The following is a 108,893-nucleotide window of genomic DNA, read 5'->3' on the forward strand; positions in this document are numbered from 1 at the left end:
AATTTTGAAGACTCTTCAGATGTTCAAGAAATCACAAAAGAGCTCACAGTTAAAGTTTCCAACCCGTGAAAACAACTTTCACGCCCGTGAAAAATTATTCACGGCCGTGATAGGTTCCAGCTTCAAATCTGTTTTTCGCGCTGATGATTACAACCGTGAAGGATTGTTCACGCTCGTGAAGCTGCATTTATAAAGGTTGCATAATGGCTATTTTTATATTTAATGAGGGTGCCACAACTCTTTGAGCATTTACTTTGAGCTCTTATTTGTGCATTTACTCATTCATCTTCATTCATTGTATTAAAGGTTCAAGCTTGTGATTGAATCTTTGGGTAGTTAAGTGTTCAATTCTTGTATTCAAAGCTCAAAAGGTGAGATTAAGTGTTTGGATAAGGAATTAAAAGCTCTTGTAACTAAGATTAAAAATCTGAGAATGGGTTAGAGTGTGAGCCTAGGAAAACACTTGGGTTAGAGTGTGAGTCTTTGGAAAAAAACACTTGGGTTTGTTCTTAACCTTATAAAAAAATACAAATAGAGTTAGGTTTATAATTCTATTTGATAGTGAAAATCTCAAGAGGATTCTTGAGGAGTGGATGTAGGCAAGAGTTGCCTGAAACACCATAAGTTCTTGATGTTGTAAGTTGTGCTTGACTTTTCATTTTTGGTTTAAGATTGTTTTTATTTTTTTTTCAACCAATTCAGCTCCCCTCTTGGTTGCCTCCAGAATTACATGATGTTTTGTTTTCTTTTATTGATTATAAGTACTTGTGTTGGTGCATGCAAAGAACAAAAAGTTTTGATAGTGTACTTGTGCCTTTTTATTTGAAAATAGAAAGAACATTTAGATTGAATAGAGCTTTAAAAGGAAGACCATCATGATTACCAATCATGGCTCATTAAGAGAATAATTTCTCTAGAGCACTTGATGAGCAACATGGGCCACCATTGGAGAATGAGAGGTCGATTATGGACTTTACTGTACCTTTTTCCCAAGGAGAGAAAAGTAGTATCTAGAGGCCAAAGGTAGAAGCAAATAATTTTGAGATAAAGCCGACAATCATTCAAATGGTTCAAGGCTTTTTGTTTCATGGGTTGGCTAATGAGAACTCGAATGAGCATATATAATTTTTTTGATGTGTATGCCACCATTCAAGATTAATGGGATGAGTGAAGATGCAGTTCGCTTGAGACTTCTTCCTTTCACTCTTAGAGATAAAGCAAGGATGTAGTTGGATTCTTTGCAACCGGGACCACTTGGGATAAGTTAGTTAAGTGTTTTCATAGCAAATATTTTCCACCGTCAAAATCATCTAAGTCTAGGTCCAAAATTTCAAATTTTAGACAAGGAAGAAATGAGTCATTCTATGATGCATGGGAGAGATACAAGGATCTTTTGAGACATTGTCCACATCATGGGTTTTCAAAGTGGATGCTAGTTAGCAATTTCTAAAATGGGTTAGTTTCTTCTATTAGAGACACCTTAGATGGGTAGCCGAAGGGAATTTATTGAAAAAATCAGTAGATGAGGGTTATGAATTGATAGAGTAAATGGCCTCAAGCAACTATAGATGGACAAATGAGAGGGTTGAGGTGCTTAGAGGAGGTAAAACTGAGGTGGATGCGTTGACAGCTCTTGAAGCTTAGATTACTAATCTAACAAAGCAAGTAAGCTCTATGAATTGTAATGCTATTAACTCTATAAATTTTTTAGTTTATGAGTTATATGGGGGTAATGGGCATATAAGCGTGGATTGTCAAGTTGAAAATCCATTTACTCTAACTTCACCAGAGCAAGTGAGTTATGCCGGAAACTTTGCTAACCGGGAAGTCAATAATCCTTACTCGAACACCTATAACCCCGAATGGAGGAATCATTCGAACTTCGGATTGAGCAATCAGCCTAATATGCAAAGACCTCAAGCTTCCCCCGAATTTCAACAAGCGAGTTATAATTCTCAACCTCTAGTGCAAGAGAGAAAGCAAGCTTAGAAAGTTGCTTTAGCGAAGTTTGTTAGTGCTGCAAATGAAAAAAAATAAAAAATATTCTTTAATAAGAAAGTGGATATAATCAAAATAAAAATATTAATTTTTAAATTAAATAAGATTCCTTAAATAAAAAATAAAAAATTAACATTTGAAATAAAAAATAATGAAATAATATTATTATTTGTCGGTATTCTTACTACTTTTTATTTTTTTATGATAATAATGGTGAGAGAGCAGCTACAATAATGGTAGTGGTGAGGGGGATGGGGTGGCAGAAATAAGGATAGTTACAATGAAAAGGGTAAGGGTAAGTGCCACTTATTCTTTTAATTATATTAATTGAATTAAATTATAAACGAGTTTTAAGAATTGTTCCAATTTTCTTACATTATTTTTTTATTTAGTAAGAGATAATGACTCTCATTTTCTTATTTTTCTAAAATAAGGCTAATTTCTGCTAAATGTGCAAATATTTGAGGTATAAATCTAAAAAATGACTAAAAAGTGTCTAAATTGAATTTTATTCCAAATACTTTTCTTTCTTAAGTATAGAGAGACAAAGATGAAAGACTCCCTCCTTTTTAGCTCTCTAAAGTGCTAATGGCAGATCCTTCATTTCTTCTTTCAATTAATTTCTAAACATTATGCAGTCTTTTTTTTAGTTTAGGTAGTTAGGCGTTCAGTCCCCTTTTATATTTTTATGAGGATTTCTTCCCAAGAGATGGGTAGGTCATGGCTCTTGCTTGGCTTGGTGCTTTAAATAAGATGGAAATTATAAGTGTTTCGTATCAAATTTTGCATTTAGTTTTTGAGTGCTTATAATTGTAAATATATATTATTTTATTCAACTTTTAGATTTTTTAATTTTATTTTATTAAATTATTTAATTTAATTGTTAATAAAAATATATATATAAATCAATTAAATAAATAAGAATTTCATAAAACATATCAAGTATTATATTAGAAAAGGTAAATTATTAATTAAATATAATACCTTTAAAATTAATCTAATTATATTATAATTTTCTATATATTTCTAATCCTATAGGTAACTAATAAATTTAAATCACATACTTATGAGGGAGTCAAAAAGCATAATACAAGTTTTTACAATAATTATAGATGAGATATCGAAAGAAAAAGTAAAATAATTTTAATTCTATTTTATCGATATATTAATTTATATGTTTATTATTATATAATAATTTATTAATAAAATTAGAATATTATTTTTTAGGATTGAGAATCATTTATTTAATTAAGAAACTAATTAATTACTTAACTTATTAATTATATGCTATTTTCTTAAAGTAAAATCATGATTAATCAAAAAAAGGTAATGTATTAGTTACTATATGTAACATTATTAATAAAATAATTCAAATAAACATAAAAGTCATATATTAGGATTATGTTTATTTTTGAAAAGAATACATATATTAAAAAAATTAAATATATTAAAAATTATATTTCAAATAAAATATTAATAATAATAACTATTATATATTCTTTTATAAAATTGAAGAAAAAATAAAAAAATATTTTGTCTAACCTTGATGTATATCCCCGTCTATATATCAAACCGATAAATAATTGACACATATTTATTAATTTTAAATAAATAAATATATGTCATTCGTCCAATATAAAAATATAAAATACAGATAAAATATATTACTTTTTTATTAGCTGTGGTGTATGCACTAAATATGGATAAGAATTATTCAAAAACTAATTCATATAGACACTCTCCGTTTACACATAATTAATAGTAATTAACTTGAATATATTAATATTTTAAGCATTAACATTAAATAATTAATACATTGAATTATTTAAACTAAATTAGGAGGTTTCACTAAATACAATAAAAACATTGAAAGAATTTTAAATTGAAAGAAAAACTGCGACACAACACACTAAAGGCGGTTAATGTTTTCCAAATCCTGAGGGGACAGGGATTATTTCTCTTTAAATATCGATCATCTCTACGTTCCTAATCCTACTTCCTTCTTTCGATGAGTATCCTCCTTTTATCATATTTGTTTTCCCTTACAGCCATCTTTCCTTTTCTGTTTCTTGTCTTGTTTTGCCGGAGTGTTCATTCCGTGTGTTAAAATTTATGTGTTTTTTCAAATTAGTTATTTGTGATATTCTATATTATTAATTAATTATTTTATATTTACAGTTGCTTTAATTCTAAGTATATGATTTTAACTTACTTTCGAGACTAATAGTCTCAAATTTTAAATTTTTCAGGTGACAGCTAAGTTCTCCGCCGACTTCTTTTTGCAGCACGACTTCCCTTCCCCTTCGAGCTTATTATAATTGAATCTTAACTTTTCTATTTCAAATTATTTGAAATTACTAGACTCTCCGCAGTAGTGTACTTGATTCTTTGTATTTTATTTTAGTCTGTTATAAATTATATAAATTTTTTTAATAATCTAGATGAAGGATTAATTTAACTGTACAGTGATTTATGAATGAACTGTTGGTTTATTTAAATAGTATATCTTCATATATGCGATTATTTGGATCATTGGTTAGTTAGGCTTGCTACGGGTTTTGGTGGCTTTAAGTTTATCCATTTCCTAGCGCCGGTCACGGGCCCACAGATCGGATCGTAACAAAAATTAAAATCCTAAATTTGTAACTTTTCCTTAATAAATTGACTTATTATCAAAAAAATAGACCATTAGTTAAAAAAATTAAATACTTCAACGATTTTATAAGATATGATTTTTAAATTTGTTTGAACTTAAATTTTCCATTAAATTTGTAAAGTATATGACAATATATGAGCTCCTATTGCACGACAAAAAATATACTCATAAAATTGCATTTAATAAATATTGTTTTATATATTAACTTATCAAATATTTTTATATTATAAATTTTATATAATAATTTACAGGTGTAACGAACGTGACAAGCAAAATTAGTATTACTTCAATTATAAATATTTTTAAGATTAATATTTTTAAGAACATAAACAGTGGAGAATTTTTAAGATTAATATATAATTGTTACTATTACTTCAATTATAAATATTTTCAATTCACAAAATTAATTAAACTTTTTAATTTAAAAGATATTTTTATATATAAATTTTGATTAAGACTAGATTGAATATATATAATAACAATTTAATGAAAGATATAATTGACAATATAGAAAGAGAAAATTTAATTATTTTATTAATTAATATACTAATTATATTTATAAAATTCATATAAAAAATATAATTAAAGTACTATTTTTAAAATTGAGAATTATTTCTTAATTAAAAATTAATTAATTAATCAATTTATTAATTGTCACGACCCCATCTGTGGGCCCGTGACCGGCACTAGGAAATGGGTAGGCGTAAGGCCACTGAAACCCGTAGTAAACCTAACACTCACTGACTTAAACAAATCTCATCTCAAATTTTACTAGTAACAATGCCACAAATATCTCAACAATTAAATTTTACATAACTAATTCGGTTTGCCAGAAGAATTTAGCGAGACCCGAAACTCAAAAAATTTACAATTGATACATCTACTATTACTACTGCGGAGAATCTAAGATTTTACAAATTAACATACCAAATCGAATACACCACCCGATGATGAAGGAGTCAGGTTATTGAATAAGAGTCGCGAGAGGACTAACAGTCACGAATCTGAAAAACAGTAAAAATGAGACTGTCAGTCTCGAGAGTGAGTTAAAATCAAATAATATGGGACTATTGCATTCTTCTCAGAAAATATAGATTATTCAAATTAGTATATCAAATCATGCACGTAAATACAAATCACATTATAATCAAATACCATAATAAATAAATAAATAAAAATATATTTCTACTTTTACGGGACGAGTTGCTCAGTAGAACCTTAACCCCAAATTCTAGTAGCCATTTTGGCTCTCTTACTCCAATAAGACTGGCACCTAGAGAGCAATGGTCGACCAGGGACCTTACCTCCAGTCTGGTCACTTAAGTATCCAAATAAGCCGGCGCCTAGAGAGCAATGCTCGACCAGGGACCTTTACTCCGGCATCTCATTCCAATAGGACTGGCGCCCAGAGAGCGAAGCTCGACCAGGGTCCTTAACTCCAGTCCGGTCACTTAATATTCAAATAAGCCGGCGCCTAGAGAGCGAAGCTCGACCATGGTCCTTTACTCCGGCATCTCACTCAAATCAGCCTAGAGAGCCATGCTCGACCAGGGCAAAACTCATAATAATCTTATTACCGCAATTTACTCAAATCAGCCCAGAGAGCCATGCTCGACCAGGGCGAACTCATAAAAATCTTATTATCTGGCCATGATCATTACCGATGCGCACGCGGTCCTGATGTAACCCATCGGGCGGCATGTTCTACAAGGCCACATTTTCCAAATCGCAATCATCATATTTAATGAATATAATTGTCTAATTAAATCATCTAACACATTATCAAATTAAAGATTTAAAATTTAGGGCCAAGCAACGTGCAATTTGTGTCGAAAAATAATAATATATGTATTATTATAACGTTACTAATAATAATAATATTTATATTATCTCAATAATTAATAATCAAGTGAAATAATTTATATTGCCATACTAACAATCATATCAGGCATAAATTCTAAAATAGCATATTAAAATCAGACTTAGCAATAGTGCAATGATTAAATGACTTTAACTCACAGATTTGGTGACCTCCTAGCTTTGCTCCGATGCCTCGGTTGGAGCGAGCCGAACAGACAGATCATCTAATCACGGAAAATAATTTATCAAAACGCGGAAATAATTAACCATTAATCCTAGATTCCTAGGACTGACTGTCTAAAAATCTCGACTCGGGAAAATTCTACCGAAAATTCGATAGAACCTCCCCTACAACACGGACATTTACGCCCCGTAAAACAGGTCCAAGACCTGCCAGAAAAACACTACAAATATCCAAGAGTTCAAAACAACAAGAGTCGGGTCCCCAGACTTCACATTTTTCCCGACTCCGCTACACAGCACAAAACACGAGGTAGGCAAACCGACAAACAATTATTTTTGACTTACAATATCCTCAAATACTCAACACAATCAATAGACACACAAATTAAATCAAAGAATTCCAAAATTAACGGGCCATAGATAATTACTGAGACACTCGGTCGCTCGGTCAACTCGCCTCCAGCCGCAGTAGTCCGATCGACGATCCAAACACATCATAGGACTCACAATGATGCGCTGATGACGATCCCTGCTTCCGATTTTTCAATCCAACACCCGATCATCCAGAGAGATTTGCAGACGATCTCGGTCGTCGATTTGCAAACGAAGCCCGATCGCCACGAAACCGGTGCCATTGCAAAGCTTGAGCTGAGGAGAGTCGGGATACGTCCTCCGATCGTCCATCCTCCGCCGGAAAAGCCGGAAAATGCGGCTGCCTCCACTTCACCGGAACTCTCTCCTCCGGCCACCAAAACCGACGCCACCACCGCCAAAATGAAGCTCTCTTAAAGGTCACGGAACGGCTAGAACGACGCCTTCGGCCGCCTCTCTTTGCGATTCGCCTCACGCCACCACTTCCTGACGCCAACAGTGTCTTCGGCCAAGATCGCCGCTGCCGCCACCAAGACCCGACTCCTCCTTCTTCTTCATGCGCGACGCCTTCTCTCTCTCTCTCTCTCTCTCTCTCTCTCTCTTCCTCCCCGATTTTCTTTCCTTTCAATATCGACATTAAGCCCCCAAACTTTTTCTTATTACAATTTGGTCCCTCAACTTTTTTAATTACTTACAATTCCATCCAGAAAAATTTCAATTTAACCCCTAAACTTTTCTTTAGCCTTTCAATTTAGCCCCTAACTATTCAATTTGGGCCAAATTAGAATTATAGAAAATACATAATTACAAAAATACTCCTGACCGATATATTTATTTACAAAAATACCAAACTCACAAATTTCCATTAAAACCCCATATTAATGAAATTATACTTTTAATCCTCATACAAAAATAATTCTCCAATTTAGTCCTAACACAAAATTAATTTAAATAGTAAATTTCCAACTTAAAATTTAATACCACTAATCAATTAAAATACCAATTTTTCCAAAATTCTTTTATAAAAACATCCCTTACAATTTCTACCATAATTTTTCAATATATAATTTTATTTATACATATACATATACATTGGGAAAAAATTAGAATAACCAAAAATATATTCTACCCTTCAAATAATTTACTTAATTAATTCTTAAAATTTCAACTAATTGAGTATAGAAAAATAACTCATTCAATTGACTAATATTAAAATTTCCATTAAATCATTTCAAATTAAACCAAATAAAAATAAAAATAAATTAATTTAAATAAAAACTCATTTATTAATTATTATTAATATTATCTTTATTAAAGAAAAATTTCAGGTATTACATTAATTATATATTATCTCTTAGAATTAGAATTATTACTGATTAGAAAAATAATATATTAGTTAATTTATTAATTATATTATAATATGATTAATACAATAATTCAAGTTAACTTAAAAATTCTATACCAACATTATGTCTATTTTTAAAAAAAAATATATGTATCAAAAAAAATTTACATTTCAGTTTAGATGATGATAATAATGATAATAATAATGATAATAATGATGATAATAATAATAATAATAAAGTATTATCTATTCTTTCATAAAGGCCCAAGGTAAGAAGAAAAGATAGTTCTTACATACTCTCATTGTGTACACGGCAATTATTAGTAAGTGATATGAATATATTAATGTCTTATACATTAGCATTAAATGAATGATTAAGTGAATAACTAATGAAATACACTAAAGTAAGTAGTGAAATGCAGTAAGAGTTTTAAATTAAAAGAAAAACTTCTGAATTAAAGTACTGCAATCAGATTCAACAATGATACTCGAGAAACCACATTCCAGTATTGCATACTAAAGACCAAATAGAACAGCCTGTTCTTCAGCAAGTGGTGGTGAAATACATTAAGAATTTTAAATTAAAAGAAAAACTTGGGCGACACAACACATTAAAGGCGGTTAATGTTTTCCAAATCCTAAGGGGACAGTGATTACTTCTCTCTTTAAATAGCAATCTTCCATCCCTTTCCTTCTTTCAATGTGTATCCTCCTTTCATCATATTTGTTTTCCCTTACAGCCATCTTTCTTTCTCTGTTTCTTGTCTTCAATATCTTCTTGAATTTCTCAGACTACAACCCAGAGGAGATGAAGAAGAAGGGTGCCCAAGGAACTCTTAGCTCCGACGATCTTTGTCTTCTCAAGGGTCCACATTATCTCAGTGACTCCATTATAGATTTTTACTTCAATTACTTATCTTCCTTCTATTCTCCTGATGATGACGACAATGGTATTCTATTTGTTTCGCCAACTGTTTCATTCTGGTTGGCCAATTGTGGCGACGATCCTGACACCATTAAGGCTTTCTTGGAACCTCTAAACTTATCTTCCAAGAATCTCATCTTTTTCACTGTTAATGACAGTGATCGAGTAGTTCATAGTGGTGGTGGTGGTGGTACTCATTGGAGTTTGCTTGTGTTCTGTAGGGAGATGAATAGGTTTGTCCACCATGATAGCTGCCATGGTATTAACTATTGGAAAGCCGTTGATCTTTACGATGTTGTTAAGGAACATGTAAAAAGATCCTCCGAGAGTTCTGATACACCAGCGGAAGAAGTTGGCTCTCGGTCTGATTCAGAGTTCCCCAGAAAGATAAAGAAGAAGAAGAACAGGCAGTATGAAGTTCCGGAGGCAATTTTCGTAGAAGGAAGGACACCGCAGCAGACGAATGGACACGACTGTGGACTCTATGTTATGGCAATTGCCAAAGCTATTTGCCAATGGTATGATTCTGATGAAAAGAATGACGAGTGGTTTTCCACGATAGATGAGGAGGTTCATGCATCATTGGAGAACTCCATGAGACGCGAAGTTCTGAAGCTTATAACAGATGAAGATGTCTTCGTTTACTAAAATTTGAAAGGTGGCCTTGTGGTATAATATATTACTAATGGTGTATTTTTCTTGTTCATAGCTTTCATTGAGTAATGAATCTTTATTCTTTTTTTGTGTGTATTAAAGGTAACAAGCAAGGAATTAATATTCAGGCTGTTTCAGTAATAATTGCAGCTACTTATAATTCTTTTATCTTTTTTTTTGGATGCCACTAACTAACTAGAACTTTGTGTCGAGAAGAATACTATTTCCCCTAACCATCAATGAAGCCAAAAACAACAAATATATATGACCACCCTGCACCGTATATCTATCAAACAGTATACCTATACAATACCTATATATAGTACAAATACTGTATCTCGTAACACCCCTCTCAAGTTGGAGCGTGCAAATCTCGGACGCCCAACTTAGCCAACAAAAATTCAAACTGTGACTTTTCCAAGGCTTTCGTGAATATATCTGCTAACTGAACCTTCGTAGAAATATATGATGGATCAATCAAGCCCTCTAAAATTACATCTCTAACAAAGTGGCAATCAGCTTCTATGTGTTTAATGCGCTCATGAAAAACTGGATTGTGAGCAATATACAAAGCCGACTGACTGTCACAATAGAGTCTTATTCCCTTCTTATGCTGCACTCCTAAATCTCCTAGCAGTTGCTTTAACTATTTTAATTCACACGTAATAGACGCCATTGAACAATACTCTGCCTCTACCGATGATCGAGACACAGTATGCTGCTTTTTGGTTTTCCAGGAGATTGGTGAATGACCGAGCAACACAAACCATCCACTCAGCGATCTACGGGACACCGGGCAACTAGCCCAATCAGAGTCACACCATCCTTCCAAACTCAGCTCATTATCTGCCCTTAGTAACACACCTTGCCCCGGGTTCTTCTTCAAATAACGGACAACTCTCAAAGCAGCTTCCCAATGTTCTTCCCGTGGATCCTGCAGAAACTGAGACAGAATGTGTACAGAGTACGCTAAATCCGGCCTAGTCACGCCGAGATAAATAAGTCGACCCACCAACCGCTTGTATCGCTCTGCATTTCCGAGCAGTTTCCCACTGGCTAAAGACAATCTATGATTAGATTCCATAGGAAATTCTGCTGGCTTTGACCCCAACAGACCCGACTCAGATATAATATCCAATGCATACTTTCGTTGACACATGAAAATACCTTCCTTATTCCTTGCTATCTCCAACCCTAGAAAATATCTCAAAGGTCCCAAATCCTTCATTTTAAAGCACTTTCCAAGATAATCCTTGAATACTGCTAATGCCACTTTATTATTTCCTGCAATTATCATATCATCCACATACACAAGAACATTGATCTGGATTTTACCCTTAGTCATCGTAAACAAAGAGTAATATGAATAAGACTGTTTAAAGCCATAACTCTTTAGAGCCAATGCTAGTTTACCAAACCAACATCTAGGCGCCTGTTTTAATCCATACAACGACTTCTTCATTCTACACACTACATTCTTGTTGTCACTTTTTTCAAATCCCGGAGGTATCCTTATGTAAACTTCCTCTTTCAGATCACAGTGTAGAAAGGCGTTGTGAACATCCATCTGATGTACTTCCCAATTCTTGATTGCTGCAACTGCCAGAAATGTCCGAACAGTCACCATTTTGGCCACAGGGGCAAATGTCTCGGTATAGTCAATACCCTCTACCTGATGGTTTCCGAAAACCACAAGCCTTGCCTTTAATCTTTCTAAATTTCCATCTGCATCTCGTTTCTCCGTATATATCCATTGACTACCTAGAGCTTTCTTCCCAGGAGGTAACTCTTGCAGCACCCATGTTTCTTGATCTTCTAATGCTCTAATTTCCTCTGCCATAGCTCGTCTCCAACCTTCATGTTTCACTGCTTCTCTAAATGTTTTAGGTGGTGTGCCTGCACTTACAGCTGCTATAAATTTTTTGTAATTATTTGAAAACCGTTCACAAGATACATAATGAGAAATAGGATAAGGAGTACCTGAGGTAGTCGACGAAGGGAGCGATCGTTCAGACGGACTTTTCTTTTTCACAATTATATGTGTAACGAAACCTTGGTAGCGAGAATTTGGAATCTTAACTCGCTTCCCTTTTCCCATATCCGTCTCTATACTAACTTCATCTGTACATACCGCTACCGCCTCAAGACCAGTACTATCACTGCCAGAATCTGGTAGAACATTAACCTCATCTACTTTGCCACCCGTTACACCACCTCCTGCTGTTCCCATCTCCGCACTGCTGCCAGCAGGGTCATCATGAACTGCCCCACCAATACTCACGTTATCCTCACAGTCCACTGCTTCATCAAGCTCATCACATTGCAGGCTCGTATCACTCCCTACGGTATGAGAATCCTGGGCTACATTGCTCCCAGCCAAAGGAAAGACATTTTCATAGAAATCAACGTCACGTGAAATAAGTAACTCTTTTTTTTCTAAATCATACAACAACCATCCCTTTTTAGCAAATGGGTAACCTAGAAAGATGCATCTACGACTCCTACTCTCAAATTTGTCCCCTTTCGATTTTTGATTATGAGTATAACACAAGCATCCCATCACTCGCAATGCACTTAAATCGGGTTTCTTTCCAAACAAACATTCATAAGGAGTTTTAAAATCCAATACACTGGAAAGGCGTACGATTAATTAAATGACATGCTGCCATCACACATTCCCCCCAAAATTTCATCGGCAAGTGTCCCTGGAAACGTAAAGCACGTGCTACACTCAACATATGTTTATGTTTACGTTCTACCCGGCCATTCTGTTGCGGGGTACCCACACATGACGTCTCAAAAATCATGCCATTCTTCACAAAGTAATTTTTCAGACAGTTAAACTCTGTTCCATTATCACTACGAACTCGTTTGATTTTTCGATCAAACTGTTGTTCTACCAAGGCCACAAAATTCATAAATGATAATTCAACTTCTAATTTATTAAACAACAAATAAACCCAAACTGCTCTCGAACAGTCATCAACAATAGTAAAAAAATAGTATGCCCTACAAGTGGACGGAGTTCTATATGGTCCCCATAAATCACAATGTACGAGTTCAAAAAGTCTACCAGCTCTACTGTTACTAATTGAAAAACTCTTTCTAGGCTGTTTTGCACAATAACAGACATTACAACCATCTTTATTCAACCTACTAGATAGACTCACATTAGGAACCTTCTTAAGCACAATTTCTGACGGATGTCCCAACTGCTGGTGCCACAACTCCATTGAGCTTCCATAACAAAGAGCTAGAGTCCGAGCTTGAGGCACACCCCGGAAAAAGAAAAGTCCATCTTCGCGTTCACCCACTCTAATCAACCGCCTCGAGGTTCAGTCCTGTATAACGCACAATGTGTTAGTTATTTGAATAGTACAATTATTTTGATCCAGCAACTATGTAACCGAAATTAGATTACAATCAAATTTGGGAACAAACAACACATTGTCAATTTTGAGAATCCCTGGCAACACCACACTCCCTTCATGAGTAGCTTGCGAACTACTACCATTTGGCAAGCTTACAGGGCAGCAGCTAATTTTCCGCATATCGATCATCCAATCTAATCTCCTTGTTATATGGTGTGTTGCCCCCGTATCAAAAATCCAAGAATACTCACCAGAGAGTCGATCCTTGGGTGTCGGCAGATTGAGAAGATCAAGAATGTTTTGCCATTGTTCTGGAGTTATGTTCGACAATCCAGCCTGCTCTGCGGTGTTAGACGGGTGTCCGTCGGTCTGTTACAGTTGTGTCGAGGTGCTAGCAGTGGCTTTGTTTGCCCTGGCAGCCATGCCTCCTCGCCCTCTCCCCGCCATGACACCACGTCCTCCTCTGCCACCACAACCAAGCCCACGGCCACCACAAGGGTGATCCCCCCACCAATCCGGAAATCCATGAATTTGAAAACACATGCTTTCATCATGTCCATCACGATTGCAATTAGCATAAAATTTTTCAGAATGAGCAGTAAGTTTTGGTTTACCTCTGGGGTCAGATTGAACCCTTAAATCCATGATCGTCTCACGGTCGTCCTTGTGACCACCACGCAGATGCTCTTCTTGAGCCACAATTTGGTACGCACGGTCCATAGAAGGCAGAGGATCATGATTCAAAATTTGAGACTGTACCGAAGCATATGCACCATCTAAATTAACAAGGAACCACTGAAGCTGATCCTCCCTGAAGAGGGTCTGGTATTGAGTGGCCAGACGACACCTACAGCCGCCACAAGTGCACCCACTGCACGTACATCGGGGTAAAGCCACATACAATAACAACTCGTCAAAGATCTTACTCAACCGCCCAAAATACGAAGCCACCGATTCTGTTTTGCCTTGCTTGCACTCAGCCAGAGACGTCTTCAGTTGACAAATACGGGTGCCATTAATAACACAGAATCGCCTCTCTAAAGCAACCCACAACTCACGAGCATCTTCATAGAACAAAAGCGTCGTCCGAATCGAAGGCTCGATCGTGTTCATAAGCCAAGCCACCAGCATCGAGTGCATGATACCGCCATCCGGTTTGACATCGTGGTCTCGGCTTTTGATGCTACCATCCAAGAACCCGAACTTGCGCTTCGCTCGCAAAGCTGTGCGTACAGCCCTTGCCCATTCGTCGTAGTTGTCTCCATTCAACTGAATCAGAGTAATGAGATTACCCGGATTATCCGATGACCCTAAGAAGAAGACATCGATCTTCCTATCACTGCCAATGGCACGACTGGAGGAAGATTTGTTGCCGTCGTCGGCCATGTCCCCAAAAACGTAGAAAAGAAAGAGGAAAGAAAAAAAAACTTAGGGTTTGGAGAGAGCTACGCGTCCCACTCCGAATACGCGTCTCGAAAAAAAAATATTTTCTTAGACCCCGAAATACACTGTATTTCCTTTGGATCGATCCCTTGACCTGTGGATTAAGCGTCCACCACGCTTCCATTGCGCCGCTCACCTGGCTCTGATACCATGTTGAGAAGAATACTATTTCCCCTAACCCTCAATGAAGCCAAAAACAACAAATATATATGACCACCCTTCTACCATACTACACCGTATATCTATCAAACAGTATACCTATACAATACCTATATACAGTACAGATACTGTATCTCGTAACAACTTGTTATGCTTAGAGATGTTCCATGTTTTTTCCTGATAGCACCATGGAGTGCTTTTATAGTAATTTACTTTACAATTGATTGGGTAAAATCATATATATATATATATATATATAATAACACAGAAAGTACAGCTGCTGCAAAATTACAGGAATCAAGATTTAGAGTTTTTGATTACTGTGTCAAGTTTTCCACCCTTTAATGAAAGGGTACTCTTTTATCTATATATAATTAAATTTCTATGTTTCAACGGCTAAATTTAATTTAATTGATATTTTATTTGAACTCTGTACTATATTGAACTTTATATTAAATTCACTGCCCTCATAATATGAATGAATTTTTAACTAGCTTGGAGTAATTAAAAGTTCATACATATAAGTGATACATATCTAGCTAAACCGGAATCTCATGAATTAGTTATAAACAATCTACACAGAAGTCTATGATTGAACAAACCACATTCTTTGGTTTACGGACACGCACTCATGACAATAAAAAATATACAACTTCATCCTTCATTATATCAATCTCAAAGACCACTCATGCTTAACTGTATCTACAAGACTGCTATAAATACTCCATTCTATCTCATTTATTAGGTAACGTAATTACAACTCTTTTATGCACTTTATTTTAACTTTTCCCGGCATACTACTAAATACCACACTAGGACCCTTAATTTGTTTTATTGCAGTTTTTCAAGAGATCGCTAAATCAAGCTCATATAATTATCGTTTTATTCCTAACTATTTTCGGTATTGCCGTTCCATATATATTTTATTCCTAACTGTATTGTTGAAGATGCAACAAAACCAGAACAAGTCAGCAAGAATCAACAGTCAAAGACTGCTAGTAAGGACCAACAGTCTTTGACTGTTGGACATGTCCTCAGTCATTCTGATCATCACATGCCAAAAGTTAGGAAAAAGGAGCAACACCTCTCCCCTAGGAAAAAAGGCTGATTTTACCTCTCCCTAAGCTAGAATTGAATATTGGAATGTAACAAGAAATAGTAATAGGACCGTTGCATCAAAACTTGTATATAACAGGATTCTCATTTCTCATGTAATCTCAGAATACCAACAAATATTGTACATTCATCATTGATCAAATAATAAAGCTCAATTTTTCCACATGGTATCAGAGCAGGATTGATCCTGTCATTATTTACCCAAATAATCAAAATTCCAACTAATCAAAATTCTCATCATGTCTCAAAATGATCTTACCAAACTCACCAACATAATGTTAACAGGCAATCAAAACTATTTCGAATGGTCGAGGGCAATCTATATCGGCCTCAGTGGAAGGAAAAAATTAGGGTTTATCACAGGGACCCGAAAGAAGCCACAAATAATCGACCCCAATCAACCAACAAAAGAAGAAATTGAGACGATCGAAGAATGGCAGACGACTGACCATATGGTCATGTCTCCTTTAACCAACACGATTGAGCCTCAGATTTCCAGATTATGCATGTTGCTGGCATCATCACAGGCGATATGGGAGAAATTGAAATAGTTGTATGGACAGGAGCAAAACTATGCTCTTATATTCAATTTGAAATAAGAATTAGCGCAGATAAAACAGGGAACTCGGTCCAGCGCGAGTTACGCGACCGAGGTACTCACCCGATGGGAGGAGCTATAGAGCTACCTCCCACCCACAACGGACCCAGAAGAAGCAAAGCAGAGAGTGGAGCAGGACTTAGTGTTCACTTACCTGGGCGGGCTCGATTCGAGCTACGAGGCGGTTAGGTCACAAATTCTGCTGTCCAGCAAACTCTCCAGACTCGACGCGGTCATCGCTCTTGTACAACAAGAAGAGACCATGCATGTTACCATGGGAGCAATGTCGAACCAGCACAACATAGAGAACAGAGCCTTTGCCTCTCACTCGCGAGAGTCAGCTTGGGTCTGGGGGACGCCTAACAGCGTCGAGAGGTGTGACCATTGCAAGAAGCAGGGTCATTCCCATGAGCGCTGCTGGCATCTCCACCTACACCTTCGGCCGACACTCAGCTGAGGAGAACGAGGGAGAAATGGAGAAAGGAGAGACAGGGACGAACGAAGAAGAGAAGTGAAGTTTGGCGGCGTGGGCATGCTGAACGCGTCTAACCTTAAGGGTTATGATGCGTTCAGCGGGTCGGACGTAGCAAGCCGGTCAGCATCTTTTAATTCAACCCGACCCGACCCCACTACTTACATCTGACCCGGCCCTAGTATCTCGGCCCAACCCAACTGTAGCTCATGGGCCAACCCAGACCCAAGGCCCAACCCGCCAATCTGACCCGAATCCAGCCCAGCAGAAAATTATCAAATTTCTCAAATCCTTTCTCAGCTTCAGTCTATTTTACAGCTTCAACAGTCTCATGGGAAAGGTTTAGTATCTCAAAACTATAAAAAATCTTCAAAATGGATTATTGACTCCAGTGCAACCGATCACATGACTTGGAATCCGACAAGATTATACAATTTTGTCCCTACAGATTCCCAACATGTGATCGTTGCAAATGGAGATAGAGCCGAAATTTCTAGTTTTGGCTCCTCAAATTTGTTTAATAATACTAATCCAATACATGACATTCTTTTATTACCTAACTTTACATCCAATTTATTATCTGTTGGTAAAATAACTCGCACTTTAAATTGTAATGTCATCTTCTCACCGTCTATTGTAATGTTTCAGGATCGCACTACCGGGAAGACGATTGGTGAGAGATACCTTGAAAATGGCTTATACTACCTCACCGACTCTACCAATCAGTGCCTTGCCTCCACTAAATCCTTCAACCACAGCATATTAATGCATAGGCGGTTTGGGCATCCGACCGATAAAGTTTTAAATCAATTATTTTGTCTTAAAATCAATTCTGGTTGTTGTGACACTTGCAAATTTTCAAAGCATACCAGATTACAATTTCCTGTGTCCTCTACTATATCAACAAAGATGTTTGATTTAATTCACTCTGACGTTTGGGGACCTACCCCCTGTACCTGTTACAATTATTTCCATTATTTTATCATATTTATTGATGACTTCTCCCGTCTCACTTGGGTCTACTTACTAAAAGGCAAAAATGAAGCATTTTCTTGCTTTCAAAAATTTTTCCATTTTATTCAAACTCAGTATAATGCCAAAATTAAAATTTTTCGATCCGACAATGGCATTGAATATATTAATAAAAATTTCTCTGATTTCTTCTCTACATAGGAAATTTTACATCAAACTACGTGTATTTATACTCCCGAACAAAATGGTGTCTCTGAAAGAAAAAATCGGCACCTTCTCAAAGTTACAAGATCGCTTCTTTTTTAAAACAGCGTTTCACATATTTTTTGGTCGGATGCCCTCCTCACAGCTGCCTATCTTATCAACCGATTACCTAGCCCCACTCTTAAAAACCTCAGTCCTCTTAAAATCCTCAAAGGCCGAAAAATAGAATTGGACCACATTCGAGTTTTTGGATGTACTGCTTTTGTTCATATTAGACGATCCCATAAACTTGACAAAAGTTCCGTTAAAACCGTGTTCCTAGGGTACTCCACTGAAAAAAGGGGTACAGTTGCTATGATCCCTCCATACACAAGTCCTATATCTCCAGAGATATGTCCTTTAATGAGAGTACACCCTACTTCCCCACTGCCACTCACCCCACCTCTGGGCCCTCGTCTTTATTATTTCCAGATAACTTTCTCTTTTTTGACAGTTCAGATCAGTCTCTCTCATCGACAGGCATGTAGACTCTGGAGGCTCCCCCTGTGGCTACTTCTTCAGGGGGAGGCAATCCCATTCCCACGGCAACTTCTTCAGGGGGAGGAAATGAACCACAGGTAGAAGAAGCAATTGCCCTGCGGAGATCATCTCGACCAACCAGACTTCCTGCTGCGCTAAGGGACTATGTGTCCCACTCGGTATTGTATCCTATCCATCACTTTATTAATTATAATTCTATATCAAGTTCATATAGGGCATATCTAAACACTCTCACATCACACACTGAGCCCACTTCTTTCTATGACGCTAACACCAACCCTAATTGGTGTAAGGCTATGAAAGAAGGACTCCAGGCTCTGGAAGAAAATAAAACCCGGGAGCTTGTCACCCTACCACCAAATAAAAAATCGATTGGTTGTAAATGGGTGTATAAAATCAAATAAAAGCATGATGGTACAATTGAAAGGTATAAAGCTAGGCTGGTAGCAAAAGGCTTCACCCAGACCTATGGCATAGATTACCAGGAAACCTTTGCTCCGGTAGCTAAAATAAGCACTGTTCGTATTTTACTGTCTGTTGCTACTAACTCAGGGTGAAGCTTATTTCAGATGGATGTTAAGAACGCATTTCTTTAAAGATCTCCGAAAAAAGAGGTGTACAGGACTCTCCCTCCAGGTCACAAATTTGCCTCTAACTCCTTCCTGGTATGTAAGTTAAAAAAGGCAATCTACGGATTGAAACAGTCACCTAGAGCATGGTATGCCAAGCTAAGCCATTTTTTATTAAAGATTGATTTCAGCAAATGTGCTTTTGATTCGTCTATGTTTGTTAAACACACTCACACATACACGATCATTATCTTAGTATATGTGGATGACATTATTATAACAAGGAACAATAATGAGGAGATTGAGAAAGTAAAACAAAAACTGAAAGAGGAATTTGACATTAAGGATCTTGGTCAATTAACTTACTTTCTCGGAATAGAAATAGCAAAATCTCATAAAGGGCTATTTCTATCTCAAAGAAAGTATGTTCTTGATCTCTTAAAAGAAATAGAAAAAATAGGAGCTAAGCCTATAGATACCCCTATGGAGACCAAAACTATACTCAACTTGGAGGACGGTGATCCTTTAGATGACATAGGCCATTAGCAGCGCTTGGTGGGAAAATTAATTTACTTAACCGTCACCAGACTTGACATTAGTTATATTGTGAGTATGATTAGCCAATTTATGCATGCTCCCCGTACTCCTCACTTAGATGAGGTTGATAGGATCCTAAGATACCTCAAAGGTATTCCAAGATAAGGTATCTGGATGAAAAATAATAGTAATGCTAACACTATTACTGGTTTCTCTGATGCAGATTGGGCAGGGAGTTGTGACAGGAAGTCGACTTCAGGATTCTACACATTTGTAGGGGGAAATCTAGTAACTTGGAAAAGCAAAAAAATAAATAGCAACCGCAAGGTCCAGTGCCGAAACTGAGTATCGTGCCATGGCATCGACGGCTAGCGAGCTCATTTGGATCAAGTAAGTATTGACTGACATGGGGGTAAAATACAAAGGTCCGATGGAGATGTACTGTGATAACCAAGCAGCCAGACACATCGCATCCAACCCAGTCTTTCACGAAAGGACTAAACATATTGAAGTTGACTGTCACTTCATAAGGAAAAAAGTCCAATCAGGAGAAATTGCAACTCCATTCGTCAGAAGCCACGAACAGCTGGCAGACATCTTCACAAAGGCTCTAGACAAAGCAGGTCACCGAAGGCTCCTTAGCAAGATGGGTTCTATCAATTTATTTGAACCCACCTTGAGAGGGAGTGTTAAAGATGCACCAAAACTAGAACAAGTCAGCAAGGATCAACAGTCTTTGACTGCTAGTAAGGATCAACAGTCTTTGACTGTTGGACATGGCCTCAGTCATTCTGATCATCACAGGCCAAAAGTTAGAGAAAATGAGCAACACCTCTCCCATAGGGAAAAAGGCTGCTTCTACCTCTTCCTAAGCTAGAATTGAATGTTGGAATGTAACAAGAAATAACAATAGGACCGTTGCATCAAAACTTGTATATAACAGGATTCTCATTTCTCATGTAATCTTATAATACCAATAAATATTGTACATTCATCATTGATCAAATAATAAAGCTCAATTTTCCACATGTATCAATAAATATATATTTTCTTCTCGCTTCAAAATTCATAAGTTTCTGTATGATAATCTATGTAGAATTGCTCTATCAAGCATCGTCTAGATGTTGTTCTTTGAAAAACAGACAGCTCGCTCTCAATGCCAGTTTATTAGCATTAATCTGAGCCAAAATCAGCTAATTAACGAGCTCCACTTCTCTCCTTTCATTTTATATATATATATATATATACTGTTTTGTGCATGGCATAGTAATTCTTGCATTTGTATAGAACGGGGCTTAAAGGCCAATTTGCCCCTTGAATGGACATGATGACTAATTTATTTATTTTTTTAATTTTTTGACCGATGAATAAATATATTTGTTAAGAATGACTAAAATATTTATTTTTAGTTTGAAACTGATATGAGATTCAGCTTCACTTTAAAGCCGGTCAATTCTTTTTATTAGATAATAATTTATAAAAAATTGATTAAAAAATTAAAAATTTCCATTATTTATTTATTTTAACTAAAACAAAATTATAATAAATAAAAGAAATATTTAAATAAAATATTGACATTTTTATGATCTAAAATTAAACCCAGCAAACATCAAAAATTCTTTGTCTATCTGAAATCAAAACTAATAACGAAAAAAAAATTGATTTTATAATCTTGATCTATATAAAGAAATCCTTTTATTGATGAAATCTCTAATTTAGATGGCTTGGAAAAGATTGGTACGGATCAAATAGATTGGAAGAGAATGGGCACAAACCCAAAAGATTGGTACGGATCAAATAGATTGGAAGAGAATGGGCACAAACCCAAAAGACTGAATCAATTTAACTATTGCGTAAATTTATTGTTAGAAATATATGAGCGGAGAGAAAAGAAAAAGTGAGAAAGAGGCGATGGTTCATATATATATATATATATATATTTTCTAATTAGTAAATTTAAATTTGCAAGTCCTGCGGTAGTTTAGAGTTAATTAATAAGTAAAATGATTACTTTTTGCAAGTTGGTGGATAAAATGACCAACAAATTAAAATATGGATGAATTGCTCGTTGATTCTAAATTTAGGGGGCAAATCGCCCTTTTAAACCGTATAGAACCGAACCGAGAAACAGCAGATTTGAGCACCGTGAAACAATATTTCTTAAAAATATAAGAAAATGGGGAAATGTGTAATTATTAAAAATATATATTAATATTAAAAATATAGAGTTAAACATTATTTATTTATATATATATATATATATTATACTCAAATATTATTTACTATCAATAAATATTTAATATAAAAATATCAAAGAAAAATAATAAATTAAACTTTATATAATGAAAGAAAAATGAGTTTTTTTACAAGTTCTTTTAAATCATTAATACAAAAACAGAAAAATTAGTGCAATTCATGAATTTTTATTTTTTTTTATTATTTCTTTTGTTTAAGAACTTGACGAGTCTTTTAATCCTAATCGGTTTCGAGATGTCACATCTTTTCCTTTTCGTTGAGGAGAAGTGTTACCAATTCGTAATAGGTTCCCATAGTAGTGGATCCTAATTAGAATACTGAAAAGAAGTCTAATAGTTATCACCAACAAATACTGAAAAGAAGTCTAATAGTTATCACCAACAAATACTGATTTAATGGAGAAGGAATCCTATTTGACGAATGTACAAAAAAGAGACTGTGAACTAAGATTTGAGGACAAAGATGTTAGTCAAATAACCAATTAAAACTGTCACTTAGTTTGAGGTTAGTTATAATAATGATAATATTATTATTATTATTATTATTATTATTATTATTATTTAAGGCGGTTAATGTTTTCCAAATCCTAATGGGACAGTGATTACTTCTCTTTATATAACAATCGTGCTTCCTTCTTTCAATGATTGTCCTCCTTTTATCAGATTTATTTTCTCTTACAATCATCTTTCATTCTCTGTCTTCTTCTTGAGACTACAAGCAACAGGAGATGATGCAGAAGAAGGGTGCCCAAGGAATTCTTACCTCTGACGATCTTTGTCTTCTCAATGGTCCCTATTATCTCAGTGACTCCATTATAGATTTTTACTTCAATTATTTATCTTCCTTCTACTCTCTTGATGATGATGACAATGGTATTCTATTTGTTCCGCCAACTGTTTCATTCTGGTTGGCTAACTGTGGCGACGATCCTGACACCATTAAGGATTTCTTGGAGCCTCTAAACTTATCTTCCAAGAATCTCATCTTTTTCGCTGTTAATGACAGTGAGCGAGTAGTTCATAGAGATGGTGGTGGTGGTACTCATTGGAGTTTGCTTGTGTTCTGTAGAGAGATGAATATGTTTGTCCACCATGATAGCTGCCATGGTATTAACTATTTCAGAGCTGTTGAACTTTACGATGTTGTCAAGGAACATGTAAGAAGATACTCCAAGAGTCCTGATACACCACCGGAAGAAGTAGGGTGTGGGTCTGATTCAGAGTTCCCCAAAAAGAAAAAGAAGAAGAAGAAGAAGAAGAAGAACAGGCAGTATATTATGGAAGGGAGGACACCGCAGCAGACGAATGGATATGACTGTGGACTCTACGTTATGGCAATTGCCAAAGCTATTTGCCAATGGTATGATTCTGATGAAAAGGGTGATGAGTGGTTTTCCATGATAGATGATGAGGTTCATGCATCATTATTGGAGTACTCCATGAGAGGCGAAATTCTGAAGCTTATAACAGATGAAGATGTCTTGGTTTACTAGAGATTAAAAGGGTATATGTATAAGTACTCCTTTCTGTGGTAAATATTATTAATGATGTGTTTTTCTTGTTCAGAATATCCAAAACCCAGAAATAGTAGAGTGTAGTTGCATCAGTTCAGGAGAATGTACTCAATTGAACTCATTTAACATTAAAATAGCCATTTTTGAAAATTTCTGAATGCTAATTTTTCCTGGAAAAGAAGAGTTTTTCTATTTCTCCAGACAACCCAAATAACCATCAGAAAGAAAGGCACTGAGGATTGTCCGCTTAATAAAAAAAGAAACACAGTTAATCCAGTCACACTATCAATTTTCAGTCCTTCTCTTATCTCATGGAGAAGCTTGTCCCACCTCTTATATAAGATTTTTTCTATATGTTAATCAAAATACCTTTAGCAATTGATTTCAAGTCTTTTTACTTAAAATTAGTAAAACTAATTGTTTTGCTGTATAAGATTCATAAATGAACAATTGAGATTAATAGATTACAATGTTAAAAATAAGTAATTCTGGGTTAATAATATTGGAGTTGTTTCAATATTTACTTGAATTGTATCCCACATAAATAATGCCAAGCTAGGGATCTCATAGGTGGATCCTAATTAGAATACTTAAAAGAATTCTAATAATTATCTACAACAAATCCTGATTTAATGGACAAAAAGAAATTTATTTGACGAATATAGAAACAGGAGACTACGGAATAAGATTTGAGGAAAAAGATGTTAGTCAATCCTTTGGCTGCCTTATAAGAAGAATGCTTTTGTTACAGCTGTTGCTCCTCAGGGACTAGAGGATATCATGGTGGTAGTTTGCTTTCTGTGGACAGGAAAAGGTGGGATGTTGACTTGATTTCTGATGTTTTTAATGCGAGGGACTTATTTTGAACTTTCCCCTTAGTACGAGGAGAGTGAAAAATGAAATGTACTGGGGGTTTGATGATATGGGAAGGTGCTCTGTCAAGAGTTGTTACAGACTATCAAGAGGGGAGGAGGATATCTCATATAGTGGTTTCTGGCAGAAGTTATGGCGTTTGAAACTGCAAGCCAAGGTGCTGAATTTCTTTTGGCGAGCTTGTTCTGGGTGCCTCCCTACTGCAGATAGGTTGCTAACAATGAAGGTGAGTGTCCCTGAGATCTGTCCTGTTTGTATGAATGGTAGAGAGTCAATTCAGTTGATCATGTTATGCTTGATTGTGTGGTGGCTCGCCAGTGCTGGCGTTTGCTCTTGATCCTACTGAGGACGGGCTCTCGTTTTTCCACTGGGCGGTCGAGTTTTCTGCTGGACATTCACTTGATGACTGCTGCAATTTGGTGATGAAAACTCATCTGAATTCATAGCATCAATCAGGGTAGCCGGTTATTGCATCATGTGGCGTACTGCAAGGGAGGTTGCTACAAGGTCCTCAGATGCTATGAATTCAAATGAGGTGGAGCAAACCTGAGGAAGGCTGGTTCAAGGTGAATATCGATGTAGCCATATGTTCCCCGGACAAAATAAGATGGGCTTAGGCTGTATTATCAGAAATAGCAATGGGGAGTTTATGTCTGCTTTTTCTCTGTCAGCTCGTAGAGAAGTAAGCTGAGGCTATTGGCATTAGGGAGGGCGCTGAGTTGGGTAAAGCAGAAGAACCTGGACAATCTGATCATTGAGAAAGACTCTCAAATGGACTCAGAGACGCTCCAATTTGTTCTTCTTTTGGTCTGATTCTTCAAGATTTTTCTTTCAGTTTCCTACAGAATTCAGTAATGTGCATTCCCGTTTTGTTGGGAGATTTAGCGAACTCTGCTGCTCACTTGTTCTTTGTCTGATCTCAAGGAGTTGGATATTGCACCCACCCCCACCCCCCCACCCCCCCTTTTTTACAAGATGTTCTTGTTTGTTTCTGATGTTCCAAGTTAATGAAGTATCTTTGTTTTGTATCAAAAGAAAAAAAAAAAAAAAAGTCATCTTTATGTTCTAATAAGCTCAAGCTAATATCAAGCATAGCAATAAAAAAAGAAATCAGGGCTAATCTCATAATTGAAAATTTTAAAACTGTGATTTAGTTTGAGGTTAGTTGTTATTGTTATTATTATTATTATTATTATTATTATTATTATTATTATTATTATAAGAATAATTATAAATATAAATAATTTCTTCACTCAAGTTGTTGTTGATATACAGAAGGTGCAATTATTGAAAATGAAAAAAGACAAATAAGGTTTTAACATAAATATATATACACACTATCTTATAATTTCATCTTAATTTCTATCTTAAATAGTAAATTATCCCTGAAATTTGCAGTATAAACACTTTCCAGACAAAAGCAACAATTCAGCACATTCACTAGGTTTGTATACTTTTTAACTAACCGGATGATTTAAAAAAGGATTATTTTATAGAACAATTTGTAAATATGAGTGGTGAAAGTATATATTTAAAAAAAAAAAAATAAAGACAAAAATATAATATGAAATTTACTCTGATTACGATGTTCGATCCTCTGGCTTTACATATGAAAACATCTCTATTTATGATCTTTTGTGACTGCCATCCATCCTTTTGATAATACTATTCAATAGATTAAAAAAGAAAATAAGTTGAGCAAAACCAACCCAATGCTTTTACTTCATAATCTTTGCCTTGTCTAATTTTAAATCATTTAAAGCTATTCTCTTTTGTCTCATGTTTTTTTCTTTTTCCCTTTTTATTGTGCCTTCACAAAGATTACTAGCCTGAATAAAGAAAGTTTCTTGGAATCAGGCATTTATCCAACTTCTTACCTATCTTTTCTTCCAAAGCCTTTAAAAACATACCAAAAAGTTATGGCACAAACCCACAGCCAACATTGGCAGAAATTACAACTTCTGCTTCAGAATTTTGGGTTTCTTCCAAGTTCAAGACCCTGAATGGCAACTAACATGGGTGTTGTTGCTGTGATTTTCCTCTTCTCTTTGGTTGCTTCCTCAAGTAAGTCATCTAAATCAAATAGTGTAATTTTGACAGATTTTCTACACTGTCCTGTTAGCATATATCCTGCTGATATGTGCTGATGGGATTGTGGAGGTATGTGACATCTCTCTGAATCATTTTATCCTCATTTTCTGCACTAACATCATGGTTTTCTTTCGCTTTGCAGATGCAGAAACATCAAACAAGATAGGGATAAACTATGGACAGTTAGGGGACAACTTGCCATCTCCATATAGATCCATCCAAATCCTTCAGTCCATGAATACAGGCCGGGTAAAGCTGTATGATGCTAATCCTGAAATCTTAAGACTCCTGGCAGGAACAAAGATCCAAGTATCAGTTATGGTCCCAAATAATGAAATCAACAACATTGCCTCAAACCAGACAATAGCACATAACTGGGTTCGCGAAAATGTCCTTCAGTATTACCCTAATACCATGATTCGGTTCATTCTAGTTGGCAATGAAATCCTGAGCTATTCCTCAGATCAGGATAAGAAGATTTGGTCTAACCTTGTCCCTGCAATGCGCAAAATTAAGAACTCTCTCAGATCCCATAATATTCAGAACATCAAAGTTGGTACCCCACTAGCAATGGATGTACTCCAAACAACATCTCCACCATCAAATGGAACTTTCAGGTCAGATATTTCTGGTACGGTAATTCTACCATTGCTTAAGTTCTTGAATGGTACTAAGTCATTCTTCTTCATCGATGTTTACCCTTACTTCCCATTTTCTAGTAACCCAACCAGTATAAGCCTTGACTATGCATTGTTCAAATCAAGCCAAAACTACACTGACCTTCGTACTGGGTTAATATACCACAACCTTCTAGACCAGATGCTCGACTCGCTCGTCTTTGCCATGACCAAACTGAATTACTCTAACATCCGGCTTGCAATAGCAGAAACCGGCTGGCCTAATGCAGGTGATTTGGATCAACCAGGTGCCAACATTTACAATGCTGCTACTTATAACAGGAATCTCATTAAAAAGATGACTGCTAAGCCCCCAATTGGGACACCAGCTAGACCAGGTGTGGTCATACCAACATTCATCTTTTCATTATATAATGAGAACCGAAAGACTGGTCCTGGAACAGAGAGGCACTGGGGTCTGTTGAATGCAAATGGCACAGCCATATACGAAATCGATTTGTCAGGGAAACAAGCAGATTCTGAGTACAGAGCATTACCGCAACCGAACAACAACAAACCCTACAAGGGGAAACTATGGTGCATTGCGGCCCAAGGAGCGGATTTGACAGAACTGGGAACAGCAGTGACATTTGCTTGTAGTCAAGGTAATGGAACATGTGATGCCTTGGCACCAGGTAAGGCATGTTATGAGCCAGTATCTATAACTTCGCATGCTAGTTATGCATTTAGCTCGTACTGGGCAAAATTCAGGAGGCAAGGTGGCGGTTGCTACTTCAATGGACTTGCAAAGCAGACCACCACCAATCCTAGTAAGCCCTTTTCAATCTAGTTTATTATTATTATTATAATTATTACTACTGTTAACTCTAGCAGAACTTTCATGCATGCAAGTTTTCAACTAATCTGGATGATTTGTTGAGCAGGTTATGGATCATGCGAATTCCCTAGCGTCACTCTCTGAAGATTTTCGATTTAAGCTGAAGATATATTCAGATTCAGCAAAGCTGCAAGCAGTTTACAGATGACCCCCAGTATGGTCTTCTAGAATAATGCTTTATAATTCTTTATCAGAATGTTTATGTTAGTCATTTATGCTATGAACAAAATGTTTTTAGATTTTTTTCTTTTACCCCAGGGCTAAATATTTTACCATGTAGCACAATTTTTGCCCAATGTATGAAATTGTAATCTGAGATTACACTGGGATAATTAATAACAAACATTACACAAGCTATATAAGCTAACCTTTAAAAATTTAAAAATTTAAAAAAAAAAAAAAAAAAAAAAAAAAGGCTGTAAGCCTCAATATTCTTTATTCATTTTCTAGAAAAATTGCAGGAAGTGAAAATGACCAAAGATTCCTGATTAATTTTGTGCACAAAGACTTAACTTCTTATGAGAGACCTAAAAACAGAACTACCAAATCAAGTGGTAGGAAAAGAAGCTCCATAAGTTCTCACATCATTAGGAAACCCTACAGCTGGAAAATTAAAAGGGTGGAAATACAGGAAAAGAAAAATGATTTGAGTTTTGGCCTCATCCTCCAAATCCTCAGGATTCAACTAGCTGTTGACCTCTCTCATCCATTACCTACAAAACTTGCCTCTTGCATAGGTAAATTCTTAGCTGAATAAGCACCTATTCAACCTACCTGGAGAAAGATGGCTGATGGGCAATCTTTTGAGAAAGTAAGGGAAGTCAATGAAATTCAGCTGGTAACCTTGCATAACTGCATATCTTAACAAGAAATAGAAATAGCCTTTTTCATAGCTCAAAATTTATAGATCAATGTCCACCCATGTCTGTTTCTATTGCAGGTGCCCAACACCTTCATAGGCTTGCCTACTACTTACAAGGAGTGCTTCCACAACTCACCCTGGCTCACTTTGTCTACTGTGAGAGGTTCCAAATCCATTATACCATCAATATCAATCAAGCATAAATAAAACGAACCCCGAAACAAAAGAAAATAATAAGAAAGATAGAGCGTCAATGAGAGAGAAAACATTTCAAAGATATCAAAAAATTAATTGCATTCATAAGGATTTAGGGATCATCATGATTCTTCATTTTCAACATCCAAAACCACCATTCTTGGATTTCAACCTCTATCAATCTCTCAACTTCACATCCATCAAGGTACTTATAAACTACTAGGAAAGCCAAGTCACCGACTTTCTTGGAATAAACAAAGCCAGGCAGAGAAATTAGCAGGTTGAGTAATACTAATCTAACAGGGCATCCCTAAATTAGGTGGCACCATCAATTCTGCATTTTCCTTAGGAGATCCCTAGCTTCTCCATACCTGAAATGAAACTATTCCAAAAAAAAGAAAAATAATAACAATAAGTGAAGAAGTAAATATGAATAATTAATATTTTGTATTGGTTAAAAAAGTTATAGAGAGAACAGAACATTTCAAACTTAGCATAACCACAATTAGGGATGTGCATCAATTAGTTCGTTCAGTTGGAAATTTTAAAACTAAAACTACTGAATTGAATGTAATCTGAACTAAACTGAACCAAATCTCAAAAAGAACCAAGCTGGCTACGTTCGATTCATTTCAGTCATCAAATTCAGTTATTAGCTACATACAAAAATCCAAAATACTTTTAATAATCCATGAACACATCCATCTACAGTTACAATGAAATAGATACAACCAAAAAAAAGAACTGGTCAAAAAAAATTTATTTAAATCTAGAACAAATACATGCCCACAAACAAAATGCATGTATTTAACAAAACCAATGATCTAACTTGTATTGGAAAAGCAAAAAGTCAAAAAGCAGGGAATAGAAGAGAGTGGGACTGAGAATAAAAAATGGTGAAAATGTTGCGGCGAAAAACTTGAGAATTGAAGTGTATGTAATCACCATCCTCTGGACCATCATTCATTGTCTTTTGGCAACTTTAAAAGATTTAGTGGTAGCATATGGCATATACAAATGTATGAATGGGTCAGAAAAAGATCGGGAGGCGAGAGTCTCATTCTTTTGGCTGAGGGAAAAGGAGGGAAGAAACAAAATTTTAAAAAAAAAATAGATTGAGATTTTTAACATTTTAAAGTCTGCAGTAAGAAGAGTAATCTAAAATTTAAGTTCAACTAATTGGTTTGCTTCCCTTTGGTTGATATGGTTTTCCAATCTTAAAGATGAACCAAATCAAACTAACAAAATTTGTGTGAAATCATTTCCAATCAACTACAGGTCCATTTATATTTCTTATTAACCTTATAATTTCTTTCAAATTGACAGATGCAGAGATTTAAAACAAGATAGGATAAACCATGGGCAGTAAGGGAACAACTTTCCATCTCCATATAAATCCATCCAAATCATTCAATCCATAAATGTAGGTCATGTAAAACTCTATGATGCTAATCCTCAAAACATCAAACTCTTGGCAGAAACTGAGATCCAAGTATAAATTCTGAATAACGAAACCAACAACATTACTTCATACCACATCACAGCCAACAGAACTATTGGCAACAATGCCCTCTAATATTACACTTATACTATGATGCGACATTCTAGTTGGCAATAAATTTATACGCTAGTTTTCAGTTTAAGCTAAGAAATTATGATCTAGTCGTAGAATTAAAAACTCTCTCAAAGCCCATAATGTTGCAACCTTAAAGAAATTTCAACTGTATAACTGCTGTCACCACTTTCAGCATAAGACACATTCGAAAATCTGATCTAAGAACTTAACCCTAATCACCAAATCTCAACAATAAACTAAAATCAATTCACTACAATCAAGCACAAAGGGCATAACCAACTGCAAAACCTCAAAACCGATGTTTAGAACAAATTTCATAAAGTATAACTTTGACAGTGGAAAAATACTAAATCAAACACATAGCATATTAATCAGTTAATCTCTATCAAACTTTTCGCATAAAAACAAAACTAATAATTACCAAAACTCGTGATTTCCATTGTTAATAAATAAATGATGTCCCCAGCAAATTAAAGCACAGTTTCCAGCTAGTAATAGCACTTGCAGCATAATGATTTAAATAGATTGCACCAACATACAATCATGTTTAAATCAAGCAAAAATTATGCACAAATTACACATACCACTTATTACACTCTAACTTTGAATATTAAGCATAGCCTTGGCCTCACTCTGCTCCTCCAACAACCCCTCACTCGCATACTTGCTCAATAAATCCATCTTCTTCTTCTCAAGAACCATTCTCTCAATCTCCTTCTCGTCAGGCAATGGGACATGTACAACAAATTCATTCATCTTCTCCATTCTCTCCTTCTCCTCTCTCTCCCTCTCTATCTGCCTCTCTTCCTCCACAACATCCTCTTCCTCCTCAACCAAGACCTCTGCAGCCGCAGCCCCAACCGTTACAACTTCCTTCGCGCCTTTCCTCGCTTCCTTCCTTATCTCATCCATCCTCCTCCACTCCTCCACAGCCGCCGCCCTCATTTTCTCCTCTGCCGGAACCTCCACCTTCTCCAAAACACCATCCTCATCATCTCTATAACCATAATAACTCGCATCGATTCTCTTGTATATATCATATCTCGTCCTCCTCTTTCTCAACTCCGGCGGCTTCTCGAACAATTCTTTAACTCCTGGAAGCTTCTTCGCCGCACCGAAGTACCGATACCCCGGCCCACGCCCGCTAGGGTTTGGTACATCAATTATATTCCCCTCTAAGTCAGTCATTTTAGGGGCGTGTCTGGTGTAATTAGGACCGCCTAATTCGATTATACGGCGCTCCCAGTGTGACTTCTCGCGAATCAGTTTGTTGATTTCGTCGTTTAGGTCGCGGAGACGGTGCTCTCCGAGGCCTTCGTTTTGAATTTCGGCGACTTTCCGGCCGATTTCTCGCATGATTTGTTGCCGCCATCTGTCGGCTTCGGCGAGGTCGCGGCACTCGGATGCTAGGAATGGACGGCGTTCTTTAGGTTTCTTCTTTTCTTGTTCTTTTAATGCTATAAATCGATTTAGCATCGACTGCGCCTTCTCTTCATTACGAGCCATGCTTCTGTTCTCTTTTCCTTTTTCTTCTTTTTCTGGTTTAGCGAAGTAGACAATAATGAAAGAGAATTTGAGAAGAGAATAAATAGCAGAGCTTAAGTAGTCGATTCGATACCAGCTGCTGCTATATTATCGAGCACTTTGTAATGTGTCGGCCTTCTTTTTATGTAAAATTGGCTTTTTGGTTTCTGTTGCTAAAAACAAAGCTAATCTTAAAATTCATTTTGAATACTCAACTTTAATCTAAATAATTTTAATATCTAAATTTACATAGTAGTATAAGAGACACATGAATTCGGATTAATTTATTATTTATACAATAATCTAAAAAATACGTGTCAGGCCGTTTAATATTCAACTCATTTTAAATAATAAATTCTATTAATTTTTGTCATTTTTTACTTAAAATTTTATTTTTAACTATAACTCTTAAAATTATATTTAATATATAATTTAAAATGAGTTAAATATTAAATGGTTGTTTTTTTTATTGCCACAAAAGCAATATATTACCTATATTTAATGCTTAATGATACTATAATTGAATTTTAGTTACTATATAATACAAATTAAAGCTTAGTACTAAAAATAAAATAAACTTAAAATTTAGTCACCATCCAGATAATTAACCCTAAATTTGTATGAGTATATTTTCTTATAATTTGTCCTTAAATAAATCTTAAATTAAATTTAGTCAATTTTTCAATCTCTAATTTCATATTAAGTCTTATATATCTTTTTCTTTTGTAATTGCCCTAATTGTAAATAAGTCCCGACTTTTAGCGTTCAATTTTTACCATTCAATTTCGGCAAATCGAAATATGATGTTTTTCATTTTCTAAGACTTGAATCACAATGTATTTACAGTGTATTTAAATTAATGTATCAAGTGAAATTTGTGTGTCCATATAAATGAAATATAATGTTAGTACTAACTAATTTCTTTTTCCTAATTTAATATTTTAAAGCCCTAAATACTAACTAAAGTCCTAAAATTGACTTTTTTAATTAATGGAAAGCTCAACGGGTCGTAAACTATATAATGGGGGCAATTATTCCATTATACTCGTTATAAAGGTAAACTCACCTACTACAAAAAAAAGAATTCGAACTCAAGAACTCTTACTCCTAAGAGCAAATATTATAATATCTAACTCTAAAATAATAAAATTTGTTATTATTCAAATTTATTCAATATTATAGTAATTTCTTTTTTTTTTTGAAATATTAAAATGTTATACTGTTGCAGTCCTCGTTTAAGAGGAATAAAAGAGACAAAGAAGGGATACATATAAATTTTTAAATAAATTGGCCTTAGCTAAGATCTAGGACTATACAAAATGTAAGCAAAAGAAAAAATAGACAATAGCTCTCCAACTTGGAGAACCATTGCCTCAATTTCTATAAAATAAGATTGGATGGAACCAAAAGAGTCAAGTAACAATTAACAATTATATTCAGAAGAACAAAAATTCAGTTCCAATTTCACAGCACTAAGCAAGTACTAAAGCTTTAGCCTGCAGGGCTAAAGTAGCTTTTCATGATCTATGCTTCGGCATTAATAAGATCGCGCTTTTAATTCATGCATACCATTGTTGTTCTAGCTTGACAACTTCTTGGAGCAGTCCATCGTCCAAGATCTAAGGAGGAAAGAGGTTGGTTTTCATTCTTAGCTTGCACAAACGCCTCTCTGTAAGCCATACTTCTGCAAATAGTATCAGTAGGATTAGGACTTTCTTCAGACATGAAGGAATTACGGGCCTTCTAAATGCGTCGCTTGAAAGAATTACATCAGTTTTAAAATGATGTAAAGCCAACATGGTAGGGACTATATCCAAAGGAAGACCAAAACCATGTGGCTCTAACATGGGGGGCAAAAAAATATCAAGTGTTGAAGAGTTTCATCTATAGAGGCAAATATGTTGTAAAATAAAATCATTAATTAAATGTCTAGCATACAGAACCGTCATTGTTGAAATTCTATTTCTAATGCATCCCCATAAAAATGACTTGACCTTAGAAGGATAATTTCCATTCTAGATTTCTTTCTAACTAAAGTTTTGAAGGCTTTTTTGAAGTACAAAGAAAAGAAATTGTGTATTCATCTTTCTCATTTTGTCACAAAAACTTATAGGAACATTTACATCTCTGAACTTTTTAAAATTTGATAAATCAACTAACAAATTAGGTGTCAACCTGTAAATCTTGGACTTTTTTATGTCTTTAGCAGGTTAACTTCGGGTTGTCGAGAAATAATAGCCACTGCGGCAAAATATAAAAAACAGCAATTTATTGAGTTGGTTAATGAGAAGAAAAAGACATCAATACCCTTAAGTTCACCCAAATAAGCATGATGTAGTGATGATGCGTTGGGAACAGTCATAGTGACATTTTTTGGAGATATAAGGAGAAAAAGTGAAGGATTGTGGGGTTAGGTTAGGATTTAGGGCTAGAGTTGGATTAGAGATTGGAGGGAAAGTAATGAATTTCAAAAAGTGATAAGAGAATTCATCTAAATTTAGATTTAGAGAAAAAGATGGATTCATTTTTTTCTTTTTTCAGTTCTTAATTTGTAGATACTAACAAAACAAGAAAAATAGTGATTGGGAAGAAACAATTTGTAAGTTGTTTTTGTTTAGTGGGAAGATATAATTTGTAAGTAGTTTTTTATTTTTGTCTTCTTCTTCTGTCCTTGTGATTAGATGAGTTTTATTAGGTTAAAATTAAAAATAAAATAACTGAATTGATCTTATGTAATTTAAAAATTCAGTTAATTTTTATGATTTGTATATTAGAAATTTCTTTTGTTTTTAAGGTTAATTGAAGAAAATAGAATAAATGTTATCTTTTGTAATTTCATGCTTAATAGAAGTACATGGAACTCACTTGCATGCTGAGTCATTAATTTTTGTTATAAATCAGTAATTGTATGGCATCTATATTTTTTCCATATTAATATTTACCTGCTAAAAACACTAAATAGTTCGTGATTTATAGGTCACACAACTAATTTATTAGGAAAAAAAAGTACACACACTAATTTGTCAAACTTTAAAAACTTCAAACACCACAGGAGTCATTATTCTAAACTTATATAATACCCTTTACAGTTGCCTGCTCAAGAGGATGAAAATGCCACACATACTTATCAAACATATAAATAATACCAATAAGTATAGATCGCATAGCTAATACTTCATTCTTACCAAAAACATATATTTTGAAGGTTATCCATGTTCCATAAATTATGAGGAGAAAAAAAAAACCAAATGCCCAATACCCTTCAAAGTCCATGGGCCTAGGAGATGTAATCCATAAAATTAGGCAGATTGGGCACTCAAGGATCCCTCAAAATTGGAAATTGGAAATTGATAAATTTAAATTGAACTTTTATCTTATGAAATTGCACATTAAAGTTCTAGAGTTCTAAAAGCATAAATAGATAATGACAAGCTGCTATGCAAATCAAAATTAATAGTGTCTCAAGTGAAAGTTTTATTGTGAATATGGCAAACAAGTAAGACATTTACTTACTTTAATAATAAAATGATCCCTCCTAATCTCTTTTGGATTTTCATGAGATGAATATATCATTAGAGTTTGTTTAAGGTTTGATTTATGTTTGCTAATCTTTTATAGTTGTTTTGTTTAGGAATATAGTAAAAGATTTGAGTTGAATAACATGACAAAATGTGACAAGTGTAGCTAATAATGGTGGTTTCTTTTACTTTTATGCAATGACACATTCTCTACTTATTTTCATAACGGTGGAAGATTAATGACTATTGATAATGATAAAGTGCACTGCCAAGCATGGTCTTGATGTCTATGGGTTTTAAACATTTTGGTTTAAAAAGATGAACCATAGAAACTTGCTTGCATTTATTATAATTAGTCTAATTTAATAAATATACTTGAAAGTTGAAATAAAGAGAATATTTAACTATAATTTATCATGTAAGATTACTAAAAGAAGTAATATTTTTTAGTTTTTTTATAAAAATTAGTTTTTTTTTCTTTTCTGTAATCTACAATTGTAAAAGTAGCAATTTTTTAAATTTTGCTTTTGTATATTATATAAATGTATTTATTCCATGATCTTTTATCATATTTTTATTTCGGCCGTTATTATATTGTAAGAAAATAACAAATCATCCTTTTAGAGATGGAGTTTAATATACTAATTTTAATGTAATGGATATTAATAATATACCAAATATGATTACACTTCTTTCATCACTCAATTGTTGGGGCTATGCCTTTAGACGATGATGTCATGGCTCAAGTATCCTTTCTGAACTTACTTGGAATTCTCCATTTTTAATATATTTCTCTTTTCTAACCATTTTATTTACAGTTCCTCCACCAAGCCCTTGCTACTCGTGAGCCGACCGAGGGGCGTTCTGCCCGACGGTTCCAAGCCTTCCTACATCATGGGCTCCTCTATTGGTACTGCCTTTGAGGCATCTCCTATAGCCATGTCTGATGTGGTTTCAAGGAGCGTCACATTTCTTCTAAATCCGATGGTCTCATACTGGAGCTCTCACGACGTTATAGATCACTAGCTTGCCATGGAGTATTGTCTCCCTTCAGAATTCACTCCAAGCACTTGCACACATGTAAATAACATTCTCCTTCATGTTTGCACATCTCCATTTCCTAAGAAGTTGGTGACATATTATGCAAATAACCATATAGGTCCATAGAGACCAGTTTGAGTACGTCCATCAATTGGTCGGTGCCGCGAGGAGGCAGTTCTTCATTCTTGGCAAGGTTTGGCGGGTAAGGAAATGATTTATGCAATGTAAAATATATGCAATGTATGTATGTATGAAATGTACTAACTAATTTTTTTTCGAGTTTTCATCAGAAAGACCACGAGAGCTTATAGGGACAAGTGGACGACCAACAGTATTAGATTGACACTCAACAACGTCGAATCGACACTCAGACACTCCAACTATCAACCTTGTAGATTTAGGGGATGGAAATTGACTCGGACGATGGGATGGGGAATTCGAGAGAGAATTTTGGATTTTGATTTTTGCTATTGCTTGTACTTTCCCCCTTTTTTTGCCATTGCTTATACTTTTGACTCTTTCATCTATTGTAAAACTTTTGAATTTTTGAGGGTATATAAAATCCTTCATTTTGGCCTTCAAATCGCTCTCATTTCTCCTGTACTTCCCTCTATTATTGCACTTATATGCGATGAAAATCAGAAAAACACCTAAAAAACCGACAAAATTGGCTAAAATTTGCACTTGAAGGCCATATAGCCGATTGGCTATGGAGTATACTGATCGGCTCTGCAGTTTGCAAAATTCGAATTGGACATTAATTCGAGGCCTATGTATACCCATGCATCTCCTCACTTCTTCACATGCGATTTTTTACTTTAAAATGCCAAAAATATGTCTCAAAAGAGTGCCAAAAGCCTGCAAAATCTCCTCAAAATCCTAACAGGTGATGATTGGATTAAACTTGAAAAATTCCATCTTTCATCTTTCAAAGCCATGCAACACACCAAACTTGATTTTGGAATTCTCTATTCTGCTGTCAACTTTTGGTGTCTAAGGGACCATGTCTTTAGATTCAATAGACAAGAGTTATGCCCCATAATTGAAGAATTCTCTGCTATTCTTAGAGGCCCCATGGATTCTACTCATCTTGTTTCCCTGCCAAAACTCAATGAGCCTTTTCCTGGCAAACTGGTGGAATTGTTCGACATATGCCCCCAGCTGAGGTACTTTCCCTTTCTATTAGTGAATACATTACCATTACTTCACTGATCTCTTGCTGTGAGAAGAAGGAAAAGGGCACACCTTCTTGGATTTAGATGTTGGGCATTTACCTTTATTCCCATTTTTTGCTGATTTCTCCTCAGGGAGGGGGAGACATCTTACTGGCATTATTGATCAAGTGGAACATAAAGCTTATCTAATTCCAGCCATCTTGGCTGAAACCATCATCGGGTTAGACAAGTACAAAATCCATCAATCGTTTGGTGGCAACCTCATTCTTTTATAGGTACACAACCAAATTCCTTTCTTTACTATTTTATTATTATTTTTGCCTAAGTCGCCCTTTCGAATTTTCAACTTAGCATACTTTTATTTTAACTTTTGCCTAAACTACCCTTTCAGATTTTCAAATTAGCAGACTTTATTTTCTTTATTTTTCTTTTTCTATCTCTTTTTTCATATTTGGATGCGCGAGAAGTTTCAGATATTGACCATCTCGAGGAACATCGATAAGTATGAGTCGAAGCATGTGCAAAGTCGATTTGTTGTTATCCATAAGGATATGATGGCTGGATTTGTTGGATGAAAGGCATCCAAGGCACACTCATTCGTTAGACTTGCCCATAGTGGAGAATTAAGCATATCACACTCATGGTGTATGGTGATTGCGTATCCTTACCCGGACTATGGGCATCCACCTTTTACACACATTCGAGACTTCATCGCCAGTATAGGCAGAAGCAACGGATCTTAGAGTTTTCACCTGAATTCTAAGGCTTCCTACTTAGACAAGATTTCTTAGATAAGATCGAGAGACTTTGGCCCCGCTAAGACATAGAATGAAACCTTGACTCCGAGGGCCATTAAAGATAACTTCAAGGCTTGGGTCCAGCTTCAGATTTCTACTTCTTCTGGTTTTGCACGATTCAAGAGGACTCGAGAACTAGCTGTTTTATTTAGAGACACAAATGTGAAGAGGAGAAGAAGATAGAAAATATGCTTCTTTTTTTAAATCTCATTTATTTTGCTTAAGACTTGTAGCTTATTTTTTTTCTTTCAATTAGTGTGTAGAATGGTAAACAAGCATATATATGTTAATAATTCTAAAAATTTATCCATTTAGTAAAAGCTCAAATAGATACATTTTGATTTCTCAAGATATAACTCTTGTCATCAGCCAGTCTTTTTGGATTTTCTAGCTAATTATTTTATCTCTTTTTATCATGATTTTTGCGTGATCAACCTTTTCAGGTCTTTCGATCAGCAGTCTATTTTTTATATTATTTATTTTTATACATAGTATTTCTTAAGACGATCTAAATTGATTGGTTCAGTGAACTCATTTCGTTTTAGGTTTCAGATTTTAGTAGCACCTTTAAGTAGGATCTTCTTTACCAAGTACAAGCCTTCCTAATTCAGCCTGAACTTTCCTTTTGGGTCGAATGTAATAGGTTTTGTATGCTTCAATACTAGATCACCAGCTTTGCTCTTTCCTGGTTTCACTTTCTTTTTTAAATGCCTTAGCTATCCTTTTCTGATACAACTGTGTAACACCCGGAATTTTTTTATATATTTAATAATGAGTTTTTATTTAAGTTAATTTTAGCTTTATTTTTATTCGGTTTAATTGGAATGATTTAAATACAAATTTTGAATGTTCATGTTAGATAAATAAATGAGTTATTTTCTATACCCAATTAGTTTAAAATTTTAAGAAATTATTCAAGTAAATTATTTGAGAAATGATTATATTTTGGCTATTCAAATTTTTCCAAATGCATATTTATATAAGTAAAATTATATATTGGAAAATTTTAGAAGAAATTATAAAGGATGTTTTTATAAAAGAATTTTGGAAAAATTGGTATTATAATTGATTAGTAGTATTAAATTTTAAGTTGGAAATTGATTATTTAATTTAATTGTGTGTTAGGACTAAATTGGAAATTTATTTTGGAATAAGGATTGAAAGTATAATGTTATTTTTATGGGGTTTTAATGGAAATTTGTGAGTTTGGTATTTTCGTAAATAAATATGTCGGTCAGGGGTATTTTTGTAATTGTGTATTTTCAATAATTCGGATTTGGCCCAAATTAAATAGTTAGGGGCTTAATTGAAAGGCTAAAAAGAAGTTTGGGGGTTAAATTGGAATTCTGCAGGATGAAATTGTAAGTAATTAAGAAAGTTGAGGGACCAAATTGCAATAAGGAAAAGTTTGGGGGGCCTAATGTCGATATTGAAGGGAAAGAAATCGGGGAGAGAGAAAGTAGATCGGGAGAGAGAGAGAGAGGGTGATGGCCGAAGAAGAAGAGGAGGAAGGGTCGGTGGCCGTCGGAGGCCAGCGGCGTCGGCGGAGAACGATAAGCGTCTGGCAGAATCGCGTGGGAGCGGCCCGAGGCCGCTGCTTCCTGTGTTGGCGAGTCAGTGGCGATCGGCTCCCTCTCGGCAAGGGCTCTCTTTTGGCGATGGTGGCGGAAGATTCGGTGGAGAGAGAAAATGGTGGCAGCCGGCGTTTTTGGGTTTTTCCGGCGAGATCCGGCGGAGGATGGACGATCGGAGGATGTATCCCGACTCTCCTCAGCTCAAGCTTCGCGATGGCACTGGTTTCGTGGCGATCGGGCTTCGTTTGCGAATCCACGGTCGAGATCGTCCGCAAATCTCTCCGGATGATCGGGTGTCAAATCGGAAAATCGTCATTAGCGCGTCGTTATGAGTCCGATGGTGTGTTCGGATCGTCGATCGGACTCCGGCGGCCGGAGGCGAGTCGACCGAGCGATCGAGCGTCTCGGTAATTTTCTTTGGCCCGTTAATTTTAGAAATTCTTGGTTTAATTGTGTCTAATGGTTTATATTGAGTATTTGATGATATTTGTGAGTCATAAATATTTGTCTGTCAGTTGGCCTGCCATAGTCGTATTTTGTGCTGTGTGGCGGAGTCGGGAAATAGTGAAGTTTGGGGACCCGACTCCTGTTGTTTATATTGTTGGATATTTGGAGTGTTTTTCTGGCAGGTCCTGGACCCGTTTTTACGGGGGGTAATGTTCGTGTTGTAGGGGAGGTTCTGCCGGATTTTCGGTAGAATTCTCCCGAGTCGAGATTCTTAGACAGTCAGTCCTAGGAGTCTAGACCTAGGATTAATGATGGATTGTCTCAGCATATTGATAAATTGTTTTTCGTGATTAGATGATCTGTCTGTTCGGCTCGCTCCAACTGAGGCACCGGAGCAGAGCTAGGAGGTCGCCTAATTCTGTGAGTTAAAGTCATATATCGCTTATGCACGTGTCATGCATAAAATTTGATTTGCTACTGTGATTATTCATTTGAAATTTTAATTTTTCATTTAATTATTATCATTATTTTCATGATGCTTTTAATTACTATTTAAATATATTTTTCCTTTATCACCAATTTTAATATTGCATGATGACTCAGGATGGGACGGCAGTAGAACATAGGAGTTGGATGAGTGTTCCAATATAATATGAGAGAGATAGGAAAAGGGTAAAGAGGTAAAAATTTTGAGAAAGAAAGATTAGGACCTGCCCTGGTCGAGCATCGCTCTCTGGGCTTAGTAGAGTGTGGTTGCCGGAGTAAAGGTCCCTGGTCGAGCATTGCTCTCTGGCTTATTTGGAAATTTAAGTGACCAGACTGGAGGTAAGGTCCCTGGTCGAGCTAAGCTCTCTGGGCGCCAGTCTTATTGGATAAGAGAGCCAAAAGGCTAAGGCTGAGAGTTAAGTGACCGGACTGGAGGTAAGGTCCCTGGTCGAGCTTTGCTCTCTGGGCGCCAGTCCTGTTGGAATGAGAGGTTTGAGATGTTAGAGTTGAGGTTAGTTGAGACATAAGTGTTGAAATAATCGAGATTTTAGAGTTGGGATTAGAGTTCTACTGAAGTACTCCGTCCCGTTGCATATGGAATAAATTTTGTTTAAGCATGGCATGACACATATGTTTTAACATGACACGTATGGTTCGCGTGATTTATTAATTATTTTAAAATTAAATAAGGTGACATTGAGATATTTGAAACTGTTTTAGATATATGATTTTAACTCACTCTTGAGACTGACAGTCTCATTTTTATTGTTTTTCAGATTCGTGACTGTTAGTTCTCTTGCGACTCTTATTCAGTAACCCGACTCCTTCATCATCGGGTGATGTATTTGATTTGGTATGTAAATTGGTAAATCTTAGATCCTCCGCAGTAGTAATAGTAAATGTATCAGTTGTAAATTTTCTGAGCTTCAGGTCTCGCCTAGTTTTTCTGGCAGACCGAAGTATTTATGTAGAATGTAGCTATTAAGATAATTTGTGGTTTTAATAATATTAATTTGAGATGAGATTTGTTTAAATCAGTGAGTGTCAGGCTTACTACGGGTTTCGGTGGCCTTAAGCCTACCCATTCCCTAGTGCCGGTCACGGGCCCACGGGTGGGGTCGTGACAAACTGCATGTGATATAAGGTTTTCACCCTTTTTTCATCGACTAGAGCCAACTATTAGTACCTTTGCTCGACCTATTGATACTCCGATATTTCAGCTTCTAATACAACTCTTTGAGACTTCAATTCCAACTCAATCGGTAAAACCGCTTCAGTCCCGTAAACTATAGAGTATGGTGTTTGCCCAATTGATGTTCACTCAATTATTCAATATTCCTAAAATGTAAATCATAACTGAAATGACTAGTCCTTATGATTCCAAACCATTTTCGAGAGTATTTTCTTTAGGTTCTTGTTGCCTGCTTCCACCGCTCTATTCGCCTGAGATCTATATGAGGAAGACTTGTGATGCTCGACCTTGTATTCTACTAGCAGGTCTACTGTCTCACCCATGAACTGCACCCTATTATCTATCACGACATGATGTGAGACCTTGTATCTACATATTAAGTTCCTCTGCCTTGCATCCACGATAGTGAACTACTCGACTTCGACCCACTTAGAGAAGTAGTCAATTGCCACAATTATGAACTTGTAACCATTCGAGGGAGTTTTTATTTCTCCAATAATATCGACCGTCAAGCTGCAAAGGGCCAATGAGACGTTAAGTTGTGTAGCTCGGTCGGAGGTATGTGACTCAAGTCACTGTACATCTGGCATTCACGACATTTCCTCACCAGTGTTATATAATTCTTTTCCATTTTTAACCAATATGCATGATTTTCTTGGTTAACAGTATACCACTCATATGAGGCCTGTATACTCCTTTGTGCATTTCTTTCATTACTATTTAAGCTTTTGTCTTAGTCACACATCGGAGCTGTACAACCAACACCATTCTTTTATACAGGGCTCTCTCGTGGCTGATATAATTCCTGGCTTGAATCCATTGTGCGTATCTTTCCTTGGCAGTCACTTCCTCTGGATATTCTATATTTTCTATTAACCTTTTCATATCATAAAACCAAGACTTCTCTTCCAGTCCAATCTGAACTTGCATTACCTGATCCTTTTGATAAAAAGGCACACCAGACTTCACAATCACCAAAGGTTTAATCGAAAGTTGCAAGGGATTAACCCACATAGACGATAGGGTAGCCAACACATCTGCCATCTGATTCTCATCTCGAGATAAGTGTATAAAGAAACATTTGGAGAAATTACGTACTAATGTCCTGAGATAGTTGACATACGACTTCAACCTTTCTTCTTTTACTTCTCATTCTTCGAAGGCTTGTTGGATTACCGGTATAGAGTGCTTGTAGACCATCAACTACTTAGCTCATACTACCATGATAGCTTCTAATCCAAATAAACATGCTTTCGCACTCCATCATGTTAATAGTCACTCTAAAGTCTAATCTCTTACCCATTGGCAATATTTCTCCTCCTGGCATGATAAGAATTACTCTTGACCGTGCACCATTTGTGTTCACAGCTTAATTGAAGTACATCTTCCACTCTTAGATCCCGATTGCCCCTAGATTTTCATCAGAAAACTCCAAATTTCAAGGTTCATCTCCTTCAATCGCATTTTGAGCTAAAAACTCTGCTACTGCCCTACTCCTGACCACCTTTTTAGTAATGTCCTCGATGTAAAACTCTGTCAGGAGTACTAACCATCTAGCCAGCTTTCTTGTAAGAGATGGAGCTTCAACTAGATACTTCAAGAGATCTATTTTTGAAATTGCTTGCGTTCTATAAGACTGAAAATAATGCCTCAACTTTCTTATAGCCCATATCATGGATAGACATGTCTTTTCCATGAGGTTATACTTTGACTTATAGGGTAGCAACTTCTTATTGAGATAATAGATTGCATGCTCCATGTCATTGGGTCTACACTGTGCTACTATTACCCCTATGGCTTTCTCTTCCAAGGCTAAGTATAGGATTAGTGGCTTGCCATCCTTTGGCAGCTTTAGTACTGGCGGCTTCATCAGATACTCTTTGATTCTATCAAAGGCCTTCTGGCAGTGTTCATCCCACACAACAAGTTAATGTTTCCTCAAAAGCTTGAAGATAGGATCATAAACCATTGTGAGTATTGTAAGCGTCCTAGGAAACCTCTGACTTCTTTCTTCGTCTTTGGCACTAGCATCTCTTGAATAGTCTTGACCTTGTCTATATCAATCTCTATGCCTTGCTGACTCACTATGTGCTTTAATAGCTTCTCTAATGTAAATCTGAATACACTCTTCTTCAGGTTGAGTTTCAAGTTATACCTTTCCACTCGTCCTAAAAACTTATCAAGAGCCTTAAAGTACCCTTCCCTTGTTTTGGACTTTACCATCATGTCATCAACATAAGTGATGTGCGTAAAATATACACATCTAAATGGGGTTTTTAAAGCTGATTTTATGTACATTTGGATGTGAATTGGTCCCAACACTCACCCTATGCATCTGTTTGTATGCATTAGATCCAAAAGAAGCCAAAGAGTGATAAAGGGAAGAATTGGACGTCAAAGTTGCCGAAACAGGTCGAGTTTGCGCATAAGGAAGCTGAACACGGCCGTGTTGGTTTTTACACTAGCTATGTTCCCAACACGGGCACCAAAACGGCCGTGTTGGGTGCATTTGACAACAAAAAAAAGATGCGTTAAGGAGCACGACCACAAAGAGCAACACGGGCATCAATACGAGGTCGTGTTCCCAACATAGGCATCAACACCAGGCCATGTTCCCAACACAGGCATCAACACCAGGCCATGTTCCCAACACAGGCATCAGCACTAGGTCGTGTTCCCAACATAGGCATCAACATGGCCATGTTCGCGGCAGCTGGACGAATTAATTAAAAGAAAGAAAAGAGGGAAATAAAAAAAGTAGGGTTAGGACGTCCCAAACTCATTTCTCTCTCTCTCTCTAAGGGTTTTTTTGAGTTGGAACCAAGGAAAAATGAGACTTGGACCAAGGTTTCAATTGGATTCCCTTTAAAGATTGAAGATTAGGCGAGGTTCGTTGATTGGTGTCAATTCGAGCAAGAGGAACAATAATCGACTTAAGATTGGGCAAGAGGAATTGGAGCTGTGTACTCTCATCCAAGGGTGTATTCGGGTTTCTCTACCTTTACTCATTTTTTGTAATTGAATCCTTGTGGGTTTTGATAATGAACATGATTAGCTAATTTTGTTAACCTATTGGGGTTCTTTATCTAGGGATTTTTGTACTTAACTTTTGAATTGTATGTATTGATTTTCAATATTGATTTGCAATGGAAGTGGTTATTGATTTGTTCTTCATATCTTGTTGAATGATTATTAGAATTTGAATGTTCTTGAGAAAGACGTTTAGGTTTGGATTGTCCTTTGCAATATAGAATTGAATTCGCCTAGAGATAGGGTGTTCGTTCTACCGGATTGAGAATTAACAGCTCTTAATAGTGTTAAATGGTACATAATGCTAATTTGGATAATTAGGGTTAGGAAGAGATTCCAACCTAATTAATCTAAGTTAAGATGTTAGTGTCCTTGAGAAAGGCATTAATTGCGTAGAGATTTTTCCACGGAAATTGAATTCAAGCAATCAATTCTATCTTTAGTTTTCATTCCCTAGAGACAAGAATTCCTAAGGGGTTATTCCTTAACTTGAATTAATCCTTCCCTAATAGCCGTAGTTAGAAAACAATTAGAGTAGCTATTAGTTAATTTAGGAATTATTCATCATTCATTTTAGGCTAATATAACAGAGAATAAAGGAGTAACTCTGGGCTTTTACTTTCCCTAGGAATACGACCTTGATACTCGCCATTAGTGCTAGACTGCATCGATAGGTACACTGCCTTAGATTGTAACTGCATAGATAGCAACCATCAATAAGTAAAAGCCAATTTTCTTGATGTGGTTGATTACCCCGAATGGTTGGCAACCATTGTCCCAGTCCCAAAGAAGGATGGTAAGGTTCAGATGTGCTTAGATTACCGGGACTAAAATAAAGCATCCCCTAAGGATGATTTTCCTCTTCTTCACATAGATGTAATAGTCGACAGTGTTGCCTCGAATGTGATGTACTCCTATAGATGGGTTCTTCGGATACAGTTATATCATAATAGCAGTAGTGGACAAGCTGAAGATGTCATTTATTATCAAGTAAGAAAGATACTGCTATAAGATTATGCCTTTTGGACTAAAGAATGTGGGAACGTACTTATTAAAGAGCATTCACTACCTTAACCTCTTCTTGTATTTTCTCTGCCCATTTCGGCCTTAATCTTTTCATCTTTTGTTTGACCGACTTGATGTGCGAATAAGTCGAGACATGGTGCTCTGCTATTTTCCTATCTACACCTGGCATGTCATCATATGACCAAATAAATATTTTTTTATTTTTCTATTATTTTCTCAAATTCTCTCATCTCCTCAAGAGTTATATCATGAGCTATGAAAACGTTCAGTGGATCTGCAACTGCGCCTAAATTAAATGAATCAATTTGAATGAAATTAATGTCAAATATACATATGTTATAATTATCAAAATGCATACTACCATCAAGAAAAAAATTGCACAAGTAAGCAAAATGTTCATATCATTGATCTTAGAAAAGAAAGAAACACCATCCTTATAAATATCGAACGTTATTACATCATCATAAAAGATATGAACAATATTATCTTCTATGAAAACAACTAGCTCCTTTTGACTCATCTTCTCCTCTAGGGCGATGGAATCTTCTAGCTTCAGCTTCTTTATCTTAATGGTGACCTTCTCTCAGACTTCCTTCATACTCAGCTCGACCATCCTATCGATGACCCCAAGTTCTTAAAAATCTCAAACTACCTCAGTTCTAATTATAGTGATAGGTTTAGTCTCCCTAAAGTAGGGCTTGTACTCCTGGATGATTGCGTCTTTTAGAGTCTTATCCTTTGGTTTGCCTTCATCTTATTCCTCGGAATAACCTAATCCATGTCGAGTCTTCTGTCCTTTAAAGTTTGGCAGCTCTGTGATACCTTGCTAATTTTTCCCAGCTCCATTCCAAGCATGAAGCTCATCTTCTTAAACATGCTAACTACTTTAAGATCCATGTAATCCTCATAGAGAACAGCAACTTGGAATCCAGTAGGGGCATCCAGCTTCTTGACAACTTCTTAGATAGCCTAGACAACCTTACTACCTTCAGTGTTAATAGTGACGATCTCGCCTTCATGAGGGAACTTTACCTTCTGATGCACAATGGAAGGAACTCCTCCTAGGGCATGGAACCATGGCCTTCCCAATAACAGTGCAAAAGTTATTGATATGTTGAGGATAGTGAATTCCATCCAAAATTCGATAAGACTCGTCTTCATCAGCACTGAAAGCGTTCCTTCCACATCTCTTTTTATTTCATCATAAGCCCTTATAACCATATATGATGGTTTCAGATCTTTTGCAGTTATCAATAGCTTAGGGAGTATGCGAGAAGGACAGACATTGATGGTTGACCCATCATCCACCATTACTCAAACATGGGAACCTCATCCCAATGATCTTGTCAGTTAGCATTTTGATTATTTTCTTGGGGGTAGCTGTTGTGCTTATACTTATACTAGACAAGGCATGGATTAAGCCTTTCTATGATCCGATGAGTGCATCAGTAGCTCCTAAATATCGATTGTCTTTTTCTCCTTCTTTCACTGCTATAATAATATGGTATCCTTGTCTTCAAATGCTTGCTCATCTTGCTTCGGTTCTTGTACTCTAGCTTCCTTACCCTAACACACTAGCTCGGTTTCCTTATCAGAGTCATTGTCTGCCTAGATGTCCTTAGCCTCGGTGTCTTGGACTTCACACTCATCCTTAAAGTTATACCATATATCGATTGCCATGATCGACTTCTATTTCCCTTATTTTCGGACCTCTAGGAGACAAGGTTCATAAGATACTTGATCATTGTCTGACCTCCAACCACTTAGCGCAATATCCTTAGTTTGAATGTTGGCTGAAAGAGGCCTCGAATATTGGTCCTTGAAATCAAATTTGCTCGAAGGCTGCTCTAACAGGTCTTCACACTCATACCGTAGGAGTTGTTGAACTTGCCATTCCCTACAGTTAATCAGGTCCCAAATCTCAAGTCTGAGACAGATCCACTAGTCCGTCCCATGCCTGAAAGCATAGTGATATTCATAATACTAGCCATTGTAAGGTTTAGGGGTATCCTTTGGCAATTGGGACTTGAGTTTTCCGCTCTATTTTAAATGTCGAGACACCATAAATAGTGGCGCTTTCAGCTTGGTGAAGATTCTTTATGTATGGCTTGGTTCTGGTTTTGTTTGGGGTGTGTCTTCAAAAGAGTTCATGACCTCCTCTTCGTTGAAGTCAGAGTTGATCATGGACACTTGGTTTGGGGGTGGTGTGTTGTTGTAGTTTGGTAAGGGATTTCTTCTAGTGTTAGGTTGGTCAAGGTCGGTTTCAACATTGATAAGGTCTTGAATTTCATGCTTCAGCCAGATACAGTTGTCGATATGGTGGCCGAGTGTTTGGTGGAATTTGTAATAGGTGTTGGGTTTATAACTAGGTGCATTAGGTTAGGTGGGTTCTTAAGGGTAGCGGATCGGAGCATATGCTATTTTGAATAACCTTTCGAAGATTTTAGAGAGAGGTTACTTGAAGTTGAAAAACTTCCTCGGTTGTTGCACAACGTTCACATCTAGGGTCATGCTCTCTTCAGCTTGGTAATTCGCCCTTCCACCGGTTCTCACATCTTTCTTTTGTCATTTTTTATTTCTTCAACCTATAGCCCATCGTTGTACAAATCCATGAAATTTTTTGGGTTCATCATCTGTAACCTTTCAACCCATCATAGAAGAATATTTCGAACCACCATACGAACTTGGCTTTTGCTTGTGGACTTGAGATCCCTAATTAACACTTCCAAATGAGTATTATAATCATATTGCTCGACAAAAGAGTTACATAAATCATGTCATTCAGCTTTGGTAGATGTTTTCAAACAATGGTACCAATTTACAGTGGGTCCTTTAAGAGACAGCACAAATAGCTTGGCAATTTGGGTTCTACTCAGTTGAGTAGTTCATATAATTGTTACATTTTATTTCAGATGAACTTTTAGATCACCAATCCCATTGAATTTGTTCATCTCGGGCAATATGAACTTCGTAGACAACTTATCTTCACCTATCAAAACTAGCTCCTCGAAATCATAATAATCAGAGACAGGTAACCAAGGATAATCTTTTTGGATTTTGCCTTGGTCGAGTATAACTTTCTAGGCTATGAAAGCTTGACTGCCGGAGAAAGGTCCTTGGTCGAGCAATGCTCTTTGGGCGCCGGCTTAATTGGGGAACAAGAGTCCAAGCTGGATGTAAGGACCCTGGTTGAGCTTCACTCTCTGGGCGCCAGACCTATTGGAAGAAGAGAGCCGAAAGGCTACTAGCATTTTGGGTTAAGGTTCTGTTGAGCCACTCATCCCATAAGTCTTTAAATGTATTTTCTTTCTAAATTATGGCATGACTCGTATGTTGATACACCATAGCATGATATACTAAGTTAATTAATATTATTTTATTGAGGATACTGCAATAGTTACAGGATTATGTGATTTTAACTCATTCTCGAGATTGACAGTCTCAATTTTATTTTTCAAGTGACAGTTAGAGTTCTTTCTTCATCGGGCTTATTGTAAATAATCTATACTTTCATATTTTTAGTTATTTTATATTCTAGATATTCCGCAATAGTATTTTTTATTTGTTATGATTATCCTGGTCTATAATGGACGTGAAATGTTATCAATGACTAGTTAGATTTGTGTATGACAGGTCAGACATGATTAATATTGTATTGTTATAAGCATTTTATTAAATTATCGATTAGTAAGGCTTACTACAGGATTTGGTGGCCTTAAACCTACCCATTCCCAAGTACCGGTCACGGGCCCACAGATCGGGTCATGACAAAGTTGGTATCAGAGCCTAGGTTTAGTTTTCCTTCGACCTAGGTTAGCTTCCTTAACTACTATTGAGTTAGGAATCGAGTCTGTCCTTGTGTGTTTCATTGATTCTAATATATGTGTTATACGTTAGAGAGTCTATTGGGTTTGACGTCTTGCTGTTTATTTTCAGCCCTTGCCATGCCGAGAACTTGAGCGACTGCAGCAGCAACATCGGCCTAAGAAAGCCAAGATGAGTTTTCTGCTCAAACGGCCCTATCGGCCCCAGCCCATGATACTAGGAGGCGAGATAGGCCTCGAGTAGCAGCCCAACCAGATCAGGGCGAGACTCAGGAGGCACACGGTGCTGGTAGAGTCCCAGTGGAGGCGTTTGTAGCCGATATGACTAGGATGTAGAGGGCCTTAGAGCAGTTATTAGTCTTCTAGCAGCAGCAGGCTGCCCAAGGTTTAGGAAGCCGCGGTAATGGGTCCGGTATCAGGAATCCGAATGAGGTTCCCATGTTTGAGTACACTAAGTTGAGACCCGTGGAGTTTGGTGGGATATCTGGGGACCCTTTGGACTTCTTGGACGAGGTCGAGAAAAGGGCATCCGACTTGCACTGTTATGACAGGAGGACCATCGAGATGACCGAATTTTTGTTGAAGGGGATAGCATCTCAGTGGTTTAAAGACTATATCTGCCCCTTTTTGGATGGATTGTCGTGGAGACAATTTAAAGACAGGTTTGAGGAGTACTTCATCCCTTTTAGCGTGAGGCAAGAGTACAAAGAGAGATTTGAAACGCTGATTAAGGGAGACATATCAGTGGTAGAATACACCAAACAGTTTGTACAGCTGAGTAGGTGGTATGTGCTCTATGCTGTAGGGACCGAAGAGCAGAAGAACAGTAAGTATGTTTCAGGACTGGGTCCAGAGTTTGTCTCCTTGGTTCAGTTTAAGAGGAGCAGCTTCCTACAAGTGACTGACATGGCCAAACAGATGAAGATGACCCTGCGAGGATTTGGCCAAGGGACTGATGATGGCAGGAAAAAAAGACCAGAATTGAGGGTCAGTCTAGTGCGCAGCCAATTGTGCCATACTACGGCAGTGGAGGCTACTCCAGAGGTTTCGACCAGCAGGTCAGGCAGAGAGGCTACTATGCCCACAGAAAGGGTAGACACAACCGAAAAGGTAGTAGAGGATTCAGACCAGGACAGGGCTTTAGTGGTAGTGGGCAAAGTTCAGGCTACAACAACTCTAGTTCTGGAGCCAACATCTGTCAGATGTGCGGACATCAGGGACCGTGCCTAGCTTCCAGCAGAACCTGTTTCAAGTGTGGCGAGATGGGTCATATGGCTCGAGCATGCCCTCGCTACTTTAGTCAACCAGCTTTTCCTCAAGGCTCGTCCGCCAGTGCGACCTGACCAGCTTTTCCATTAGCTCCGAGATATTTTTAAGGTGAATCTCAGTTTATTGGCCAACAGGGGCGTGGTATTGGAGGTAGATCTATGGGAGGCCAATCTGGAAACAGAGTTCAAAGTCAAGCTTCAGGCTCTCAGCAGTCAGGCCGTAGGCAAGTGAGAGTGTTCACCCTTACTTATCAAGATGCGCGAGCCTCAAATGCTATGGTGTTAAGTATTAATCATGTCTGCTATTCTGAAGCTAGAGTTTTATTAGACCCTAGGGCTATCCATTCTTTTGTATCGCCTAGTTTTTTTTAAGATTGGATGTCCAGCCCGTTAGACTTCAAGTTCCGATGTCAGTCACTACGCCATTAAGTGATGCTTTATAGACTAATGTTGTGTTTCCATCATGTTCGGTGTCAGTTGAGGGTCGAGATTTGGTTGCTAACTTAATTATGTTGGATGTAATGGATTTTGATGTAATTTTAGAAATGGATTGATTGGCTATGCATTTTTCCATGTTAGACTGTTGGGAGAAACAAGTAACGTTTTGAATCCCCAGAGACTCAAGAGTTCCATTTTAAAGGCGAGCAGGTACCTATTCCATCGAATCTCGTGCCAGCTATTACAGCTAGGCGAATACTTTATCGTGGATGTCAGGGATATCTAGCTTTAGTCAAGGATACTTCGGCAAGAAAAGGTGGTGTTGAGGACGTTTAGGTGGTTTGCGAGTTTCCTGATGTATTTCCAGAAGAGCTACTAGGATGACTGCCCAATAGGGAGATAAAGTTCTGCATCGACGTGGTATCGGGTACAACACCTACTTCCTTGTCGCCCTACCGAATAACATTAGCCGAGTTAAAGGAGTTAAAAGGAGCAGTTGCAGGACCTCCTGGATAAGGGTTTTATCAAACCCAGTACGTCTTCATGGGATGCTTCTATTCTGTTTATGAAGAAGAAGGATAGTACTTTGCGCCTCTGCATTGATTACCAATACCTAAATAAAGCGACGATTCATAACCGGTATCCACTTCCTTATATCGATGATCTATTCGATCAGCTTCAAGGAGCCACATACTTCTCCAAGATTGATTTGTGATTGGGGTATCACCAGTTAAGGATCCATGAGGAAGACGTGTCGAAGATGACGTTAAGAAGATGACGTTAAGGATGCATTATGGGCATTATGAGTTCTTGGTAATGTCATTTAGGCTCACTAATGCTTATACGGCTTTCATGGATCTGATGAATCGAGTGTTCAAGCAGTTTCTGGATTGTTTTGTCATTGTATTCATTGATGATATCTTGGTGTACTCCAAAAGTAAAGAGGAGCACGCGTGGCATCTAAGGATGGTACTTCAGACGTTGAAGGAACATCAGTTATACGCTAAGTTCTCCAAGTGCGAGTTTTGGATAGAAAGCGTTGCTTTTCTAGGACACATTGATTCTAGAGAGGTTATCCAAGTGGACCCCAAGAAAGTGGAGGTGGTGACTAACTGGCAGAGACTAACCACTGTGACTGAGGTGCGTAACTTTCTAGGATTGGCAGGCTACTACCATCGATTAGTGCAGGACTTTTCGAGGGTAGCAGCACCATTGACTAGGCTGACTTAGAAGAACGGCAGGTTCTAGTGGACTGATGCATGTGAAAGAAGTTTCCAGAAGTTGAAAGACTATTTGACTTCAACTCCAATGTTGACCTTACCCTCTAGGACTGATGGATTCATAGTGTATTGCAACGCTTCCAGAGTAGGTTTGGGTTGCGTCCTGATGCAGCATGGTAAGGTAGTGGCTTATACATCTAGGCAATTGAAGAAGCATGAACAGAATTACCCTACTCATGATTTGGAGATGGCAGCAGCAGTCTTTGCCTTAAAGATCTCGAAGCACTACCTCAATGGTGAGACATGCGAGATTTATACGGAGCATAAAAGCTTGAAGTATATTTTTCAATAGAAGGAATTGAATATGAGACAGAGGAGATGGTTGGAGCTCCTGAAAGATTATAATTGTAATATTCTCTACCATCCAGGTAAAACGAATGTTGTGGCAGATGCTTTGAGTAGGAAGTTGGTAGATAGTCTTGCTCATATCAGTGCAGTGAATAGACCCCTGACTAGAGAGTTGCACGAACTGTACGACCAAGGGCTACAGATGGAGGTAATGGAATCGGGAGCATTGTTAACACATTTCAGGATTAGGTCTGTACTCGTTGACAGAATCATGTTAGCTCAGAATCAAGACCCACAGTTACGGAAAATCTTGGAAGAAGTGCAGAAGGGTCGAGCTATTGATTTTATTATAGATGATGATGGTACTCTCAGGATGGGCACTAGGCTATGTGTTCCCGATGTGGATAATCTCATAAAGGATATTTTAGAAGAGGCTCACTGTACAGCTTACAACGTGCATCCGGGCTCTACCAAGATGTATCATGATTTGAAAGGAAATTATTGGTGGAATGGAATGAAGAGGGATATGGCAGAGTTTGTCTCCAAGTGTCTGACGTGTCAGAAGGTCAAATTAGAGCATCATAAGCTGTCAGGGTTATTGTAACTGCTTCCCCTACCATAGTGGAAATGGAAAAGGATTACTATGGATTTTGGTTCGGGTTTACCTAAAACTTCAGCCAGTTATGATTCTATTTGGGTGATTGTGGACCGATTGACTAAGTCAGCGCATTTTCTTTCGGTGAAGACTACTTATTCTATGGCTAAGTATGCACGAGTGTATTTTGAGAGAATTGTCAGTCTTCATGGCAGTCCTATTTCCATAGTGTCAGATAGAGGACCGCAGTTCACTTCGAGGTTTTAAAAAATGCTATAAGAAGAGCTTGGTACCAAATTGGATTTTAGTACAGCTTTTCACCCCCAGACGTACGGACAGTCGGAGAGGAATATTCAGACCTTAGAGGATATGCTTCAGATGTGCGTGATAGATTTTGGTGGTCATTAGGATTGGTACCTACCGTTGATTGAATTCGCGTATAACAATAGCTACCATGCGAGCATTGAGATGGCACCTGATGAGGCTTTGTACGGCCAGAAGTGCAGATCTCATCTGTGTTAGGAAGAGGTTGGCAAACGGAAGTTAGCAGGACCAGAGTTGGTTCAGATCACTTTAGAAAAGATTCATATTATCCGCGAGGGTCTCAAGACAGCTTTCAGTAGGCAGAAAAGTTATGCGGATCCAAAGCGGAAGCACGTGGAGTCCAGTATTGGGAAATATGTGTTCTTGAAGGTGTCTCGTATACGTAGTGTGATGCGGTTTGGCAAGAAGGGAAAATTGGCCTCTTGATTTGTGGGACCCTTTGAGATTATAGACAGAATTGGAGAGGTGGCATACAAGCTGGACTTGCCGCTAAATTTCTCGCACGTGCATCCGGTATTTCACATATCAATATTAAGGAAGTGCATTTTGGACCCTTTACATGTGTTGCAGCCTCAATATATGGAAGTAAGTGAAGATCTGACTTACGAGGAGCAGCCAGTCAAAATCGTGGATACTCAAGTTCGTCAACTGCGTTCCAAGGTTATTTTGATGCTAAAAGTATTGTGGTGGAACCATTCGTCAGAAGAGTATACCTGGGAGACCGAGCAGGAAATGAGGTGTCTTTACCCTCATTTGTTCCAATCATGAGATAAGTCGTGTTTCTTTTAAAATTCGAGATCGAATTTTCTTTTAAAGGCGATAGAATGTAATACCCAAAAATAAATAATAATAATAATAAATATTTTTCCTCCCTTTTTCTTTCCTCCTCCCCCCTCCTTTCTTTTTCCTTTCCTTCCCTTTCCTCCCTCTTCCTCCCCTTCTCTCCCTTCTGACTGCCCTCTTCCTCCCTCTCCCTTCCTCCTATTGCTGCATGGTCCCTCCCCTTCTCTTTTCTCCCGCAGCGATGTTGACCAAGGAAAACGAGCTGCCGTTGCTGTTTTGCCCTCTTGTCGATGCCCATTCGGCCATCCGACGCCGGATTCGAGCTCCCCACCACCGGAAACCCCTGGGCCGAGCTTCCTAGCCGTGAAATCCTCGCCGGCAGCCTCAGTCAAGCTTCACCGGAGCAGCTCCTTTCCAGCCCTGATCCGGTGCCTTCCGGTGAATTTCCGGCCGAAACTCTTGTGTTTTCGGACTTCCCGCAACTTGAACTTCACGTAGGCACTTCCGGATTTAAATTCTGACATCGTTGGCAGAACCAGTTTCCGGTGTTTTTCGGATGCGCGAAATTTTAAAATTTCTGCTCGATATAATTTTATTTGGACTTCAAAAATTATGTTGTAATCTTAGAAAAATATTGTTGCTATTAATTATTAATTGTGGATAATTTGAAATTAATTGTGATTTATAGTGTGTTGCGAAGTCGGAAAAAATAATGCAGTTTTAGTGGCCCGACTCCTGTTAATTAATCACAGACTATTTGAAGTGTTTCAACAGGTTCTGGACCCGCTGTACGGGGGGTAAATGTTCGTATTTAAAGGAGGTCCTGCCAATTTTTCGGCAGAATTCTTGAGTCTAAAATAATTTTAGGCAGTCTAATCTAGAGGTCCAGGCCTAGGAAAATTTACGAATGTCCATTAACTAAGTGTTTTCGTGAATAGATAATCCATCTATCCCGCCAACTCCACCCGAGGCGTAGGAGCAGACTGCGGAGCGCGACAGAACTGTGAGTTAAAGTCATATAATCGCTGTACATTGGCATGTCTAGATTTCATGCGATATTTAATGATTAATATTTATGGATGATTATCATTATCGTTATTATAAGTAAACTTTATTTAATTGATAATCATTACGAATAATATTAATATTATTATTAGTTAATTTATCTCGTTATTTATGATATTTAAATAATTTTATTTTAATACTATTATTATTAGCTCTACAGATATTTTGCATGTTTGCTTTACCTGATATCACTAAACTTTATTTCTCAGGATGTAATCAAATAAATTATGTTGCCTATGAATAGTTTATTTATAATACATATATATATATATATAGATATAATATGTATATATAAATATTATATGTATACATATATGTATACATATATATATATATATACATATAATATCTATATATACATATAATATGTACATATATTATGTATATATATATATACATTTATTATGTATATATATATATATATATATATATGTATATATATATATATATATATATATATTATGATTGTGACTTTGGGATGAGGTGACTGTAGAACATGTCATCTGATGGGTTACATCAGGACCGCATGCGCTCCGATAATAATCAGAGACAGGTAACAAAGGATATTCTTTTTGGATTTTGCCATGGTCGAGTATAACTCTCTGGGCTGTGAAAGCTTGACTGCCGGAGAAAGGTCCCTGGTCGAACAATGCTCTTTGGGCGCTGGCTTAATTGGGGAACAAGAGTCCAAGCTGGATGTAAGGATCCTAGTTGAGCTTCGTTGTCTAGGCGCCAGACCTATTGGAATAAGAGAGCCGAAAGGCTACTAGCATTTTGGGTTAGTGTTCTATTGAGCCACTCATCCCATAAGTCTTTAAATATATTTTCTTTATAAATTATGGCATGCCTCGTATTTTGATACACCATGGCACGATATATTGAGTTAATGAATATTATTTTATTGAGGAGACTGCAATAGTTGTAGGGTTATATGATTTTAACTCATTCTCGAGATTGACTTTCTCAATTTTATATTTCAGGTGACAGCTAGAGTTCTTCGCCCTCTTGCATTTTGACAGCTCAACTTCTTTCTTCATCAGGCTTATTGTATTTTTTATTTGTTATGATTATCCTTGTCTATAATGGATGTGAAATGTTATCAATGACCAGTTAGATTTGTGTATAATAGGCCAGACATGATTAATATTATATTGTTATAAGCATTTTATTTAAAAATCGATTAGTAAGGCTTACTACGGGATTTGGTGGCCTTAAGTCTACCCATTCCCTAGTGCCGGTCACGGATCCACAGATCGGGTCGTGACACCTTTAATTTCCAACATGCCTTGCATTTTGTCAAGCCTAGCACTTAAGCCACTTACAACTTTATTGGTAGCATAGGCGGTCTCCCTCTTAGCCTGGTCTAGCATAAATTCATCAAAGCCCTAAAAATTTTAGGCCACTCCCCTCCTAGTTGGATCTTGAACATTGGCATTAGTAGCGGCAGTAGTGGCAACTGCAGTGGCAACAGTAGTTACGGCAGCAACTATAGTCGGATCAATATAATAGGGGGATCAGTTGGTGCAATAGGAGTAGCAGGTGGAGCTTAGTTTGCAGCCATCCCAGCCAAGAGTTGTTGGAGCTCTTCACGAATCACACCCCTCAAATCATTGATGACGGCATTCTTAAGGATCTCAACTCCTTGCTCGTTAGCTCTTTTGTTGGCTATTTCAAATGTAGTTTCAGTAGCTTGATATCTTGGGCTTTCAAGATGTTTTAACATAGCCCGGATTCTTGAAGAAATAGGTATCCTTTCCAGCTTTCCACTATTTTGCCTTTTCCAACCCACAGGAGAATCTATATGGCTAAAAGATAGGGGATAATGTGATGCATGCGATGTGTGAGATGCATGATGCACATGCAATACACAAAGACAGAAAAAGAAAAGGGTTAGCACACACAACAATATACAATTCATCCTTTCAACCTTATTACTCTTGCACACTGTCCATGGTGATCTTTTTTTTTTCTTCCCTAGGATTGTGGCTCTAGGCTTTCTATCAATAAGGGATAGTAGGCCCGACGTACATACCATAAGCTCTTAAAGCAGATTTAAAACAAACAAGATAATATTTCTCAGTATAAGTATAAAAGTCTGCATATGTTGGATTTAGGGCCTGATTCCATATATTTTAGATCAAGGCCTTTAATACTTGGTTCCTAAGAGAGATTTCTATGGTCATTACAATAAGCTGAGACTTGGGTAAAGATAAAGGCCCCACAAGTAAAAAGTGGTCTCCCTTGGCTCATCTTCCCACTCAAGTGTCCATACGACAAAAGAAATTCACTCATTACTTGTAAGTGATGATTAGCTAGCGTTGCAATGCTAGAGTTCGAGTGGAACCAAAGAACCACTAACCAACGCTATCGAGGCTATAGGGACCAAAGCACATAGTGTGTGATAATGGTGTAGTGATGTAAGAATAATCTGTTAAAGAATAAAATTAAAGATAAACATACACTGGAATCAGCTTCTCTTATTCCCAGCGGAGTCGCCATTGTGGGCGGCAATTTCTAGCATGCACCCAAGTGTCTTTAGCAACTACAGTATTGCAAGGCTCTTCAACCTAATCGGGAACATGCTAACTAGTTATTGAGACTAGCGTAGAGATGGGAGTCACCACCCGGATAATTCATCGGGACACCTTTACTAATAAGTGGTATTTCTCAAATTCCATAAGGAAGCTTACGCCATAAATCTAGACATGGATCCGGAAGCCAACTTTCTTATTTATTTATCTTAGTCTTTAATCTTATTATTTAACAAATCATTCCCTATAGACACAACAGATCATATACAAGTACACCAAATAACACATATAGTTTACTTAGGTCTAGCCTATTTTTATTAAGCCCAGCCCATATTAAGATTATTAATCTAACTTACTAATTGACTATGTACAAGGCCTTCTTAGTCTAGCCCAATTATAAGTCATGTTTTGCCAAGTATTTAATCCTAGATGGACTACTTATTATGACAAGGCCCAACTGTGTGAACCTAAATCTAAAACGACCCAACTAACCTAACTAAAATATGGTAAAGCCCATTAAGTCTACATTGATTTTAGAACTTAAGCTCAATTAATATTGACTAACCTAATAGACTACACTTTCATGTAAGGTTCGATTTTAACCCAAAGTATATGTGTCCCATTTTAATTAAGCAGTCATGTTATAGTTATTTGTCATAAATTAAACCAAAATAAATAAACATAAAGTGCAGAAAGTAAATATAGTTATTACAACCGGCCCACAACTAAAAATTGTAAAGTAAAATCCTAAAACTAAGTTATAATGCAAAAAATCGCTAAAAATACATCAAAAACGCATAAAAACCCAAAAGATCAGGTTTGAAATGAGTAAAGCCGATCAGCTCAACGAAGAGCCAATTGGCTCTGCACTGAGCCGATCGGTTTTAGGGCTTCTCTAGGCTAGTTTCTACAATTTTTTTGCAATTCTCATGTCCAGAGCCAATTTCACATGCACGAAAGGTAAAAAATTAATTAGAACACAAAAGAAACAAGATGAAAAATACAAATAACATCAAATTAATCCAAAAACCCTAAAAAGTCATGCAAACCCTAAAAGTCTAAACATAAAATGGACAAACATAACAGATTTCATATCTTAATTATATAACCTTAATAAACTAATCATATTTCATTTGACCTACAGATTTAAAATTCAAAGGTATACATATTATCAGATTCAAAACTCTAATATTCTTATTATCATATTCAAACCCAATAAAATCAGCAACATATTAATTCATAAGAAATCCAACTCTAATCACATCAAATATGTAAAATGACAAAAAGAAATCTTAATCATGTTTCTAAAAATGTAAAAGACACAAGAAAATCAAATTAATGGGAAAGTGATGTTAATGATGATGGATGTTGGAAAACTCTCAAGTTGTTACCGTAGTTGATTATTCTACGAGTCTCAGGAGATAATGACGTAGTTGAATCGAAGATCGATTGGGAATTTAGTGCTTGATGAGATATTGAAAAAGCTTTTGCCGTTTCATAAAAGTTTCTAAATTTTGAATTCTTTTTTAGTGACCCTTGCTACTTAGTTATAAAAAAAAAAAACCTTTTGTTTTAAAATCAACATAAGGTTTTCAATCACAGCCTTCAAATCAATATCCTTGTTGTTAGCCCCTAAACCCTAGGTCATTCTTTTCTATTTATAGGGATATATTTTTAAGAAAACCTTAGAGGAACAAATAGACTTCAATTTTATTTAAAACTCCTTTTAAAGAATTGATAATTATTTACCATATCCAATAAATCAAAATCTTTAAAATTCAAATACATATTATTAAAAATACATCAGTTATTGTTAAATACATTCTAGAATCTAGACGTAAAAGTGTAAAAAAAATGACATCGAACTAAGAAAATACAAATCGATACTGTGTAGAGCCGATTGACTCTCTGATGAGCCGATTGACTCTAAATAGGGGAAGTTTATGAAAATTTTACAATTTAGTCTTCGAACTTGTAAAATCCATCTTTTGATCCTTAAACTTTATTTTTCTTAACAATTAACTCTAAATCGATTTCAAAAAGGTGATTTTAGTTGGATTAACCTACACCCTAACCTTGGATGCACTTGTCCTTCGTCTCCCGAGACCTGAAAAAGTAGTAACTTTCATCATGGGATTTTTCATAAGTCCCTCAATATCTAGATCCGAAAAATGGATTCTGACATAAGAATTTTATATTTGGTTTTAAGTTTGAACTTATTAATTATAAAAATAATTATATACATAAATAAATAAAAAATATTTTACATTAGTTCTAGTTTTGTTAATCGATTTGGGATGATACAAGATGGTTCAGTATGATTCACGACATGAAAAACTAATAAGATCCAGAACTATACCAAAAGAAAATTTTGGTACGACCAGATTCAGATAAAATTAAATGGTTAACGAATATTATTAGTTTTGGATACTTTTCGTACAGTTTAGAATCTCCAAGTCTATGCTCAACCCTAATTGAATATATATAAAATATACATGAAATAACTGAATATCATATAGATTTTGAAAATACATATCAAATTAATAAAGCATATATAAAATATAAACTTATACAAAAGAATATACGTATAGCTATCGAAACTTAAGAAATTGATATCAATATTACAAAAATTTAACAAAACATACAAAATTAATAATATTATATCCCATTTTACAAAAAAAGATTATACCTAATATATATTATCATATTTTTAAAATAAAATTTTTAAATTGATAATAATATATCCCATTTTACAAAAAATTATACCTAATATATATTATCATTAGTTTTTGTGCCCGCCCATAGAGTGGATTATTATATAACAACTTACATAAGGATCAATATATTTTTCACTTAATTAAAATTGTTATTGTAATTAAAGATGATTTTCAATTAAGAAAATATAAAAATATAAAAATATAGTAGAATAGAGAATTGAAAAATGGTAGGATTATAAAACATACAAAATGACAGTAATTTTTATCTTGTTTCGGTGCATATGAACTATTATTAATTTTAATCGTAAACATTACATATATAAAGAATTAAATTTAAAATAACATAAAATAATAAGAGATCGGTCCTAAAAAATATAAAAATTAAGAAATCAATCTTAAAATAACTAAATAGTTAATAATGAGATTGTTTAGCCATACAACTATTAGTTTCTATGATACATAAAAGATATTCATATTGATATATGAATTTATAAATTAAGGTATTAAATTAAATTTTTAATATAATCAAGCAAAAAAAATAAAAAATACTAACCTAAATAGTACGTAATCATAAAACTTCTTAAATGAATTAAAATAATTTTCTTAAGCATACCTTTCGAGAGTTTTTAAAAATAAAGTTACAAATTATTGTAATGATATTCCAAAATTTATATTTCTTACATTCTCGTTAATCTTATTTAAAGATGGAGATAAAGACAAAATTGAAACAAAGACGGAGATGAAAAATATGGAATATATGAATGACAAATGATTATTTATATTAAAATGGTTGTGGTAATAAATAATGACTTTTCAATTATCAAAAAGGAGATCATAAGACACAAAATTAATACAATATGAAAATCAAAGATTATTAATAATATATATAACTAATAGAGGAGATGAATATAGTTATATTAATGTTAATTGAAAATTAATATGGTTTTGAAGATGAAAGAACATAAATAAAAATAGTTCTTTCATAAAAGTTAAAACTAAAAAACTTACCGCAATCCAAATAAATGCCTTAAAAATTATAAAAGATCTCAAGTGAGGAGAGAGAACGCCTTGCTTTCATATATATATATATATATATATATATATATACATATATATATATACATATATATATATATATATATATATATATATATATATATATATATATATATATATATATCTTGCATTCTCCTTTATCACATACTCTTTAATTTTGAAGATAAAAATAAAAATAAAATTGAAAATGAAGATGAAGATGGAAACTATAAAATTTATATTAGAATAGTTACGGTGATAAATGATGACTTTTTTAGTATCAAAAGAAACATCATCAGACATAAAATTAGCCCAAGAAAGATTATGAGATATAAGATTAGCGGAATATAAAAAATTGTTTATAACATATATAATTAATAGAGGAGATGAGAATAGTTATATTAATATTAATTAGAAATTAATATAGTTTTAAAGAAGAAAGAAAAAAATAAAAATTGTTCTTTCATAAAAGTTTAAACTAAGAACTTACTACAATTCAAAGAAATGCGTTAAAATTCATAAAAAAAATTTAAGTGTGGAGATAGAATAAAATATTACTTTTATATATACATAGATATAAAAAAAATAAGAAATGATTAAGAATGAAATAAAAAGATTACTTCTTTTGCAAGAAAAAAAGTCAGGACTCATATGCTATCTTGACGCAACATTGCTCCGTTTAGAAAATAAAAGGTTGCATTGTAGTCATATACCAGTAATTGGAAAATAAAGATTAAAACTGAATATAAACAAGATACATTTTTTAATTAATCTTCACATCTGCTTATTACACCAGTAATTAATTTTTTTTAAGTCGTTATCTAATGACTTCATTTTTAAAGTGAGAATAGATAATTATTTACTAATAACTTGGAGAAATGGAAAATAAAAAAAATAATCAAAACAAAATGGGAACAAATGGTATATATTTAAAAATTTAAGAGGAGAGAGCAATCATATGAAGAATTTTTGAAAGAAAAAAACTTTCGTTGATATTAAGAACTTATCTGTTTAAAAAGCAGAGATGAGGAGTTGTTCTTTTTTCCTCAAAAAAGTTATGGTATATTATGGTACTAATAAAAAAATCATTAAAATTATAATTGATTATTTGTATATTGAAAGACTTTATAACTGACTCCTAAAGAAGAGCTAAGATGTATACTAATATTTTATGTCAAGCAAAATATATGTGCTAAATAGAATATCTATGACAATAAATGTGTAAGACAATACTCTCTTAAAGATATATAGATATACTATTTTAAGAATTAAGAATATATTTTTAAAACTTATATACTTGGCTCATGGAATATAGAAAGTAATGTTATAGAATGTTTATTATAATGCTCTTTTATTTTCTAAAACAACTAAAATTCTCACAATTTAGAAAATTATTATTAAAATTCACATAAGTTACCAAATAAGAAAGGAAAAACACTACTTTTATATATATACTAGCTCAATACCCATCTTTTAGATGGAAGTCATTTTATATAAATAAAATATTTATATGAATTAAAATCAATATGAACGTTTACAATACTATTAAAATTAAATTATGTAGATATAAATATAATTTTATATAAAAATGAAATTAAAATTTTTAATATATAGTCTAATTAGAAAATTATTTTATATATATTAATTTCTGAATCCTAATATTTTTTTTTACATATGTGCTTAATTTTTGACGCATAGGATTTTTATTTTGATATGTGTACTACTTTTGATACATTGGATTCAAGTTTATATATAATTTTATAGTTTCTTATATTAATTTATTGATTAATAAAATACATTTCTAATTAAACACCGACTCTAATCGTAAGAGATAGAATATTAATTATATTTTAATATTATATTAACTAATAAATAATTTTATAATCAAATAATAATACTAATTCTATTCTAAGAAATAGTAGGACATTAATTATATTCTAATATTATATTAACTAATAAATAGTTTTCTAATCAGGATAATAATATTAAATCTATTCTAAAAGACAGTATAGTAATTATATTTTAATATTATATTAAGTAATAAATTAGTTTTGTAATTAGATAATAACTCTAATATAAGAAATTACATCTTAAATTATATTACTAATATTATATTTAATAATAATATTAAATTTTTAATTATATAACATATTTTTAAGTCTAAAAATAATAATATTAATTATCCTAATATGTTAATTTATAATATTACAATTAATTAATAAATAATTTTTATATATTGCATTAACAAAATTTTAAAATTTTAAAGAATAAGAACGTTTAAAAATAGTTAGTTTGTTATTATTTTTTAAAATTCTACAAAGCAATATTAAATACAGAAAAATTTATTAGATTGTATATATCAACTTGATTTTATAATCAAAATAATAATAACGGCCGTGCAACACATAAATAAACGATTAGTTATTATCTAATTAGGAGACTAATTTATTATTAATATGTTATTTTTTAGAATTAGAATGAGTGTTTAATTAGAAATATAACTTATTAATTAATAAATTAATAGAAAAACTACAATATATATATATATATATATATATATATATATATATATATATATATATATATATGTAACCTAAATTTTTTTGACATCTATGCTTGATTTTTTACACATAGAATTTTTATTTTGACACATAAAATTCAAGCTTATGTGTAATTTTATAGTTTTTCTATTAATTTATTAATTATATTTCTAATTAAACATTCATTTTAATCTTAAGAAATAACATATTAATAATAAATTAATTTTCTAATTAGATAATGATTAGTTTTCTAATTAGATAATATAATTATTCTAAGAAATAGTGTATTCATAAATTTTAATATTATATTAACTAAAAATTTAATTTTAATTTTTTAATTAGATAATAATTTTAATTATAGAAAATAATATTTTTATATATTATATTTATTAACAAATTAATTTTTAATTTCAAGAAAATAGTAATATCAATTATATTAGTAGTATTAATTTATATAATATTAGAATTAATATATCAATATTTTAAAAATAATATGTTTATTATTGTAGTAAAAATTATAAATATTTAATAGTAATAGAAAATATTATAAATTAATATTAAATATATATATTAAATTAGATCGATAAACTTAATTTTATAATTGAAAATAATAATAATCATGCTATGACGAGTAAAAAAATAGTTATACATAAATTTAAATTTTATGTGTTAAAATAAATATACCGTCAAAATAAAAAAAAATTATGTCAAAAATTAAATATACATGTTAAAAAATTTTAAATTTTAAAAATTAATATTATATATAGATTGTTGCGAAGAAAATATATATATATATATATATTTATTTTATTTTATTTTTTCTTTTTGAAAATCAAGTTTTTAAATTACAGTAATTTTGAAACAGAAGATCTTACTGAAAAGTTTTTTTCTTAAAAAAATCTATTGGGTGGAAAGATCTCTGAGAAAACCATTCGAAGGCCTAAATTCATAACGCCTAATTACAGGCCCATCTCTTTGATACCATCTTCTATGGAACAGAAAGCCAGTTAGCATAAACCTCAAAACAAGCAGCTTTCTTAATTTTTCTTATTAAGGTTTGTTCTTGCTTACTTCCTTTTATTTTATTTGCGTAGATGTGTTTCAATTCGAGCTGTTATAATTATGTATTTGTGTACGTCTTAATGGACTTTGTGTCTGTTTTTTAGTTGAGTACGTTTACATTTAAACATGGAGTTTGTTGCTTTTAGTTGTTAACTAGAGAATAATAACGCTTCAATCTCCGAATGGAGCTTAACATTTGAGGTTTCTTTTTCTTCTTTTTTTTTTTTCCTTATTATATGTTATTTAGGATAATGGGTTGGTATCAGAATTGAATGAAAAAGAAAAAAATTAAGTAGGTTGTTTTTAAGTCTGCTGATTCTTCTTTTATTTAGATTATATGATGGACTGATTGTGAATTGTGGCCTGAAGGATGGAATTTTATATTCTATGTTTCTCTACTTGATGAGAGTGGAATTAGAGGCATTTTCTTCTTTTAGAAATATCTGCTGTACTATGGCAAGGATTTGAGGAACTACTGTAGCAGTGCAATTGTTTCATGTTATTTGTTTTGAGGCTTTGATTCTGTTGGAGATCATGGCTTTTAGATCTTATATCTCCAGTTTTTCAAATTATCAGTTGTCAATTCAGTACTTAGGAACTTAATGTTGACTCTTCCTATTTGTTGTTTTGTTCTTAGGATTTCCTGAATGGACATTTGAAGTTGCAAGGCTGGTATTGAAGCTTTAGAAAGATTGATTAGTAAACCAAATTAACTTTTGAGTTTTAGTTGTAGAAATTGCACAGTAAGAAGCATAGCAAACAAAAGGCATTTTTGTTACAGTGGAAAACCTCATTGCGAATCCCTAAATCTTGTTAGAGCCCTAAATTAGGATTCTTCTTCCAATTTTAGAGACTTCCAAGTTCCCAAAATCTAGCAAAATGGCAGAATCAATTTGCAGAACCCTCAGAGATGGAGCTCTAGAAGGGGAGCATGCACCAGCTCTCACTATCAAAGATACTTCTGCTTCACCATTTGGGTTTGACATGTTTGCTCATGTGCTCTCCCGACTCTCCTCCTTCATTTTGGCTCAGAAATCGCAGTTCCAGTCAGTCCAGCTTCAAATTGTTTGGAATTCCTCTTCCCCTTAAACAACACGGTCTAATGTTGGCTCTTCTCATTCTTGATACAGGGGTATTGTGGTTCTTGCATATACACGGAGTCCGTCATTTTATGTAGATTTGTTGAAGAGACGAAAAATTGATGTTGCTTCCTCTCACAAATGGTAAGTTTTGAAGTTAAGTCAGGTAGATATTTCAACCTTCTGCCTGCTTTCAAGTGAGGAAAGATAATACGGAAAATTATGAATGTCTTGTATTCTCATGTTGCCTGCTGTGACTCAGATTGACCCCCTTTCAAAAATCTGTATCTCATAGTGTCTTTATGTTTCTTCTTCTATGGGAGCTTACTGCAATATAATTGTAGATTTTTCTTGTTGACTTATTGAAGTAAAATGCTTGTTTTTAACATAAACAAATGCTTTCTTTACTGAATCTAATTTATGGATAGCAGTAAGTGGCCTAACTAAGTTGGAGATATTTGCTTTTGCATGTTTCTCTGTGTGTTTAATCGCAGAATGTCTAAATGTTATTGGGAGGGCTTTCTCTACTATAAATTCATCTTTGGAGACTTATGAACCATGAACTTGACTATTTATATAGGATTTATATTTTGGATTGTTATACGGATCCTCTTGGGTGGAAGGATAAGCTTGTGGAGCCTGGAAGTAGAATGGATATTTCTCATGAAGCTTCTAGCGTGGCTCACCTTTGTAAGGATGTGAAGGATCTAGACAGCTTATACACTTTGATTCTTGAACTGGGAAAAGGTAAATTTTTATATGAAAGTTTGTAGCTCATTTTCTAAGTCAAATATATGTTAACATTGGTTTGAAGTATTTGATATAACACATACTTTTTTGTATTGTCCTTTATGTAACTGGTGCGTGGTGGTTGGGCTTGCAGGATTGGTTGGACAAGGCAAAGCTCGTTTCTCGGTCGCTATAGACTCGGTATTTCTTTAACCCATGAATGTAAATATTGAATCATAGCATTTTTACAATTGATATTTTCATAGTATCTAAACTAGGCTATTACCTTCACCTCGAGGTTTAAATGAAGTTCAAGCAAGTTAGCAATCCAAGAAGATGTGTATTTTTGTAAATGGTTGCTTTGGCTACATAGTCGCATTCGCATTCAAATTTGAATATGTATAGATTGTAGCATCAATTTTCTGTAGGAAGACTTTCAGGTGTCATGAAAACTTCCCTCATGTAGTGAAAATACCTTAGGAACGTGAGTTTTGAGTTTTAACATGTACAGCTCATGGATAGATTCTCATCTCATTTTTTTTGGAATACAATGCTAGGAAGCTTCCTCTCTGTGCCAGTATGTTGCCAACAGAACCTATGAGGACAAGCATTTTTCAGAAAAATAAAAGGCAGCAATTGCTTTGAATACATATTTATTGTTCCTAATTTATAGTGAGAGATTCATCAATATGTTCTCATGTGCTAAAGTAGATGGATGTTTTTGCTTCCTTTGTGTACTCATTCCTCTTGGATTAAGTTGTAGCAGAAGATGTCAAAGAATGCATCTATAAGCAGGCCATAGTTTACTTGCTCAAATTACATGTGAAGCTTTTGAATTCGTTGTCTGATATTCAGAAGCAAATTTTACAAATTGAGGATATATTTAGCTTTTCTGGGACATAGCATAATTTAGTGAAGGCGATTAAATGTACAGAAATTATGTTGGGTATATTTTTAGATCGAAATGAGGCTTTAATTTTTTCAGTGCTCTAAACATCTCGTCAGTATAAAGTATATAATATCATGCAAACAAAAACAATTTTCATCATTTTCTTTCTTCCCAGAGGTAGTTCAATGAAGACTTAAAGAGATGTTAAATTTTCTGTTAGTTTGCATATGATCTCAAATTTTAAGACATGCAAAGCAATATAATTAAATTGTATATCAAGATACTTGGCAAGAGGTATAATGTAATGCTAGATTGGGTGTTTTATTTTTTCAGTATCTATTAGAGCCTTTTTAACTTTTTGTTTGATATTGTAATTGAATTTGGGTGCTTAGTGCATTTAATCAGGCATCTAACCTTTTTTTAATAGTCATTTTTGCCTTTTCTTCTCATACCTTTTGTATAGTTATATTTGCATTTCTTCTTGTGCAAAATATCTAGTTAAGTTTGTTTTCCTCTTTCTGTTCTTTCAATGATGATATACGGTATATTCAGATATTTGAACTTAGAATAGTTCATGATCATTCCTTGACTTTGCATAAGTTCTTTCAGAAAACCTGTATAGATTTTTCTGTCATAAGTAAGAAAAAGAGAAAAAAGAAGAAGAGGAAGAAGAGACTTGTGTGATTTTGGAGTAAATTTAGACTTAAAGTGATTTGATGGACTTATTGAGTGATTAAATTTTTCTGACTTTAAAATAATAACAGTTATAATTAGCAATATTATTATTGCTTTGGAAGTAAAAAAATAATATATATATATATATGAAGTAATAATGCTGCAGAATTTATTTATTTTTGTGATGTTCAGCTGTTTGGATGTTTTAATTATATGTTCTTCAAACCTTTGTACGTGAAGATTCTCCTTTTCTTAACCCCAACAGATGTAATCTTTCTAATGGATTCTTCACAATGTTAACCAGGTAAATGAGATGTTAAGAGATGCATCTATGTCAAAAGTTGCAGGACTTTTAAGCAACCTTCGTAGCCACGGTATACCAAACTTTTCTCTTCTCTAATTGTTGTCCTCTGTTGAACTGTTTTTCTCTTTTGACTAATTCTTGTTGCTGCATCCTTATAGCAGAGTAACCAATGAGTTCAATGAATGTATCATTGAATTCAACTTTAATATGCTGCAGTTTTCATTTTCTAGTTTGGTTTCAGATCAAATATCTAGCATCTACTGGTTGCTACATTCAGACCTTCATGAAGTCAGAGTGACATCTATGCTGGAATATATGTCCTCTATGGTGGCAAGTATAGAACCACTAAATCGATCTGGTAATGGACAGAGATGGAATTTGGAAAACCTCTCACAGTTGCAACAGAATTTTGGAAAAGGAAAGCTTAATGTTAGATTCAAGCGCCGAAATGGGCGTGTTAGTGTGATGGTGATTACTCTCCCCACTTGCCCTCTATCCTCTATATACACATTTTACTGAATTGCGAAGTGACCAATTGCTTTAACAATTTTTTTTTTTTCTTCTGATTCTGCTGTTAGTGTGAAGAGTTCGAAATTGAACAGTCAGGAATGAATTTTACATCTATTTCCTCTGAAGATGCAATAATCAATCAAGGTCTTTGCCCCAAGGTCAGTTGTAGTTTGTTTTGCATTCCCTAATTCTTTTAGACTAATAAAACATGCTTCCAAATGTATGAATACACATAAGGTAATACCTAACTTATGAAGCAGAGAACTTGCACAAATACACTTATTTTAATGAAATTGGTGCTTTCAACAGGTGCAGTTTAGCCTACAACTGTCAGAAAAGGAGCAGGTGGAAAGGGCTAAGGTTGTACTGCCTTTTGAGCACCAAGGTGTGAAAAATGAGACTTAACAAAAGATGTTTTCTTTACAGTTGCTAATGGATATGCTTAATCTTAAACTTTGCAAACACATTTTTGTCACTGCAGTTTAGCCTACACATATAGCTCAAACCTTGCTTGTCTTTCTTACAGGAAATGGAAACCCCATACAAATTTATGATGGTCGAAAATCTCTCACAGAGGACAAAAATGGGGAGACACTTGCTTCCATTGGGAATTTGCAGAGAAATGAGGCCTCCAGTGTGGGTGAGATAATATATTTTCGTGACTCAGATGATGAGAAGCCAGATTCTGACGAGGATCCAGATGATGATTTGGACATATAACACAGGGGCCCTTGGATGACCAAGACTGCCAAACATTGTAAATTATAGAGCTTTTTTGGCACATATTGTTGACTCTTTTATCCCTGTTCATCAATGAAATTTAGAAATCTAGATTAGCAGGGAATCAATTTGGCAATTGAAATTGAGTTTCTGCAAACATGCATCTAGTATCTGCTGTTTCCTTTATTGATGGGCCTGAAGTTGAAAACGTTTTGTTTCTGTAGACTTTGCTGGCATTGGTGTCACACTAACACAGTACAGATGATTTTGAAGTTACCAATGGACAAGGTGTTAAAGAGTGTTGATTATAAGATGATGTTCTGTCAAAAAATGGCTGGAACATGGTCTCAACTTCTACTTATTCTCTACTAATTCTCTACTAATGGAAGGCACGGATTACTTAAAAGAAAAACGAAAGAAAACCAGAACTGTATACGATCCGGTGGTTTATCATGTGAATACAGAGATTATACTTTTTTTAGAAATAATCCATATTTGGCCCCCGTACTTTTAATACGTTTCAGATCGAATTTTTGCATTGCATTTTTATTTATCGATATTGAATCCTTGTATTTTTAATTTGTGAAATTTAAAAGTGCTGATAATATGTAGAAATAATTTTTAAGTTTTCTATATTAAATCTTTGTATTTTTATTTTTTTATAAAATTAAGTTCGTGTAATCTTATTTTCGTAACCAAAAAAAATAAAAGTACATAGGGCCGAATATATGGACTATTTCTTCTTTTTATGATCATGGCAGTAATTGAAGCTTAAGAAGTGAGGATATCGATTTTCATCCCCAAGAAGATTTTGAACCAAATACTCTGAAGCATATTTTGTTTAGGTGATTTCAGTTTCCCTTAAAAGGAATGCTGGTGCAGTGCAGGATTTGAGTCCAGGTTCTTGATTAGGTAAGAGTCACTGTCTTGATGAAGAATAATTGGTGGGCCTTGGAGGAGAGGGTAGGCTCGCATTGCTGGTGAAAGTGGGTGCATAGATAGATAGATGAGTAGGTGCTAGTATGGCCTTTCTTCTTCTTTTGACTCAAATTTTTAGCCAATTAAGGAGTTTGTCTACCAAGCAACCACTAATGTATTCCCTAATTGTAGGGTTTATTTCCCAATTGGCCAAATAGCTTAAAAAATCTAAATCTTTGTGAAAGTGTACTATTTTAGTCAATTTTGTAAAAATTGTTAATTTAATTATAATTTGACTAATTTAATATAATTTTAACCAAATTGAGTTGCTGGTCAAAATTAAGCTATGTGAATAGGACGAGCTTTTTATGTCAAAAACTGAACCCAATAAAAATTAAACCAAATCAATTAAATCTTTGTGAAAGTGTACTATTTTAGTCAATTTTGTAAAAATTGTTAATTTAATTATAATTTGACTAATTTAATATAATTTTAACCAAATTGAGTTGCTGGTCAAAATTAAGCCATGTGAATAGAACGAGCTTTTTATGTCAAAAACTGAACCCAATAAAAATTAAACCAAACCAATTGGTTTGGTGGGATTATTTTTAAATTTTAGGATTCAATTTAATAATAGATAAATTAAATAATATTTTAGATCGCTTCTCGTTTCACTTAAAGAATTTTAGTGATTGAAATATTTATAAATATCTAAAATATTATTTATTTTTTTGTATAAAGAATAAATTATTTATTTAACTTTAAAAATATTTTTAACATCAGGCTTATATATCATAATTATATTTGCAGGTTGTCATATAAAGTTGAGCCCAGTTAAAAGTGATCTAATAATGTTTAGGTAATTTGAGCGCTACTTTGTCTTATAAGATACATGCCTTTAATATGTAGAGACTTAAAGGTACTTCTATTTTTATGATGGATTAAAATAAAAATAACTTAAAATAATATTAGGATTTTATTTTCTCTATATATATAGCGGTTATGATCCCTATATCACACATATAATTTTATTCTAAACTAGTATATTATCATCAGTTAGAAAATACAGAGAATAATAAAGGGCTCTATGCTAAATACGTGTTGATCTGGAAAGCTAACCACACGTCTCTAGAGAGCAATTAATCGCTATAGATTCAGATACGCTTCTGTATATATATTAATTTATTAATTCTTAGTGATTAGCTGTGAGATTATTAGTGATGGTTTTCCCCTAAAATTTTAACCTAACAAGTGGTATTAGAGCCACCTTCATGTTGATAATTAAGAATTAAATTAGATTTAAATATATAATTATTTTGGTATTCTTGAATCTATTATTTTTATTTTAACTTTATTTCGATTTGAGAACAATTTTGGAAATATATTCATGTATATAATTGGATTCAACAATAATTTTTTGGTTTTTTTGGTTTTTTTTTTCATTAATTTGATTAATGATAAAAAAGGGGAACTGATTTCTATTCTCTTTAGTGCCGAATTTAAGAAAAAAAGAAAAAATTGTTTTTTTTTTTATTATTATTGTTGGCGTGGGTGCAGGGCATGCATACAATTTTTTATTTTTTTTTTATTTCATTAACCATTTGATGATTTCATGGTCATTATTGTACGAAAAAACAAAAGGAAAACTTTGAGCTATTTTTTCAGTGAATGGCAGTAACTATTCGGCAATAGTGGCCATTGTTGGTGTTATGAATTAAATGTAGTCTTTTGTTTATTTTTATAGCTTTTATATGTCATAATTAGTGACAGTTATTTAAAGAAAAGGATTTAATTTTCTATTTAGGGTATTGCAGTATCCATTTTAATAGTAAATATGTTTATTTTCTTTTCGATACAAAAAAACAAAAAGAAAAGAAATACAGTAGCCTTAACAAATTCTATATATATATATGGATTTTTGCTGAAGTAATAATTCAGTACATTTATTGACATGTTTTGTTTTCTTTTTGTTTATTTATTTATTTATGCTACAGTATGCATTATATATATCATAATTTATTTATGATGAATGACTATAATACTTGTTGATATATAGATTCCGCTTTGGGTTTGTAGGTAATTGAGTAGGGTTCGGATTGATCCGGTCAACTATTTTAACCATTGATTTTTTAGTTGATTTTGACTGTCAAATTTGATGCAATTTTAAATTTAAATATATTAAGATGAATTAATTGAAACAATACATCACCAAAGTGACATCTCTTAAAATTAATTTTATTTTAAATATAATCGGTTGTGTGCATGTAACTTATGTGAATATTGATCGGTCCAAATAAAATTCAATGTTTGATGTAATTATTTGGTGCACCCGTGGTAATAATGTGTGATGGTTATTTGGTTTTACATGTAAATAATAAATCGGTCCAAAAAATTTATTGTTTGATATGTTCTTTATTATCAATATTTTATTACTACACCAAGATATCATTCATAAGTAAATATTTTTATCTAAAGACAAAATATTAGTGGAATTCCAATAATATTGGAATACTGTATTTCCAGGATTGAATTTCGTATTCGAATGAACATCGTAATCATAAAAAAGTAGGTTTTTTAGCTATGGGCCTAGCAAAAGAAAAATTGGGATAGGATCCTATACTCCTATACTATAGGTCTCCCCCCTTCAAAATCGAACGTGAAAGTTTCCTCTCATCCGGCTCAAGTAGTTATACCAAATAGAAAGAAAAGGGTTCTTGCTTTCAAATTTCAAAATCGATAAAAACCAAAAAAAAGAGCTACTCCTTACTCAAGTTCCCAATGAATAATGAACACCAAGCAAGCTCTCATTAATATTACCTTATTTGAATTTATTATTGTTTTGAGACTTATATGAGCTTGTTTTGTTTGTTGTTCTCAATTCAGCTATGAGTAATCCTGCTACTATCACTACCAATATCAACTCTATTCCTATGTTGAATGGTACTAATTTTAGGTCATGGAAAGAAAATCTATGATAGTTCTTGGAATGATGGATCTCGACCTTGCGTTAAAGATTGATCCTCTTGCAACTCTTACTGATAATAGTACCTCTAATCAAAAGAGGGATGTTGAAAGATAGGAGAAAATAAATTGCATGTGTATGATGATCATGAAGAATGTCATTCCAAAAGTATTCAGGGACACATATCTGAACAGATAAAAACAACTAAGGATTTTCTTGCGGACAATGGAAAGAAATTTGTCAAGAACTAAAAGGTTGAAATTAGTACGCTTTTGACAAGTCCAATTTCAATAAGGTATTAGGGTAAAGGCAATATCAGAGAGTACATCATAAAGATGTCTCATCTTACTTCGAAGTTGAAAGCACTTAAGCAATGAGATCCAGTTAAGGACTTTGTCTTTAAAGAGGAATTGATGTTCCTACAAGTGTTATTAGCATTGATCAGGATCCTATTCCTGACTTTGTTCAAGACACAACAGATCAAGATAAAGTTGGAGAACCTCCATTTCAAGAAACTATTCCAGAAGAATAAACTAAATCACCTCAAGAACTTATGCCATTAAGGAGATCCACTGGAGAGAGAAGTGTAGTGCTAGATGACTACATTGTATTTCTCTAAGAACATATGAGGTAGATATAAGAGTAGTGGAAGATGATCCGGTCAACTTTTCGTTAAGCCATGGAAAGTTCTAACTCTCAAAAATGGAACGATGCCATGAATGAAGCAATAAAGTCCATGAAGAACAATGATGTGTGGGATCTTGTCTCGTTGCTAGAAGGAGTGAAACCCATTGGTTGAAAATAAATATTTAAGACTAAGAGGGATTCAAGGGGCAACATGGAGAGATATAAGGCTTGCCTAGTTGCAAAGAGCTTTTCTTCGAAAGAAGGCATAGACTATAAAAAGACTTCCTCTCTAGTATTTTCGAAAGGCTCATTTAGGATTAGAATGGCATTAGTGGCACAATTCAATCTTGAGTTACATCAGATCAATTGAAGATGGTGTTTCTCAATGGTAACATTGATGAGATAATTTATATAATGCAGCCAGAAAACTTTGTGTCTGGAGATCGAAAGAATATGGTTGGCAAACTTAAGAAATCCATCTATGGGCTCAAACAAGCATCTCGATAATAATATTTCAAGTTTCATCAAGTGATCTTCTCGTTCGATTTTGAGATGAATTTGGTTAATGATTGCATATACCATAAGTTCTGTGGGAGTAAATACATTCTTATGGTTTTATATGTTGATGACATCTTGCTTGCTAGCAATGATATAGGTGTTTTTGCACAAAACTAAGAGAATTCTAGCCGAGAATATTGAGATGAAAGATTTTGGTGATGCCACTTTTATGTTAGGCAAAAAAATACATCGGGATTGCTCTCAAGGTGTTCTTGGATTATCACAAAAGAGCTATATTGAAAAGGTTCTCAAAAGATATGACATGCAAGATTGTAAACTAAGTGATACCCTTATAGCTAAAGAAGACAAGTTTAGTCTCAATGCCCTAAGAATGATTTTAATTCTAATTTAATTATATAGATTAGATTCTAATTTATAATGATTTTAATTCTAATTTAATTATACTATATTAGATTCTAATTTATAATAAATATTATAATTATATGTTATATATTATAATAAAATATATAATAATAAATATATATAACAAATATTATGATAAAATATATATATATATATATATATATATATATATATATATATATATAATAATGTAGAGGAACCTTACTCCCTCTAACACATTCGACGCGTGCAATTTCTTTTCCGTCAAGACACCCTGCAATTTGTACTTGAGTTCCTTTTGTATCCACCTGTTTAGTTGATTCAATAGCTATTTTTATTGCTTTGTGAAATGAAACTCTATCCTTTAATTGTCTGACTATAAACTCTGCAAGAATATTAGGGTTCCCATAAGGGTTTGAAATTCTTGTAATAACAATATTGAGTTTTTGGTTCACACAATTTAATTCTTTTTGTACATTTATTTTTAATTCCTCGATCTGTTTAGGTTTACTTTCTATTAATAATTTTATAAATCTCATGTATAATATTACTTGAATCACATCAATTCTTTTTTGAATCTCTATAAATGCAATTCCTTCAACACCAAAAGATGTTTTTATATTTTTTTTACATAATTCTTGATATATTTTCTTATTATTTGATCTTCTTGTAGACCCTCAGAGTAATTTTTTGGTTGAGAAAACCAAAGAGAAAAATGACTTTAGATTGTACTAAGTTGGAAACCAAGTGGATTTATTTTTTATCCCATAATCCTCCACTATTTACTATACATATCATGAAATGTTACATCTGTGGATTTAGTTTTTTTTATCCACCTCCGGTTTTTTAAGCATATGTTATATTCTTCATATAAAGATATATTTTTTAATACAATAGTTATATGACAAGTTGATCTTTTTATCAGATAATCCCGCTCTCGAGCTTGAGATTTTAATTTTTTTCATAGTAGCACCTTCATTGATTTTGGCTTTACTAGTGATTAAATTGGCTTCGTTGAAACCTATATTGTTGCGAGCGTTTGCTGCTGCAGAATAAATTATTTTAAAAATAAGGTAACATGCTCGATAAGGCATGAACTTGAGTATCATAAGTGTTTCTTCACAAGAACGTTTATAAATCTAATCAATTATTCTTTATGCTTTGTGAATGGACATACATATATGTTGGCCTAAAGCATATACTTCCGTATATGGATCTCTCTTTTTCTTTCTTTTATTTATCATAAGATTTATTAACCTCATTTTTTAATGTCATAATTAAAGTAATAATTTTAATGAACGAGAAAAGTCAGAAAAAAATTTAAATTGTAAAATGAAACTAATAAATATACATATCTTTAATTCTAAATTACTATTACTCTAAATCTAAATTACAAAATATTATTCACTATTCAAATATCTATATTTTCCTTTTAAATGAAACTTTTAAAATGAAATAAAATTTTCAATTAAATTGAAATCTTCTTAATTTTTTTTATTAAAAGAGATAGATTACCCGAGCTAATGGGCTCGAGGAGCTAAACAATTTTAATGCTCCCCTCTCTAGCGAGCTAGCCAGAGAAGAAGGCTGACAACTTAAAATATGCTAACTTCCTAACCTGCTAGCTCGAATTCATTCTTTAATAAGGCGCGGGGTCGACTAATCTTAGTTCTCTATTCTCAGGATTCTATGACTAGAGAGAGACGAATCGAGATAATGCTAATACTATAAGCACAGTACTAAGTAGCTCTGTTTTTAAGTGTAGGTTCTAGCTATAGAGGAATCGTTGAATAGAAAGTCGAAAAAAGGTAGCCCAGAGTGGACTAAATCCTTTTCAAGTCCGTGCTCCATGCATGGTCCAGTCCATATATAGAAAGTGTATCGCGCCTCAGTCATTGGATTAAGGCAGATCGAGAAGAGTCCAAACCGGCCCCTAATCTTGGGCAAAAGAGGAGTTAGCAAAGTTAGCATTTCCCATTTCTGTTTTCTCTTATTATTCCTCCTTAGATTCTTGAATTGAGAATAGTGCCCTTATTTGTACTTAGTTCCTTTGCTGCTGATGTCAGTTCTATTTCAACTTACTTTGCTTATGATTGTGCCTTACCCTAACTAGGAAGTAAGTTCGGCTAATCGTCTTTATCTACTTGGTTAGAACAGAATAGTTGTTACGACTCAAGTTTTTTTTAGAAGACAAAAAGCAAGATAGCAAGATATAAAAAGTGTGTCGCGCAGCTCATCTTAGTAGCTTAATAGTAAGAGGGAGGGCATTGCCTCGATTCAATAGCATGAGCGAGGAATAAAGTAGCTAGATCTAAGTGTTGGCTAGGTAAGTGCCCTGTAATAAGAAAATGTATAAGATCCCCTATGCTTCAACAATAGGGAGTCTAATATATGCTTAGGTTTGTATGCAACTGATACTGCATACATTATTGGGATGTTAGGCAGATACTTAAGCAATTCAAGAATCAAACATTGAAAAGCAGCCAAATGGGTCTTGCAGAACTTATAAAGAACAAAAGACTTCATGCTCACATATCAAAGATCGGATAACATTGAGAATATTGGATCTACTGACTCCGATTTTATTGGATTCCAAGACAGTATAAAATCCATTTCGGAATCTATATATCTGCTAACTGGAGGTGCTATCTCCTGAAAGAGTATTAAATAGTCTCTTATAACCTCTTCTAATATGGCAATAAAGTTCATAGCATGTTATGAGGCGTCCATTCATAGGATATGGCTGTGAAGTTTTATTATAGGGCTGTGCATAGTAAACAATATGGATAGACTACTGAAGTTATTTTGTGATAATAAATCAGCAATTCTGTTTTTCAACAACAACAAGAGCTCGACAAAGTCAAAACATATAGACATTAAATTCCTAGTTATTAAAGAAAGAGTTCAGAGTGGATAGTTGTCTATAGAGCACAAAAGAACAAACTCCATGACTGCGGATCCACTTACTAAAGAATTGCCACCCAAGATGTTTCATGAGCACACTATTGGTATAGGTGTCATGTCATTTGATGATATTTAACTTTAGTGGAAGTTTGTAATTTTAGATGCTTATATATTATAGACACACAATTATTTTAGTTATGGTATTTTGAGGTTATCTTTCTACGGAAATAAAGTTCTAGTTTATTCACTCTCTAATTTTAGTATAGTTTAATCTCACTAAGGTTTAAAGATGCACCAGTTGAAAATAGACATGCTAAGATCACATTACATGAAATTTTCATGCTTCACATCCACATTATGACCCATGTCATTCAATTGTGTCAGCATATATGACCATTGATAGGTCGAGTTACGAAAGATGTAACAAAGGCCCCCTTGATCCTATATTAGTATAGTTGAAGGACATAATTGATTATAGATACATTTCAGATATGACATCAAAAGTTAAGCTCGTATAATTATTTTGGCAATGCATAATTATAAGGATATACATATAGCTCAAATGGGGGATTATTGGATCTTTAATCCAACATTGGGCTTATATGTTAATGATTATGTATTGCAGGTTGTCATATAAGGTTGATCCCAATTAAAAGTGATCTAATAAAGTTTAGGTAGTTTGAGCTCTAATGTGTTTGATAGGATGTGGGTTTTTAATGTGCAGAGACCTAAATGTAATTTCTATTTTTATGATGGGCTAAAATAGAAATACCTTAAAATAACATTAGAATTTTGTTCTTTCTATATATATGTATAGTGGTTGTGATCTCATGTCTAGAATTTTATTTTAAATTGGCATCTTATCATCAATTTGAAATTACAGAGAATTTTAAAGGGCTCTCTACTAAATACATGTTGATGTGAAAAGCTAACTACATGCCTCTAGAGAATAATTAATCATTATGGATTCATGTATGCTTCTGTGTATATATTAATTTATTAATTCTTAGTGATTATATATTATTGGCTTTGAATTTATTAGTGATGGTTTCAATCTAAAACTTTAACCTAACAGTTGAACTAAATTATTTTTTATATATAAATATTCATAGTTCAAATTATTATAAAAATAAAAATAAAAACTAAAAAATTTAAATCTGTAGTTCAGTTTGAAATCAGTTAATAAAATTAAAATAATTTCGATTATTCAGTATTTGGTGAGAATAAATTGAATGGACGGTTGCTCATCCTTAATCCCATGTATTGCTTCATGCAAAAAGACAATAATGAGCTTAAAAGGCATCATTAGTATTGTCCTCCATAGCTATAACAAGAAGCTAGATTCAAAATAGACTATAGGTTATGTTTTTATAATTATTACCTTCTAGACACCACTAACTTTTTTTTAATTTATTTTTTAAAATCTTGAAAAACTTTTTTAAAAGAATTTTCTCTATTTAATTGAATTTATTATTATGATTTTTTCAATCTTTTCCTATTTATTTAACTTTTTATATAGAGATGATTTCAGTTTTATTATATTAATACTTCTAGTTCTTAATTTTTTTTTACATTTAAAATTTTATTTACATACGCAAATTATTTTTCCTCTATGTATTAATAATAATATATAATGAATATCGCTCCTTTTATATATCATATTAATAGTGATATAATAAAAGATTTAGAATAACTATATATTTTTATTTTGTTCCTTTTTAATTTTTCATAAAAAATTACTTATTTAAATTTTATTTAATAATGTCAATTTATATATGTTTGATTTATTAAATATCTTATTATATTTTAATAAAATATTAATTTTAATATTAATATTCTTATATAATATATTTATATATAATATACAATATCTTTTAATTTCCTAATTATTTTAAGAAATTTTATATTTTCATAGAGCAAAAGAAATTCATAACCAACCAGTGTTAGAAGAAAATTCAAACCATACATATGCAAATAAGCTATAGTAACATCAATCAATTTGATGCTAAAGCTCACGACAACCATCTCAACTGTCTATTTCTATATATAAAAAAATATTTTATAATTTTATTATTTGATAATTTTTAGTACGAGGTTTTCTTTGAACAAAAAATAAAAATATAGTTAAAAATCGTAACAAAATAGAAGTATTACAGAGAAAAATAATTTTTAATATATAAAGACGATCAACTAAAATACCAGCAATAATAAAATTTAAATCTAGAGAGATATTAACTTTATTATTTTTAAAACCATAAAAGTATTCAAAAAAATTCAAAAAGGAAATAAAAACTAAATTTTGTTTAAATAATGGAGCAACAAAAGTTTCAATTAAATCCAAATAATAATTAGTATCTAGAAATAATCTAAAATACCCTATAACTTTTACATGAACTTTATTGTCATTGGCTATATGGATCAACCTTTCAGCATCAATTGACTCTAAAAGCAATCCTGCATAAATATACTTACGTGAGTAGTAGCACTAGAATCTAACTACCAAGTGTTTATAGGTACAAAAGTCAAATTAGCTTCGGAAGAAAACTAAAGCGAGAAACATATCCTTCTTTGTAAGCCAAGCAACGTACTTAGAATACTCTTTCTTCATATGTCGTTCTTTTTCTGAAGTGAATTTATCACTTTGCTTTTTCGTCTTTTCCTATGAAGGTGTTCTAGTTGCAGTATCCTTAGCTCTTCTTTTTTTATTATTTTGAGAGATTGATGCTAAATTAGCACTTTCAGTCTTATCTTCTTGAATTATTTTTTCTTCTTACACATATTGTGAAATGAATTTATTAAGAGTCAATTTATTCTTTTAAGAAACTCATCTTAAATTGACTGACGAAGAGAAATAAGAAATAAATGTATGAGAAGATCTTCATTTATCTCTAACTTTAATGCTTTAATTTTCCAACAAGGTTAGAAATTTTTATAATGTACTCTTATTATGTTCTCTTTTCCTTTGTAACTCTTAGAAATCAAAGCAGTCAAATTAATTTCTTGTTTTTGATTTTTCATTCTTGGCAAAATATTATTGTATTACCACAAGAGATTGCTTAGCATTTTTGCTCCTAAAAATAAAGCCCCAAAAAGCTTTTGATTTGGAACGTTTCATGACCATTACACTCCTGCAGTTAGAGCGATCCTATTTTTTAACTTTAACTTCATTTGAAGCATTTTCAGATAAAGGTGGACGCTTCGTCTTTAGTGCAAAATCTAAATTTATATAATTGAGAACTATTTTCATATTCTCTTTCTAGATTTTAAAATTTTGTACCGTTTAGCATAGGAATGATACTAATTTGAGTAGAAACATTATTTGCTGAAACTAAATAGAGAACAAGAGACATCACACAATTAACAAACATATTATAAAAGTGACTAAACAAAATACCTAGCACAAACTTGATATTTAGTGTTTGTACAAAAATATCAATTGTAAATGGTATGCTCAATGCAATAATTAAATATTAATAATAAATATTATCAAACATCAGCCTTTCTTTGGAGTGGCTATTATTCACATGGGTAAGAATTATATAATCATTAATACTTATCATCACAATTATTTTAATTGATTGTCCAAATATTAACCCTTCTTTAGATTGATAAATATTCGCATAAATAATAAATATACAAAATATTTATATTTCAAACAAAATTAATTTTACACAACAGTGGCTACTTTGGTAACATGTTTCAATTAATATATTTTGAAATTTTGATAATAGCTAGTATATAAAACTATAACTTTACATATTTCACAAAATTCAAACATTATAATGATACTGTTATACAACCTAAACACATGTAAATCTCATACATACATTAAGAATTTAGATAGAATGAAGATTGTTGTCCCAACAAAAACTTTAAAAATTGATAAACATATAAGGCCCCGTAACACAAATTAAATACAATTATATGAAAAAAAAATTAATTTAAATTCTAATAATTTAACATGATAGGCACTCTGATACCACTTATTAGACTTTATTATCTAAAATAATAATTAATGAATTATCTATAAAAATACATATAAATCATAGATATCAAATCAAATCTAAAAATCTAAAGCTATTATGTCATAATTATTAACGATAAACGAGTGCTTGAATTGATATTTATGGCTTTTCTCAGTCAAATTTTTGAATTCTTTAAGGTTTCTTATCCTCTGTTTCTGATTGGTAGAAAATAGAAATTCATTGTATAACTTGACGTATTAAAAACCATAACTTAAGAATCTTTATATACTAACTTAATAGGATCTCTAAGTTTATAGGTTAGAAAATGTGTCCACCTATTTAATTTACATCTAAATCAAAAGTCTATAGACTCTACATAAATGAATCACTTTAAATAATTTATTAACAAAATAACTATTAATATAATAGTTATTAAATATGTAAGTCAACGTAATTGAGATTAAAAAACTAACACCCAAAACTTCCAAAATATGAGAAGACTACCACCCATTAACTTGAGCCACACCGCACCTAATAAACTCTCCCAAATAATCCCTCCCAACCCAACCAAAACCGACCGAATAATTTGCCATATTAATTGCAGCATCTACATTTATTTTGGCGTACCCCTATTCTGTTATTGTTCATCTCACCAAAGTATTAGTACCACTCACTCAAGCCACTTGCCGAGAATAATGCCAACCATTCCAAAAATTCATGCAAGTCAAAATGCATTGAATTTGCAATATGTATTTTAGCATCCCAAAGCACTTCATTTCTCCCATGCCATATTTGTAACGCCCATGCTCGAATATTTAATTTTCTAATTTTATTTTTTTCGGACAATCCCCATAAAATAGGAAGATCAAATCTTATTTCATCGCATTTACCTCTTTCTTATTCTTAAGCAAGTACCCGAGAGGGCTTAATTGATCCATTCCAGAATCGTACGTGAGATTTTCATCTCATACGGCTCCTCCCTTAATGTGCATAATGAGAATAAAACGTAGATATTTGAATAGTGAATAGTATTTTGTAATTTAGATTTAGAGAATAGTAATATAGAATTAAAAATATGTATATTTATTAGTTTCATTTTATAATTTAAATTTTTTTTTTTAACTTTTCTCGTTCATTAAAATTATTACTTTATTGAGTCTAACAATACAAAGCACTATCTGTTATGACTTTTATTGCAATCTAACTCTTAAACATCATATATAATACTGGTGAGTAAAAAAATAGTAAGTAAGATCCAATCAGAGAATAAATAAATAATAAAAGAGAATATACAAGAATTTAAATAAAATTTATATATTATTATACTATTCTTAAATATTTTTCTGCAAGAGAAATATTACTAAAATTCTAAATATAAATATTTAATTAAATAATTATAGTTAGACAAATGAAATTTTTAAAAACTAATTAAATAAAAAATCATCGCAGTATGTATCTGAAATTATAATTTGTTTTTTCATTTGAAGTCAGCTAATTACAGAATCTCGAATTAATTAGAAAAATATCGTCTAATATCATATCAAAAAAACAATAATAAATGGAATAAATAATCCAATAGAACTAATATATAGTCATAGATGTACGCTACTGATCCTTAGCAACTTTGGGCACAAAGATGTCTTACCTAATAGTCCAAATCACAAATTCTAGTTATATACGCGCAAACAATAAACCCTAAAAGGCATCACATAGCATATGCCCTAAAGATGACGTGTTTACTAAATGCCGTTCTAAAAATAGTATGTCTTGTTTACACTTGACGTCCAAAATGTGATCTTATAAGTCACATAAATGACACTCATTTATTTAGTCATGTAAAATCATAAATACATATAAAGTAAAATAAAAAATACCCTTATATGTTTTCAAGTTCTATAGAAAACTTAATTGAGGTTCAAATGCATTTAAAATAACTAATTCTTAATAGAAACATTTCAACAATTTATAAGAGTATATATATATATATATAAGATTATTAAAAAATATATATATATATTATAATATTATTAAAAAATATGATGTTATAGTTTTATCTACTCACCTAGCATGGAGAATCCAACCGACTATATTTTTACTTAATTGTCTGCTAATTTTTTCCAGACTGTTATTTAAGCGCACAATCTTAAAATTCATGCATAAATATACTTAGAAATAATCTTAAATCCTATTTCTAATAATCCTTAACCAACGTCTATTATTGAATATCTAAAATCTTATTCTAACTCTTTAGTTATAATCCTATTTTAACATAACCCTATTAATTCTCTTCCTATTATGATTAATTAACCGAAAATTCGCAACATCTTTCCTATAAAACAAACTAATTCTCCCGTAAAACCGGTTCACAAGCTCCAAGAAGATATCCCACAATATTTTTTCGTATGAGACCTCCAACTATTAAATTCAAACTCTCTTTGATCAAAGAATTTGTCAATCGCATCTGTCCAAAAATTATTTATATCCTATCTAGATATTTCAGAGAACATGAATTTTCATTATAATTACTTTCCACTAAACATATCAATAATTAGATTATTAATAATTATTACTTATATTTATTTATTTAATTTTCAACATTACTGGATATTATAATTAACTTTGAATATTTAAAAATAATAACTAGTCTACCTCACAGATCAAGCATATATCTTAACTAATTATTTCATGCCAACAATATTATTTAACATATAGCTAATATTAATTCTACTTATTTTTTTCTAATCACTTAAATATAAACTTTTAATTTATTTATTCTAAAAAAATATAATATTGTTCTCTAAATTATCATTTATTTACTAATAACACAATCAAAGTTTAATTATAGAGTAATCACTTAGTTAAAATCTCAATTATAAATATTTAATTAATTACTGAAATATCTGCTAGTCCCTTTATGTTCCTCTAAATCATATATTCTAATTAATTAGCTTCACCTTTTTAATATTTATAGAGAAACTAATAATAAAGCCTTTATAAGATTATCACACTACTTAATTTCACTCAATTTAATAAAAATATTTTACTTTCTCAAAGATACATACATACATTAAATCATTTTTCTCCAATTAATACCAATATGTTCTTAATTAACTATTTCAAAATCAATAGGCTAAAGAATTACTAGAGGCGTGCTACATTAGTTGGCTCGTCTTCGACCGCCGAATTTCGATCGACAATATGAACGCGTCTACTAACTTCAAACGATGTGTAAAGAATGAATCAAACATCTGATTCTCCGATCTAACAACTTATCAACCCAAATCACCACAACCAGTTTTAACCTACAATTTTCTAATGGAGTCCGATCGCTACTAAATGGGTGTCAATAGAAAGCTTACGATGCGTAGGTCCCGAATGTGACCTCTGATCATCTGAAGCACGATGGCATTGGCCAGAAAAGTGGAAAACAAACTTTCTTACATGTGCTCCTCTTGTCGTATCTCGATATTTTGATAGCCTTAAGGGGTGCTAAGAGGCAGAAATGAAAGCCCACAAGCTGCTAGTCATTTTGGACCAAAATTGTCGCTAATGGTTGCTAGAGTCACCCCTGAATGGCACCAAGTTGCTTTCCTTTCTTGCCAGTTTCTGCCTTTTATTATCGTTGATCATCTCCAGTGGTGCTGCTATCGTGCTCGCTGTCGTCTCTTCTTCCTTTAGCCACCCTCACCGTCTCTCACTCGCTCTCCTCCTCTGTTTGCTATTGATGGTAGCCCCCAAGCTTTTTCTTCTCCTTCTTCCTGTTCTTGTTCTTGTTGTTGTTGTTCTTCTTTCTTTTTTTTTTTGCCCTATATCCACTTTTATCCTTTTATTTTATTTTGATAACCATTACTCCCTATAAGTTCTTAATAAACCCTCAAACTTAATATTATTCTTCCAATTAAGCCCTTTTGTTGTCACTTTTTGGCCTAATTGGAATTATTAAAATATAAAGTTACTTATTTAACCTTGCTTTTAATTATAATATTATCATAATACCCCTATCGATACCATTATTTACAAAAATAGCAATAAGTGTATTTCCCACTTAAATTCCATATTAAGTCAACTAATATTAGCCCCTTTTTTATAGATAATACCAAATTAATCTTAGCACTTAATTTAAAATGACCCTGGCCAATTGGGTCTAATTATATGATTTTTCCATCTTCACTATCCCGAACAATAGAGTCTGGTAACTCGAAGCTCTAACTACTACTACTTCAATCCTGAACCGACTCTTAGACATCTTGCAAATACTGGTGGAAAAAATAAGGGTGAGTAAAATTCAATGAGAGGGTAAACAAATAACAAAGGGAACAAACAGAGATTTAAATAAAATTTATACAAAACTATGCTATTCTTGAACACTTTTCAGCTAGAAAAAATATTGTTATTATTTTGAACATAAATTTTTGATCAAAACCATTCCAGCTGGACAAATTAGATTTATAAAATTAAAGAATCACTTCAGTATATATATGTGAACTGCAAATTCTTTTCTAATATGAAATCAACTATTGCATAAGCTTGAAACCAATTTGAGCAATATCAATTCTGAAATTAAATCCTGATATCTTATCAAGAAATAATAACAAATGCAATAAATAATTCAGTAAACTCAATATACACTCGTAGATATACCCTACTAATCCTTAATAACTTTTGGCATAAAGACACCTTACCCAGTAGTCCAAAGCATAAATCCTAGTCATACACGTGCAGATAATAAGGAACCGAACTCTTTTACGCACTTAGAATAGAAAGTTAGCACTCTACCCATCGATAAGTAAGTCAATCATTCTATCCCTTTGGTCCCTAAAAGGTACCACCTAGCATATGCTCCAAAGGCAATGTGTATACTAAGCGTTGTCCTAAAGACAATATAATTTGATGACATCTGACGTCCAATGTGTGATCTCATAGGTTACATAAATGATTGTATACTCATTTATCCAGCTGTGAAAAATTATAATTGCATATAAAATACACTCATTTATTCGACTATGAAAAATTATAATCATATATACAATAAAACTAAAAATATCATTCTTCGTTTCTAATTTTTATAGAAAATAATAAGATTTTAAAATGTATTTAAAATAACTAACTTCCTATATAAACATTTCTACAATTCATGAGAATATAAATATAAATAATATATTACTAAAAAATACGACATTATAGATTTTGTAATACCCCGAATTTTTATATATGTAATAATTAGTTTTTATTTAAGTTAATTTCAACTTTATTTTTATTCGGTTTAATTTGAATGATTTAAATACAAATTTTGAATGTTAATGTTAGATAAATAAATGAATTATTTTTTCATATCCAATTAGTTTGATTTTTAAGGAGTTAATTAAATAAATTATTTGAGAAATGATTATATTTTGGTTATTCAAAATTTTCCCAAATGCATATTTATATAAGTAAAATTATATTTTGGAATAAGGATTGAAAGTATAATGTTATTTTTATGGGGTTTTAATGGAAATTTGTGAGCTTGGTATTTTTGTAAATAAATATGTCGTTCAGGGGTATTTATGTAATTATGTATTTTCAATAATTCGGATTTGGCCCAAATTAAATAGTTAGGGGCTTAATTGAAAGGCTAAAAAGAAGTTTGGGGGTCAAATTGGAATTCTGCGGGATGAAATTGTAAGTAATTAAGAAAGTTGAGGGACCAAGTTGTAATAAGGAAAAGTTCGGGGGCCTAATGTCGATATTGAAAGGAATGGAAGTCGAGGAAGAAGAAGAGAGGAAGAGAGATGTCAGGGGAGAGAGGAGGCTGGAGGAAGGAGTAGGGGCCGTCGTCCGGGCGCTGGCCGGTCAGAGGCAGCCACGGGCGGCAGCAGCCTCGCGAGGAGGAAGATGGCCGAAGCTTCCTTGCCGTCAGGCGTTCCGGCGTCGGTGGTCGGCCGATCTTGGTGCCGATCGACTCCTCTCGGCCTCGGCTTTGTTTTGGCGGCGGCAGTGTCGACAGTGGTGGCCGGAAACGGAAGATCCAGTGGAGAGAGAAAATGGAGGCAGCCGAAGTTTTTGGGTTTTTCCGGCGAGCTCCGGCGAGCTATGGAAGATCGGAGGACGTATCCCGACTCTCCTCAGCTCAAGCTTCGAAAAGGCACCGGTTTCGTGGCGATCGGGCTTCATTTGTGAATCGACGGTCGAGATCGTCCGCAAATCTCTCCGGATGATCAGGTGTCAGATAAAAAAATCGGAAGCAGGGATCATCGTCAGTGCGTCGTTGTGAGTCCGATGGTGTGTTCAGATCGTCGATCGGACTCCGGCGGCTGGAGGCGAGTCGACCAAGCGTCTCGGTAATTTTCTTTGGCCCGTTAATTTTAGAAATTCTTGGTTTAATTGTGTCTATTGGATTATATTGAGTATTTGATAATATTTGTGAGTCAAAAATAATTGTCTGTCAGTTTGCCTGCCTCATATTTTGTGCTGTGTGGCGGAGTCGGGAAATAGTGAAGTTTGGGGACCCGACTCCCGTTGTTTAAATTGTTGGATATTTGGAGTATTTTTCTGGCAGGTCCTGGACCCGTTTTTACGGGGGGTAATGTTCGTGTTGTAAGGGAGGTTCTACCGGATTTTCGGTAGAATTCTCCTGAGTCGAGATTCTTAGACAATCAGCCCTAGGAATCTAGACCTAGGATCTATTGTAATTGTTTCATCGTTTTGATAAATTGTTTTCCGTGACTAGATTGTCAGTTCGTTCGGCTCACTCCTACCGAGGCACCGGAGCAGAGCTAGGAGGTCGCCAAACCTGTGAGTTAAAGTCATTTAATCATTGCACTATTGCTAAGTCTGATTTTAATATGCTATTTTGGAAGTTTATGTTTAACATGGTTACTAATATCTCAACGTAATTAATTTTACTGGATTATTAATTATTGACGATAATATGAGTATTATTATAGTAATGTTATAATAATTCCAAATATTATCAGTTTTCCACCTGAGCTGCCTGATGTTTTACTCTTAATTGTTAATTATTAATTTGATATGGTTGAATGACTTCATTATACAATGATATTTATTAAATGGATGATTGTGTCTTGGGAAACGTGGCTTGTAGAACATGCCGCCTGATGGGTTACATCAGGACCGCGTGCGCACCGGTAATGATCATGGACATATAATAAGATTTTCATGGGTTTGCCCTGGTCGAGCATGGCTCTCTGGGCTGATTTGTGTAAATTGCCGGAGGTAAGGTCCCTGGTCGAGCATTGCTCTCGGGGCGCCGGCTTATTTGGATACTTAAGTGACTAGACTGGAGGTAAGGTCCCTGGTCGAGCATTGCTCTTGGGGCGCCAGTCTTATTGGATTAAGAGAGCCAAAATGGCTGTTAGAATTTGGGGTTAGGGTTCTACTGAGCCACTTGTCCCGTAAAAGTAAAAATATATTTTTTATTTATTCATTTATTTATTTATTATGGTATGATTATAATATGGATTGTATTTACGTGCATGGTTGATATATTGATTCGAATGATCAATATTTTCTGTGAAGAAAGTAATAGGGTATGATTATAGTATGATTGGTATTTATGTGCATGATTTGATATACTGATTTGAACAATCTATGTTTTCTGAGAAGAATGCAATAGTTCCCGGATTATTTGATTTTAACTCACTCGGTGACCGGTCTCCATTTATATTTTTTCGGATTCGTGATCGTTAGTTCTCCGCGACTCTTATTCAAGAATCCGACTCCTTCATCATCGGGTGATGCATTTGATTTGGTATGTAAATTGGTAAATCTTAGATTCTCCGCAGTAGTAATAGTAAATGTATCAGTTGTAAATTTTCTGAGCTTCGGTTCTCGCCTAGTTTTTCTGGTAGACCGAAGTAATTTTGTAAAGTGTAACTATTAAGATAAATTGTGGCTTTAATAATATTAATTTGAGATGAGATTTGTTTAAGTCAGTGAGTGTCAGGCTTACTACGGGTTTCGGTGGCCTTACGCCTACCCATTCCCTAGTGCCGGTCACGGGCCCACGGGTGGGGTCGTGATAGATTTATCCACTCACCTGGTATGCAAGACTCAACCGACTATACCTTCACTAAAGTTCTCTGCTAATTTCCTTCAGATTGCTATCCGAGCGTATATGAATTCTGTTTCTAATAATCCTCAACCAACATCTACTATTGGATACCTAAAATCTAATTCTACTTTTTAAATTCTAATCTTACTTTAACATAATCTTATTTATTCTCTTTGTATTCTAATTAATTAATTCTATCAAAAATTCGGCAGCACTTATCCTATTAAATGAACTAATTTCTCCCGTAAAAGACGAGCCTCATACTTACAAGAAAAAACACACGCACATTCCAATATTTTCCATTTAATACCTCCAAAGATCTTCTTAAACTCAACCTCTCCTTCTAATTAAACAATTTTATCATCATATCTGCCCGATAAATATTTTTACCATGTCTAATTATTTTCCTAACACATGAATTCTCATTATAATCATTTCCCTTTGTACCGATCAATAACTATATTAATAATGATTATTACTCCTATTAATTTATTTTTTTAATATTAATATTTATTTACTGACTATTATAATTAATCTTGAGTATTTAAAATTTAATAGTTGATTTACCACACAAATCAAGCATCTTACCCACACTAGTTATTTTATTCCAACCATATTATTTATCATTCAGTTGATTTTGATTCTGCTTATTTTTTCTAATCACTTAATATATAAATTTTACTACCTTTATTTAGTCTAACTAAATACAATATTCTTCTGTTATTTATAATTTATTATCTAATAACAAAAATCAATTTTAATTATAAGCTAAATGACTTAGTTAAAATCTCCATCACAAATATTTAAATAAATACTAGAAGTTTTGATTATCGATTTAAGGTCTACTAAATTATTTATTCTAATTATTTAGCTTCACATTATTAATATTTATAAAGCAACTTAGAAGAGGTCTTATAAGATTATCACATTGCTCAATTTTACTCAATTTCAATAGCACATATTTTTATTTTTCAAAGCTACTTACACTTATACGTTAAATCATTTTTCTTTTATTAATACCAATAAGATTTTTAATTAACAATTTTAAAATCAACAAGCTAAAGAATTTACCCAGACAACTTGATAAATCAGTCGACTCACCTCTAGCCACTAGAGTCTGATTGACAATTTGAGCGTGCTACGGACTCAAAATAATGCATAGAGAATGAATAGAGCTTTTGTTTCTTCGATCCAGCTCCCGACCATCTCGATACATCATAGACAGTTTTCAACTGTTGATTTTACAACGGCGTCCGATTAAAGCAGAATCGCTAGCATCAAAAAGCTTAAGATGTGTATATCCCGAATATGTCCTCGGATCATTAGAGACACAATGACATTGGCAAAAAAATGAGAAAAACCGAACTGCTTTACATGAGCTCATATCGCTGGATCTCGATATTTCGACAGCCTCAAAAGGGTGATAGGAAAAAATAAAAGCCCAGGAGCTGCTGATCACTTTGAGCCTAAGAATGCCGCCAATGGTTGTGGAAACTCCATGAATGGCGTTGAAGAGTTGTTGCCATTTCTTACTATTTTTTATTGCATGACGTCGTTGTTCACTGTTATCGGTGCTGCTGCCATGCTTATCGACGTCATCTGCACCTCCTGCCAGTTCCCTGCCTCTCACACTAGCTCCTCCTCCATCTGTCATTAATGGCAACCATACTCTCCCCCCTTCTTTTTCTTCTTCTTCTTCTTCTTGCTTTCTTTTGTCCTATAACCACTTTTAGTCCCTCAATTTTTCTCTGAATAACCATAGCCCTTGGAAATATCCGCTAAAACCTCAAGCTTAATATTATTCTTTCAATTAAGCTCTTAATTACTACTTTTGGGTAAAACCAAAATTATGAGATATAACTACTTATTTACTCTTGCTTTTAATAATAATGTTACTATAATGCTACTACTGAGACCATTATTTACAAAAATACAAATAAACCCCATATTAATTCAACTCTATTTTTAGCTCCTTTCTAAAATATAAATTTCAGTTTAGTCCTAACACTAAATTAACTTAATTAATCAATTTGTTTACTACTTTCAATTAAATACAATACCATCTTGATAATTAAAATTTACCTTTTCCTCCAAATAATTTCTTCAAAATAATTATTTTTATAATCTCAAATTAGGCAAATTTAATTAAACCTATACATATACTAAAAAAATATAGAGGCAACATTTATAAGAAGTAAATCACACTTTATAAAATTCGCTTAGCAAAGTTTTCATTAATTAAACTTGTTAAAAATGGTTTAATAATTTCCTTAAATTTTTATCTAACACTTACAAATCCTTTTTAGAATAAGGTCTCATCAATAATCTCTCATAATTCATCCAATTTAAAGATAAAATTCTTTACTCTAATCATATACATTTAATATTTTAAAACTTCTAGTTTTGAGATCATCATCATCATCAAAATTTATTATTATTATTATAGTACGGGTATTACATAATTAATTCAATTAACCAATTTATTAACCATTTTCAGTTAAGTCCAATACCCCTTTTGCCAATTAAAATTTACTATTCCCTTAATAAATTCTTCAAAAAAGTATTTTTTTTATATAATATTTAATTTATATGTTCATATTGAGATAAAATTGAGTGTGATTTACAAAAAAATAATTTACCCTTTATATATATATCACTTATCTAATATGTTATTTAATCAAACTAATTAAATATAGTTTAATAAATCTTTTTATTTTTATTAAACATTAAAAATTCCCTTTAAATTTAAGACTCAATAATAATCTCAAATAATTCATCCAAATTTAAAAATTAATTTATTTTACTTGAATCACATATTAAATTTTTAAAACTTCTAGTTAGAAAGCATCATTATCACCACTAGTCCTTATTATTATTATTATTATTATTATTATTATTATTATTATTATTATTATTATACGGCTGTGACAGTATTCCCCACAATACCATACAAAGCTTACATATATAAATCTGACTCATTTACTAGGCAAAGGGTGCTACACCTTTGATCAACCAAGGAAGCTTCTAAACCCGCAATAGCAATATTAGCACATTGAAAATAGTCCCTAGCAAATTTGCAGTCCAAAAACACAATTTTCACCAAACTCTCGACATAACAATTTACGAACCGTTAGCCCTTTCAAAAAGAGTCTTTCACGTGTTGGAAGACAATTGGACACAGCCCTCCAGATGAAACTTTGTACACAAGGTGAAACATGCAACTTCCATAACGTGTGCCAAATATCTCTATGAACTACTGGACTATAATTGTCAAACTCCACCGAAGTTAAAACATGGTATCCAATTTTGAGAGAGCAAGAGCCCCGTTTTCATAGTGGCAAACAATAATATCATCAAGAGCTCTATCAGTTAAAGATATAGATAAAATAGCATTTGCATCATCAACAGACAACAATTCCAGTATTTGCTCAATGTCACATTCCTTTCTACTTAGTATAAAAATAAAAAGATCATTAACCAACATATTTTCAAATCCACATGAACACCAACTCTCCATTGAAAACTGTAAAAGTTTGTAAGATATTGGATTTATTGACCTGTGATGCTATACATATGTATTCTGAGATTACATGAGGATCAAAGAGTCCTGTTATATACACAATTGAAATTGCAATGGTCCTATTGCTATCTCTGTTACATTTCAATGTTCTTTTCTAGTTAAGGAAAGGTGGAAGTGACCCTTCTTCCCTAGGGGAGAGGGGTTGCTCCTTTTCCCTCATTTTCGGCCTATGATGATTAGAGTAGCTGAGGTCTTGTCTAACAGTCAAAGACTGGTGGTCCTTACTAACAGTCTTTGACTGTTGAATATTGCTAACTTGCTTTGGTTTTGGTATGTACACAGCAGTATCCTCAACACTCCTCCTCAAGGTGGGTTCAAATAAATTGATAGAACCCATCTTGCTGAGGAGCCTTTAGTGACTTGCTTTGTCTAGGGCCTTTGTGAAGATATCTGCCAACTATTTGTGGCTTCTGACGAATGGAGTTGCAATTTCTCCTGTTTGGACTTTCTCCCTTATGAAGTGATAGTCAACTTCAATATGTTTGGTCCTTTCGTGAAAGACAGGGTTCGATGCGATGTGTCTGGCAGTTTGGTTATCACAGTACATTTCCATCGGACCTTTGCATTTTATCCCTATGTCAATCAGCACTTGCTTAATCTAAATAAGCTCGCTAGCTGTCGATGCCATGGCACGGTACTCGGTTTCGGCACTGGACCTTGCGGTTACTGATTGTTTTTTGCTCTTCCAAGTCACTAGGTTTCCCCCTACGAATGTGCAATATCCTGAAGTTGACTTTCTATCACAACTTCCTGCCCAATCTGCATCAAAGAAACCTGTAATAGTGTTAGCATTATTATTATTTTTCATCCAAATACCTTGACCTGGAGAACCCTTAAGGTATCTAAGGATTCTATCGATGGCGTCTAAGTGACAAGAGCGAGGAGCATGCATAAACTGGCTTACCATACTTACAGCATATGAGATATCAGGTCTAGTGATGGTTAAATATATCATCTTTCCTACTAGACGCTGATAGCTTCCTATGTTATCTATAGGTTCCCCCTCTTCCAAATTTAGTTTGGTTTTAGTCTCCATTGGAGTATTTGCCGGTTTTACTCCTAATTTTTCTGTTTCTTTTAATAGGTCAAGAGTATATTTCCTTTAGGACAGAAATAAGCCTTTATGAGATTTTGCAATTTCTATCCCCATAAAGTATGATAACTGACCTAGATCTTTGATATCAAATTCTCCTTTAAGTTTTAGCTTTACTTCTTCAATTTCTTCATTACTATTACCAGTTATGATTATCTCGTCAACATAAACAAGAATAATAATAGTGGATGTGTGTGTGTGTTTGGCAAACATAGACGAATTCGAAGCACATTTATGAAAATTGATTTTTAACAAGAAATGACTTAGCTTGGCATACCACACTCTTGGGGATTGCTTTAATCCATAGTTAGCCTTTTTCAACTTACATACCAGGGAATGGTTTGAAGAATCCTTGTGTCTTAGAGGAAGAGTCATATAGACTTCTTCATCTAAATACCCTTGGAGAAAGGCATTCTTTACGTCCATTTGGGACAAGTGCCAAACTGAATTAATAGCAACAGATAATAATATGCGAACCGTACTCATTTTTGCTACAGGAGCAAAGGTTTCCTGATAGTCTACCCCATAGGTCTGAGTAAATCCCTTGGCAACTAACCTAGCCTTGTATCTTTCAATAGTGCCATCACATTTATACTTAATCTTATACCCCCATTTACACCCCATAGGTTTCTTATTTTGAGGCAAGGTGATAATGTCCCAGGTGTCATTTTTTTCTAAGGCCTGTAGCTCTTCCTTCGTGGCTTTACACCAATTGGGATTAGTGTTAGCTTCATAGAAGGAAGAGGGCTCAGTGTGTGTGGTGAGATTTTTTAGGTATGCCTTGTACTGATTTGATACAGAAGTATAATTAATGAAGTGTTGGATTGGATACGACACCTTGTGGGACACATCGTCCCTTAGCCTGGTAGGAGGTCTGATTAGCCGAGAGGATCGTCGTAAGGCAATTGCTTCTCCTTGTGGCACATTCTCTCCCCCTAAAGGAGTTGCCTCAGTTGTGAGGTCTGCTTGGGGTGTAGGGTCTCCCCCTGAAGGAGATGCCTCGGTGGTATCCTTATAGATGTGCTCATGATCAGATACAGTGTCTTGGAGTGTGCTGTCAAAAAAAGGAGAGTCATCTGGAAATAATATAGTAGAGGGTCCACGATTGAGAGTAGAAGTGAAGTAGGGGGAACATTCATCAAATGACACATCGCGGGAGATATAGAACTTGTGGCTGGAAGGGTCATAACATTTATACCCTTTCTTTTCAGAGGAGTACCCGAAGAAAACAGTTTTAACAGAACTGCTGTTAAGTTTATGATGACGCCTAATGTGGACAAAAGCAATACACCTAAAAATGCGAATGTGTCCTAAGTCTAATTTTCGACCTTTAAGGATTTCTAGCAAACTGCGATTTCTGAGTCTAGGGCTAGGTAATCGGTTGATGAGGTACGCAACGGTAAGGAGGGTCTCAGACCAAAAAATCTAGGGAACATGATTTTGAAAAAGCAAGTTCGAGTGACTTCAAGAAGATGACGATTTTTGCATTCAGAGACCCCATTTTGTTCCAGAGTGTAAATACAAGTGGCCGGATCATGTCGGTTCAAAGGAGCCAGGTTGGGTCGATCGAGTCGGGTCGGTGTAGGTTAAAATACATCAACCTGTTACTTCACAACCTGATTCCCCTATTTCTTCGCTATTTTTAGGGTTCATGACCCCAAGGCCGCCAAACCCGATTCTCCCACAGTGGTCGCCAAACCTCTTCTTCTCTTCTCTTCTCCCGTTCCTTCCTTTCTTACTTCTGCCGAGACTTGGCCGAAGGCTGGGATGGAGGTGCCAGCAGTGTTCCGAAGCATGCCCCTGCCTTTCGCAGTGGTCGCACCTCTCAACGCTTGCGGGTGCTCCTCTCGCTCGACTGGTCTCTCGAAGCAGTGAAGGATTAGCGAGGTTTGCTCTGTTTTCTGAGCTGTCAACGCCGCTCGATCCAGCCATAGTTGCTCGTCTGGTCTCCACCTGTTGGATGGTGGCTATGACGGCATCTATTGGGGAGAGTTGGCTTGATAGAAGCATTTGGGACCGAAGGGCCTCATAACTTGTGTCCAACCCGCCGAGGTACGTGTAAACGAGGTCTTGTTGAGCTCTTTTCCTTAATTCTTCTGGATCATTCGTAGGGGGAAGGTAGCTTTGTTATTCCTCCCATTTGGTAAGGATTTATGTTACGTAGCTTGTGCTTGACTGTGTTCCTTGCTTTATTTTGGCTAATTCCTATTTTAGATTGAAAATGTGAGCATAGTTCTGCTCATGGCCGTAAAGGTCTTTAACTTTACTCCATATTGCCTGCGAGGATTCCAATAGCATGCACAAACATGCTATCTGAGGCTCCATTGTGTTAGTGAGCAGCGACATGACCAAATGGTCTGTCGTTTGCCACTCCTCAATTGCCTCCAATTCTTCATTTGATGGTTGTCTTGGATTGGTTGGTTGGTTGAGGTCTGCTACGAGTCCCTGTGATGAATCCCAATTTTTTTCTACCACTTTGGCTAATATAGGCTGATCTCAACCATTCAAAGTAATTTTGATTGCCTTTTAGCACAATGTTGGTCAATTTTGTGATATCTGTGTGAGACATGGCAGTTGAAATTGCTTCTGTGTTAGTTTGATTTGGTAAGGGAAGACAAGATTAAACCTGCTCTGATACCATGTGAAAGTTTGTAAGATATTGGATTTATTGATCTATGATGCTATACATATGTACTCTGAGATTACATGAGGATTAAGAGTCATATTATATACACAATTGAAATTGCAACGGTCCTATTGCTATCTCTGTTACATTTCAACGTTCTTTTCTAGCTAGGGAAAGGTGGAAGTGACCCTTCTTCCCTAGGGGATAGGGGTTGCTCCTTTTCCTTCATTTTCGGCCTATGATGATTAAAGTAGCTAAGGCCTTGTCTAACAGTTAAAGACTGTTGGTCCTTACTAACAATCTTTGACTGTTGAATATTGCTAACTTGCTTTGGTTTTGGTATGTACACAGCAGTATCCTCAATAAAAACTCAATTGAAGAACATGGTTTGCACTCTATATACTTCTCCAAATAAAGCTAGGATTATTTCCTAGATTTGGAAAAATATTTAGATTTGAGAAGCCTACTCACCAATGAATTTGAATTTACAATCATATTCTACCCTTGTTTTACCAATAAAGCCACATTAAAACTATGAAGTCCCAAAAATCCATACCCCCTTATTCTTTGAAGCACACATTCTCTTCCTATTAAACCAATTAATATGCCTACCCCCATTAGCTTTCATAACCACCAAAAAGAGTTGTTCATCCTATTATGTTTCTTTTTTAAAACTCTATAAAAAAAACAAGGCTAAAAGGGAAATTTGCCTCGTGAACTTGGACCTGATGTCTAATTAGCCCAAATTTTTAAATTTTGGTCTATTTGCACAACTACTTGAAAAAATTTGTTACATTACACAGTTTTCATCTTGGTTGCTAGCGTGAGACTCAAATGCTTAATAACAATAAAAGCCGATATAATAAATAGAAATAAATTTCTTTAAATATAAAAAATAAAAAGACAGAAGGGTTACCTTTTATCTCCCTCATTCTCTAATTATTCTCTAGTTCTACAAAATCCCCAAATTAGAAACCTTAGCTTCTTAACCTGAAGTTGTGAGTGCAAATTTCTCAAAGAAATGTTGTGATCAAGTGCAAATTCCTCCAACACATCATGTAGGCAAAGAAAAAATGAGTTCTCCTTTGTTCAAGACAATGTGAACTAATTTTTATAATGTGTAGATGTGCTAAAAAAGTGCTAAGGAGGACATTATAAACAATTAAGAATCCTAGCAAGAGGTTTAATGGGTGCTCAAAGTACTATAACAAGATAATTTCTGTTTAATATTATGTGATATGATTTTGATTTATATGAACTTTAGTTTATTCATTTAAGAAATAATAGGTCTTAATGTGATTTCAAATACCAAACTGTGATCACTTTGTTTAGTATGATGTTAATTTTCTAGAGAGCGCTAAAAAGGTAATTCGAGGCTTTATGGGTGAGGTTGACAGATTGAATGAGGTTAATGCACAAAGAGGTGTTAGGAAAGAGAAGGCTTGTATGTTGAGTCTTATAGGGTGCAAAGTAGGTTGAGATGGAAAAGGCTTGTATATTGAATCTTATAGTGTTGAATTCCTAATCTCCTCAATTTCTTTTTCACCTCCCACACCAGCTTTTTCATCACCTTCAACTTCAAATTCATTCACATTAGCCCTATCATTGCACCTTCAAGCATAGATACATCATCCAATATTATAGGCATATTAGTACCATGTTCACATTCAAATTCATTCACATTAGACCCTATCCTTGTACCTTCAAGCATAGGAACATCATCCAAAATTATAGGCATATCAATACCATATTCACAATACAAGTCAATCACACTCCCATCTACCTTATAAGTATTCAACATCATAAGCATGGTACTGTCATCATAAAAATGCAGTAAAGCCTGATCTATAAATCCCCAAGTTTCAACCAGAATTATTGACCTAAGGGCCAATTTATCTCTATTTTGATCTTAACACCCAACTTGAGTGTTGCTAACTTTATATTTGAGTGTCTATATGACAGTATATTAAGGGTTCAAATGTTAGGCAAAAGTGCCTTAAACTTTCAAGTAAAAAGACCTGTAAAGCGCAAGATGCTTTTCATATGGTAGAGTTAACTATACTCATATAAAGGAACCTCTGTCAGGTAACTAAGAACTTGAAGCCACCTGACAGTCAATAAGTCCTTATTGCCAGAAGCGCGAGGGCCGTCTAATTCAAGGCAAAAACTCTGAAATGGCAGAAGATTATGCAAGGAGAAGCATGAGGGCGCTTCTGAGAGTGCATAAGGTAAGTGCAAGGGTACTCCCATGGCGCGAATGCAGTTTTTATAATTAATGTTGAATCAATGATCATTATAAAGACAACCACTTCTATGGTGCCACATGTCTGGAGTCATTAGAATCCCAATGACTCTTTTAGAAAGCGTGAGGGCACTTTTTAGGTAGAAAATAACTTTTGCCAAATCATTAAGGGTTGCATTAAATGAGCTATAGCTATTTGTAGTGTCTCTTTAAGGGTTGTTATGAATATAAATACCCCTTATAAAGACATTAGACATATGAATGTGAATCTATTAGTGCCCAAACTTTTACAAATTTATTTCTTGACTTTCTACACTTAAATTCTTTTCTTTTTTGTATAGTGTATTAAGTTGAATCTCTTTATTCAACTAAATAAAAGGGTTATTGTGTGAGCCTATGTATTGAAAACATAAGGAATCGATTGTTAAGTAACTCATTAATACTTAAGGATTAAGAGAATCAGTAAGGGATTAGTTCACTAAAAAAATAAGTTTAGTGTTAGCCTTTTGAAAACACTAAGTTGTTGGGTGAGCTTGCTAAAATCTAAAGGTTGTAATCAAGTTAATTATAGTGGAATGTTCAAGTGTGATATTGAGGATTAGATGTAGGAAGGATTGTTCTCAAACTACTATAAACTTTTATGTTAATCTCTCTAACTCTAACTCTCTTTCAAACCCCGTAATCTTTTGTTAAGATTCTTGTGTTTTTCATACTTTAAATATTTTTACAATTTAAGGTCACATATTCAACTCCCCCCTTCTTGGTTCCAAAGGATAATAAAAATAATCTAGGATTATTCCCATATCTTAAGAGACTAAACATGTCCACAATCCTATGATAGTGCAGCAAATCAATGCCACTTTTTAGGAACACTTCTACCTCTACATTACTATACCTTAAGGTAGGGTCCCTTGCAAATTTTTCGCATGATGTATTCTAACAGTTACTAAGATAGACATACTGCATATGGCCAATTGAAAGACAATCAATTATCCGAAATCAATAATTAAAAGAGAATCATTTTTCTAAATACACACTAAACATAAACAAATTAGAATATTAGAAAACCCAATAACACCCAAGTTGCAACCACACAAAAGACCACTTGTTCTTTCTCATATTATAAGACTAGAAAATTTAAGTTTTCAAAAAGACAAAGATACAGTTTGAGTCATAGTTGCTCACCTGATTGTAGAAGTCTTAGCTCAGAATACAACTAGGTTACTTGCATCTCAGCTTACAATGCCCTCTCTTGAGTAATTCATCATACAGATTTCATAATTTTTTTTATATAAAAATCCAAGTTTTGCTCAATTTTTCTATTGTAATAGGGATATGATTTTTTTGCCTAAAGAAAGAAAGTGGTTAGCTGGGTTTAGTTAAAGAAACTTGATTTAATATTCACACTTATTGAATTGCTCTAGTACAAAAACTTATATAGACTCTCCTTTACAAGACTCCTATTATACTACAAACTAGGAAGCAAGTAAATATTCCTAAAAGATAGGAACATATATGGTAAGAGATAAATATAAGAGATATATACTGTTTAGGAGATAAATAACAAAAAAAATCTTCTACACACCCCATCAAGTTGGTGCATAGGGATTCTGCATGCTCAACTTGTTTAATACTTGGTAAAAAAATTTACTTAATACTGCTTTAATAAGGATATCGGCAAGCTAATCTTCAGATCAAACATGAGGACTTCAATTATCTTAGCTTCTAATTATTACTTAATAAAGTGTCTATCTATCTCCATATGTTTTGTCTGATAATGTTGAACTAGATTATGAGCTATATCACATGCAGTTTATTATCACAATATAGTTTCATAGGACTAATATATGGAATATAGAGTTCATGTAGTAAATTCTTGATTCAAAACAACTCACAAACACCTTTAGCCATCCCTCTATACTCAGCTTCTGCACTTGAGTAAGCTACAACACATGTAACAATATTTCCTTCAATAAATGTTAAGTAACCTATTGTTGATTGCCTATCATCAATAGAACCAGCTCAATCTGCATTAGTATAACCTTCAACAGACAAAGTTGTCACTTTGGTGAACATAATGCCTTCGCTTGGGGAGGATTTCAAATACTATAAGATACGAAGAATAGCTTTCATATGATTTTCACTCGGAGAGTGCATGTATTACTTACTATAGTTAAAGAATATGCTAAATCCAGTCTAGTATATGCCAGATGCATTAACCGACCTACAAGCCTCTGATATCTTTCTTTATTAGTAGGAACTTGATCGGGAAATATGCCTAGCTTAGTATGTTCACTAGTAGGAGTATTAACTAGTTTACATATTAGTATACCAACTTCCTTAAGCAAGTCGAAAGTGTACTTTCGTTGAGATAAGAGAATACCTTGCTTAGATCATAGTACCTCAATCCCTAAGAAATACTTGAGATTGCCAAGGTCTTTCATTTTAAACTCTTTAGAAAGATAGTTTTGTAAGGCTATCTTTTCATCAACATCATCTCTTGTTACAATCATATCATCAATATATATGATAAGAATATTTTTTTTCTCTTCCTTATGTTTTATAAAGAAAGTATTATCAGAACTACTCTATTTATAACCAAAGGCCTTCATTAAACTTGTAAACCTTCAAAACCAAGCTCTTGGAGATTGTTTCAATTCATACAAATACTTCTTTAGCTTATAAACTTACTTACTTCCTTCAACCTGAAGGCTACATCCTTGAGGTAGTTCTATATACACTTTCTCATGGAGACAGCTATGAAGAAAGACATTATTTACATCAAATTAATGTAGAGACCAATTGAAATTTACAACAAAGGATAAAAGAATTCTGACAGTGTTTATCTTGGCCATAGGAGTAATAGTCTCTGCATAATCTATCCCATACAGTTCACTATATCCTTTTACAACCAGCCAATCTTTGTATCTCTCCACATTTCCATCTACCTTATATTTAATGGTATAGATCCACCTACATCCAACATGTTTTCTTCCATTTGGTAAATCTATAACTTCCTAGGTTTCATTCTTTTGAAGAGATTTCATTTCTTCATCCATTGTTTCTCTTCATCTCAGGTCTTTTATGGCTTCCTGTATATTGTTAGGTACATATACAGAAGATAATTGATTTGCAAATGATTCACACGTCTTTGACAACCTATGGTAAGACACATAATTATTTGTTAGATATTTAGATCCAAAAGTTCATTATGGGTTCATAACTTGATTTAGGCTTTTCTCGGGTAGTTCGGTTAGGGAGTATTCTAATGGAGGGTTTGTGAGTTACATGAGGTTCAGCTCGAGATATCATCAAGTAAAGGTAACATTGATTGTGGTGCTTCAAGCGTAGTTCTATTACCTTGACCCCTAATATCAAGTTTAAAATGCTTGGTTGATCCAAGATTGGGAGAGTAATGCTCAGGTTGTTCTTATTCGGTTGTTTAAATAGGTCGATAGTTTCTGTTAGAATGAGGCTAGGTCAGGAGTTTCAGGAGTTTTAGTTGGAAGATCGAGTTGTATTTATGGAAGGTCGGGATTAGAAAAATGTTTAAGGTCGGGTTGTGTTTGAAGGTCGGTAAAATGTTTAAGGTCGGATTGTGTTTGAAGGTCGGGCTGCAAATCAATATTTCTCTCCCCCTGACTTATAATAGAAAAATATATTTGATGTTCATAAAATTGGACATCCATACTGATATACATTCATTGAGTTGTAGGGTGATAATACCTATATCATTTATGATGAAGACCATATCCAACAAAGGTACACTGAATAGCACAAGTTTGGAGGTTATAGCGTGTATGGTGAGTTAGGTGAACAAAGACGGTGCAACCAAGGACTTTAGGAGGTAAGCTCAATAATGATGGTGAGGTAAGGCTTTTATTTAATATATCAAGTAGGTTATAAAAGTCTAGAGTATAACATGGAATTCAATTTATGAGGTAAGAGGCTGAGAACAAAGTTTCTCCCTAATATTGAAGATGCATATTGGCTTCAAATAGTATAGCTCGAACCATTTCCAAGAGATGTCGATTTTTTCTTTCTGCAACCTTATTTTGCTAGGGATAATAAAGACATATGGTTTGAGGGATTACACTATGTTGTTGGAGGAACTGTGTGAGTTCATAATTAATAAATTTGCCTCCATTATCTGTCCAAAGTACTTACATTGAAGTTTTGTATTGAGTTTGCACCATCAAGTAAAAATTTTTAAATAATGAACAAACATCCTGCTTACTTTTCATCAAGCATATCCATGTCATACGACTATAATTATTAATAAAGGAAACAAACCATCAAGCTTCATTTAAGGTCAGCACCTTTGCAGGTCCCCAAACATCAGAGTATATAATTATAAATGGTACTGAACTATTATTTAAACTTATCGAGGAAGAGACTCGATTTTACTAATTCACAAGTTTCACATTTGAAGTTTAAAGTAGATGTTTCTGAAAACAACACAGGAAACAAATACTTCAAAATCCAAATGATGAATGTCTAAGGCGCTTATGCCATAACCAGATTATATTTTCTGTACTTGAGGATACCGAACTACTATTCTTCGAACTCAACTCAGTCAATACACTTAGCTAGATGGTGCAAGATCAAGATAATAAAGCTTCCCTTTTCTAGTACCACAACCAATCATCTTGTTTGTCTTGATGTCCTTAAAACACAATAATCAGGCCAAAAAATTACTATACTATTTGTCACGACCCGATATGGGGGCCCGTGACTAGCACTAGAAAATGGGTCGGCTTGAGGCCACCAAAACCCGTAGCAAGCCTGACTGATAAATAAATTAATCAAAATATAAATCCATTCAATATACCAAATACCTTAGAATTTATACCGGCTCATCACTAGTAATAAAATTAATATATTATTAAGTTGTTCATCATACGAGATAGAAATATTAAGTCTGAATGTAAATATTGCGGAGTCTAGTGAAATTTAAATAGTTAGGAATATAAGAAAAATAATTACGTTAAGCCCGAGGAAGAAAAGAGTCGAGCTGCCCAATGAGAGGAATTGCGGAAGACCTAGCTGTCACTTGAAAAAAATTAATAAATTGAGATTATCAGTTTTAAGAGTGAGTTAAAATCATATAGTCTGAATTAAAAGCAATCATTTATATAAAATAATAATTTAAATAATATAGAATATCATAGAAATCATATCATAATTTAGAAAATTAATTAAAATATATACGGGACGAGTAGCTCAACAGAACCCTAAACTGCCAATTCTATCAGCTTTTCGGCTCTCTTAATCCAATAAGATTAGCGCCTATAGAGCAAAGCTCGATCAGGATTTTTAAATTCAATCTGGTCATTTAAATACCAATACATCCGATGCCTAGAGAGCACTGCTCAACTAGGGACCTTTCCTCCGGCAAGTTAAATTTTATAAGTCTAGAGAGCTATGCTCAACCAGAACACATCACCGAATATTTTTCTATTATCTGTCTCTTATTTATACCGGCGTGCACGCGATCTTGATGCAACCTATCAGGTGGCTTACTCTACTATTGTCTCATCCTAAAACACGTTTCAAATTTAGCATCAACAAAATTAAAGTAACATGATACATAAACATTTATAATATTATTTGATCGAACAATAAATACTAAAACTAAATAACATGAATTATAACGAACATAATAATAGTAATAATAATAATAATAAATATAATAACAAATAAGTAATAATAATAATAATATTAAAAAGAACATAAATAAAATATAATAATACTAATACTGCTAATAAAAATCATAATACATATAATCAAATAAAATTTGCATTTAATTTTGGATATGACACGTGCAATAGATTATATGACTTTAACTCATAGTTCTTCTGAGTTTCCTCTAGCTCCATCTATGCTTCTGTTGGAGCTGACTGAACCGCCATATCATCTATTCACAAAAATAATTAAATTAATAAAATATTTCATAATTAATCCTAGGCCTAGACTTCTAGATTTAGATTGCCTAAAAATTCTGATTGATACCGATTTGAAAAGTTTACCAAAAATCCGATAGAACCTCTCCTAAAATATAGATGTTTACCCTCCGAATAACGAGTCCATAACCTACTATAAACACTTATAATATTCATCAAATATTTAATAGGAGAGGGGTGTGCACAGGGGCCTTTGTGCAATTTTCCAAAGTTAAAAATATGCTTGGCCCCCCGAACCAACCCCCCTTAAGGTTATATTAAATAATTCAACCCTAAACTAATACATAATAAAATCACAAATTTCATTAGTAACATAAATTATATCTACTTATAATTTAAGAGTAAATATTCTTATCAATACTAATTAAAATAAAATAAAATTTGACTTGATTAATATCACCAAAAATATATTTAATTTCACCAAAAATTAATATATTATATTATTGGATATTATTAAATTAAATGATTTCTGGTGTGATTGATGTGAGTAACTAGCTTTTAACTTTTTATTTTTCAGCATATACCACTTGGAATAAGAAGAATTAGTTGATTCGAGTTGAGGAGAATCTCCTATTATATAATATAATTTCTCACATCTAACGATATGCATCTCCATAATTTGAGACCAAATGTCATAATTAGTTTTGGTAAGGGTTATTCCAGCTTTAAAGCCAGAATTTTCAGAGGAAACATGAATAATTTGTGATGATTGTATAATGGTTGATTTGTTGAGAATTTTGGATGGAGAAGAAGACATGTTTCTTTTAATGGAGAATATACACAATTTGCTCTGATACCATGAAGAAACTTGATTCAATATTCACACTTATTGAATTACTCAAGTACAAAGATTTATATAAACTCTCCTTTACAAGACTCCTATTACAATACAAACTAGAAAAAAAAAATATTCATAAAAGATAGGAACAAATAGGAACATATATGGTAAAAGATAAATACAAGAGATATATATTGTTTAGGAGATAAATAACAAAACAAATCTTCTACATTAGTTTATAAGCTTAAGGAAACATGTTTATTGTAAATCTTATCAATCTATTTTATTTCTTTTTAACTAAATTTCTTTATTAAAAAATTAAATAATGTAGTTTCACGTACTTTACTTAGCATTTGTATCTCAGCGAGCAATCAAAATGAAAAAATTGTGTAATTTTACCAAGTAGCTATGCAAATGGATCAAAATTTAAAAATATGGACTAATTGGGCATCAGGTCCAAGTTTGGTTGCAAATTGCCCTTTTAGCCAAAATAATATTATTATCATAATCATAATACAACATATATATATAAATAAGTGCAAAAGAGGGGACAAACAAATTTACTAAAAGAACTTTATTCATCATTTAGTTAATTGAGTTACCTAAATTAACAAATAATATTAATAATTCATTAATTACATATTCGATTCTAAAAGTCTAATTCTATTAAGATTTTTAAATATTGGTCATAAAGTAATTTTTAAAAAAAAATCTAAATAAAAAAAAGAAAAAAAGGTATAAAAAAGTGGGATTTAGAATATGACACTTTTTCTGGATTAAGAGTATTTTGTATAATAAAGCTAGAAGTTTAGCTATTTAAATAAAGTTAAATAATCAGTTTTAACCATAATTTCTGTACTAATATAAAATCCAATTATCCAGAATAATTATAAAATACAAACACAAAATACAAATTATTTTATAACTAATTTCAATGAGGATAGAACTCATAAACCTAAAA

At 33.8% G+C, this 108,893-nt stretch overlaps 5 protein-coding genes and 1 non-coding gene across 10 annotated transcripts; 4 read left to right on the forward strand and 2 right to left on the reverse strand.

The window, feature by feature from the left end:
- Positions 1–1,313: 1,313 nt before the first annotated feature.
- LOC112535128 lies at positions 1,314–1,419 on the reverse strand. Its single transcript, XR_003079321.1, has one exon. It is a non-coding gene; the product is annotated as a small nucleolar RNA R71 (small nucleolar RNA).
- A 7,489-nt stretch (positions 1,420–8,908) lies between these two features.
- On the forward strand, positions 8,909–9,987 carry LOC125369813 (NEDD8-specific protease 1-like). The gene has a single exon (XM_048373056.1). The coding sequence runs from the start codon at positions 9,115–9,117 to the stop codon at positions 9,985–9,987; it is 873 nt and encodes a 290-aa protein (XP_048229013.1). The 5' UTR covers positions 8,909–9,114.
- A 12,970-nt stretch (positions 9,988–22,957) lies between these two features.
- On the forward strand, positions 22,958–24,609 carry LOC8270567 (NEDD8-specific protease 1). Its single transcript, XM_002520578.2, has 3 exons — positions 22,958–23,713; positions 23,796–23,847; positions 24,509–24,609. The coding sequence occupies exons 1-3, from the start codon at positions 22,958–22,960 to the stop codon at positions 24,607–24,609; spliced, it is 909 nt and encodes a 302-aa protein (XP_002520624.2).
- A 1,911-nt stretch (positions 24,610–26,520) lies between these two features.
- LOC8270565 (probable glucan endo-1,3-beta-glucosidase A6) lies at positions 26,521–28,474 on the forward strand. Of its 2 annotated transcripts, XM_048376586.1 has the most exons (4): positions 26,521–26,680; positions 26,850–27,324; positions 27,667–28,154; positions 28,269–28,474. In XM_048376586.1, the coding sequence occupies exons 1-4, from the start codon at positions 26,620–26,622 to the stop codon at positions 28,304–28,306; spliced, it is 1,062 nt and encodes a 353-aa protein (XP_048232543.1). In that variant the 5' UTR covers positions 26,521–26,619; the 3' UTR covers positions 28,307–28,474. The 2 variants fall into 2 exon arrangements, with proteins under 2 accessions (XP_048232543.1, XP_015575598.1); XM_015720112.3 differs by having other exon boundaries at positions 26,850–28,154.
- Positions 28,475–29,361: 887 nt separating this feature from the next.
- LOC8270563 (pre-mRNA-splicing factor ISY1 homolog) lies at positions 29,362–32,526 on the reverse strand. The gene is made up of 2 exons (XM_002520574.4): positions 31,440–32,526; positions 29,362–29,661 (listed from the first exon to the last, which is right to left on the reverse strand). The coding sequence occupies exon 1, from the start codon at positions 32,359–32,361 to the stop codon at positions 31,453–31,455; it is 909 nt and encodes a 302-aa protein (XP_002520620.1). The 5' UTR covers positions 32,362–32,526; the 3' UTR covers positions 29,362–29,661; positions 31,440–31,452.
- A 33,731-nt stretch (positions 32,527–66,257) lies between these two features.
- Positions 66,258–71,478, forward strand: LOC8270562 (elongator complex protein 5). Of its 4 annotated transcripts, none has more exons than XM_015720106.3 (10): positions 66,258–66,408; positions 67,053–67,461; positions 67,546–67,638; positions 68,075–68,241; positions 68,378–68,424; positions 70,092–70,161; positions 70,333–70,559; positions 70,670–70,759; positions 70,911–70,986; positions 71,128–71,478. In XM_015720106.3, exons 2-10 carry the CDS (start codon positions 67,295–67,297, stop codon positions 71,319–71,321), a joined length of 1,131 nt encoding a protein of 376 aa, XP_015575592.1. In that variant the 5' UTR covers positions 66,258–66,408; positions 67,053–67,294; the 3' UTR covers positions 71,322–71,478. The 4 variants fall into 4 exon arrangements, with proteins under 4 accessions (XP_015575592.1, XP_048226259.1, XP_048226253.1 ...); XM_048370302.1 differs by lacking the exon at positions 66,258–66,408 and adding an exon at positions 66,426–66,616; XM_048370304.1 differs by lacking the exon at positions 66,258–66,408 and adding an exon at positions 66,470–66,485.
- Positions 71,479–108,893: the final 37,415 nt, after the last annotated feature.

The sequence above is a fragment of the Ricinus communis genome, chromosome 1 (genome assembly GCF_019578655.1).
Source record: "Ricinus communis isolate WT05 ecotype wild-type chromosome 1, ASM1957865v1, whole genome shotgun sequence".
Taxonomy (NCBI): domain Eukaryota; kingdom Viridiplantae; phylum Streptophyta; class Magnoliopsida; order Malpighiales; family Euphorbiaceae; genus Ricinus; species Ricinus communis.

What these genes read in the sequence shown, in the direction of transcription:
- LOC8270565 (XM_015720112.3), top strand. Translation starts at nt 26,620, where the DNA reads ATGGCAACTAACATGGGTGTTGTTGCTGTGATTTTCCTCTTCTCTTTG. An exon ending in CTCTTTGGTTGCTTCCTCAA is followed by an intron (nt 26,681 to 26,849) that starts GTAAGTCATCTA and finishes TTCGCTTTGCAG; the next exon opens with ATGCAGAAACATCAAACAAG. An exon ending in GCAGACCACCACCAATCCTA is followed by an intron (nt 28,155 to 28,268) that starts GTAAGCCCTTTT and finishes TTTGTTGAGCAG; the next exon opens with GTTATGGATCATGCGAATTC.
- LOC125369813 (XM_048373056.1), top strand. Translation starts at nt 9,115, where the DNA reads ATGTGTATCCTCCTTTCATCATATTTGTTTTCCCTTACAGCCATCTTT.
- LOC8270562 (XM_015720106.3), top strand. Translation starts at nt 67,295, where the DNA reads ATGGCAGAATCAATTTGCAGAACCCTCAGAGATGGAGCTCTAGAAGGG. An exon ending in ATGGGCGTGTTAGTGTGATG is followed by an intron (nt 70,560 to 70,669) that starts GTGATTACTCTC and finishes TTCTGCTGTTAG; the next exon opens with TGTGAAGAGTTCGAAATTGA. An exon ending in ACTGCCTTTTGAGCACCAAG is followed by an intron (nt 70,987 to 71,127) that starts GTGTGAAAAATG and finishes TCTTTCTTACAG; the next exon opens with GAAATGGAAACCCCATACAA.
- LOC8270563 (XM_002520574.4), bottom strand. Translation starts at nt 32,361, where the DNA reads ATGGCTCGTAATGAAGAGAAGGCGCAGTCGATGCTAAATCGATTTATA.
- LOC8270567 (XM_002520578.2), top strand. Translation starts at nt 22,958, where the DNA reads ATGATGCAGAAGAAGGGTGCCCAAGGAATTCTTACCTCTGACGATCTT. An exon ending in TAACAGATGAAGATGTCTTG is followed by an intron (nt 23,714 to 23,795) that starts GTTTACTAGAGA and finishes TTTCTTGTTCAG; the next exon opens with AATATCCAAAACCCAGAAAT. An exon ending in TTGCATCAGTTCAGGAGAAT is followed by an intron (nt 23,848 to 24,508) that starts GTACTCAATTGA and finishes GTTGCTCCTCAG; the next exon opens with GGACTAGAGGATATCATGGT.